The sequence below is a fragment of the Talpa occidentalis genome, unplaced genomic scaffold (genome assembly GCF_014898055.3).
Source record: "Talpa occidentalis isolate TD23 unplaced genomic scaffold, MPIMG_talOcc4v2.1, whole genome shotgun sequence".
NCBI classification, from domain to species: domain Eukaryota; kingdom Metazoa; phylum Chordata; class Mammalia; order Eulipotyphla; family Talpidae; genus Talpa; species Talpa occidentalis.
In genome coordinates, this window is record NW_026555331.1 from 66,440,519 (window position 1) to 66,584,697 (window position 144,179).

At 39.0% G+C, this 144,179-nt stretch overlaps 2 protein-coding genes and 1 pseudogene across 2 annotated transcripts in view; 1 reads left to right on the forward strand and 2 right to left on the reverse strand.

The window, feature by feature from the left end:
* TCEA1 (transcription elongation factor A1) overlaps window positions 1-189 on the forward strand; it is a 50,404-nt gene extending 50,215 nt beyond the window's left edge. The window contains exon 10 of the mRNA XM_037506607.1: window positions 1-189. This exon is cut by the window's left edge and continues 537 nt beyond it. The gene's annotated coding sequence lies outside the window, so the exon portion shown is untranslated.
* A 9,002-nt stretch (window positions 190-9,191) lies between these two features.
* RGS20 (regulator of G protein signaling 20) lies at window positions 9,192-92,158 on the reverse strand. Its single transcript, XM_054692265.1, has 5 exons — window positions 92,087-92,158; window positions 34,926-35,074; window positions 16,570-16,653; window positions 10,303-10,537; window positions 9,192-9,396 (listed from the first exon to the last, which is right to left on the reverse strand). Exons 1-5 carry the CDS (start codon window positions 92,090-92,092, stop codon window positions 9,208-9,210), a joined length of 663 nt encoding a protein of 220 aa, XP_054548240.1. The 5' UTR covers window positions 92,093-92,158; the 3' UTR covers window positions 9,192-9,207.
* On the reverse strand, window positions 62,658-66,741 carry LOC129145376 (protein SGT1 homolog; annotated as a pseudogene).
* Window positions 92,159-144,179: the final 52,021 nt, after the last annotated feature.

Here is a 144,179-nt window from a genome sequence, read left to right on the forward strand (position 1 = left end):
CTAGCATATGATATTGATTCTAATTACTATGTTCACAAGTCTGGGATAATTGGATATTATTTTGCATTTGTAACTGATCATTTCTTGTAATTTCTTGTACATGTTTATTGTTCTTAATAGATTTTACTTTGGAAACAAGACTTTGCTTTGTTGAAATCAGTTTGGTTTGTTTAGTTAGCTGTTTGACTTGTAGTGTATTTTAAGTTTGCAGAAAACTGTTTAGTAGGCTTTTCAGAAATCCCAGCACAGAAAAAGAATGAAATCTTCAGGTTGTTTTTTTTTTTCCCCCTGCTTAGGAAGATATACTGAGAAGAAAATGTTAGCTTTTTAGTGTAGTGAAGTTATTGTAAACAGTTCATAACTTGATTTTGATTTGGAACGCTGTACTGACCAAGGATTAAGTTTAGAACTGTGTAATTTTAAAACTGTGGTCTTTCCATATGGAGGTTGATAGAAAATATTTTTATCCAGTCTAGTTTGTTGACTTTTTCTGTTACACGATGAATGAGATAGTTGAAAAAGCAGAATATATGGGCAATAATGCTGTTCCTTTTACAGTACAGATATCATGATTACATTTACTTTTTGTTTAAGTGTGTACTATTTGTTCTGTTAGGAATAAGAAAAAAATGATTTTCATAGAGGTTCCTTAGGGTTCATTTACCCTAGCACATCTTCAAGGCTCCTGTTACAAAAGTCTACGTTTTATCATGCTAAGTCTGTATTCTATTAACCACCTATAGAAAGACCTCAGTATATGCTTTGCATTCATTCCCCTTTCTTATTTTTTCCCATTTCTTACTACAAATCAGTTTGATGTCATGCAGAAAACAGCATATACAGGCCCATGTTGTCTCCATGTGTCAGAATTGAATTGGCCCACTGATACTATTGCACATCTACTCCGTAGGTTCACAGATTAACCTTTTGTTTTATCATTTCAGAAAGGAAATGCGTTTTTGAAAGAATGAGTTTTAGAAGACGTGAAAGTAGCCCCACTTTTAAATTAAGTGATCCATTTTAAAATTTGTAATTCAATAAAGTTTCTTCTTATTAAACTTACATCATATTTTGTCATTTTATTTAGATACTGAAACTTACTTTACCTTTTGTTTGAACGTTTCCCCTCTCGTTTTAATTAAATGGTGCATGCCCAGTTTTAAGTGAAAACTAGTTTTGAGCAGTAGTATAGAAGCAGCAGTATTATGTTCTTCTCTTTCCTGGGAACCCCAATGAGGGATGAGTAGAGCATGCAAGTGTGTCCCATGTGTATACTTAGTGTATGTAATGTGAGAGATTAAATAGCTTTTAACCATTAGGAAACACTAGCCAGTTATAAATTACTGGAAGTAAATGTTTTCAAGGGTATTATTTGGTAATATTTATTTCCTGAGCAAAGTATTTGTTAAATGAACATACAGAGAAATTAAGTTAATGAAGAGCCGTCCTAGGCATGCAGAAAATAACCACTTTACTTCTCTTCCTTACCTGAGAGTTGTAACTTTGGCTTTTAGGTTTTTGCTAGACCACGGCAAAAGTTCAGAAATGTTTATGTACACCTAGATATCAAAATCTATATATGTTTTACAAATGGAAGAATGTTTAAATAGGACAGCAAAAATAATAACAGGCTATACTTAGAATTTTTATAGGTATGTGATGATTGTCCTTATAGTACAAATGTAATTTGGGGATTTGAGTTGAGTTTCCTTCTCAAAAACTGTAATTAAAAATGTTGCAATTTAAAGTTTTAATGAACAATTATCCCCCCTTCCCCACCTCCTGACACACATTATATAGCTATAGAAAATTAGTCATTCAAGAGGAACTGAGTAGCTCGCTGGGAAATGCTCTGAATAATCACTGACATAAAATCCACATATTTTTCTGTTTTAAAAATAAGCAAAGTATCAGCATTAATGATGTTACTTCACAGTGAATAGATGAGTGACAACTTCCTAAGTTGTAATGGAGGAATTATGTTGAAGAAAACTTAAGTAAATTGAAGTCAATCAGTAGTAATAAAGAAGTGTTTTGGGGGCCTCCCCTGGTGGCACAGAGGTGGAGCGCTGGGCTGCGAAGCTGCCCACAACCTCTGCAGTGCCGGTTCGATCCCTGGCCACTGGTGAGGGTCCCATATGGCGCACAGACCTCTCCTGTCTCGCCCGCTGCACCCCTCAGCAGTGTATTTCGTCAGTCTGCCTGTTCTGTTCCCTGCTCTGGCTCTGATGAATTCTCTCACCCTCCCACACTTCTGACTGTACCCAGTGCTTGTATAAATAAATAAATAAATCTTTAAAAAAAAATGTTTTAGAAAAAAAATAATCACAAATCTGTTAGATAACCAATAGTTGTGACTATTAGAAAAAAGTTTTTATGTGACACTTGTTTACTGCTTTGTCTTTAGCACTTGTAAAAATGTTTGTCACATAGTAGGTGCTTATGAAATAGTTTTTCTTGGTTATGTTTGTGTCATTGCACCTGAGGAAATAGGATAGATAGCTAACTACCGGTTGATGTTTTTTTAAATTTCAACTTTAAAGGAAGGAATATGAGCTAGCGTGTTGAGATCTCTTTTGGCACCTTAATTCTTCAAAGTGATGCAACAGTTATTATTAATTGAAATTTCTTTCCCCCACGTTAATATGTGTACTCTTGTACTTGTTTATCCATCTGGTGGATGGAAAATGAAAGCACAGATGATTACCTCAAATGACTTACCTAGTTCTGGTTCCTCTGGGTGCTATAAAAAGACAGCTAATATATTTTTTTTTTCCTTAATGATCGTGACTGCAAAGATAGGAATATCTTACATATGATGTGCCATACTCTGGTTAAATTAGCCAAGTGCTTCCATTGGATGGTGATGTTGGAAAGTATAACTGATGATATAGCACAAAAACTACAAGAGCACTGGAATGGAATGGCATAGTTATAGCTTCTATCTTTTTGTCATTTATTTCCCAAACATCTTATATCATTCATTTAAGGGATGCCTTCTCACTTCCATATGACCCTAGTGGGTCTCTAAGTCATAATGCCCCACCCTACTTCATGCTCTTTTTCTGGGATTACTGTGTGGAAGATGGCAGAAATACTTTTTCTACTGGAATAGCTAAATTAGGAGAAGCTGCATTTTGCCCATGATGTGGAGAGACCCTCTGTGCGTGAGGAAGTTCAGGGAAGTTAGTTAGAAGGAAGGTCTTGATAACAGGTTTCTTGCTGCAAGCAACTGAAGGAAAAAAAAAAAGCAAAAAATCCTGAATTGTTTTGGATGTGTGTTTGAGCTAAGTAAATGTATAATGATTTTAAAAAGTACTGATAGAACACCAAAACCTATGGAGCACTATAAGATTTTCAATTAATTACAGAAGCAAAGTGATCTGGAAGGAGCATTAAAGTCATAGATCTATATCAGGCTGATTTGTCTCAATGTTGTTTCACTGATCTCTTTTTCTCCTTGTAATCCTAATCCTCTTTTAAATGATCAAAATACATCCGTAGATAAGTGCTTGCTAGTTCTCTTCCTATTAAAAACATACGAATTAATACAATTAATTAATTCTAGGTGTACAATACGATTTAATATGTGTGTGTATTGTGAAATGAACACCACAATAAGTTTTAGTTAGTATATATCACCACACAGTTACAATTTTTATCTTCTAAGAATGTTTAAGATCTATTCCTTAGCACTTTCAAAGATAAAGTACAGATTATTAATTATAATCATCCTGCTGTATATTTAAAAAAAAATTCATGATTAAGTAGATTTTTTTTGTTGTTCGGATTTCCCATTCTACTAAATTTTAACTCCTAGTTTTCTTACAGTTAACATCTTTTGTTATTTCCCTTTACAGAATATTCCTCTGGGATTGTTCATTCAAGTTGATGTCAAAGTCATTATTTTATCTTCCATGAGGTTAAGTTGCATTCCTTAGGAGAAATCCTCTTTGGTGACTGCTGTACTTTAGATGATTCAAAATAAAAGAATTTGGCTATGTACATGTCAGGAAAGAAAATTTAAGAAAGTTTACCTCCAAATTCAGTAACTAATAGGGAAAAAACCCCTCACTTTTTACTTTAAGACACAGTAGAATCATATTTTTATATGAAGGCTGATATTTTAAAATAAATTTATTTTGTCATGTTAATATGTGATAAAAAAGACCATGACTACTTGAGCCTTTATGAGTTCTGGGAGCAAAGAGGATTGGATAAAGACTGTTTTTAACTATCGCCTCATGAAAATGGTTCCATTGCCTTTGTCTTCTTCTAGGTCAAAATCATGAACTAGAGAACATGAATCTTTCTGACTCTGATTTTCTCAGTTTTCCATGCTCCTGTGTATTGTATCATACCAGGCTTTCTAACCTTCTTTCCTAACAAATTAGCATTGTGTAATGGTTAGGAGCATGGGTTTTTGATCTGTGCAGATTCAATTTGAACTATAACTTGCTGTGAGACAAGTGACCTTGCCTATCTGTCTGATTTGTAAGGAGGAATACCGTCCTATAGTTGTGGGTAATGTGGTACTAAACAATAGTTGTAAATACCTTAGAAAAAGCCAGTTTCAGCTTAGTAAATGAGAAGAATTTTTTTTGGGGGGGAGAGGATGGCCATTATTGGTATTATCGATGGGTGCACCATTATACATATCCTACAAGTTGCTTTTTTCATTTGACAGTTTACTTTTAGAATACTTCTGCCAGTGTGTGTAGATGTATTACATTCATTTTCACCATAGAGCACTGTATAGATAGATAACAGTCCCTTTAAAAACTACTCCCTTATGGATAGTTTTCTTACCATTGTTCTTAGGAACTATCATTCTTAGAAGTTTAACTGTTCATTTAGTGGATGTGTATCTTCAGAATGCTACATATTGCCAGGTTGCTTTTCAAAAAGTTACACTAGTTTAACCACTTGTTAGGATATAAATACCTATTTCCTGATACATTTGCTAATACTGGATATTATTAATCCTTTTGATTCTTGCAAACCTAGGAAAAAATAGCAACCAATATCTCACTTTGTATTCATGATTATATTTTTACATTTATAAAGTGTATCTGTTATTAGCCAGTTGATTTCGTCTATTAATTTTGTTTTTTATTGTGTCTCCTTTTTTGTATGGAGGTCTATTTCTCATTAATTTGTAGGCACTTCTAATACATTCTGATGTTTGTGTTTTGATTGTTTTTATGTCTTTTTTGATACATGATTAAACTTTTTTAAGTGTAATTTAATCTATTTTCATTGATTTCTGGATGTTATGTTTTGCTGAGGAAGACCTTTTTCATCTGAGATAAAACTATTGATTTTTTCATTATAAATATGTTTTCTTCCAGTAAGCTATGTTCTTTTTTAGAAAAGCTTCTAACTCTTTAAACCATTTTGAAATTATAATAATGTGTACTTACACTTTTTCTAAATGGAGAGTCAATCATTCCAACCAAATCAGCTTGTCAAATTTTACTAAAAACCTTGGAATTGCATTGAATTTGTGGGGAATTTGGGGGTGGCTTCTGGATTCATTCACATACATTGATGGTACTATAATTTTACCTACTGAATTTGTCTGTAGTAGAAGAGTTTCCTAGTCACATGAACTGTGATATCTTTCTGAGATAGGACATGTGTGAAACACATTTGAAATGGAGTTTTTATTTTATAGTTATGGAAAGTTCAGTTTTCATGCTTTAACACTCTACTTCAAATATTTATTGAGTCCTTCTAAGCTAGATGTATATAAATTGAACTCCTGTGCTTACAGTCTAATGGAGATGACATATGTGTAAATAAATGGATAATTTGTTCAACTCAGGTGGTATGTATTGTACAGGATATTCTTGGAACACTAAAAATGGCACCCACTAAAATGGACTTAGGAGATCAAGTAAGGCTTCTTGGAGGAGGTAATATGTAGGGTAAATCTTGAAAGAATGACGGGAGTTAGCTGAGTGAAGGGTAACATTTTTGTGAGAATTTAAAGGGTAGCAGAAAGTAGGTAACATAACCATTCCATAACTGCTCTCAGTTATGAAAGTATGAAGTGGGATATGTGCCTTTTATATATATATATATATATATATATATATATATATATATTCTAGAGTCTAAAGCATACATAGGGTTGGCTTCAGAACCTGTAGCCTGATTGTAGAAGCCTTTGCTTATACACTATTACAAGAACTTACTATTGTACTCCAGGCAGTCAGGAACTACTAAAATTTTTAGGGAGTGAAGGTACAATCAAGCAGATTTATATGTGGGAAAGATTACCTTAGGATATTTTATTTCTTAACTTCAGTAACCTTGGTTACTATACATTTTAGGAATATCGGTTTGCACCTCTTCAAATGTGCATTACATACCTCACACCTAGGGCATCTTGAAAGATGTATATGAATGGCCCAGATGGGTGCAGGGAGGTTAGTTAGGAGACTTTTGGCAATGATGCAAACAGATGAGAGATAAATGGGATCAGAAGAAATAGCAGAGACACATGAGAAATATTTAGAAGGTAATCACAGTAGGATATGGTGATATTTGGGAGACTAAAAAAGGAGTCAAGACCTTAGGTGACTCACTAGGTGGTCAGGGGGCTGGGTCTTGACAGGGATGGGTACAGAGTAATAGCAATAACTAATGTGTATTTTATATGGATCTTTCAATTTTTACAGCAATGCTAGGGGTGAGGAACTGTTATTACCCCCATTTCTATAGATAAAGAAGTTGACTCAGAAAGGCTAAGCATCACAATCTGCAGTAAGTGGAGTCAGGAAGTGCCTCCAGAGCCCAGCTGCTGTGCCCTTCTGCCTGGGGAGAGAAAGGAGAAAGATGAGAGAGAAAATGAACGACGAGCACACCTCATGAACAAGGAAGTAGTATTTCAAGCAAGGCAGCAGCAGTGATGTCAGTAAACTTAGCAGATCACTGGGAAGATCTGGAAAATAGTGTATGTTGGATGTGGCAGGGAGAGACCTCAGTAAAAGCAAGATGGTGCATTGTGTGGGAGGAATGACAAGAAACAGCAAGAGTGGACTATTGTGGGAAGTCTGATGAAAAAGGAAAGAGAAACATCAGCAGTTACATAAGTCAGGTTTGTTTGAAATTGGGGAATCTAAGGATGTGTTTGGTAGGAGAAAGTCAAGGTGAACCTGACGATATGGTGTGGGAAAATCAGTGGAGCAAAATTCTAAGTAAGAGTATTTCACTTACCACTGTGGACCTTTGTCCTCTGATTACACACCCATTTATTTGCTACTGTGTTCCCCACATCCCTGGCTTGCTTCCTAGCTGTATTGAGAGGTGAATCCTAACTCTCCCTTGGGAGCCCTTGTTTGTCCATCCTTACAAGGATTTACCCTCAGCCCTTTTTAAGACTACAACTCTCTTGATAATCTCATTCATCTGTGTGCTTAAAAATAGCAAATCAGCACGTCAACCCAGACTGGACCACACTGGACCCTCCATTCAATTGGTTTCTCGACATTTTTCCTATGTTATCTTGTACTCTGCATGTCCACAGCTGGACCTATTTGGGTTTGCTTCAATTAAGAATATCTTCCCTACAACCTCGCCCCTTAACACACATACTGTTCTTGTTCTGTAGGTTTTAATTTTGGAGCTTCACCGAAATCTTTCTATAGCCCTTCAAGATTTCATAGTTCAGTATGCTCCTGTTCCAGTCAGTGGTCCTGACTATAGCTGACATGGTTACATCCGCTGCCCTTCCTTGAATGTAAACTACTGACTGAATGGCAGGCTTTATGCCTTCACCATAACTATATCCTTTATGTTAAAGGAAAAAGTGAGACTAAGTTATAGCAAAGGAGTGATGCTTTGAAAGGGAGAAGGAACACTTTTTTGGGGACTGGATGGAAGAAGGTGAGAACAGATGTTGATCTATACATATTTATAGGTTACATGGGAAGAAGAAGGTATTGGGGGAAGTTTTCATGTAGGCGGTAAACTGGTTTGCCAAGAATGAGGGTGAGGGTTTCAGGTGAGGGGCCTAAGGAGAGTAATGAAATCATCAAGCTGAGGTCTGGGTTAGGGAATGACCAAGAGGAGCCTGTCCTACATAGGGCTTAAGAGGCCAATTAATTTGCCCTCTTATTAATTGCCCTCAAATTAATTGCTAACCCACTGCTGAAATCAGTCCAAACTGTGAATGTCTTTCCCATTCATTGTAGTGATGGATTTCTTTGGATGGTGTAGGGTACAAGCCAACATTTTTACCTATAAGTCATAAAGTTAACAATTTGCCAATGATAAAATAGTGGGATTAAACAAGATCCTAGTCAGGGAGCTAAAAGATACCTTGTATGTCTTCCTACTTACTTAATCTTATATTTCCCAAATATTTACATCTGAAAAAAAAAGATTGAGATAAAATTCTTGTGCTTTATTTTTTAGAGGGAAAATGCCCATATTTCTTTCAATAATAAAAATGGAAATACGCTTATTTGAAAGTTATGAACATGACTAAGTTGTGAAGTTATAAATTCCATTCTTTAGGTTGGCAGATTCTGATAACAGTAACTTTTCAACAAAAGAATTTTCTAAGCACTACTTCTTTTACCAAACATTTAAGACTGATCCACATAAGAGAACAGTACTTTACACTAACCATATATAGATACAAACATATGTGTCTACATATGTATATTTTTAGACACTGGTATATTTTTAAAGTAGTAGTCACATCTTTATAAAATGAGTATTTGGGTTTGATGCATAATGGCATCAAAAAGTGAAATGTTCAAAACTGAGCTTGATGGAAGGGAGGAGTAGCTGAGAGACACTTGACTATCTTTGCTTTGGGGGAAGAGTAATCAGGTACTGAACTCATGCAAAATGGTGAAGGGGTCCTGTTTGCTCCAGTAGCCAGACATGCTCTAGGCAGTATGGAGCTTCTAGTGTGTCCTTTGTCGTTGAGAACATGCTATTGGTGTTGTAAATGGAAACACTATCTTTTTAAAATAGTCATACCCCATTAAAATAAAAAAAGAGTATCACTAAAGGCTGCTGCAATTTACATTGTGAATATCTAGCCATCTATAGAAGGAAGCATCTGTTATTAAAATAGCCCCAGTATTACTCCAGCAGGAGGTCCCACTATCTCTAAATTCCCTGTACTAGATGTGGTCCTTGAGTTCTTTTATTATTTTATTAATAATAAATATATTTGATAACATCCTATGCTTCAACTGATTTCTCAGATAAGGACTGAAGCAAATCCTTATAGAGAGAAGAGTTCATGAATCGGGGGTATGAGTCTCTGTGCATTAAGGTGTAAATCTGAAGTTGTGCATCATCGAATATGTGTTGGGAAGGTTCCACCATGTTCTTGTTGATGACTTCTCTTACTCGGGAGTCTAAGCTGACCTGTCAACACAAAGAAATGAGTTCTATTAGATTCACTTCTCTTTAGAAATCCATCCCAAGCTCCCATAGATTGTTCTGTCTTTTTTTTTTTTTTTAATCTGTGTGCTTTTATTCTTGGCCCATCTATTACAAGGTCTAGGTCTTCATCCTATTGTGTTTTTGTAATTTCCTTTTTATTATCCTTGGTCCATCTACAGCCTCTTCCAGGACCTCTTCTTTATTCCCAACTCTCCTACTATTGATAGCTCACTCCACCTGCCCCTGTTAGGACACCCCATCAGCTCACCAGGGGCTCCATGTCTGTCTTACCCTGGTGTGTGAGGTCCCTGTTGGGAGAGGTCTGTTTTATTCATTTTACATTCTTAGTGGCACATGTACAAATGAATGCATGATTTTATAATGAGAACTATAAGGCACCTAATTTTGAGACCAACCTAATATTCTAGATTTTAGATTTGAAGGAACAAAAACTTGCTTGATTTGACTCACCTGGTATCTCTTTAATATGAAAAAAGGATGCCCTGGGAAAACCTCTGTAACATCAATATCATATTAGTGGTGCCATAATTATATAAAATAAAAATACCCATATGAAAGGCTTTGTATAGAATGAAAGAATATATTTTTTAATAAGAAATGTTTATAGGGTGTAATAATTTTAAACAGTGTTAACATAGAAGTGCATAGACGACCCTTCTGAAGAAACTGATGAGAGGTATGGACACTTTTTATTCCAGGAAGGTGCACAAAAATCTTTAGATTTTCAGAGGCATTGGAACCCATTTGTAGGACCCTGGTCAAAGGGATTTATCTACTATGAATAGTGGGTGGAGTCATGACCAAACACTGAAGGGGTAATTTTACCAATGGCCTTGGGAGAAAATCTTTTGGTGAGTATATACACACCTCTTTAGGAGAAAGAATAGAAATGTAGTCTTCGTATATTATCCTTGCTTTCTCTTCAATAATGTTTTTATTAGCCTCTTTTTTCAGTTCTTCACATGCCATCCAGAAAAGCATATTTTCTTCACTGAATTCTGTTCTGAGGAATTCACGGAAAGTATTCCTTCCTGCTGGGGTGAGCATTAACTTGTCGAATGACAGAGCCCAGGAGTGGACTTCTTCCAGAGTAGGACTTGGGCTTAGCAGAAACCAAAGAAAAGAAGCAAAGGGAATTCTGTTATTGATAATTAATTTGAATTTCATCACTTGAAACATATCTTTTTCCCTCTGAGAATGAAAGTATGCCCTTAAGCTCTTTAGGAAATGGAAAGAGTGTCTCATTTCCTAAGCCTTTGGCACAAATACCTGAGTGTGTTATTTTCAAATTCTTTAGCTAGAATGCATAGCTACTAGAGAAATTCTTACAGACCAATTTGCTAGAACAACTGCTAAGAACATACTTGTTTACATCTAGCCACCTCTTGGCATCACTTAAATTATAAATGTAAAGAAAAATCCTATAACTAAAAAACTCCCCATCACCTGCGACAGAGCTAATCAGAGTTGACCATACTAACTTCCCACAATAGTGGAATATGACAGCAATAGCCAGTATCTATTTAGTATTTTAGAAAATTCTGCTAAAATTTTAGAGGGAAAAAAAGATGTTATGTAAATGCAAATTATAAAAGGTAACAATGAAATAAACACTTAGGAATTCACCCTTTACCATACCAGCCAGGAACATACCCTGCGTGCCACTTCCATGTTCACCACTCCTAGGAAACTCTATGCTTTATTTGGTTTGGAGAATTTAGTTTGGAGAATTTTATTTAGTTTGGAGAATTTTCTTTTTTTAAAAAAATTGATGCAGGGCCTGCCCTGGTGGCGTGGCGGTTGAGCGCTGGGCGCGGGTGCTGGCGAGGGTCCCACATGGTGCGACAGACCTCTCCTGCTGCGCCCGCTGTTCCCCTCAGCAGTGTGTTTCATCAGTCTGCCTGTTCTGTTCCCTGCTCTGGCTCTGGTGAATTCTCTCACCCTCCTGTGCTTCTGCCTGTACCCAGTGCTTGTATAAATAAATAAATTTTTAAGAAATTGATGCATAATTGTCATATAACATATATTACTTTCAGGTACATGACATGATTCAATATTTGTATACATGATAAAGTGATCACCACACAATCTAGTTAACATCTCTCACCTCATGTTACATTTTTTTTCTTTATTTTTGTTGTGATGAGGACTTTTAAAATTTACTCTCTTAGGTACTTTCAAATATTCAATACAATATTATTTTTCCTTTTTTCCCCCATTACCATGCACAGTTATGGGATTCTTTTTTTAAGATGAGAACTTTAAGAGATACTCTCTTAGCAATTTTCAAATTTATAATGCTGTTGTTGACTATTGTAACCATATTGTACAGTACATCTCCATGACTCAAGGTCCATCTACCTTGTTAAAATTGGCAAGACTTTATAATTTTTTATGGCTGAATAGTATCCTGTGTGTGTGTGTGTGTGTGTGTGTGTATCAATCATATCACCTTTTTTTTTTACCATATATACCATTGAGGAAAACTTTGGTTGTTTTCATGATACAACTATTGTAAGTAATGTTTTGATAAACATAGGGACTCATATATCTTTTTAAATTAGTGTTTTTGTTTTCTTTGGGTAAAAACTCAGAAGTGGAATTGCTAGATCAAAATTATTTTACTTTTAATTTTTTGAGAAAATGCCATACTGTTTTCTGTAGTGACTGTACCAACTTATATTCCTATCAAATGTGCACAGGGTTCCCTTTTCTTCATATCTTTACCAACACTTGTTATTTCTTACCTTTCTGATAACTGTCATTTAACAGGTGTGAGCTGGCATCATAGTTGTGATTTGCATTTTCCTGATGACTAGTGATGTTAAACATCTTTTCACATAAAAACATCTGTTTTTCATTTGTCTTCTTTGGAAAAATGTCTTTTCATATACTCTGCCCATTTTAATCAGATTTTTTGTTCATTTGTTATTGAATTGTATGAGTTCTTTACATATTTTGGATATAAACCCCTTAAAAGATTTCTAAATATTTTTTCCTATTCAGTAGGTTGCTTTTTCATTTTGTTGATGGTTTTCTTTGCTGGTTTTCTTTGCCTTTTAGTTTGAGATTGTCCCGCTTGTTTATTTTTGCTTTTGTTACATTTGCTTTTGGAATCAGATCCAAAAAATTACTACCAAGACCATGTCAAGGAGTTTACCACATATATTTTCTTCTAGGAGTTTTATGGTGTCAGGTCTTGCATTCACTTCTTTAATCCATATTAAGTTATTTTTGTGTATGGTGTAAGACAATGTTAACTTCCTTCTTTTGCTTATGAAAGTCCAGTTTTCCCCACACCATTTATGGAAAAGGCTATCTTTTATGGGGTTTCCTTTAGAGTCTCTATTCCGTTCTGTTGATCTGTGCCTGTTTTTATGCCAGTACAATACTGTTTTGACTACTATAGCATTGTAACATAGTTTGAAAGCAGGAAGTATGATACCTCCAGCTTTGGTCTTTCTTATGATTGGTTCAGCTATTTGGGGGTCTTTTGTGGTTCCACATAAATTTTAGGATTGCTCTATTTCTTTGGAAAACACCATTGGGATTTTGATAAGGATTGAATTGAATCTAAAGATTGCTTTGGGTAGTATGGGTATTTCCACAATATTAATTCTTCAGTCCTTGAGTACAGTATATATTTTCATTTATTGCTGACAACTATCAGAAAGAAGGGGAGGCAAGAAAGGATTCTCCCCAGAGTTGTCAGAGAGCATGACCATGATAACACCATGCTTTGGACTTCTAGTCTCAATAAAGGTGTTGATTTTTGGCCTCCAAGAATATTAAAAAGTTGGGCTGCCACAGTAGCACAGTGTGTTGAGCGCAGCGCTGTGAGGCTGTCTGCAGCCTCTGAGGCACGGGTTTGATTCCCGGCTGGTCAGGGAGATACCCACATGGCGTGGTAGACTTCTCCTGTCCCAACTGCTGCTCTCCTCAGCAGTGCTTTCGGTCTGTCTGCCTGTTCTGTTCCCCACTCTGTCTCTGGTGAATCCTCTCACCCTCCTGAGCCTCTCGCCTAAACCCCAGCTATTGTATAAATAAAAAAAAAAAATGTTAAGAAAAAAGAATACAGACTATTTTCCTGGTTCCTCTTTCAGAATGAGGCAAAAGTTGCTCTTTATGTTAAACAACGCATGTACATTTGCCCAAATTTTCTCCCACAATGACAAGTTTTAAAACTATAGTACAATTTGTCACTATCCTCCTGGACATTTTCGATAGTTAAACTCTGCATACTGACTTTTGTGAGTTCATCTTTTTAATTGTTTTAAATATTTCAGGACCCAATACTTATTATGATAGATAATTCTATTATTTGAAGTCCTTTGGGATCTAAATCTGAATGTTGTTTCTACTGGATCTCATTTGTGGTGGACTGATTCTTTTTAGTTTCATAATTTTAGTTGGTCTTAATCCTTGGCAATGTTTTCTTTTCTCAAGAAAATATGTGTATTTTCTTCTTCTGAGATCTGATAGGTACCAGGACCACTTCTGCTGCTCTCAGGAATCAGGGCTTAATCTTGGAATCTCAGTTTCAACACTCCTGCCCTCACCTCCTGTCAGCCTCCAGCAATGATGCCATGAGAAGAGAAAGACCTTTCTTTCCTGTACTTAGCAGTCACTCTTTGAAGTTTTGCTTATTTTTATATGGCTGTATTTGTAATGTGCTTTGTCATTTTCCTTACTTTCTGTAAGCCCAGAAATACAAAAATTTCAGATTTATGCAAAATCTGTTGTTCAGTCTTAGGAAGGACCTCAGAGTTTCTATTCTCACACTGCCAAACCCCCCCTACTTAGTTTTTTTTTTTTTTTTAATTTTTTTTTTAAGATTTATTTATTTATTTATACAAGCACTGGGTACAATCAGAAGCGTGGGAGGGCAAGAGAATTCACCAGAGCCAGAGCGGGGAGAAGAACAGGCAGAAGGACCTAAATACACTGCTGAGGGGAACAGCGGGCGCAGCAGGAGAGGTCTGCGCGCCATGTGGGACCCTCGCCGGCGGCCGGGGATTGAACCGGCGCTGCAGAGGCTGCGGGCAGCCTCGCAACCCAGTGCTCAACCACTGCGCCACCAGGGGAGACCCCCCTACTTAGTTTTGATGTACAGAATTTTATATGCTATTAATATCCTAATTATGCAGGTCATAGGAGAATACTCTTTCACCTACAAAGGTCCAAAATGTAAATTCTATTTTTGAAATCGTAACTTGAAGAAGAGTTACAGTTGACCCAGCAATGAAACATAAATAAAAAGCTCAAGACCAGAGAAAGTAGGTTATAGGAAGAGAGTAGTCAGCCAAGAAAATAAACACAGATGTCTAAGTAATAGTTTTAAGTTTAGCTTCAAAATGAGATTCAGTGTATGTACATAGAGCTTATCTCAGTGTGTTTATACAGACCAGAATATGTAACACACGGGAAATTTCTTTGAGAATATATTTAGAAATTTTTGGTGGCAGTTCTAACTGGAGATTGAAACAAAGTCTGGAATAAGAGAAGGACTAAGCTTTTACTATAAATTTGTGTGTTGGTTGACTTTTATTTATAATAGTTGGCATCTGAACTTTTCATCATCAAAATAGTATCCCATATGAAAACAAAGTATCTACCATAATTTGGAAATTTGGTTTTGAAAGAAAACAGGTTTAAAAAACTATTTAAAAGATAATCTAAAAACAATAAAGCCACCATGTAAAAGTCTTGGGCTATTTTTAGAAAGGTTACTTAAATTGATGAGGCTTATTTAAGGTATGTTAAATTAATCTCTCAAATATAAGGATTCAAAAGATATCATTTCACTCCTGTCAATTTAAGAAATTCTTATGAGCAAATTATTTTGAAAAAATTAATCAGTAGTGTATTTTTTGAAAAAATGAGTATATACTTTCCATAATACTGAATAATATAAAAATGAAGAAAGCACAATTAATACAGGAAGAAAGGAAATAATAATTAGGGGGTATTACAAACAATCAAAGAATATGCTATAAAATTAGATATATTGCTAATCATCAAAACAACTGACCCAATATAATTAGATTCTAATTCATGACCCAATATAATTAGATTCTAATTCATGATAAAGATTCAAATGGAACCAAATGAGCAAAATACAATATAATATGAATTGGGGGAGGTAAATAAAATATTAATAAAAATTAAAGACAAATATGCAAAGATATAGGAGGCTAGTGCTAATAATATATCAATATCTAATTAAAATTGGAAACCAATGTCATCAAAATAAAGTTTTATATTATTATTTAAATATGATTGAGAGAAAATAATGTTTAACATGTGCTGGATGCTTGCCTTTTGCCCAATTCTATTCTCAGTGCTTTCCTTACTCAATGGGAAGAACCAGGACTACATGTAGGCACCCTGGTTCTAGATATAGTCATCTTCAAGTTTTGTATTACAGTATACTGGGATATGTAATTAAAGCTGTTTTTAACAAACTCATAAATTGCAAAAATTCTGAAAAATCTTGATAAAGCTATTAAGATAGAGAATAAAGAAAAATATTTAAATAAACTTATGGGCCACTTGTTATTTTCTCCTCAACAGTAAGGAATTCTAATACAAGACCTATTTTATCAATGCTTTTTGGACATTGTCTAATATATGCAATTACATAGTCATAATGCCAAGAAAAGGTAAAGGAATAGTTGAATGAAAGTAAATTAATTGATAAGGAAAAAGTTTTATAATTTGGTAATATGAAAAGTAATTGGGTTTTTTTCCCTGACATACTTAAAAAATAATACATTAACTAAAGTATAAATATACACTTAAGAAAAAATGGACTTTTAAAATACTCCTGTAAACTAATGTTTCATTATGAACTTTTATTTTTAAAAGTATGTCATATAAATATAAAATAAATTCATATATTTTTCAAGGAACAGCAATTTATATTTGTGATCAGCAGTGGTTACATTAATAAAGGAACTGATTTTTCTGCCATACAATGAAAGAATTGCAGAGTAAAGATGTGGTGTCATATTTTGATTTGATAATATTAAACTGCATTTGAGGAGTTGTTTTGCTGAAACATATAATGCAACAAAAATTTAATAAGACATGTATTTCTGTCAATTTATTAAATAAATTAATGTGAGATTTCACCTTTCTTCACAGGTCGGAAGGTCTTCCCTTCTGAGCTCTTGGGATGCTCTCCTGGGTATCTGTTCTTGGTTTCTAACAGTGAGGCTTTCAAAACAAGACAGTAATTCATCAGTTAAGATCATTCTGTATCAAGCAAAATTTTTTTCACAAATATTTTAGAAGGACTTCAGATCACCAAATAGAATTTTTTCTCTCTTGTTGAAGATAAATGATCCCAATTAGTTTCTTAAGAAAACCAAAAATTAAAAAACAAACATGACAATAAAATATTTGCAAAATAATTTTAACATTGAGGTCTATACTTTTTGATGGAGAGTTAAACTTATTATTCAATCATGTTTTAATAAAAATTACATTTCCATAAAATACATTTATTAGACAGTAGTAATAAAGTAGATTATTAGGAATGTTTTGGGTATCCATTTCCCGCATCTTGAAAAAAAATTATATGTTTTCCAGACTTTATTTCCAGTCAAAATGGAGGCTTTCTATATTGAGAGGCACACATAAAAATCTATTAAAGAAAACCAGCTAAATCCAGATTCACAACTGTATCTTTGAAGACAGTTTTAGGTTTTGCCAATGTATGCCAAATATTGTTTTGATTGTAAATGGAGTTTTCATTTCCATCTCACTTCTAACTAGTTACTGTTTGTACATATGAATGCTATTACTTTCTTAACAACTCTGAACTATTATTTATCTACTATAAAGTTAAAGTATACATTTCAGAGGTCTTTGGCATAATCACAAGATTATACGACTGTCACTTCTATTTCAGAGTATTTTCATCACACCCTGCACATATGCCCTATATCTGTCAGCAGACACTCCTCATCCTCCTATCTCTACTTCCACCAGTCCTAGACATACACTAATTTACTTCCTATCTCTATATATTTGCTTGTTCTGAATCATACGATATTTAGTTTTCATGTGGTGTAGTGTGCATTTTAAAAAATGTTATTTATTTTCATTAAGGAACCATTGGTTTACAATGCTGTATTTGAGTCAGAGGTATAGGCTCACAACTCTTCAGATGTGTGTCACCACATCTCACCCACCACCCATAATCCTCGGCCATAGTCCATTTGGTCCACTTCTGCTTTTGGACCTACCTTGACCATGCCCTCTCATAGCCTCAAATCTATAGTCAATTTCTAGGTTTTGTGTTGTTTAGTTTCGTCGGTTTCTTTGTTTTGTTTCTCTATATTCCATGCATGACTGAAATCATCAGGTATTTGTCTTTCTCTCTCTGACTTATTTTGCTTAGCATAATATGCTCCAGTTCCATCCAAGTTGTCACAAATGGCAACATTTTATTATTTTATGGCTGAATAATAGTATTCTATTCTGTATCCACCACATCTTCTTTATCCACTCATATGTTGTTGCGTACTCAACTTGTTGCCATAGCTTAGCCATTGTAAATAGAGAGACTGAACACTGGAGTACATATATCCCTTTGATACCATGTTTTTTCTGTTCTTTGGGAAGATACCTAGGAGTGGAATTCCTGGATCATCGGGCAGATATATTTTTAATGTTTTTAGAAATTTCCAAACTGTTTTCATAGGGACTGGAACAATCTACATTCCCATCAACAGTAAATGAGGATTTGTTTTTTCCCACACTCTGGACAACACTTGTTGTTTCTGGTCTTTTTGATATGGGTTCTTTGCAAAGCAGTGAGGTGATTATCTCATTGTGATTTTGATTTGCATTTCTCTGATTCTATGATGAGTGATGATGGACATTTTTTCATGTGTCTGTTGGCCATCTGTATGTCTTCTTTGGAGAAATATCTATTTAGCGCTTCTGCTCATATTTTGATTGGGAAGATATATGATGTTCAAATATTTTCTCCCATCGGGGTAGGGTTTTTTCATTTTAGTGATAATTTCTTTCACTGTGCAGAAGGTTTTTAGTTTGATGTAATCCCATTTATTTTTGCTTTTGTTTCCTTTGCTGTTGAAGTCTAGTCCCCCCAAACAGTCCTGAAACCAATGTCAGGGAATGTTTTACATATGTTTCTATGTATTCTATGGTTCTGGTCTTACATCCATGTCTTACATTCAATTTGAATCAATTTTTGTATATGGTGTGAGAATAATGGTCTAGTTTCATTCTTTTGCATAGGCCTGTCCAGTTTTCCCAACATCATTTGTTGAAGAGACTTCCCTTTCTCTTGGAGCTTTTGTCATAGATTAACTGTCCATGTAAGTGTGGGTTTATTTCTGGGCGCTCAATTACATCCATTGGTTTATGTTTATTTTTTATTCCAATACCATATTGTTTTGTAGTTTAGTCTGAAGCCTGTAAGTATGATAATACTTCTTTTTCATCAGGATTGTTTTAGCTCTTTAGCATTGTTTATGGTTTCATATAAATTTCAGTAATGTTTGTTCTATTTCTGTGTGAAGATTGTAATAAACTTTGAAAAAGATTGCATTGACTGCATATTTTGGGGGGTAAGATTGTCTCTTTAACAATTTTAATTCTTCCAATCCCTGAGGAGGGGATATCTTTTCATTTCCATGTGTCTTGTATTTCTTTTAATTAAGAGTTACAGTTTTCATTTTACAGATCATTCACTTCTTTTGTTAAGTCTTCTTCTAGTTATTTAATTTTGGGAACAAAACTGATTTTTGTATATTGATTTTGTAGCCTATGATTTCACTGTACTGACTTATTGTTTCTAATCATTTTTTTTTGTGTGTGCAGTCTTTAGGGTCTTCTATGTATATTTTATGCCATCTGCTAACAATGCTAGTTTCACTGCTTTCCCAATTTGGATTCCTTTCATATCTTTTTCTTGACTAATCACTTTAGGTAAGATTATCTTGAATACTAGTGGTGAAAGTGACCATCCTTGTCTTATACTTAATCTTACAGGAAAAGCTTTCCATTTCTCATCATTGAGTATGATATGTTAGCTGTGATTCCCCCTCCTCCCCATAAATGGCCTTTACTATGTTGAGGCATTTTCCTTCTAGTTCCATATATTGAGAGCTTTTTGTCATAAATGGATGTTGAATCTTAACCTAAAACTTTCTCTCCATCTATTAATAATGACGTTTGTCTTTCCTTTTACTGATGTAGAAATTACATTGATTGGTTTGTGGATATTGAACCATCATTATGTCTCTGGAATAAATCCCAGGGTTTTATGATCATTATGATCATCATGTATGATCCTTTTAATGTTTTGTTGAACTCAGTTTGCTAAGATTTTATTGAAGATTTTTGCATGTGTGTTCATTGGGGATATTGGTTTGTATTTTTTCTCATTTTTGAGATGTCCTTTTCTGCTTTTTATACCAGTTTTTGCTGGCTTTACAAATCATGCTTGGAAGCATTCCTTCTTTCTCAGTTTTTGGAAAAGTTTGAGAAAGGTAAGTATTTGTACATTTTTGAAGGATTGGTAGGACTAACTAGTGGAAGAATCTGGTCCTAGGCTTTGATTTTTGGGAAACTTTTGATTATTGTTTCAGTTTCCTTTTTTATAATTGGTCTGTTCAGATTTTTAATTCTACCTGATTCAGTCTTGGAAGGTTGGATGCTTCTAAGAATTTGTTTTTTGACCTATGGTATCTCTTTGATCTCTGTTTTTTTCCTGAGATGTCTGTTGTAACTTCTCTTTCATTTTTATTTCTGTTTATTAGTGTTGGCTCCCTCTTTTTCTTTGTGAGCCAGCTAGAGTTTTGTCTATTTTCTTTATTTTTCAAAGAAGCTTTTGGTTTCATTGGTCTTTTGAGCCCTTGTTTTGATTTGTATTTCATTTATTTCTGCTGTGATTTTTTATTATTCCATCCTTCTGTTTGGTTTCATTTTGTTTGTTGTTTTCTAGTTGAGGCTAAGATTAGATTATTTATTTGAAATTTTTCTTGTTTCTTGATGTGAGCCTGTATTACTGTATATTTCCCTCTTAGTCCTGTTTTTGCTGCCTCCTCTGGGTCTAGTAGCTTATGTCTTCATTTTTATTTGTCTCCACATATTTTTAATTTCTCCTTTGATTTCCTTATTCATCCAATAGTCATTCAGTAGTATTTTTTTGGTCTCTACATACTTCATTTAGATAGGAGAACTTTCAACATTTCTTATAGGGGAAGCTTAGTGTTTGCAAACTCCTTATGCTTTTATTTGTCTGGGAAGGTCTTTATTTTTCCCTCATTTTGCAAGAGATTCATGCATAATATAGTAGTCTTGGCTGACAGTTTCTATCTTTAAGTATTTTGAATAGTCATTCTATTTTCTCCTTGTCTGTAGGTTTGGAAGCCTGATGGATGAGACTAGAAAACTTTAATAGATTGCCTTTTCCACCCTTGTCACCTTTGTTTTTTAATTTTTTTAAAGATTTATTTATGTATGCATACAAGAACTGGGGTACAGGCCAGAGGTGGGGGGGATGAGAGGATTCACCAGAGAGAGAGTGGGGAACAGAACAGGCAGATTGACTGAAATACACTGCTGAGGGGAGCAACGGGCAAGTCAGGAGAGGTCTGCTGTGCCATGTAAGTAGCTCCCTGGCCAGGGATTGAACTCATTCTGCCATGGTTGCAGATAGCTTCATAGGTTGCATCTTAACCCCCTGCACCACCAGGGAAGCCCCTAGTCACCTTTAATATTCTTTCTTTGTCTTGAAATCTTGGTAGTTTTACTAAAATGCGTCTTGGTGTAGGTCTCATCACATTTAGATAAACAGGTGTTCTTTTAGTTTCAATTATATATTCAATTCTTTCCCCAGGTTTGGGAAGTTTTCCACTATTTTTTTTTTTTTTAAATACACCTTCTGTTCGCTCTTCTCTATCTTCTTCTTCTGGGATGCCCATTATCCTTATGTTGGCTTTCTTAATGGAGTCAGATTGTTCTTGAAGTGTTTCATCTCTTCCCACCCCTCTTTCCTATTTCTCTTTCTTCTTCTACCTGGGTTGTCTGTGCATTACCTTCTAGGTCAATAATTTGATTCTCCATTTGGTCTTCCATAGCATTCTCTAGAGTTTTTAAAAATCTTGTCTGTTGAGCTTTTTACATCCTGAAAAATCTTTTATTTTCAGCTTCAATTTCTATTTTCTGTACATTAATTTGGATTTCATTATTAATTTGCTTTTCTGAATTTTGTCATATTTCTTTAAGTATCTTTTCTGAGTATTCTTATATTACTCTCACTTGTTTTTCTGTCTCTTCTTCCATTTCTGACTTTCTGTACTATGGTAATTTTATTTTATTTATTTATTTTTTTTCCCTGTATGTTGAAATGCTAAGACTTTTGTCAATGCCCCAGGCTACTCCCCGTGGAGGTTCTGCAGAGACAATGGCCTTGCTTTATACAGCAATAAGTCAGCTTTACAGTAGCTTTTAAAACAAAAAATTAGAAGCAAAAAATATGTACTGATTATTTTTGCTTGTTTCTCTCAGAATTCAGCACTCAGTAAATATGTAGGGACTACTTTTTGGTTTCTATGAAAAACAAAACCAAACCAAAAAATAACACAACAAATGGTTGGAGGCATTGTAAGCTTCAGTCTCTGCATTCACCCAAGACAGGGTGGTGCTCCTCACTCCTCCATCAGCCCCAATGCCTTCTCTGTCTGTTCTCCACACCAGCTCTGTCATCTCCAAATACAGGTTCCCAAATGTGAAGTCACTGGCAGCTTCCCCAGGCTGTGACTTTGCATACATATCTTCCTCACCCTGTCTTTGAATTTGGGCTTTTGCCTTCGGTCAGCATAAGACGTGTGGTCCCACTCTCCCCTGCCAGCAAGGGCTGTGGAGTCTGAGAGGGGAGTAGGTATCTGAAATCAAGAATATCACATGCCGAAGCTCATTCTTTTTTTTACAGTCTCCTCCTGGCTTTAGTTACTGTGGTAAAGCAATAACACAACACACATACAGGTTCTGCAAAATAAATAGGATACCAAGTATTTTCTTTTTTTTTTTCTGTTTTTAATATAATTATTATTATTGTACATTGTATTTTTTTATTGAGATAACATTGGTTTACAACACAGTATATGACTCACTGCCAAGGACCCCATAATCCTCTGCTAATCTATTGGGTCTGTTCCTTAACCCACAACCCAAACCTTCTGGAGGATTTCATTCTGCACTCAGATTTTTAGGGATAGTTTTAGTTTAGTTTTGTCTGTTCCTTTGTTTTGTTTGTCTATATTCCACATGTGAGATAAATCATTTGCTATTTGTCTTTTTCCTTCTGTGTTATTTTATTTTTACAAAGGGACTAATCCTATTCATTAGGGCTCATTTTTTTTTAAATAATAAATTTTATTGTTATATTCCCCATACAATTGCAGCCCCCCATTCTGACCCCAATCCCTCCCCTCCCGCCCCCGCCCCTAAAAGTGTCTCTGGTTCATAGTTTTTTGTTGATTTTGATTTTCACTTTCTTATAGTTATTCATTTTCCTGGTCCCTTATTTAAGTTTTCTAGATTCCTGCTATGAGTGAGACCATCCGGTATTTTTCTTTTTCTTTTTGGCTTATTTCGCTGAGCATGATCCCTTCCAGCGCCATCCATGTTGCTGCAAATTGCATGTGTTTATCTTTTTTGAATGCTGAGTAATATTCCATGGTATATATGTACCACATCTTCTTGATCCAGTCATCTATTTTTGGGCATTTGGGTTGTTTCCAAAGCTTAGCTATTGTAAACAGTGCTGCTGTAAACATAGGGGTGCAGGTGCTCTTTGGAATTGATGTTTCTGTGTCTTTTGGGTAAATACCTAGGAGTGGAATTGCTGGATCATATGGAAGTTCTATGTTTAGTAGGTCCAGAAATCTCCACACAGCTTCCCATAGTGGTTGGACCAGTTTGCACTCCCACCAACAGTGCAGAAGAGTTCCTTTTTCTCCACACCCTCGCCAACATTTGTTGTTGCTAGTTTTTTTAATATGTGCCATTCTCACTGGTGTAAGATGGTATCTCATGGTAGTTTTAATTTGCATTTCCCTGATGACAAGTGATGTTGAACATTTTTTCATATGCCTGTTGGCCATTTGCATTTCCTCTTCAGAGAAGTTTCTTTTTAGCTCTTCTGCCCATTTTTTGACTGGATTATTTTCTTTGTTGTTGTTGAGTCTCGTCAGCTCATTGCAGATTTTTGTGATCAGTCCTTTATCATTAGTGTTGGGTGCAAAAATGTTCTCCCAGTTGGTGGGGTTTCTCTTTGTTTTTGTTATTGTCTCTTTTGCTGTGCAGAAGCTCTTTAATTTGATGTAGTCCCAGCTGTTTATCTTTGCCTTCACTATCACTGCTTTGGGTGATGTGTCTGTAAAGATGTCTTTGATGTGCAAATCACGTAGTGTTTCGCCTATATTTCCTTCTATATATTTTATGGTTTCAGGTCTTATGTCTAGTTCTTTAATCCATTTTGAGTTGATTTTTATGTATGGTGTGAGGTAGTGGTCAAGCTTCATTCTTTTGCATGTAGCGACCCAGTTTTCCCAGCACCATTTATTGAACAAACTTTCTTTGCTCCAATGCATAGTCTTTGCTCCTTTGTCAAAGATTAGTTGACCATAAATCTGTGGGTTTATTTCTGGATTTTCTATTCGATTCCATTGGTCTGTATGTCTGTTCTTGTTCCAATACCATGCAGTTTTGATGATTATGGCTCTGTAGTAGAGTTTGAAGTCTGGGAGTGTGATGCCTCCATTCCCTTCTTTTTTTTTCAGGAGAGCTTTGGCTATTCGGGGTTTTTTTTGATTCCATATGAATTTCATCAATAATTGTTCTATTTCTTTGAAGAATGACATTGAAATTTTGATTGGAATAGCATTGAATCTGTATATTGCTTTTGGAAGGATGGCCATTTTAATAATGTTTATTCTTCCAATCCATGAGCAGGGGATGTCTTTCCATTTCTTTGTGTCTTCTTCTATTTCTTTTAACAGTGTTTTATAGTTTTCTTTGTATAGGTCCTTTACCTCTTTTGTTAGATTTATTCCCAAATATTTGATTTTTTTTGTTTCAATAACAAAAGGGATGGTTTTTTTGATTTCTTCTTCTTCAGATTTATTGTTTGTGTATACGAAGGCTACTGACTTTTGCGTGTTGATTTTGTATCCTGCCACTTTACTGAACTGACTGATGAGTTGAATTAGTTTTTCTGTGGAGTTTTGGGGGTTCTCTATGTATAATATCATATCATCTGCAAATAGTGATAGTTTGACTTCTTCTTTTCCTATTTGGATTCCTTGGATGTCTTTCTCTTGTCTTATTGCTCTGGCCAGGACTTCCAGTATTATATTGAAAAGCAGTGATGAGAGTGGGCATCCTTGTCTTGTTCCAGATCTTAATGGAATTGCTTTCAGCTTTTCACCATTGAGAATGATACTGGCTGTTGGCTTGTCATAGATGGCCTTTATGATGTTGAGGTATGTTCCTTGTATCCCAAGAATTTCAAGGGCTTTTATCATGAATGGGTGTTGCACTTTGTCGAAAGCTTTCTCAGCATCTATTGATATTATCATATGGTTTTTATATTTCTTTTTGTTGATGTGTTGGATAACGTTGATTGATTTTCAGATGTTAAACCATACTTGTGTTCCAGGAATGAATCCTACTTGGTCGTGGTGAATTATCTTATGGATACATTGTTGGATTCTGATAGCTAAAATTTTATTGAGGATTTTTGCATCAGTGTTCATTAGGGAGATTGGCCTGTAGTTTTCCTTTTTTGTGTTGTCCTTGTTCGGTTTTGGTATTAGTGTAATGTTGGCTTCATAGAACGTGTTTGGTATTGTCCCTTCCTTCTCAATTTTTTGGAAGAGTTTGTGAAGGATAGGCACTAATTCGTCTCTGAATGTTTGGTAGAATTCATTTGTAAATCCATCAGGTCCTGGGCTTTTGTTTTTGGGGAGGTTTTTGATTACCATTTCAATTTCGCTGCTTGTAATTGGTCTGTTTAGGTGTTCTATTTCTTCTTTATCTAGCTTTGGGTGATTGTAGAGTTGTAGGAATTTGTCCATCTCCTCTAGATTGTTAAACTTGTTTCCATATAACTGTTCATAGTAGTTACTGATTATTCTTTTGATTTCTGCTGTGTCCGTTGTAATTTCTCCTCTTTTATTGATGATCCTGTGTATTTGTGCTTTCTCCCTTTTTTCCTTTGTGAGCCTGGCTAGGGGTTTGTCTATTTTATTGATTTTTTCAAAGAACCAGCTCTTGGTTTCATTGATCTTTTGGATTGTTTTTTTAGTTTCAATTTCATTTATTTCTGCTTTGGTTTTTATTATTTCTTTTCTTCTACTGGTTTTGGGGTTTTTTTGTTGTTCTTTTTCTAGATCTTTGAGCTTCGAGATTAGGTTGTTTCTTTGAGTTCTTTCTTGTTTCTTGATGTGAGCTTCTATTGCTATATATTTTCCTCTTATTACTGCTTTTGCTGCATCCCATACATTTAGGATATTGGTGTCCTCCTTGTCGTTCAATTCAAAAAATTTTTTAATTTCTTCTTTGATCTCCTCATTAGTCCAGTGGTCTTCCAGTAGTGTGGTTTTTAATCTCCATGAGGTAGGAAAGTTCCTTGCCTTCTTTTTATGGTTTATTTCTAGTTTGATGCCTTCATGGTCAGAAAAGATGGTTGATATGATTTCAATCTTGGTGTATCTGTTGATGTTTGTCTTGTGCCCCAGTATGTGATCGATCCTGGAGAATGATCCATGTGCACTTGAGAAAAATGTGTACTCCGTTTTTTTGGGGTTTAGTGTTCTATAGATGTCTGTTAAGCCCAATTGCTCTAGGTCCTTATTTAGAGCTTTGGTTTCTTTACTTATTTTTTGTCTTGTTGATCTATCCATTGTTGATAGTGGTGTGTTGAAGTCTCCCACTACATATGTGTTTTCTCTGATGTCTGTTTTCAGAGAGGACAACAGTTGTCTGATATATTTTGGTGCTCCTTCGTTTGGTGAGTATATGTTAATGAGTGTTATTTCTTCTTGAAATATTGTCCCCTTGATCATAATGTAGTGACCATTGGGGTCTCTTTTTATCTTTTTGAGTTTGAAATCTGTTTTATCTGATATAAGTATAGCTGTTCCTGCTTTCTTTTTTGGTCCATTTGCTTGTAGGATTGTTTTCCATCCTTTAACTTGAGCCTATTTTTATCTTTTGTAGCTAAATGTGTTTCCTGGAGACAGCAAAAGGTTGGATTTTGTTTCTTAATCCAGGCTGCAACTCTGTGTCTTTTTATTGAAGAGTTTAGTCCATTTACATTTAGAGTTAATATTGATATGTTAACATCTGTATTTGCCATTGTTTTGTCTTTCCTTTGTTTTTATTTATTTATTCTTTTAATAACCTTTTTTTTTTTTTTTGGCCTTCTTTCATTGTTATTCATCCCTCTGAGGTTCTGGCTTTAGGACTCCTTGTAGTATTTTTTGGAGTGGGGGTTTAGTTGTAATGAAATTCCGGAGTTTCTGTTTGTCTGAGAAGGTCCATATTCTTTCTTCAAAGAGGAAGGAGAGCTTTGCGGGATAGAGTATTCTTGGTTGGCATCTGTTTTCTTGGAGTCTGTTGACTATGTCCCTCCACTCTCTCCTTGCCCGTAGTGTTTCTTCGGAGAAGTCTGATGTCAGCCTGATTGGCTTTCCTTTGAATGTTATCTGTTTCTTCCCTCTTGCCAGCTTCATTATTTTTTCCTTGTCCTGGATTCTTGGGAGCTTTACTATTATGTGTCTTGCTGTATTTTTCCTTTTGTCGTGGAAGTTTGGTGTTCTTCTTGCTTCTTGTATATCAATTTTCAGCTCCTTCTTCACATTTGGGAAGTTCTCTTCAATTATCTCTTTGAAAATTTTCTCTGTTCCTACTTCTCTCTCCTCTCCTTCTGGTATTCCTATAACTCTTATATTTCCTTTCCTCATGGAGTCAGATAGTTCCCGTAGTCTTTCTTCGTTCTTTTTCCTTCATACTTCTCTTTCCTTTTGTTTTGGTTCTTTTTATTTCTGTGTCTTCAAGAGAACTTATTCGTTCTTCCATTTCATCTATTCTGCTTTCATTGCTTTTCCCAGAGTTCTTTAGTTCTTCCATTAATTCTTTGATCTCCTGCATTTCTTTTACTTCCCTCTTTAGGGACTCAATTTCATTCTTCTGACCATTGTTTTCCCTCTTTAGGGACTCAATTGCATTCTTCTGATCGTTGATTATTTTTCCCTTATCATTGTTTTCCTTTATGACTTCTGTCAGTTTTTTAATCACGGCAATTTTAAATTCTCTTTCTGGAAGGCTCAGAAGTTCTTCTAAGTTACTGTCGTTGCAATCTGGGGGCTGGTTTTCTTTTTGTGGTGTGCTTTTTCCCTGGGGAGTAGCTAGGTTGCGTGTGGTTCTTCTCCTCCCTACTGTCTGTTTTCTAATTTGCTGTATGCATTGGGACACTGTGTAGTTGGGACTGGCCGGCATCTTAGGTGAGCTTCTCTGCTCCCCTCTGGTTTCTCCAGGAGTCATCTGTCAGTTTCAAGCAGTTTTTACTGGAGAAAGGTCCCTGTTCTAAAATGCCGATGTGGGGACACACTCCCCTGTGCGCCTGGTCTGCCCCGGCGGTGGGTTCCTGCTCCCCCTCTGGGCTTGGACTGCAGGCCAGAGGGGGTCTGGCGTGGGCGAACTTCCCCCGCTCACCTCTGGCTCCTGAGGAAGCCTTCTGTAGGTAGTCTTTACTGAAGAAATGTCCCTGTTCTAAAATGGTGATGTGGGACACACTCCCTGCGCGTCCAGTCTCAGGCACACTCTTCTGCGCGCCTGGTCTGCCCCGGCTGTGGGTGCTCGCTCCCCCTGTGGACTCAGACTACTGGTAGGAAGGGGCCCCGCGTGGGCTAACTCCCCAGCTTGCCACTAGCTCCTTCAGGAGCCTGTGCTGGCTTCAAGTCGCTAGGTGGTGCCAGAGATCTCTCCTAGAGCCCTTGGGGAGCTGATTATCCACCCCGTGGGACAGGGAACAGAGCGGGGATGGTAGGGTACACCTCAACGGCTTTGGGGTGCTGTGTCTGCCTTATGCCCCACCGTCGTGGGGAACGCACACCCCTAATTTCATGCCCCGAGTCTCAGTTCCAAAGCCCTCAGTTCCAGGACGCGGGCTGTAGCCCAGTTCAGTGGCGCGGGAATGGCGCCTTTTGAATCCCGCTCCCGTGCCTGGGTGCCTGGTTCCTGCTCACACGGTGAGGGCCTCCGCTGTCTCCCCGCAAGCCTAGGTCGCAGGCGCGGGGACCTGGGCAGTTGCGATCCGATCCGGATCCGCGTTTGCTTTTCAACCGCACTGCTTTTTCAACCGCTCTGCTTTTCCGCGCAATCCCGTTTCCGCTCTGCGCCGCCTCTCCGCGCAATCCCGATCCCGATCCCGATCCCGATCCGCGTCTGCTTTTCCAGCGCCGCTTTGAGCAAGCTTACTGGGCGGCCCGGGGCTGTGTGCTGGTGCTGGCCTCCTCCCCGGGGGCGGGGTCTCTCTTCAATGGCGCCCGGAGCTCACCTCCGCGGCGAATCCTGCAGAATTCTCCTCAGCTCCCGTTCACGGGGTGTGGTGGCTGCAATAGTTCCTTTCCACTCACAATCCCGCTTGCTGCGTCGTTTGTTCTTGTTGGCCGTTTTGGTTTGTTGTTTTCCTCCTCTCTGCCGGTCGGAGAGTGCCGCCTCTGTGGGCGGGGGAGGGAAGCAGGGTTCTGCGCTTCCCTCCCTTCTGGTCCTCTTTTATGGCAACTTTCTTCTTCGGGCAGTTTGCTGGCGTCACCCGTTTATCTTCCGTGTCCCGGTTCTCACTGGGACCTGCCGCTTTTCCTCCCTATTAACTTTTTTTAATGGGAGATCTTACTCGCAGCGTCTCCTCACCGCCATGTTGCTCCGCCTCCTCCCCTACTATGGTAATTTTAACTCTTTGATGGAAAGATAGGATCTTCCATATATTTGTGGTTAGTTGGAATCTGGAGAGTCATTCTTCCCTTGTGATATCAAATTCCCTTCAGGTTTCAAGGGCCTATGTGTTGTATTTTTTTCCTTTTGTCTGCCCATTTTACTGCTTCAGCTTTCTCTTTATATATGTAAAGTCTCCATAGCAGTAACTTAGAAATTTGAAGTACTTCCACTTTTCCAGCAGGTACATGGTTTTATATTTAAGGTTTTTTTTAGACCTTACTAGATTCTGTAGGTCTAGATAACTTAACTTGTAGCAGGATATCTTATCTTGTAGCTGCTAAACAGAGGGTGGGGAGGGAATCCAGCTACTGGTGTTAATGTGCTGGTGTCCGGGGAGGCTGGCATCTATTTGTGGCACCATCAATTTCCCTCCTTTCTGATGTTTCAGATCAAGACTCTCCAGTTTGCATGTTATCAGAGTGCCTCATGAGGTCATTAGAGGGGTTGGAGAGGAGAAATACTGTTGAGCTCACTGTTCTTGTTCTTTTCTCTAGCAATCCAGCCTTCGAGGAGCAAATCAGCTCCTCTGCACATTGCCCCTCAGTCAAGGGGGTGTGCCTCCCACACTATTTGGGTTTCCCTTCCCTATGATCCCTGACTGAGCAACAGCAGTGTGTACCATAGCCTCCCATCCTGGACTACAACCTCCAGGCATTTCTCCCCACCCACCTCTTTTTCAGTGAAGCATGAATAACCTCCATGTGCCTTCTGGTACAGTATGTGCTGGTCACTGATAACCAAGAAGTGTTCCAGCTTTACCCCAAGCCATGGTATTCTCTGGGTGTAGTGTTCCTCTAGTTAATTTTTAGATAATTCTCTCCTGAGCAAAGCAAGGAACTACTTCTTATGTCATCTTGGTTTTGATTGAATATAATGTTTTTTAAGGGTCATCCATATTGTGACATACTTCATTCTTTTATGTGGCTGAATAATATTTTCTTCTAAGGCTATACCACAATTTGTTATTAATTCACAATCAATGATGAATATTTAGGTTATTTGCACTTTTGGCTTTTATAATGGCATCTTTCTGTACTTCATTCTTTTATGTGGCTAAGTGATATTTTCTTCTATGGCTATACCATAATTTGTTATTAATTCATCATCAACTGATGAACATTTAGGTTATTTGCACTTTTGACTTTTATGAACAATTTGACTCTGAAAACTCATATACAAGTTTTTGTGTAGATATCTGTTTTTATTTTTCTTGGTTTTCTTTTGCTTGGTAACTGTTTTTGACATTTTGAAGAAATTTCAAAGCAACTTGTATCACTTTGCATTTCCACCTACAAAGTTTGAGAGGCCTAATTTCTGTACATACTTGCCAGCATTTATTATTGTTTATCTTCTCTATTCTAGACATTTAAGCAGGTAAAAGTGCTATCTTGTTGTAGTTTTGGATTTGAATTTTGCTAATGATGTTGAGCATCTTTTCATGTAATTATTAGTTATTTGTATATTTTCTTTGTAGACATGTATATTCTGATACTTTGCCCATTTTAAAAATGGTTTGTCCTTTATTTGTTAATTGTAAGAGTTATTTGCATACTGAAGGCTATTATTTTTATGCTAATTTTATCCTGTCTCGTCACTGAATTTTTTTGTCTTTACCAATTTTAGCAAAAGTTTTCTTGGGGCTTCCAAGTAAATGCTCATAAAATCTGCCAGCAAAGAAGATTTTACCTCTTTTCTAATTCTTGCCCTGAAATTGTCTTCTCATGTTTAATTGTATTATTTGATACCTAAAATACAAGGTTAAATAGTAGTGGGCATCCTTGCCTTGTTCTTGGTTTTAGCAGGAATGCTATCAGCTTCCCATTAATATCAAAATTATGATCTTATTGTTCATTTGAGTATGCTTTCTCTTACTATTGCCACAATATTGTCTTTTCTACTCCTTTTATTATCTTTCCTTAAGATCTTTTACTTCATTTTATAAAACTCTTTCATTTTATTTTGAGTACATCTGCTTTATGAATCTCCAGTAATTTTCTCTCTGTGTGTGTAGCTCTATTTTTCTTTAAATGCAAAGTCATTAGAAATGCAGGAAGTCTTTTGACTTTGTACTTCCATGATGCCAAGGCTAAAAAGTTTCAGTAAATACTGTTTTCTTAAAATAGAAACACAAACAAAATCAAAAACAAATGTGAGAGGCCTCTCTGCAGGAGCATTAACACTGCCTGACTTCCTAGGCTTCTTTTGTAAGCAATAATACATTCCTACACAGTGGGTATGAAAGCAAAGAGAAAAAAAAAGGATGACTCTGACACAATTCCTGAGAGAACTGGAAGTTATATTGCAAACTAAATTATGCCAAATTCATTTAAGCCTTGATATTTTTCCCAAGTCTCCTTTTTTTTTAAAGTAGAGATATTTCTTAAAGAGATAATGTGTTCTTTAAAAAGAGAAGAATATATTTTGTATCAAAATTTTAACCTGAATTTACTGTTATCATTATGGTCCAACAAGAAAATCTTAATATAAACTAAAATGCTTGGTCAGCATGTTATATAACTTTTTAGTGAAAGAAAACAAAGACCCATGGTTAGATATATTTTGGTAAACTTATGAGTTATAAAGAGGAAAAAATTCTTCAATATTCTAGAAAGAAAACCAATTTATTTTTAAAAGACCAAGAAACTTTATGACATCTGGTCATAAGAACCTGAGGCAGAATTTTTAGAAAGGTAATACAATTGTTTAGAATACATATTACTATTTACCTTTCTTTAAAAGTGTCTAAGTATTAACACGGATAAATCTCAAAAGTATGTTTAACATTTGAGTTCATATTGAGAATGGGAAAAAAATCAAGGAAATTTTATACTAAAATAACTGAGGTTTTCTGTGTACTTTTCCCCCATCCTATTTTCTTCTCTCTCTACTCCAGAGATAATCACCATTCTTAATTTTTTATTTATTATTACTATTCATAGGTTTCTCTCTCTTCTCATATATGCATGTATGTAGGTATGTATGTTTATCTGTGTACACACACAACTACACAAACACATTTTCAAATGATAGGTATTATATGCATTGTTTTACACTTTTCTCCTCCCACCCTCAGTACATGTTCAAATGTTGTATGGTATTGCATTGCATAACTGTATCACAATGTATTTATCCAGTCTCCTGTTCATGAACTTCAGGAACATTTTCCATATTTCTCAATCAGATGAATATTGCATTGTATTCTCTCATACATGTTTCCTTTTTCATATATGTGAGATGTTTTCCTAGGATGAGGTATTATATTTAGATCCTTGTTTGTAGACACACAAGTGGATTATACTTTATGTTTCATTTCATTTGCTTTCTTTTCTTTTGGTCATTTGAAACTGATCTTATATTTAGGAATTGATTTTTACATGTGGGAAATCTATTTTTGTGGATTTGGATACCAGGTAGGGTTAATGAGCCAATGTGAAAGTCAAAGAAAGTCCCAGGAAACTTGAATAAGTTTTTCACTCTAATACCAAATATCCTGGTATTTAGAGACTAGTTCATTTTCTCTTTTGCTGATGACATCTTGGCATATACTTGTAAAGTTTTCTGAATTTCTTTTATTGTGTTCTGCTGATATGGAAATTATTCATTGTATTTCCAGACTCATCCTGAATACCATTAATTTTAAAATAAAATGTTCTTATAATTTTTTTCAAAGAAAGTCTGAAGTTATTTGATTTGTCTATCATTAACATGGGATTTTTTGTTAAAGACTTTAGAGATACACTTTTTAACACAAAAGTAAATATAGTGTTTTCTAGCTATTTTTGAGCCTTCTTCTATCTATTATCATTCATTATTGTTATTTATTTCCCATAATGCCTTCTGGGTTCACTTTTTTGCCCCTGAATAAAGTTTTTCTTAGTTTCATAGGGAGAGTCTGAAGGCAGTTAATTCTCTTGACTGTTGTATGTCTGAAAATGTCTTATTTTGGGCCTCCCCAGTGTTGCAGTGGGTTGAGCACCGCACTGTGGAGCTGTCTGCAGCCTCTGCAGTGAGGGTTCGATCCCAGCCAGCTGAGGAGGATCCCGCATGGCGCAGCAGACCTCTTCTGTTGCGCCTGCTGCTCCCCTAAGCAGTGTATTTCGGTCGTCTGCCTGTTCTGCTCCCCACTCTGTCTCTGGTGAATCCTCTCACCCTCCTGCGCCTCTGGCCTGTACCCCAGCTCTTGTATAAAAAAAAAAAATCTTAAAAAAAAAAAGAAAATGTCTTATTTTAACCATGCTATTGAATTATAGTTTGACTAAGTGTTCATTCATTTTTCTTTGGTACTTTGAAGACATATTCTATTGTCTTTTATATACACAGATAATACCACATAAGTATTGGCTATGATGATGATGTCTAATTATATATTTATATTTTATTCACCCAAGTTGGTACAAATAGGAAGACCTGCTCGGGGGCCTGTTGCCACTTGCTACCCTTATACCATTAGTCCCATGTGGTTTAGGCCACATTTTCAGCCTTGTGTGTCTCCCAAGGCAGCAGAAAAGGGAATGTGGACAGGATAAATATCACCTATGACTCTCACTCACATAGGGGCATCCTTCCACATCGCTCAGAAAATCTTCTCTAATCATCTCATTGAGCAAGATTAACAAAATAAAAAAGTGGAGGAGGGGACTGGAAAGTGGTTTCTTTGCTATTGGTAGGTATCCTTACTGTCTAGGTAGGTCCTAGATCCCATTGTGTTTAGGCTGTACCAATACATCCCTCTCCTCAGTTTCCTGCCAAGTCTTCTAGATTCCCACCTAGGGTTGAATCTTGCCTTGAGTGCCAGACTTCTTAGCTCCCCCAAATTCCCAACTGATATCTAGGCTCTGTCTCCATTGGATAGACCTTGTAGTATCATGATTCCATCAGTCTTTGCAGTCTCCTTGCTGGGTCCCAGAGACCAGATTTCAACATCTTGGAAATTAACGCTAGTTCAATCAAGCAACAGCACATCTAACTTTCCTAGAGACATTTCAGTTTCAATCTCTAACTCACACCATCCCCTCAATTTTAATGTTTCTTTGTTCATGGTCTTGATTAGTTCTAATATCAGTTTTTTTTTCTTTTTCTAAGCAATGATTGTATATATTCCTCTACCTACATGTTAGTCTGTATTTTCAGATTTTTCTCTCTGTTAAGAATGTATTTTTATATTTCCTTTGTTAAAAAACAAAATTAATAAAGCAGAAGCACAAGGTAAGACCCAGACTCTCTCCACTTGATAGCCTTTATCTTTAAGACCCATCTTAAATTCTCAGTCCTCCACAAACACTTTATTACCATCTAGATTATATTGAGTTTACTCCTTTGTAAATATCGAGGCATTGCTTCTGCCCTGATATTAATATTTGACCATCATTTGACTTAGATTGTTTTTTAGTAATTTAACATACATTAGCACATTAGTAAAGAAACTCCAAACCAAATCTTACCAAGAGCAGCTACAGCAGCAACACCAGCAGAAGCAGCATGCATTGGATCCTCGGTTCCCTACTCCTTGCTGCCCGGGTGTGGAGCCTGATGTCTCCTGAGCTGCAGACATCTGGGGCTTCTGCATCTCCATGTGTTCTGATCCCATTGGCTGCAACAACAGTGAAAGTAAAAGGAGGATCAGGGCGGGGTGCAGTTACTGCCTCAGAGGCCCAGATATTCTGTTGCTTTATCATTGAGAAGATGCAGTTTGACTATATCCAGGTCATTTCTGTGAATTCTGATAAAAGTTGGAATCTTAGACTCCATTAACTTATGAAACATTTAATTTAATATCTAGTCTCTACCAAGCACTGTGATAAATTCTAAGGATAAAATGACGAATGGGGGGGAGGGCTCCCACCCTAAAATTTCTCATAGTTTAGTAAAGGAGACAAACACTGACATCACATTTATTGAATACATCGCAGAAAGGGCCACAAGAGGGACATTTCCCTCTGGGATGAATCAACACTTATAGGTGACAGCTGATTTATGATTGCCTACGAGGCCAGTCACAGACATGGAAGGAAGGCAAGTCAAAAGGTGAGGCACACTAACATAGCAGAATGAGGAACCATCAGAAGAGAGGATGGAATTCTGGAAGGCCACTCTTTTCGAAGTGGTTATGAATTAGGAAACTTACCCCATATAATTGGCCGACTCCAGTCTTCACCAGCTATGAATCCTTGAAGAAGTTAACCAACTCTGAAAACTGCCAAGCCCTTAGAACCCAGTCCTGTGCACAACATTCCTACAAAGTGAGGCAGGACTGTGAATGGCCCAGACCTTCCCTGCCTTCTATAGTATAGCCATCCTGTTATATCTCAGTGGAAATTAAGGCATCAGGAACAAGGCCTACATCCTTCAATTTTGCCACTTTTTCAGAGGATAACAGGAATGGTCGAAGGAGAAAAAGCACGAAAGTGGTGTAAAAAGTAAGACATTGTTGAGTTCATTTTAATTTTTGATATAATGATTGACATGGTGGAGTAAAACAAAACAAAAAAAAAGTCAAGGCCATATTAAAGAATCTTAAATAAAACTTTGAAGTTAAATTATGGATTTGATATTCTATTCCAAAATTAGATTGATCTCGTCCTACAATTATTGCTACATACTATTTGGACATTGTTTAATTTAATAATTCATTTATTTAAATGCTTAATAATTACATGTTTTTATATTGAATAGGTCAAATTCAATTCATTAATTAAAAAAGAATTATTGGAGATTGCTCTTGTTTGTATTTTTCTCCCAGTTGAATTTTGGAACCGGCTTGTCAGGTATAAAATACCATTATACTTGAGGATTTTAGTCAGGACCACATTGAATTTTTGGAAATGTGAGAAATGATATCTATTTTAGCACATGATGACTCCTTGTCTAAATCCTTTTTCTTTAAATTATACTAGGATGTAATTTCCAGGACAGCAAGAGAGAACTGTGAAAAGATTTTGTTGTCCCATCATCCACAATCAAACAAAGAGTTCACATGAATGCACAGGGCCCGCTTGAGCAACCAGGACTTCTGAGCCAGATGGCTTAATTGGTCTAAGGGTAGAGGCAGAGATATTTTCTCAACTCACAGCCACATTTTATCAGAGACAGATTCCTTTTATGTTGCCTGGAGGAGAAGCTCTGGGCTTGTCTGAGGATCACTTTCTCACAGCACTTGTGATATTTCAATGGAGATGCACAAAGACAATGGTTTTACTTCAATCTTACACTGAGGGGTAAGAGGACCAGTCATCAGAAGCATCAAAGATGCTTTGAGCAATATGGGTGTGTTGATGGTGGGTGCACTAGGTGGTAATACCTGATTAAGGTATCCAAATATTACCTCAATTAAAAATAAATAATAATAAATAATAAATCTTATCAATAGTTAGTTTTTTTCAAACAAGCCTCGAATAGTTTTGATAGCTTTATTTCTGAATATTTTACAGATCAGTATGAGTATGTTACATAAAGTTCACCACTCAAGTCCATTTCTGTCCTTCATCACACAATGAAAATAACCATTCTTGAAACAGACATTGGGAATATGATGAACATTAAGTATTGTGCAGAATTTTTTGGGGGGGAGGTAACATTGATTTTACATTGTTGTTTGTATTTTGGAAGCACAGGATCCTCTCCCTGTACTCTCTGGTACTGTTACCCTAGGTTCCCACCACAAATGGTCCCCTTATCCATAGTCAACCACCACAGTCCATTGTGCTCCCTCTCTACCTTGTGCTTACCACCACCAACCACCACCCCTTCCCTTTACGCTCTGACTATCTCAGGTCAATAGTCTGTTTTCAAGGTTTGGTTTTTGAATTTGTCTCTGTCTGACCACTTGTTTCTCTGTCTTCCACATATAAACCATATAGTCCAGTATATTTGTCTTTTTCTTTCTGACTTATTTTGCTTAGTATACACTCCTCCAGCTCCATCCATGTTATTGTAAATGGCATGAGTTTATCATTTTTTGGTTTCTGAGTAGTAGCCTATTGCATATATATATACCATATCTTCTTCATCCAGTTGTCTATTTTGGTTGTTTTCATAGTTTGGCAGTTGTAAACAATCCTGTGGTGAACATGGGAGTGCAGGTTTCCCTGTGAATTAGTGTATTTGGGTTCTTTAGGTAGATTCTTAGAAGTGGAGTTGTGGGGTCCTATGGTAGATTGATTTTAATCCTTTGAAAAGAACCATTACTGTTTTCCATCTTGGCTAGACCTGTTTACACTCCCACCAACAGTGTAAAAAAGGCTCTTTATTCCCCACATCCTTGCCAGCACTTATTGTTTTTGGTTTTTCTGATATGGGCCATTCTGACAGGCACGAGGAAGAATCTCATTGTGGTTTTGACTTGCTTTTCCCTAACGATAAGTGATGATGAACATTTTTTATGGGCCTATTGGTCATCTGTATGTGTAAAGGAGTGGTCCCCAGGGAAAGGGGAAGTTCCAGGTTCCCTGCCCCACCCAAGGGAGGGTGGCGCTGAGCAGAGAGGAGGAGAAAAAGGTGGAGAGGAGCCTGGAGAAAAAAGGAAGAAAGGTGGGGAGCAAGAAGAAGACCTGGAGGAGGCACATGGAGCAGAGAGACCTGTGAAGAAACTTGCACTTGCATTTTGGTCCTGGACTTGTTGAAACAGATGTGGGTGAGAGACCCGGGGAAGTTAACAATAGCAGCTTTTATCTTGATTTTGCTCTTTTCCTCCCTGACATGTCTGCGGTTTCTGACTCTTTTCCATGGGTACCCACCAGCATGTGCTTTATATTTGTGGCAGGCTTTTGGGCCTCAGTGGCCCTGCTTTGGGCCAACCCCATTAGTCTGAGCATTTACCCATGATGGGATGGGTAACTTTGGGTACTTGATTTGGAAACTTTATTCTTTCTTGTCTTGTCTTTGTTGCACACTAATTGTATTAAAAGTTCCTTTCCATTAAAATCTTATGCCTAGAGCCTCCCCTGGTGGTGCAGTGGTTGAGCGTTGGGTTGCGAGGCTTGCCCACAGCCTCTGCAGCGCCAGTTCTATCCCCAGCCACCGGCGAGGGTCCCACAAAAAAAAAAAAAAAAAAGTCTTATGCACTAGAGTATGTTTTGTCTTGATGTGGTAGATGGCAGAACCTACTTAGCAAAGGCAGATTTGGGGGTTCTGGGGTGCCCCTCAACCTCCTCTGTAACATGTATTCTCTTGAGAATTTCCCATTTTGTTCTTCTCCTTAGTTATTGATCAGGTTGTTTGTTATTGGATTGTTTGTTTCCTTTATATTCAGGAGTATGAGTTCTTTGTACATCTTTGTGTTTTTTTAAAAAAAGATTTATTTATTTATGCATAGAAGAACTGGGGTGCAGGGCAGAAGTGCTGGGGGCAGATGGTGGTGAGAAGATTCACTATAGACAGAGTGGGGAACAAAACAGGCAGATTGACTGAAATACTGTTGAGGGGAGCAGCGAGTGAGTCAGGAGAGGTCTGCTGTGCCATGTGGGTAGCTCCCCAGACAGGATTGAACACGTGCTTCAGTGGCTGTGGATAGCTTCATAGGTTGCGTCTTAACCCCTTGCGCTACCAGTGAGGCCCTCTTTATATATCTTTGAAATCTGCATTTGTGTGGTGTATAATTTTTTTTTTTTTTTTTGTGGGACCCTTGCTGGCGGCTGGGGAATGAACCGGCGCTGCAGAGCTGTGGGCAGCCTCACAGCCCAGCGCTCAACTGCTGCGCCACCTGGGGAGGCCCTGTACAAATATTTTTTCACATTCAGTTGAGTGTCTATATATCTTAGCTACAGTTTCTTTTGCTGTATAGCAGTTTTTTAGTTTGATGTAGTCCCAATTATTTATATTCTTTTGTTTTCCTTACTGTTGGTGACAAATCCAGAAAAATATCATAGAAGCTTATAATGTGAAGTGTTTTGCCTATGTTCTCTTCTATGTATTTTATTGTGTGTGTGTGTGGGGGGGGAATCTGATCTCTTAATCCTGAAGACCTGAGTCCCTGTTCCATAAGGGTTAGAATCAGACAAGATATTCATGAAGAAAAACTAAGAAAACCTTAAAGCAGTAAATATAAAGCCATCTCTAGTGTCCCCTAGAAACATGATCCTACCATCAGGGGACAGTTTAAGGCTAAAAAAAAAGATAAACCTGCAAATAAGGAAGTTGGATAAGCCAGATTCCCTTAAAGGCAACTCATTCCAAATCTATTTATAGTCTTTGGGTTGCTTTTACTTTAACAAATATGGCTGTTGAAGTGTTTTGTCTTTATGGAACACTGTTGGATAGCTCATGATTGCTTCCGATAACAAGATCTCCTTAGTACTAACTCTGTTACCTGCTTTAGACATTAACCTTAAACAACTTATTTAGTATTAATTTACTTATTTTGCGATCATGCATAGAATTTTGCTTATGGTTCATTTTCTTTTCCTACTGTGAACCTTGCCATGGGCTTCACCATTACCCTATCTGAACTCTGATTTATATATTTTTTTATTTCTGCCTTCTGTGTTTTTTCATCCATTCCACCTATCACTTTCAAGACAGTAATATCCAGACGTTTATGAGAATATTACAGAGATATTAAAGACAAAAGTGTTTGAATTCAAATTCTAGAGCTCTTGTCATCATAAAGTCTGGCTTTCAAAAGATGCTCAGAAGTCCAGTGGAGAATATTTCATTGTTTCATGCAGTTGAAACACTTCACTAGTTAAAAAATAATGAAGACAGAAAAATATTCAAACCAAAAAAGAGAAATGAACAATTCCTTCAAAATGAATATGCAAACCAAAATTCTAAAATACACTAAGAAATACAAGGCTAAGAAAGAATTATTGAACTTTCCCATTGGATAGCATTTTTCAAAGAAATGGAGCAAACATACTGAAATTCAGGTAGCTAGTGGACAAACATTTATTTTGGAAAATCTACTATGTGTCAGTAAGAGTCTGACATTTGATCCATGAAGAACTCCTAACCTTCCCACCCCAACTCTGCATCCTTGGAGCTGTTCTCTGGTATAGCCAAGAAGGTGGGATGTTTTTGCTTCCTATTTCCAATGCAGAGCTCTGGTTTTATTCACAGGAGGGTTAAAGGAAACCCACATTGTTTCCAAGTTCTGTGTTGCAGAACTTCTATTCTGGGTAAGCATGGTCTCCCTACTCCTACATAGTCTTCATTTGTAGGATGGAAGTTGTTGCTTCTGGTAAGGAAAAGATTCCACTCAGGAAGAAATAAGCTGAGAAAACAAATACCCATGCTTGCTTTTTTAGAATTGGGGTATAAATATGGGGAGGGGCAAGCTGCTGTTTCTGCCCCTGCCTCTGATGTAGAGGTGCTAAGTTTCTTCCTAAGGCAAGAGCAGGTCTTCAGGACAAAGAATTCCACAGGGGACTAACTTTATTCGGATTGGAAGGGTTCAAGTTCAAGGGAATTCTTAAAAACTCTGGAGATTTAAACATTTAAAAGAGAGCTAGTATCTCTATGATACTAGCAGCAACAAGTACAGAGGCGTCAGTTCACATATAACAAACTGCAAGGAAAAAAGACATAAGACGGGACTAGGGAAATCTGTGTGTAGGCTTCCTTCAACTTTCTCCCTCTCATGAAAAATCAGAGTACAAACCTCCCCAGAAAACAAAATGCACCAATGTGTGTGTGATGTTATCCTGCCTAGGAGGCCCAGTAGAGAATCAACATCCAGATTTTTGTTAAAGAGCTGGGTCATGTAGGCATCTTCTGACTGGCATATATCAAAACTAGACTTCCAGAAGGAAAGCAGCTATTCATCACACAGCACTGTTTGTACAAACACTTAAGGAAGAGTGAACCACTGTTATCAATTAACTGCTGGTTGAAAACACTTGTGAGAGTCAATTGCATAGTCACCAAACAAGGGCCAGTATTCTAGCAGGACTTAGATCCCAAGGATAGCAATCTGAGGCTTGCTATACTAATACTTTTTTGCATAGAGACAGAAAAAGTATTTGAGGACATAATGGCTAAACTACCCAAATTTGATGAAAGCATTAATTTACATAACAACCAACTTCAAGTAGGATAAATTCAGAGATCTACACTCAGACATATCATATAGTCAAATGTTGAAAGCCGAAAATAAAATCTTAAAGTAGGAAGAGAAAAATGACTCATTAAGAACAAATAAATCACAGTATGATTAATAGCTGACTTCTCCTCACAAACAGCAGAGGCCAGGAAGCAGCAGGACAACATGCTTAAAGTGCTAAAAAGATAAAAACTGTCAACAAAGAATCACATATCCAGCAAAGCTATCTTTAAAAGGGTGAAGGCAAAATAAATAAATTTCCAAATACAAACAGTTTGTTGCAAGCAGATTGCCTTACTAGGAATGCTAAAGGAAGTTTAGCATTCAAGTTGAATGACAACACATAGTAATTCATTTTCTCTCTGTCTCTCACACACAAACACAAGTTCCCATAAAGTTAATTATGTAGGTAATGATAAAATATTTGTTTTATTTCCTTTTTCTGAAAAAAAAAAAAAAAGCTGTTTTATTTCTTTTAACTGATTTAAAAGACAGTTGCATAAAACAACATCTACAAAATTGTATTGTAACATAGCACACAAAAATTACTGGATTCAAAGTGCTAAACAAAAGAATCCTTTGCCAAGCAAGAATACCCTATCCTGAAAAGTTTTCCTTCAGAATTGGAGAAATAAGATTTCCAGACCAAAAAAAAAAAAAAAAAAGAAAAGTCAGAGGATTTTATCATCTCTAGGCCAGCTTTATAAAAAATGTTAAAGGGAGCTTTCAAACTGAAATGAACCGACACTAATTTCAACAGGAAAACATAAAGTCTAAAACTCACTGATAAAGTATATAGGTCATTAAATCCAGACAACTCTAATATAATGGTGCTAAGCAAATAATTTAGAATACTACTATGAAGACAAAAAGAAAAGTATTTAAAATTACCATAATTATAATAATTTGCTAGTGGATATACATCTAAAAATGCACAAATTGTGATATCAAAAACATAAAATATGGGGGAAGGGAGCTTTTATATGCATTTGAAGTTAAGTTCTATCAGTTTAGACTGCTATAAATATAAGGTGTTTTATGTAAGCCTCATGATAACCACAAAACAAAAGCCTACAGCCAGAGAAAGGAATCAAAATGACCAGTACAGAAAATCATCAAATCACAAAGTAAGACAGCAGGAGAGGAAAAAGGAAAGAAAGGGATTACAAAATGAGAAAACAACTAACAAAACAACTCCCTATCTATCAATAATTACTTTAAATGTAAATGGACTAAATTTCATAGACTGAATGGATTAAAAAAATCAAGTCCTATAGGCTTCAGAGAGAGCCCCTAAAGCCTTTTTAAAAACATAATAACTTATTTTGGGGGGATAGAAAAGGAACATTTCAAAAGGTATGGCGATTCCTTAAACAACTAAAAATAGAAATACCATACAATCCAGGAATTCCACTTTTTGGAATTTATCTGAAGTATAAAAACACTAAATCAAAAAGATATGTGCACCCCTATGTTCATTGCAGCACTATTCCAAATAGCTAAGACATGGAAACAACCTAAGTGATATGTATACTCAACAGAATACTACTCAGCTATTAGAAAAGATAACTTGTATTATATGACAAGATGGATGGAATTTGAGGTGGTTATGCTATGTGGAGTCAGCAAGTGAAAGAAAAATACTGGATGGTTTCGTGAAAATGTGGATATATAAACAAAGAAAATGAACTGATAAATCACAACAAAAATACCAAGAATAGCTCATATACTCTTGAGATTATTTTTAGAGAAAAAGAGATTCCACTGAACAAAGTTTGAAAGAGAGGTCAGTGACGTTTCTTCTCCTTTCCCTCTAGATAAATACTGGGGCAGTGTGTGTGTGTGTGTGTGTGTGTGTGTGTATTTAATTTTAATTATTTCTTTCATGTCGAAGAATTGGGGTATAGGCAAGATGTGGGGGTGGGGTGGAGTGAGAGGATTCACTAGAGATAAAGTGGGGAGCAGAACAGGTGGATTTACCAAAATACTGCTAAGTGGAGCAAGGGGCGAGAGAGCAGAGGTCTGCTGCGCCATATGTGGGTTAGCTCCCTGGCCAGGGATCCAACTCAGTCTATAGCAGTGATAGTGCTGAGACTTAACCCCTAGGCTACCAGGGAGGCTCTGCAGAGCAGATGTTAGGGGATGTAGTCCTATGGTATATATTGCTGAGTTAGAAACTAAGATGCCAGCCCTATCCTGGTCCTCAGATGAAAAAAGACAGTTTCATGGAGAACATGGCAGGCTGAGGATTATAAAGACTGGAGCCTCATCATTGTCTGGAAAAGACAGAATGAAGGAGGTTGGTTGGAACAGATTATTTTAGCAGAAAGGAAACCAATCAAGCTTCACAGATAGATGAGTTTTTCCATGTGAAAGTGTACAACACAGAAGATAGCCAGGCTTGAATGTTCTTCGAAAGATTCTAAGAGCAGGACTGAAGCAGAGATCACAAGGGTGTACTTTTGGAAGTTTGAAGAGACCAGAAGGAAGTAGGGAGATCTATCTGGGGGAGCAGTTGTTTTTGAAATCCTATAACAAACACTACCTCTGCATTGGACTTCATTGTGGTTGAGGAAATAATGGAGAGAAGATGAAGAGGAAACAGAGAGATGGTAACTTTCTCTGCTTTGCCAAGAAATTTCTGGAGAGAGCTGAGCTGGGTGAGGAAAAACTGAATTGGATGACACTAAAGTTTTTAGACAGGACTGAGTCCATTTATTCAATAAGATTTTTAAAATACTGATATTGACCTGCATAGCTATGGAATCTTCCCCAAACAGATTCAGTTGGAAAATAAGGAAGATCTAATATATTGCGTAAGGGTGGTGGTGGTGGCAGGAAAAACTAGTTGTTTATTTGTACTGTCTTGAGTCCAACTTGTTTAAGCAGTGAAGTTTGAAAAGAGATTTGAGAATATCTAGTATGGGTGAGAGGCATCAGTCAGTAAATGTCACAAATTATTCAATTATTCTGGAGCAGGGACATTAAGAGAAATTAAAATGGGCGAGAACAAAAATAGGAAGGACAGACTAAAGTGAATTCAAGGGCTAAGACTAAAATTGGGTTACTATCAAAGAACCTAGCAGTGAGACAATAGGATCCAGTAGCTCAAAAGACCACAGCTCAGTTAGTGATGTAAGTAGCTATGTCTACACAGTTTTTTAGTAGAAACCAGGATGGCCCCAATTTCCATATCAGAATAAACCTTAATGTCTATATTATTTTCGTTAGGCTGTCCCAAGAAATTACCACCAAACTGGGTGATTTTAAACAACAGACATTTATTGTCTCACAGTTCTTGAGAATAGAAGTTCCAAGTTGAGGTGTTGGCAGACACAAGACCCCTGTGAAGCTTCTAGGAGGAATCCCTCCTGGCACCTTTTGGTGTCTGGCAGTTGCAAGCAATCTTTAGCTTTCCTTGATTTGTGACTACCTAACTGTACTCTGCCTCCAGCATTACCTATGCATCTGTGTCCCAAGCGCTCTCTCTTTATAAGAGAGTCATTGGATTTAGGGTCCACCCTAATCTGGCATGACCTCATCTTAACTCAATTACATCTGCAAAGGCCTAATTCTAAACAAGGTCACATTGAAAAGTACCAGAATTAGGACTTTATCTTAGTACCCAAAGGTTGTTCTAATAAAATACCACAAACTGAATGACTTATAAAGAACAGAAATTTATTTATCACAGCTCTGAAGACTGGAAGTCCAAGATTAAGGCACCAGCATGGTCTTTTTTTTTTAATGAAGATTTTATTTATTTATTTATATAAGAACTGGAGTACAGGCCAGAGGTGTGGGGGGTGAGAGGATTCACCAGAGACAGAGCGGGGAACAGAACAGGCAGAATGAATGCAATACACTGCTGAGGGGAGCAGCAGGCGAGACAGGAGAGGTCTGCCGCACCATGTGGGTATCTCCCTGGCCTGCCAGGATCGAACCCGCACTGCAGAGGCTGCGGAGAGCTTCACAGCACTGTGTTTAACCTGCTGTGCCACCGAGGAGGCCCACCAGCATGGTCATTTTCTGGTGAGGTCCCTGTTTCTAGTTCAAAGCCAGCACCTTTTCACTGTGGCCTCAAAGGGTAGAAGAGGCTAGGGATGCCAGCCTCCCATTCTTGAGGGCTCCACACTCAGACTTAGGCACCTCCCAAGTCCCCACCTTCAAATACCATCATCTTTGGGAGTTAATATTTCAACACATGAATTTTTTGGTGGGAGGGATACAGACATTCAGACCACAAAAGGCTTCAATATATTTTTGAGAGGAGGGACACAAGTTAATCCACAACAATGTCTGCTATGGGATGAGGAGCTCCTGGGACGCTATTATTATGCTTCTATTCAGGGTCATCATCTGCACTGTCATCTGGAGTTGAGTTGATAAAACAATGTGAAAATTTACTAATTTTTAGAGTTATTTTATTTTTATTTTTTTTAAGATTATGTGTATGACATTAGATGATCTGTAAGTTTCTGTGCCTTATATTTTTCACTTTGAAAATGTCTCAGAAATCTTTAGACCATATGTAAAATTCTGTTATTCATGTTAATAGTTGCATAGTATATCATGGTTTAGATGCTTAAATAATAATGTTATTTACTATTCCCCATCTCACTCCCCAACCATAAAAGATTGGCACATTTGTTATATAAAACTGCTAAACTTCTGATCCACAAAGGATAATATAAACAAGGTTGCGCCAGTCAACTGTGAGAAGTTTGTCAATAAGAATCATAACTGCAATGAATTGTTATATGTCAGTGTAGGGTAAATGGTTTTTCAGGCTTTTCTACCCTCCCACCATTAGGTTTGCCCTGCCTGATGGGGTACCTGCAGTTGTTACATTGTTGCTAACTGACTGACTTCTGTGGGCCATGGGAGGAGTATTGAGCTAGTCATCAAGAGAAGCAGAAGCAGAAGAAGCAGAAGAGGCAGGAGAAAGAGGCCAGAGAAGCCCAGAGTGAAGACTTACCTGGGACCTGGAGGACTCCTGGCCTCCTGGCCCCCAGGGACCCCTGCGTGCTATGTACCTGGTTGCTGCAATGCATGTATGGCTCAATAAAAGCCAGAGAAAGCCATCGAGGGCTTCCGGACTCTCCTTTACCCATCTGGGGGAATCATAGATAACCTGCTCAGTGGCCCGTCCTGCCCTTACAGTCAGATATGTGCAAATCCATGAATTCATAATTCATCAAACACCCACTGCTTACTTTTAGAAGATGTTAAGGAATCAATTGATTTTGAAACTGGTAAATAAGGGCATAGGAACAAGTTTTTACCCTGCCTTTCATATACAAATATTAGTTCAGGGTAACCTAATAGTTGATGTCTTCTTTCTTCCTTTATTATTTAAATTTTTTATTTTATGTATTTTTTACATCATTTTTCATTTTTGCACAATGTATGCATTTTCATCTTGGTTATAGTCCCCATACAACTCCCATCCCCCTTGTTTTGATCCTACTCCCTTCTCCCCAGCCCCCGCCACCCCCCCGTAGTGTGTCTCTGGTGTATAGTTGCTTGTTGATTTTGATTTTTACTTTATTATAATTAGTCTTTTTCCTGGTCCCTTATTTAGGTTTTCTAAATTCCTGCTATGAGTGAGACCATTCAGTATTTTTCTTTTTCTTTCTGGCTTATTTCGCTGAGCATGATCCCTTCCAGCTCCATCCATGTTGCTGCAAATTGCATGTGTTTATCTTTTTTGATTGCTGAGTAATATTCCATTGTGTATATGTACCACATCTTTTTGATTCAGTCATCTATTTTTGGGCATTTGGGTTGCTTCCATGGCTTAGCTATTGTAAATAGTGCTGCTATAAACATAGGGGTGCAGGTGCTCTTTGGAATTACTGTTTCTGTGTCCTTTGGGTAAATACCTAAGAGTGGAATTGCTGGATCATATGGAAGCTCTATCTTTAGTAGGTCAAGAAATCTCCACACAGCTCTCCATAATGGTTGGACCAGTTTGCACTCCCACCAACAGTGGAGGAGAGTTCCTTTTTCTCCACATCCATGGCAACATTTGTTGTTGCTAGTTTTTTTAATATGTGTCATTCTCACTGGTGTGAGATGGTATCTCATTGTAGTTTTGATTTGCATTTCTCTGATTACAAGTGATGTTAAACATTTTTTCATATGCCTGTTGGCTATTTGTATTTCCTCTTTGGAGAAGTTTCTTTTTAGCTCTTCTGCCCATTTTTTGAATGGATTATTTTCTTTGTTTTTGCTGAGCCTCATCAGCTCTTTGTAGATTTTTGTGATCAGTCTTTTATCATTAGTGTTGTGTGCAAAAATGTTCTTCCAGTCGGTGGGGTTTCTCTTTGTTTTTGTTATTGTGTCTTTTGCTGTGCAGAAGCTCTTTAATTTGATGTAGTCCCAGCTGTTTATCTTTGCCTTCACTATCACTGCTTTGGGTGATGTGTCTTTAAAGATATTACTGAAGTGTATGTCATGTAGTGTTTTGCCTGTATTACCTTCTATATATTTTATGGTTTCAGGTCTTATGTCTACTTCTTTAATCCATTTTGAATTGGTTTTTGTGCATGGTGTGAAGTAGTAATTAAGCTTCATTCTTTTGCTTGTAGCAACACAGTTTTCCCAGCACCATTTATTAAACAAACTTTCTTTGCTCCATTGCATATTCTTTGCTCCTTTGTCAAAGATTAGTTGACCGTAAGTATGTGGCTTTATTTCTGGATTTTCTATTTGGTTCCATTGGTCCATATGTCTGTTCTTGTTCCAATACCATGCAGTTTTGTTTATTATGGTTTTGTAGTATAGCTTGAAGTCTGGGAGTGTGATACCACCATTCCTTTTTTTCAGGAGAGCTTTGGTTATTCGGGGTTTTGGGGCACTCCATATGAATTTCATCAATATTTGTTCTATTTCTTTGAAGAATGTCATTGAAAGTTTTATTGGAATAGCATTGAATCTGTAAATTGCTTTTGGTGGGATAGCCATTTTGATCATGTTAATTTTTCCAATCCATGAGCAGGGGAAGTCTTTCCATTTCTTTGTGTCTTCTATTTCTTTTAACAGTGTTTTATAGTTTTCTTTGTATAGTGGGTCCTTTACCTCTTTTGTTAGTTTTATTCCCACGTATTTGATTTTTTTTTTGTTTCATTAATAATAGGGATGGTTTTCTTGATGTCTTCTTCTTCAGATTTATTGTTTGTGTATAGGAAGGCTACTGATATTTGTGTGTTGATTTTGTGTCCTGCTACTTTACTGAACTGGTTGATTATTTTGATTAGTTTTTCTGTGGAGTTTTTAGGGTTCTATGTATATTATCATATCATCTGTGAATAGTGATAGTTTGACTTCTTCCTTCACTATTTGGATTCCATGTATGTCTTTCTCTTGTCTTATTGCTCTGGCTAGGACTTCCAGTATTACATTGAAAAGCAGTGGTAAGAGAGGACATCCTTGTCTTGCTCCAGATCTTAATGGAAACGCTTTCAACTTTTCACCACTGAGAATGATATTGGCTATAGGCTTGTCATATATGGCATATATGAAGTTGAGGTATGTTCCTTGTATCCCAAGAGTTTCAAGGGCCTTTATCATAAATGGGTGTTGTACTTAGTCAAAAGCTTTCTCAGCACCTATTGATATTATCATATGGTTTTTATATTTCTTTTTGTTGATGTGTTGGATTACATTGATTGATTTTCAGATGCTGAACCATCCTTGTGTCCCAGGAATAAATCCTACTTGGTCATGGTCAATTATCTGATGGATACATTGTTGGATTCTGTTAGCTAAAATTTTATTGAGGATTTTTGCATCAGTGTTCATTAGCGAGATTGGCCTGTAGTTTTCTTTTTTGCGTGTTGTCCTTGTTTGTTTTTGGTATTAGTGTAATGTTGGCTTCATAGAACATGTTTGGTATTATCCTTCTTTCTCAATTTTTTGAAAGAGTTTGTGAAGGATAAGAACTAGTTTGTTTCTGAATGTTTGGTAGAATTCATTTGTAAATCCATCTGGTCCTGGGCTTTTGTTTTTGGGGAGGGTTTTGATTACCATTTCAATTCCACTGCTTGTAATTAGTCTGTTTAGGTATTCTGTCTCTTCTTTATCTAGCTTTGGGTGATTGTAGAGTTGTAGGAATTTGTCCATCTCTTCTAGATTGTTGAACTTGTTTGCATATAACTGTTCATAATAGTTTCTGATTATTCTTTTGATTTCTTCTGTGTCTGTTGTAATTTCTCCTTTTTCATTTGTGATCCTATTATTTGTGCTTTCTTCCATTTTTCCTTTGTGAGCCTGGCTAGGAATTTGTCTCTTTTATGTATTTTTTTGAAGAACCAACTTTTGGTTTCATTGATCTTTTGGATTGTTTTTTAATTTCAATTTCATTTACTTCTGTTTTGATTTTTATTATTTCCTTTAGTCTACTGGTTTTAGGTTTTTTTTATTGTTCTTTTTCTAGTTCTTTTGTTGCGAGATTAGGTTATTTCTTTGAATTCTTTTTTGTTTCTTGATATAAGCCTCCTGTATAGATGTATATTTTCCTCTTATTACTGCTTTTGCTGTGTCCCATAGCAAAGTCTCCTGTCTTTTTTTTTTTTAATGGTTTATTGAGATTTATTCTATATTACGAATGGTTTCCAAATCAGCTGAAATTATAGCCAGCTGGACCACTTGTTTTTCACACATCACTTTGTTAATCACTTTTAAATGTTTCAGCAATGTGACTCCACCTACTCTTACAGTACTAGTGAGACTGCATTTTAATCTTTGAAACCTTCATGACCTTCACATTGGAATGCCCTCAATCATCTTTCCAATCTTTCTTTTTTTTATGATTTTTAGATTTAATATCATTAAAAGTGAACTATACAAATGATGAGTAGAATAATATTCTCCAACAAATATTGCACTGGGAATTTTTTTACAACATATTGTCAAAAAAAATTCAAATTTTTTTACAACATATTGTCAAAAAAACAAATTCAAAATTTGTAAAAAGTCTCTGTGTCTTCCTGATTATCGAATCAAAATCCAATTATTTATGTGATTTCACAATTACCTCAAATATCTATAAATAAGCCAAGAAGATTTAAATCTAAGTGTATATTAGACTAATAAAATTTCTTCCCAGAGTTTAAAATTAACAGAGCTTTTTGGGTCACATTTTATAAAAGGTTACATTTTATTATTTTTTTATTTTTATTTATTTATTTTTATTTTTATTTTTTAAAATTTATTTATTTTTTAATTTTATCCATTTGTGTGTACGATTGTTTCCCATCCTTTTGCTTTCAGTCTATTTTTATCTTTTTGTATTTATATGTGTTTCCTGGAGGCAGCAAAAGGTTGGGTTTTGTTTCTTAATCCAGCCTGCAACTCTGTGTCTTTTTATTGAAGAGTTTAGTCCATTCATATTTAGAGTTAATATTGATACGACAGTGACTGTATTTGCCATTTTGTTTGTCTTTTCTGTGGTTTTATTTTTTGTCTTGTTTCATTCTTATTCATCTCTTTGTTGGTTGCAGCTTTAGGACTCCTTGTAGTACTTTTTGGAGTGGGGGTTTAGTTGTAATGAAATTCTGGAGTTTCTGTTTGTCTGGGAAGGTCCTTATTCTTTCTTCATAGAGGAAGGAAAGCTTTGCAGGATAAAGTATTCTTGGCTGGCATTTGTTGTCTTGGAGTTTGTTGACTATGTCCCTCCATTCTCCTTGCCCGTAGTGTTTCTTCAGATAAGTCTGATGTCAGCCTGATTGGTTTTCCTTTGTATGTTATCTGTTTCTTCCCTCTTGTCAGCTTCATTATTGTTTCCTTCTCTTGGATTCTTGGGAGCTTTACTATTACGTGTCTTGCTGTATTTTTCCTTTCATCATGGAAGTTTGGTGTTCTTCCTGCTTCTTGTATATCTATTTTCAGCTCCTTCTTCATATTTGGGAAGTTCGCTTTGATTATTTCCTTGAATATTTTCTCTGTTCCTATGTCTCTCTCCTCTCCTTCTGGGATTCCTATAACTCTTATATTTCCTTTCCTCATGGAGTCCAATAGTTCCCAAAATCTTTCTTCATTTTTTTTCCTTTGTACTTCTCTTTCCTTTTCTGTTTTGGTTCTTTTTATTTCTATGTCTTCAAGAGTATTTATTCATTCTTCCATTTCATCTATTCTGCTTTCACTGCTTTTCCCAAAGTTCTTTAGCTCTTCCATTAATCCTTTGATCTCCTGCATTTCTTTCACTTCCCTCTTTAGGGACTTAATTTCATTCTTCTGATCCCTTATCATTGTTTACCTTTATGACTTCTTTTAGTTTTTCAATCATGGCAATTTTAAATTCTCTATTTGGAAGGCTCAGAAGTTCTTCCAAGTCACTGTTATTGCTTTCTGGTAGGTGATTTTCTTTTTTGTGGTGTGTCTTTTCCCTTAGGACTTGCTTGGTTGTTTGTAGTTTTTATTCTCCCTGCTGCTTGTCTTCTAATTTGTCCTATTTGTTGGGACACTGTGTTGTTGGTATTGGTTGGCATCTCTTTGGTGTGCTCCTTCTGGGATGTCAGAGACTGGTGGCCCAATCAAGTCCAATACTGTTATGCCAGAATTCCAGTAGGGCGTGGTACTAAGGATATGTTGATGGGCACTGTCCCTGGAAATCCACCCCCTCTGTATTTATTTAATATCAGAGGGAGGTCTTGAGGTCCCTCAGACTGCCCTTGTGGTGGCTGGATCACCCTTGGGAACCTAATCCCTGGATACCCTTCTGGGTTCTTTCTCAAGGCCAAACGACTCAAGGCCAGACATGGGGCCTGGCTTGTGCATGCTTTTTGGCTCACCATTGATTGTGGGGATAGCCCTTTCTCAGTTCCACACAGTTTTGGTGAGGTCCAGACTCAAAGCTCCCAGTCTTAAGGATGGCTCATCTGGGAGGCACTTCCCTGCTCCCTCAGACTGTGCTGGTGGTGGCTGGATCCCCCTCTCAGTTCTAACTGGCAGCCAGTGCAAAAATTGGTTTTTGCATGATTTCAGCTCATCCTCATCTCTTACTGTGAGGTCAGCCCTTTCTCAGTTCCACACAGCTTTGGTGAGGTCTAAAGGCAGAGATCCTTGTCTTAAATATGGCACATCTGGAGGCACTTCCCTGTGCTCTCAGTCTTACCCAGAGGCAGCTGGATCTCTGTCTGGGCTCCAACCAGCAGCCCGAGTGGGGCCTGGCTTGTGAGGGATTTCAGCTCACCACTGACTGTGGGGTTGGCCCTTTCTCAGTTCCACACAGATTTGGTGAGGTCCGGAGCAGAGCTCCCTGTCTTAGATATGAAGTTCTTCTTTATAAAAGTTTATTAGCTAATAAAAGAAGAAATAACAAAAGGAAAATGCCATATATATTAAATGTGATTCAGGAATAAAGATCAAGATTTACACGTCAGAAAATCATGGAAGGAAAAGAGATGCAAATTAAAATCAGGTTCCACTTTTTACTTATCAGATTGGCAGAAAAAATTCAAGATTAACCATATCTATTATAATTGAGGACTTAGTGAAATTGCTTTAAATCCCAGCTCTGGCATTGATTAGCAATTTGACCTGGGAGAAGTCAGCTATCTTTCTGTATCTCCTCACCCATAGAACTGGGATAGTGCCCCTTGCTGGTGCCACCATACTCTGGGGATTCCTGTTCTGGCTCATAGATGTACCCTCGCCTGGCTGAGCCACAAATGCATTGCTACTGTGGGGTCCAGAGACCTTCACTGCCAATACATCAAGCTGGAACCCCATCAGTGCTGGTGGACAGCAGGAAGCTTTTGTTCAGTGGACTGAACATTCTGAACAGGGGCTACTGGAACCAAGGGGCAGGACTGAGTGGTGAAACAAATGTTAAAAGGGAGCACTGGCAGCGGTTTCTCTCTTTCCTACTGACTTCCTATTGCATGACAATGGATGACGTCCTCTTACAGCTCCAGGCTTCAGTTCTGCTTGGCAGAGGGACAGGCATTTTCTGGCATCATAATATCATTGGATGCAAAGCCTAACTACTTGCCCTCCAGCCTAGGCACCTCTCTGGCCTTCTCCTGTGTGATGCAGGCTCTTACTTGCCCTCATATGTCTGTTAAAGTAGGGTGGCTCCCTCTTGAACTCATGTCTTGGGCAGCCACCATTTTGCTACATGCAGCTTCAGTTTGGAACCAAGTGTCTGCTCAGTGGATCCTTTGTGGGATAGGACAGACTGCCACATGCTGGCCAACAATTTTTCTTCCCTCTTTTTCTCTTCATTCTCTCTTTTCCCCACTCCCTTTGTGAATAAACCTTTAGCGTTACTCTCCATGTGTACGCTTTCGGATCATGTCCTATGTTCTTAAGCATATGGGGGAGGATCCACCACTGGGGTCATCCCCTTCTTCTGGGTTTGCCCCATTTACTTTGTGTTGTTAAGAAAAAACCAGCTATAATTCACTTCATGAGATTGATTAAGAATGAGATTTTTTTTTTGGCCTTCCTTGTTCAATTTAGTCTTTTTTTTTTTTTAAAGGTTTATTTATTTATTTATACAAGTACTGGGTACAGTCAGAAGTGCAGGAGGGTGAGAGAATTCACCAGAGCCAGAGCAGGGAACAGAACAGGCAGACTGATGAAACACACTGCTGAGAGGAGCAGCGGGCAAGGCAGGAGAGGTCTGCGCACCATGTGGGACACTCGCTGGTGGCCAGGGATCGAACCAGCACTGCAGAGGCTGCGGGCAGCTTCATAGTCCAGTGCTCAACCGCTGCACCACCAGGGGAGGCCCAAAGTCTTTTTTTTTTTAAGATTTATTTATTTATGCATACAAGAACTGGGGTACAGGCCAGAGGTGTGGGTGGGTGGGTGAGAGGAATCACCAGAGACAGAGCAGGAAACAGAATAGGCAGATTGACCAAAGTACACTGCTGAGGGGAGCTGTGCCTGAGTCAGGAGAGGTCTGCTGCACCACCTGGGTTGCTCCCTGGGCAGCTGGAGGATCAAACTCATGTTTCAGAGGCTGTGAACAGCTTCACAGGTTGCATCTTAACCCCTTGCACCACCAAGGAGGCCCCAATTTAGTCTTCTTATTCTACTCTCTTTTAAAATTAAGCTGGACAGATTTCCATCAGTTTTCTGTATTGGAACACTGGAACCCCTGATTTTAAAATGAACCCATAGAGCCTTCCTGGTGGTGCAAGGGGTTAAGTCTCAGCACTATGAAACTCTCTACCAGCCACTGCAGCATGAGTTAATCCCCAGCCAGAGAGGTGACCTATATGTCATAGCAGACCTCTCCTGATTCACCTGCAGCTCCCCTCAGCAGTGTGTTTCAGTAGATCTGCCTGTTTTGCTTCCCACTCTGTCTCTAGTCAATCCTCTCACCACCCCCCCACCCCTGCACCTCTGGCCTACATCCTAGCTCTTGTATGCATAAATAAATAAATCTTTAAAAAATAATAAAACGAACCCATAAAACTACCCTATCTTAGTCAGATTTTCTAAAGTTTAATTTGTGTTCAGTTTTCCAAAGAACTGACTTTAGTCTTCCTGGATCATTTTTACTTTTTGTTAATTGTAAATTTCATTAATTTTTGCTCTCATTTGTACTTAAAAAAATTATCTACTTTCTTGAAAATGACTTTGGTAATGCCTAGAGGGGTATCCTATACTTCTAGTATGGATGTAAACCATTATTAGCTCAATAAAAACTTATGAAAAATCTACTTTATTAGCTTTTTTTCTAACCTCTTTTGCTTCATTAAATTCTTAATTCATTTACTTTTGATCATCACTATTTTCTAATTAATGCTATGTAGGGCTTTATATTTTGATGTAATTACTGCTTTGATCATACTCTATGAGTCTTGTTTGATATGTAGCATTGTTGTTTAATTCCAAATAGTTCAGATCTAATAGCTCAACTCCAGAAAGCTCAATTCTAATCTCAGATGTCTTTTTATTGCAAGTATTTCAGGAGTTATTTTAAATTTCTTGACTAGAAGGTCATTAGCATATATATATGTGTGCATATATTTCTATGTGATTAGAAAATGTGGTCTGTACAATTTTATACATTTTTTAATATGTTGAAATTTTTGGAAAATGATTCAACATGTATAGAAACATAGCTATAGGCACCTATAGTTTTGCCTTTTCCAAAATGTGATGTAGATTTTCCAGAGAGAATCTGGATGGTGGTGTTGGAACCATCTGCCTCCTGGAACCATTGCTGCTCTAGGAAATCCCCAGGGAACAGGGCTGGGCAAGCTGAGATGTGCTCCTCTGCTTTTGGCCATCGGTAGTTTCGATGGTAGTAGTTTTAGACAATCCCGGGGATTTCAAATGATCTGTAATAAACTTTAGATACCCTCTGAGTATTTTAGGATTCCTTCAGAGTGGGTAAAAACTAACAATGTTTTTTTAAAGGTTCATATTAAATTTTAATGCCTGACATGATTCCCTGATTTGAGCATATTTTTCCTCCAATATGGGGATAAGACATTACAGTATTGCTAAATAACTACTTTTAAGTACAATCTATATCTTGGGCAAATCTTTGGGTTTCTCACTGTCTCCACCTCTAGAATATTCAGTTCATTTTCTGGCATCATAATATCATTGGATGCAAAGCCTAACCACTTGCCTCACAGTAGCATCATTACCTTCCAAACTGATGGTGTCTGACTCCTCGAGTATTTTGGAAAGCGTCTTTAAATCTTAATAGATATATCTAAGAAGGTTGACAACACAGAAAACATAAAATGTTTCAAGAAACATGATTTATAAATACAAGAAATTGTAATGTTGCTCCTTTCCCTGAAATAATAGAGTAGGTAGGAACAGAGGATTACAATAAAAGCTGTTAATCTGCTAGGGTAGTGTGAGGGGAACCCTGGAAACCCCAAACCTGCCTGCTGTAAATGGGTTCTGCCACCAGGTGCACCAAGATAAAATATACTCTAGTGCATATGACCTTCCATGGAAAGAAACTTTAATACAATTAGTGTGATAAAGAGAAGAAAAAGAATATACTTCAAAATAGTTTCCCAAAAGTGCATTTACCCACCCCCTTGTGGGTAATGCTCAGCTAAACAGGGTTGGCTCAAAGCAGAAATGCTGAGGGCCAAAAGATTGCCACAAGTCTAAGGCACCTTTTGGTGGGGAACCAGAGGAAAGGGGCAGAAGGGGCCAGACAAGTCTGGAAGGAAAAGAGCAAAATCAAAACCGAAGTCAAGATAAAGACTGTCACTGTCAGCCTCCCCACGGGTCTCTGTTTTTCAAGTGTCTGCTTTCAAGTTCCCCAAGTCCTGGTACAAGTCCTCGGCCAAGAAGCAATTGCAGCTTCTTTACATGTTTCTCTGCTCCATGTGCCTCCTCTAGGTCTCCTTTATCCCCTTCCTTCCTTCTCCCAGCTTCCTCTCTCATCTCCTCCCTGCTCAGCCCCACCCTTCCTTGGGAACCTGGAACCTGCCTTTGCCCTGGGGATTACCTAGTCTAGTATAAGGAAACACAGGACAGGTTCACTGTCACTTCGTGCAAATGGAAAGGAGAGTCCTGGAGCCAATAGATTTTACAATCCTTTAATGCTCTCTCAGGGAACAAGGTACACAGGCATACCAGGCAGGGAGGCTGGCATGCAAGGAGGCAGGCTCAGGCCCCGGGCAGAGGGGCTTGGAAGAAGGCAGCCCTGGTGAATCTCTGTGTTCCTCTCTGGCCTCTCTCTGGCATTCTCAGTCTCATATTCTCTTGCCGTCTCACCCCAGAGTGAACGTCAGAAGTCCGGTCTCATAGTGATGCTGCCCTTTTATCCCTGGCTTCTCGGCACAGGTGTGAGCACTTACATGTGCATACATGGGTGCTCTCTGGGCCTAGATGTCCATAATTCCAGGTGTGCATGCCCAAGCCCCTTAGCCCTGGGCATCCATGCTAGTGGTGGGAGGGTGGAAAAATACCTGATAACTTAATCTACCCTACACCCATTACACATCCACACTACCAATCAACTCACTCACTCCTACAAACTTTGTTACTCCATGTTGCAAAAGTAACTAATTTGAGATCTGCCCCCTTTTCTACTTTCACATTAAAAAAGTTACTAAAGAAATGAAAATGGAGCCTCCCTGGTGGTGCCAGGGGTTAAGCACAGCACTGCACTGTGAAGCTGTCTGAAGCCTCTGCAGCACGAGTTCCATCCCTGGCCAGCCAGGGAGCAACCCACACGGCTCAGCAGACCTCTACTGTCTTGCCCGCTGCTCCCCTCAGCAGTGTATTTCAGTCAGTCTGCCTGTTCTGTTCCCCACTCTGTCTCTGGTGAATCCTCTCACCCCCCGCATCTCTGGCCTATAGCCCAGTTCTTGTATGCAGAAATAAATAAATCTTAAAAAAAAAAAAAAAAAGAAAATGGGCTGGGAGGGAAATAATGAGAATGATTTCTGGGTATTTTATAATGCTAGTAATTTCCAAGTTAATGACTACACTCGACTGACTACAAATAAGGAGGGTGTCCCTTATAGACCATAAGTATAAGATGCCATTTCCATTTTTTTATGACACTTGGATTTTACCTTATTTCCTCAGTTATACCCTATAAATATCTCTTCCAATATTTTTTGAGCCTGTTCAAATGATTAGGTCTTTGCTGCTGTCTGTATAGGGAACAAAACTCCTTTTCTCTAGGGCCCCTCTCTGTTCATTTTCCTCACACAGCTTTCAGAACTCCCACAGGCTCTATATTGCAACCTCAAGAGACTCTCATTTCCTTGAATGTTAGCAAGTCGGCTCCTGAATTTACTTCCTTTTGGTCTTCCTGCCCTCTCAGTTTCCCCAGCCTAGGAAGGTTTTTTCTAACATTTTCTTTCTTGGACGCAGGATGATCCCATATTTAGTGTACAGTGTATTCTGCTCCATGACTCTGCTACAGGGCAAGCACATCCGGGGTGTTCTCAATATTGACAGGGTAGATAGAGATTGAGTGTGAGCCTCTTACAGGTGCTTCTGCAAACATTTGTGAATTTGGGTCCTCAATAGTGGTGGGGTAGAGGAAGCTTTGCTCCAGGACCCTTTCCATACCATCTCATTTCTGGCAGAACTGGAAGAAATCAAATGAATGGGATGGGAAAGGGAACTATTAAAAATCTTTAGGGTTTTGAAGGGAGAGGCACATTTGGTGTGATGAACACTTGGCATCAAGTACCTGAAAGGAGCTATTTCTGAGGATGTTGGCTTCAACCTGATTAATCCGCCCAGTCTTTTTTGGCTTCTCATCCTCTCTCATTCATGAATCTCTACACTGAAGTCTGAAAATCAAACCAACTGAATCCAGCAGCGCCTGTTGAACTGCGCAATTCTCTCTGGGTTTAGCTACCTGCTCTGAAAATAGCAACAGGTGAATATAGCATTCTCTGAATCCCATAGTCGAAGCATAAACACCCAATCACCTGATGCTAATTAAGTCACAAACAGGTTCTCCGCCTGCCCAAAGAGCTTCCACCTGTTATTGTTAACTGCTGGGAAACAAGCTGAATCCCAGTCAGTCAGTAGTTATGTTTCTGCTTTGTTTAGGATCCTGAAATAAGCCAATTTTTAGTTTGAGAGAACACTGGCATGTTATCCTGTGGTATATTCATCGCCAGAAAAAAGTCCAGCTTGCTCAAGCTCATGAAATATTCATGAACAGCTGGAATTACTTGCACTGACTTCAGTACTTTTAAACAGACCAAAAATCAAATTAAAGCTGTATCTTCCACTTAATCTGACTCAGAAAGTTAACAACTAATTAGCTAATGGATTTTAATTGAAAACTAGTGGGCTTTAGTAGCTAGTGGGTTTTAACTCTTCCTTTGCAAAGCTATGAGTTTTTGAAATTTTTCTGCATTTTGTCTTTACTGTCTGAAAAATTTGGGGGCCATTTTAAGATGAAGTTAGTTCATTGTCCTAGTAGGGGAAGTCATCTGAGGCTTAATAATAAGACTTTTTAGAATTATAATTACTTCCAGATGGATGCTTACACATGCCCTCACCTTTCAAAAAACTACTTAAGCAGGTTACCATCTGTTTTTTAGTGACTTCAAATGGAAATCTTTACTCTTTGTTTCTATAGCTGTTGCTAAGTGTATAATTTAAATCACCAAAGGTTTTTAAGACTATAGTAGTAATTTCTTTCTCTTTTCCACTGTTACTAACTGAATATATTGTATAAATCAACTTTCACAAGGGCCTTTGGGAAATATTAGAAATAAGAAACTATGACCTGAAGGAAATTAAAAAAAAAATGCATTTATTTGTTTTTTCTTAATACAAATCAACAACTAAAGAACATTTTGCAAAGTACAGTCTTTATCACGGGGATGTCCCAAAGAAATTGAAGATGGGTGCATTCTTAGCGATAACTTAGCTTGGGGCAGACCCAAAAGTATTACGCGCTGTTAAGATCTTTGTGGACTACTTTAGAGAATCATCACAGACACTAAACAATGTGTCAGTCATTAACAATTTGAATAACTTCTATGTTTTTTGGTAAAGAATAGGCTTGCTAAGGATCTGAACACTAAAATTACAGAACAAAAATATTTTCAGGGCCTCCCCGGTGGTGCAGCAGTTGAGCGCTGGGTTGCGAAGCTGCCCGCAGCCTCTGCAGCGCCGGTTCGATCCCCAGCTGCTCCCCGGCCACCAGAGGAGGGTCCCACATGGCGCGCAGACCTCTCCTGCTGCCCGCTGCTCCCCTCAGCAGTGTACTTTGGTCCTTCTGCTTGCTCTGCTCCCCGCTCTGGCTCTGGTGAATTCTCTCACCCTCCCACGCTTCTGACTGTACCCAGTGCTTGTATAAATAAATAAATAAATAAATCTTAAAAAAAAAGTAACTGAAAAGAATATTAAATATATATATATTTATATATATGAAAAAATTAACGTATAAAATTGAAATGACAATCTACTAATTCTTTTTTCCATTTTGGTAAGCAATGTTACTGTCCACTTATCTAATAAAGCTTGAAGTTATCCTGAGAGATTGAGAGATAAAGTAGGAAGAGTTCAGTATATTTTCTGTGTCTATCCCGTTATTTCCACATGTACCACTGGCTAGTGGGTATCATGGTGCTGGTTTATGTAGGAAATTTCCATTTGAAACACTCTGTCTTCTTTCTTGCCTTGGATAACTAGAAAAGGAGCTATGAGGGATTATAAACACCCTACCTCCCTGTGATTTTTTTGCCTACTCTTCCTTCTGAAGCAGCATGTTAGGTGGTGAGACTTGGTAGGGAGGGTGCTGACTTGATGTGAGTGTGCCTCACCTTTCATTTTGGAGAGTGTTCTGCAACCATCCCAGGCCCCATAGGTTCATCATTGTTTAGGCAGCTTAAGAGAATCTTGGAGGCCTTTGGCATCACCCCATGGGTTAGGGGAAAACATGCCAGCAGGGAGACAGCATCTTGGGCCCCCCTGTGAATCTCTATAAGCTCTTTCCTCTCAGCCTTTCTCCACTGCACTCCACCCCACTGTCCTCTGCCGCCAATTGTCCTCTGACCCTGCCCTTACGTGCTCAGTAACTTGGCTCAGGTGTGCCCACTTATACATGCCCACACCATACTCCAGGTGTCCACCATCAGGCATGCGAACCTCGAGCCAAGCTTGCAAGTGCCTCCTGCATTCAAGGCTGCAGGCGATAGCCACAGAGGCCAATGGCACAAAAGCCTGAGCATCTTCATTGAATCCATCCCCTTAGGGTTTTTGCCATACAATCTACACATAAGTTTCCCTTGGAGGATATGAACACTGTATGACCCACAAAAGTAAACTGAATATAACTGAATAAAACAAAAATATGACAGAATACAACTAAGCCCAGGCAGGGCACAAACCTAGGGACCAATAAAGACAAGATGGTTATTGGCGCCACCAGATGACCCACCAAATCTGCTGCTGAAGGCACAGCTCATGCAAGAGGGGAAACATTATCACTTACAGCATCTCCTGTCACATGCCAGCAGCCACCAGGCATCCTGGCCTTCTCCAGCTGTGTGGTCTCAGCCACAAGTTAGACACTACATCTGCCCCCAGGATGTGCTAACTCTTGAGAATGGTGACACACTATACTCTTTTGAGGATAATCATGCAATCCCCAGGGGCATCGATTGCTGTCACTCCCAACACTCCACCTTCATAGCCACTACTGTGACAAGCAGACCCCTGCATTAAGGCCAACCCTCTGCACATGCACATGGGTTGGGGGCTGTAGAAGCAGGAAGGCACAGGGCAGGATCTCTACGATTCAAGCAGATGGGGTAAAGAAGGGTGAAGGAGCCCTTGGTGGCTTATGCAGGCTTTTATTGGGATTTACCAGGTACAGGGCCGGCAGGGGTTCCAGGGGGCCAGGAGACTGGCAGGCCTCCTAGTTCTCCAGTGAATCTACACTCTAGGCTCTCCAGCATTCTCTTATGGCCTCCACTTCTCTGCTAGTGCTGCTCTCTCACTTGTTCTCCTTCTTGTTCTGTTCCATGACGCCACTCTTATGGGCCCAGTCTCAGCCTAGATGTACCCACCTACATATGCCCACACCCTACTCCAGGTGCCCGCCATTAGGCATACATTCAGGACTGCAGGGATCCATCATCAATCCTAATGGTGGGAGGGCAGAAAAGCCTGACAATCATTTACCCTACAAGCCCCTTATGGGGAGGTGCCCACCCAAAGAGGAGGCCGGCCACCGAGCACTACATGCTTGCAGCCTGCCATGCCTCAGTCCCTCCCGAGGTCTTCTGGGGTCTCCATACCCATCTGTGTCAAATCATGCTGCCAACTGACACCAGTGTAGTGGCAGGGAGGCAAAGGGCAGGTTCTCTATAATCCAGGCAGATGGGTAAAGGAGAGTCCCAGAGCCCTCAGTGACTTTTTCAGGCTTTTAATGATTTTTTTTTTTTTGATTCTCCAAACAATTTTATTTTCCAGGCTTTGATTGACATATATTTTATTATCAGAAATGCTTATTTTAATGATCTTTTTACACCACTTGTAGTAAAGCAATTAGGTGCAGGGCAGGCAGGGGTACCGGGAGCTTTGGGGCCTCACAACCCCTGGCAAATCTTCCTCTGGGCTTCTCTGACGTTCTTTTGTGGTCTCTCCAACCCTCTCCACCGCATTCTGCCTCACAGGCCTCTACTGCCCATCGTCCTCTGTGAAGCCACCCTTAGATGGTCAGTCTCTTCAGGTGTGCCCACTTACGCATGCCCACACCATACTCCATGTGTCCACCTGGAGCCCATGCTCCCAAGCGCCTCCTGTATTCATGGCCACAGATGATAGCAACAGACTTCAAAGCCTGAGCAATCTTCATCTACTCTATAGAGTAAAGAAGGTAAGGCCAAGGGACAGAAGAACAGGCTGCCTAATGCTGGCTTAGGTGCTAAAGAATTGGAGAGAAGCTGAATTGGGAGTATTTGCTTTAAAACAGCGCTATTGCAGTGCTGCAGGTAGAGGACAGGTCGCTGTCTATGGGTTCTCACTCATGCACAAACTGTAAGACCACGCAGGCTCAGTTAACAATAACAATGGGGTTTACTTAATAAACAGGTGAGGGCCTCCCCTGGTGCCGCAGGCAGTTGAGCACAGCGCTGTGAAGCTATCCGCAGTCTCTGCATCCCAGGTTTGATCCCGGCTGGCCAGTGAGGGTCCCACATGGTGCTGCAGACTTCTCCTGACTTGCCCGCTGCTCCCCTCAGCAGTGTATTTCGTCAGTCTGCCTGTTCTGTTCCCTGCTCTGTCTCTGGTGAATTCTTTCACCCTCCCACACATCTGGCTTGTACCCTGGTTCTTGTATAAATAAATAAATCTTTAAAAAAATAAAAAAATAAACAGGTGAAACACAGGGTTTCTAAGGCCACAAGTGGTCCACAGTGTCCAGAAGTCCCAAACAAAAGCTACTTGTACAAGATGATGCTGTCCCATCAATGAGGGCCTGGAGTTCATGGCAGCTGGAAAGCAGTGGATCAGGATCCAACTCATGGTGGCAGCTGGAAGTGCTCACAGGTGGGGCCACTAAGATTATACCTCAGCAGCCCACAGCAACAGTCTGAAGGTCAGGCTAGACAGCACCAGACTCTGAACCAGACAGCAATGGAGACAACAGCACCAGGAAGTGGTGCTCAACAATCAGAAGTGGTGGCTGGCTGTCAGGAGTGATGCAGTGCAGGGCAGCACTGGCCAGTAGTGCCAGTCTCTAGGAGGTGGTGTCAGAGACACCAGTGTTAACAGCTCTTTGTGAGTTGTTAGCCTACACCAACAACAAATAGCCCTGAGACACCAGGCCGAGAACTATGGTGCTCTATTCAGGCAATGCCAGTGGAAGGGCCAGAGGCAGGTGCAGCAGCCAGGTCTCTGTGGTTTTCAATTTCTCTTCTTTTTTTGGAGGTCGCCTGCTGGATGCTTCTTTCTTTGGAGATCAGAAACAGAATTTCTAAGCTGGCTCCTGTCCTGCCTTATATCCTCTTTCAGAGTCCCCTACCTTACAAGCCTGACTGGACATTTTCAATCCTAAGTGACTATTGGACCATTTAGCACTAATCAGCTCATTCTTATTTTTTTATCCAAATAATTAACTAATGAGCTGGGCTTAGATCATTTAGCTTGCACCGATCGGTCCATTCTACAATCGAGGCACCAAATATAAAAGAGAAAACTTGGTGCCTGCATAGACCCAACCTGCTCTGACCTTAGGGAAGATTCATGCGCTGGTGAACTCTGGGGAACCACAGCCAAAGTGAGCCTCAGAAGGGCCAGGGGCACTCTGCACCTGGGACCCCTTCAGGCGGGCTGGATCTAACAATGTGAATAAAAGGGGAGAGGGGAAGAGCTGCAGCAGTACTGGGACATGGGGTTTCAGTTGCTGCAGAGTGGGCTTTGCTGAGAGCCTGTTATGTTGTTCTGAGATTCCATGGGCTACTCTGCTGCCTGTGCTCCAGAGAGCCGCAGTGACGAAGCTTTCCTGGTGGGGCCCCATGCTCCTCCCTTGCTATTGCCTTCTCTGCTGGAGCTTGATCTGGTTCAGGGCAACCATGCCACTGCTAGCCCAGTGGGACTTCATGGCCTGGGGTGGTGTGGCAAGGGAATCACTACCTTCTGCTGTTACTGCCAGCCTCTGCTAGTAACCAGAGCCCCAGTAGGGCCACTGGTGGCAGGAGGTAAAAATGCCTTCTACCTACTGCCACTTGGACTACCCACAATAAGCCCAATTCTGGGGCCAGAAGAGAAGCCTTGGGGGGGAGGGACGCTGACACTCAAACCTGGGTAGCACTGGCGGGCTATCAGACCTGGCCCACCGAGGGGGGCCTCTGTGTAGCTGTCTGGCAGCCTCCTGCTGCAGTGCACCTGGGTGCTACCCAGAGTCAGTACTTCTGGGCAGCTGACAGGAAATTCCTGCTGCTGCAGGAGGCTTAGGGGCTCTGGCATCCAACCTGGCTTGCACAAGGGAAGAGGCCGCCCTTTGGTAACTTGCTGCTATGGGGGCTGGGAACTCTCACCCCTGGAGGCATTTTTTAGAGCAGAGCTTATCTGCTGCTGCCTGCACACGCTAGGGCAGTGGGGCAGGAAAACACTGCTGCCAATCAGCCTCCAGGAGCCTGTCACCTGTGGCAGCAAAGCTGGTCATGCCACTTGGCTCTGGTTTTATATTGTCCAATTTAGGTTATCAAGGTTTGAGCTGACAAAGTTTGTGCTTGAAATCAGCAAGGAACAAAATTTTGTCTCATGATTTCTTGTGTGTTATCTCTCGGGGACTAAGCCTCTGTGGATGGTGTTTAGCTGGAGGGCAGATGTAGCCAAGATAAAGCTAAAATTAATTCTGAGTCTATGATACTTTTCAGACTAGTTAAAATTAGCATATTTTCTTAAACTGACATTTCTTTTCCCATAATAATTGTTGGCTGCATCGTTATTTCTTCACCATAACCAAAATATTTTAAAAATAAACTTACATTAAAACATAAATGCAGTGATTTTTTTCATAATGGTAGGAAAGCATATAGTAAGCACTAGAAATATTGTAAGTGTTGCATAAGATGAATATATTTATATATATGCATATACACACCTATAAAACTACACACATGCACAATATTGCTTACACAATATTGCTTACTAAATTAAACTACCATTTTGATTTAGAGGAAACAGAACTTATTGGTGTTATATGAACTGATCCTCCTCATCTCTATAAAAAATATAAAAGCCAGTTTATTTTATATTTAAAAATTTATCTTTTTTCATCTTTTGTTTTTGCAATACAGTGATAGCAAATTTATTTAGTTCGTTTTCCATTTTATCATCAGGAGTATTGATTTCAACTTTCCTTTTACCTATCTATATCAGACCAGTTGATACTCAAAACTGTACCTCCAGACTCCATAATTATTTGTTTGTGGCATGTTTCATTTCATCAGAACCATCTGATTATTCTAAATCTAAAATTATTCTGAAATAATTTTAAAGCTGCATCTCCCTCCAACTTCTAATTTTTTCTTCTTTGATCTCACTGAACAATTTATCATGATTTCTTGTATAATGAGATGATGATGAATGTATGTTCTTTACATCTGCTATGAACTTTTTGTTTTAGAAACATCTCCTTGATCCTCTAGCTTTCCCCATCTCCCAACTTTTTTTTTTTTAATTGCATTTTTGTTGTTGTTGAAAGTAGCTTAAGTGTGCTCTGTTTTGGTACAATAGGAGGAAAAATTCTCAGCTTCAAATTGTAATCCTTTCCAGAATGAAGTTTCACCAAAGCATATAACTTTTTCTGGAAATTCCACATTTATATCATTCTTCTGAACATTCTTGATCATAAGTGTAATAGTTATTTGAGAGTCTGATACCAGTCATTCTTGACTTCTGACTGATACAGACACACATATTGTGATCCATTCTGAGCTTCTTGACAACTTTTAATCCAGACAATGAAATCATCATCTGCATGGTCTAATTTTTGTCCTGTAAAAGTTTCTAGAGCAGAAGGAGGTTTTTTTTTTTTTTCATGGTATTCACATATGCCTTTTTTCAGCACAGCAATTATTTGGATTAAGTTCTAGGGATTTCTTTATATAAGCAACAACATCACAGTAATTCCCAAGAAAAACGTGACAGAAAGCTCTTTGACAATAATATTGTACACCATCTAGTTTCTGTTCCACAGCTACCTAGGGGTGCTCATCAATCACTGTATCTGAGAAGCTCTAAAGGAACCTCTAGGATGTTTCAGATCCTGCTGCAGCCACCACCATCCCTTACAGTTACTGTTGCTTTCTTTTTCTTCACCCTTATAGCAGTAATATCACCTAATGATCCAATGCAAATATTGCAACTATTAAAACATAGGGAATGGCATGCACATGTATGTGTATGCGCGCACATATCCCAGAATGACTAAAATAATGAAGAAGATGCCAAGGGATAGTAACAATATGGGCCAACCACATGGGAGTACAAATTGGTACAACCACTTTGGAACACTCATAGGACCTACTAAGCTAACCATATGGACAGCCTCTGGCCCAGCCATTTCAGTCAACAGTATATCCTATGCAGAAAGCTTGCACCAAAATCATGCCCCAGGGTGTTCTTGGAAATACTGCACATAATCTAAATCTACTCAAATATTCATCAATAGTTGGAATGAATGATTTACAACTACCTCAACATGTGGATGAAGTTCACCAACTATGTTGGGTGAAAGAAGCCAAATAAAATAATACACATATTGTGTGATTCTATTTGAAGATAATACAAACGCTGGCAAAACTGTTCTATGCTGTTAGGAGTGAGAATAGTGCTTACCCTTGATGAGGACCTTCTGAGTGTGTAATTGCTGTTGTACAGTTAGGTGCTGGTAAAATGGGTGTGTTCAGTTTGTGAAAAATGGTCAAACCACATGTGCATTTTTCTATTTGCATGTAATAATTTTAAAGATATGAAAACAGGAAAGACTAAGAGATATAATAATGGAGTAAGTGTGGAATAGAGATTTTTATTTTAGTTATTAAAATGTGAGGGCATTTGACTTCTGTGAGCCTCACAGAGAATGTGAGACTGATGAACAGTTTGCTGGGAAGTCTCCCCAGCTCTCACAGCATGAGTGGAAGTTTGCTTGCTGCCTCTCATATTTAAGTTTTATTCTTACTGTAAAGTGTTTTCCTTGTCCTTTCAAAGTTTTTGACCCTGAGTCAAGAACTGGAAAGTGGGATAGAGGAAGAACCTTTGTAAAAAGTGTGCTAGTGACCGAGCTGGCAACTGTTGCATGCAGAAAAACCCGACTCTTTTCCATATAAATCTGGAGTCTCATTAGCACAATCATGGCCTTACGATAGACTGATACGCTCCAGCATCCCATCTTGTCTTGTCAACAAGATAATGTGAGAAACAGTAGAGGCAATATGTTCTTTTTTTTTTTTCCAATTCAAGATGATGATGAACTTCCCAGAAAGGGGGGCCTCATACCTTTTTTTTTTCTTTTTAAAGATTTAGTTATTTATTTATACAAGAACCGGGTACAGGCCAGATTCGCAGGAGGGTGAGAGGATTCACCAGAGACAGAGCGGGGAACAGAACAGACAGACTGAAATACACTGCTGAGGGGAGCAGCAGGCGAGACAGGAGAGGTCTGCTGAGCCAGGTGGGACCCTCGCGGTCGACTGGGATCTAACCGGAGCTGCAGAGGTTGTGAACAGCTTCACATAGCTGTGCTCAATCGCCTGCGCCACCAAGGGAGGCCCAGAGGTAATAGTTCTTAAATTCCCTGCTGGCTGCTTTGTTTTGTAGTTCCTCAAATATTGAAAATATGTCAGGCCTTTGTTTGATGACTTATCAGGAGGATCAGGTAAAGAATGACCTGCTTATAAATATAGGGTAAAAAGGTTAAAAATGTGGCCATTGTCTGTTTTCAAATGGATTTCCTGTTCCTTTGGTCATAAATGTTTGTTGAGCACCATCTGTACTGGTCAGTGCTGCAGGCAGGTGTCGATCCTAGACACTGTGCTAAGGGTGTCTAGTGAGAGAAACTGACAAATATCATGAAAACAACTTGGTAAGAAAACCTTGTGCCTGCAAAGTGCTACAGAGATAGTAAAATGATTCATTGTTCAGGCAGTGGCAAGGGCAGGTCTCTGAGGAGGAAGGTCTCTAGGGAAGGTCACCTGAGGGGGACTAGTGATATGGAGGTGGGTATACAAAAATGTGGGGAGTGAGGTTTTTAATGACAAATACAAATAAGACTGACATATTTCTATTTTTGGGGGGAGGGGTGTTGGATCGCTAAGTCACCTTTATTTTTTTAATTAATTAAATTTTTAAAATTTTTTACATCATTGCTCATTTTTAAGCAATAGTTGCTTCCCCCCACTCCTTCAGGTGTAGAAGATTGACATGTTTCTAAAAGTGCAGGAAGTTAGTGAAGAAGGGGGAGAGGGAGAGTGCTGAGGACACACGAGAGTCAGGGGGTGACAATGGGCTAGAGGACTAGAGGCGGGGGAAATACAGAGCAGACAACGCCAGGGAACAAGCATGGGAGAAGGGCAGTTTGAAGCTGAGATTTCTGAGCGTGCACTTGGTAATGGCCAACAGTAGGACTGGTCACGTAAGTGAGGGCAGAGGTGTGGTAGAGGAACAGATTTCTGGAGCTGAAGAATCAAACTAAGAGGCCAGAGTGTAGTATAGATCATTGACAAAAATGATGAAAATAGCAAGTGGGAAGAACCAAGTTAGAGAAGAAATGGAGGACCCTATGCCAGTCTTCTCTATGCGAGGGCCAAGGACTAGAGGGGAACACGTATCTAAGAAGAATAGTAATGGGCTCTGGCTAGGGACATGCAATCAAAAGAGGTGTTTTTGCTTAATTATGATAAATTACTCACACATAAAAGTTACCCCTCGAACCATTTTTAAATGTACAGTTCAGCAGCATTGCGTTTGTTCATATTGTGGGGCAACTATCCCCACCATCCTTCTCCAGAACGATTTTATCGTCCCAAAATGAAATTGTTCCTATTAAATACAAATGCCCTACTCCTTTTACCTCCGCCTCTAGACGCTTCATATAAGTAGAACAGTATAGCATTTGTCCTTTTGCAACTGACTTATTTCACTTAGTAAAATGTTCTCAAGGTTCATCCACATTGTAGCATGTGTCAGACCTTAAGAGGTAGGGGTGTTGAGGGAAGATAGGGAAAAAATGTTTTGCAAATGACAACAGAGAACAAAGTGACACCTACCTTTACTTCTAAATAGCGGGATCCAGTGGGAAAAAAAGACTCCAGGACCGCAGGGGAAGTACATGGGACAGAGGGTAATCAGATTTCAATGGGAACTTAAGCAGAAAGGACATTAAGAGACAGTTGTGGAAAACAAAGGGTTTTGCAGATAACAGACAGGGTTCCAGAGATCACAGTGGTTTGGAGCTAGAGGGATGTCTGATAACGTTAGATCATAAGATGATTAGGATGAGAAACCTACTGGGAAGATCAGGAATCCTGCAGGTCTTAGGTTGGCCTTCCAGTCCATAACTGGTACTTCCAGAAGACTTGTTGAAAAATAGTGAGCCATCAATATGAGTATTACATTATAAAGCATATAAATCATGGGGGTGGGATATACCACATTATGACTATAGTTAATAATACTATACTACATACTTCAAAGTGGCTAGGAGAGTAAATCTTAAAAAATACTCAACATGAGAAGAAAATATTTGTGACAATCGTATGGTGAAAATTGTTAACTAGACCTATTGTGGTGAATATTTCACAACACAAACAAATAACAAATTGTGTTGTATACCTTAAACTAAAATGTGACATATCAATCATAACTCAATAAAAGGGAAAATAATGAGCAACTGATCAGGAATTTCGAAAGTCATCTTGCTCTGTTTCCATATCTGTAGAAATAGAAAATAAATCAGTGGTTTGTGAGGGGCTGCAGGAGAAAAAGGTGGGTGACAACTAAGGAGTGTTGGGTTTCATCTTGAAATGATGAATATTTACTAAGAGATTATGGTGATGGTGATACATTTCTATGAATATGCTAAAAGCTGTTGAACTATATACTTTAAATGGATGAATGGTATGATATATAAATTACATCTCAATAACAAAAGTTTTAAAATGTACTTTCAGGGCCTCCCTGGTGGCACAAGGGGTTAAGCACAGTACTGTGAAGCTATCAGCAACCTCTGAAGCACAAGTTCAATCCCCAGCTGACCAGGGAGGTACCCACAGGCACAGCAGGCCTCTACTGTCTCACCTGCTGCTCCCCTCAGCAGTATATCTTAGTCAGTCTGCCTGTTCTTTTCCCCACTCTGTCTCTGGTGAATCCTCTCACCCCCTGCCCCTGCACCAGTTCTTGCATATAGCCCAGTTCTTGCATGTATAAATAAATAAATCTTTAACAATAAAAAAAGATGAAATCCTGCCATTCGTGACAGCCTGAGTGGAACTAGAGGTTATTACGCTAAGTGAAATACGTTAGATGGAGAAAGAAAGATACCATTGTGATTCCACTCATATGTAGAATATATAGAAACAAAACAAATGAACAAACAAAAGAAAACAAAATTATCCCCTTTGGACTCTGACAATATAACAGTGGTTACTAGGTGGGAGTGGGAGTGGGAAGAAAGGGTAGAAGGAGATTGATTGGATGGTGGTAGATGGTTTTAAAACTTTGGTGTTAAGTGTGGTGTGGTATCATACATTTGTAGAGGCATGAAACTGTACTCCTGAAACACAGACAGTGTTATAAACCAATGTTACCTCAAAAAAAGCAAATTATTTTGGTACTGATTTTACCAAAACAATTCTATTGGAAAGCAAACAAAAAAATCCTGAAATCTCAAAATACAAAAAAAGTCCCTAGAAGAAATGTTCTTAGCATAACTAAAAGTGGGTCACCCAAGCTGGCACCATCTGCAGTACAATCACTATGAAGGTGTCTGGTGAAGTCACTGAGCAAGTTCATTCAAGCCTTTGGATATAACATCTAGTTTGCAGGAATTTAGGAAATAATTTAGGAACAAATTAACATCATGATGAAGAATAAAAATTCAGAATGTGGGTCAAAGCAATGGGCAAAGTCTTCACTTTCTGCACACAAGTTAGCATATGAAAAAGATGAAGGTGGAGGAAGTGGTCCTAGTTATGAGACTAAGCAGACAAAGAATAAAAAATGTGGCATGATTAGTATTGAGGACTGAATTTTGATGTCCTAGCCCCCAATACAGAATATGACTGGATCTGATTGAGTTGAAACGAGGTCATTAGGTTGGGACCTCGTCTAATCTGACTGGTGTTCTCATGAGCCCAGGAAATTTGGACATGCAAAGAGACTCCTCAGATGTGTGTGCACAAAAGTAAAACCATACAAAGATGCAGAGAGAAGATAACCAAAGAGAAAAATCCCAGGAGAAACGAAACTTGCTGAGACCTGACTTTTCAACTTCTAGCCTTCAGACTGTGAGAAAATAAATTTCTGTTTGATTTTACCACCCATTCTGTGGAAGCTTTAGGAAACTAACATAATTAAGCATTAAACCATGCTAAAATATTATCAATTTTATTGGATATGATAAAGGTAATGCTATTATTTAGTATATGAATATTATTTTTAAGCATGCTTATTATAAGGTGATTATATTATTAAAACATTCACTTTTATTTAAACTGTCTCTTATGAAAGACATTTGGTTGAAGCTTGCTATTGTTGCCCCTAAATTATTAGCTGGAACTATAAAAAATTTTATAAACAATGTATCCTCTTTTGTTTTTTTTTTTAAGATTCATTTATTTATGCATACAAGAACTGGGGTACAGGCCAGAGGTGGGGTATGTGTGAGAGGATTCACCAGAGACAGAGTGGGGAGCAGAACAGGCAGATGTACTGAAATACACTGCTGAGGGGAGCAGCAGGTGAGTTAGGAGAGGTCTGCTGCACCATGTGGGTAGTTCCCTGGTCGGGGATGGAACTTGTGCTGCAGAGGCTGCGAATAGCTTCATAAGTTGAGTCTTAACCCCTTGCGCCACCAGGGAGGCCCAAGGCATCCTCTTTTGATCACAAGTAAGAGCTGAAACTTATTGATTGAGGCAGGAAGCTCCCATCCACTCTGGTCCGGCTGCTGACACTCTTCTAACCCATTCTGTTTATGCTGGGCAAAATTCTGAGAGATACTAAGGCTGGATGAAGATTGTTCATTGTAGAACTATTTGCTGGTTGGAATTCTCTACCAATTACAGGAGATGGTTTATAGAACAGGTTAATTTACATGTAACTTAATGATAGTAAAAATTTTCCAGAAGATATATTCATAATTAACTAGCCTTCTCTATTCCTTAAGGTCTGTTTGGGTAAATTTTTCCTCTATGTCTCTATTCACGACTTCTACTTTTCCTCACAGAAAATTCTCCTCTATTTCTTAGAGGAGAGTACCATCAGCTCCTCAAATTTTGCCTTATGTTCATTATTAGTTAGAATTTCTCACCCTGAGACGATGACCCTACTATAAATGTTATAACCAGCCCCCATCTCATTTAAAGGTTTTAGGCTGTGGGTAATGTGAATCCCTAAAAGCCTCCAGCATCTGAACTTTAATACACAAAACCTTTGTGCATAATTATTTCCCTCCGGCCCTTCTTCATCTGTACTTTTGGGGCTTGTTAACTGTCATTAAGTTTTCCTGTTCATATGAGAATGCTGACTGTTGAAATGGTGGATACCAAAAGGAATCTTAAGTTATATCCTTTGATTTTATTTCCTACTGAACATTATCTTTAATTAGAATTTTTGGTCTGTCTTTCAGAATTTTTTTTTTCCCTGAGAGTGCACTCTTTCTCTAAGAACATTGTTACTGGTTAAACTTCTTGTGAACTTCCTATTTACATTCATGTAGGCTGTTTTCTACAAGAAACTAATAATGCTCTACATTTACATTTAGTTTATAGATAAGAGGCAGCAAACATCTTCTATAAGGGGCCAGACAGTAAAAGTTGTAACCTTTGTAGAAAATATGGTTGTTACTGCAACTATTCGACTCTGCCTCCATTCCTGCAAAAGTGCTCAGAGATCATGTCACTGAATCACCCTGGATGTGTTCCAAGAAAGCTTGTTATGGACACTGAAATTAAAATTTCACATGTCACAAAATATTATTCTTCTTTTGATTTCTCAAACCAACAATTTATAACTGTAAAAGCTGAGCTTGGTGCTGGTGAACGCATGTAGGTACCTCTCCCTCCATCCCTTCCCTTATGCATCTCTTCCATTTGGCTGCTCCTGAGTTACTAACCTTCCAACAAAAAGGAATCTTACCAGTAGACTGGCTTTGGTTTGTTCTGTAACTCTTCCCTGAGTTTCCAACTTGCAGGCCTACACTGTCCAGATTTTGACTTGCCAAGTTTCCACAATGATTAAGCCACCTCTATCTCTTGCTCTCATGTATATCTATGTATATATACACACATGTATATGTATACACACATATACATATGTATATATACATATATGAATATGTGTGTGTGAAATTTCAAAAATAATTTATTGTAAAAACCATTAATTCCCATGCCATACAAAAATAGGCAGTGGTCTGCATTTGGCCCATGTATCTTAGTTGGCTGACCTCTGTATTGAATATTTAAAAACATTCAGCAGAATGTTTATAGTTTGAGAAAAGGAAGTACAAAAGTTAGGATGGTAAAAATTCAGTGATTATGCTAAAAAATTTCCCACCATACCTCATGAAAAATTAGTGTGCCATAGCAGAGCAAGCGACATATCATAATCTAACAAATTCACATTTTTGCGTCTATCCTAATTCTTTCAGTTCAAAACACATCGATCCATTGATCCATCTGCCTACTTGGCTCCATATTTGGAGTTCTCACAGACATCTTAGTCTATAGGGTCTGGAATGGACTTTTGTGTCTCCTTTCCTGCACCATCTTTTTTCTTCAGGTCTTCACATCTATACATAGTGTCACCATCCACCCACATTCTGAGTCACATTGATTCCTCTCTCTACACCTCAATTGTCAGCAAGCTTATAGATCTCTAATGACTATGTCCACTTCTCTCCAACAGCATGCCCTGCCTTCAGCCCAGGTTGCCATCATCTTTGACATGGACTACTACAACAAGCACCGCAATCTACTCCCTTTGACTGTATTTCTCCCACAGATTTTCCACTACAGTGGTTTAATTGAGTAGTCACAATAAAAACCACAGGGCATACAAAGCTTAAGTATTTACTATTTTAAATTAGAATCCATATTTGCTTAGTCCCCTCCTATGACCTCCAAAGCAAGTAATAACACTAGAATAAAATCGTAACTCTTTATCAGAACATGCTTTTTTCACTAACAATATTTAATTAATGCACAATTTTTCCTCTGCTGATATTAGCAGTAATCACACCTCACTCATATTTAGTTCATGAAATGACTGTGGAGCAGATTTCAAGATCCTATCCTCATCAGCAGGGAACTCGGTCTCAGAGAGGCTGTGTGACATGCTCAACATCTCAGAGTAAGGCCCCAAATAGATGGGAATCTAGGCCAGTCAGCGGGACCCATCCCACCATCCCACAGTGTCTTTCTCTGTTCATACCACAGCTGCTCATGGGCCACAATTAGACAGGTTGGGTTATTTCCGCACACCCATCAGTGAAAGCCTCTGAAGTACTCTGGAGCAGGTTTGCAGCTGATTATGGGCTAATAGAAACTCTAGTGCATTACCTTCATTCCACAATGCTGTGTACTCTTAGGACAGTTTCCTGAGGGGGTGAGCTGATGGAATATTTTCATTTGCTATTCTACAGTGTGTGTGTGTGGGAGAATTGCTGTCCCTCAAGATTTTGGTTTTCTACATTTGTGCCAAATGTCTACTGAGGGCCTCCTTGGTGGTGCAAGGGGTTAAGACACAACCTATAGAGCCGTCCACAGCCAATGTAGCACAAGTTCGATCCCTGGCCAGGGACATACCCACATGGCTCAACTGACCTCTCCTGACTCACCTGCTGTTCCCCTCAGCAGTGTATTTCAGTCGATCCACCTGTTCTGCTCCCCACTCTGTCTCCAGTGAACACTCTCACCCCCCCACACCTCTGGCCTGTACCCCAGTATGCATAAATAAATAAATCTTTAAAACAAAAACAAAATGTCTACTGAATTTTAGGTCCCTATCTTCCCTGGCATGAAGTGTTTATACACACACACACACACACACACACACACACACACACACATATACACATATATATTTATATATTTTACATATATATATAATAAACTGATCTAAAATGGAAGACACTCAAGGAATTGAAATGTTTAATTGCTATGCATTTTGGACTACTTGCAGGGAACCATGGCTATTTGGTAATCTTTTTGTATGACAACATAAGACAGTTAAATATAGAGATCCAGGAAAAAAAAAATCTCCATTGTAAGGTTTATATAAAAAGGCTCTAGAGGACCAGCTTTGATTAATAAATTATAATCTATATGCAGTCTTTTGATTCTCAGAACACATTACATATATTTTAACAAATATATGCTATATCTAAATTAGTATTTATAGTTTTAAAATCTTCATGATTTTTAAGATATCACTAGAAGTTTTAAAAAATAAAGACATTGGCTTCATTTATGACATTTAACATGCCCAAGGTGAGTTTTTTACTTTATTAGATTTTGCATAATTTTACTTCTTTCATATCTCTTTGTACACTTTAATTCACCTTCTTTTAACCCCAAATCATTTGACCTTAGTCTAGATATGATGTTCTAACATTTCATTTAATAGGTACTTAATTTTGCCAAAAGAACAACATAGTCCAACAAATCATTTAAAAGGCCAGAAGTGACTTAATTTCTCTAGCAAAGACTTAGCTCTAATGAGAAGGTGATGAATTCCAAATTTTTGTATAACTAGATCTGCCTCAAATTATAAGGAGTGCATTCTTCTCTGAATATGGATAGGGGACCAGCAAAGACAGCTTTTGTCACACTAAAGAACTGGAGACCAAGACTTGTCTATGGTCTCAGAGGCATAGACCTGACAGGCTGTCCTACTTGCCCAGCTCAGTAGACGCCTGTGTACTCCAGAGGCACTGACTGCCTCCAAGACTACTGTTTTCATTTTTTATTTTGAGTAAAATCTAATTGTTTCCATATATTAGTTAGTATTTTTTTAAAGAAAGAAATGCAGAAGTAAAATAAAACAACAATTTAGTAACAAGAAATTTGATATGAAATTAATTATATTTAAATCATTCATGGAGATAATGCTAAAATTACTCACAGTTTCTACAGAGACTCTCCTATGCAAAGGTCAACCAGCTATCCTTTCTAGAAAATATTGTTAGCTTTTTCTTAATATTTTTTAATATTGTCTTCTTGTTGCCAGCCATCTTATAAAAAAATCTTACTGGCTATAATACCAAGCAGCTAGATATAGATTTTATGGAAAGCAGACTACATTGGATGTAATTCTTTCTGCCACTTCTATTTTTTTTTTTTTGTTTATTTGTTTATTTATTTATTCAAGCACTGGGTACAGTCAGAAGCGCGGGAGGGTGAGAGAATTCACCAGAGCCAGAGCGGGGAGCAGAGCAGGCAGAAGGACCGAAGTACACTGCTGAGGGGAGCAGCGGGCGGCAGGAGAGGTCTGCGCGCCATGTGGGACCCTCCTCTGGTGGCCAGGGAGCAGCCGGGGATCGAACTGGCGCTGCAGAGGCTGTGGGCAGCTTCGCAACCCAGCGCTCAACCGCTACGCCACCGGGGAGGCCCTGCCACTTCTATTTTTATTACTGGTTGATACAAGGCAAAGATTTGGGCAAAATATAGATTCATTAATTTATTTTGTAATATTTTCATAGATATTAAGTCATGTATATATATATATATATACCTTTTATACTGAAAAACTTTTTATAACTTTGTTTGGATAGTAAAAAATTTAAATTCTATACCAAATAGAGTTATCTCAAACTACAAGTATTTGAAATCAAATTAGCCATGTTTAGGGGCCTAAAAAAAGATGGATAAATATTAGAGGAATAAAGATTACAGATACCACATTGTAGGTAGTCCCATAAACACTCTACAGAACATTTTTTATTATAAAGTAAAAGTAATTGTAATTGTCCTTGTTATATCATATTTAGAATTGGAGGTTCACAAAATTAGTGAGCAAAGTCAAAATTCAAGCATCATTTCTCTTTCATTCCTGTGCTCATGCCTTTTACATCACACAACTGTGATCTGAAACATAATATTGCAGAAATTATAACATAATTCTTTCCTAACATGTTTAAATTCACAAAACACATAGTACCTTTTATACTTGTAAATAGTAAACAATTCAATGTTCATTTTCTGAATTGCATTGGAAACAAATACTATAATAGAAAGAAAAAACTGTAATCCAAAGATAGAATAAAAAAAAAATCAAGAAATGTGTCTTTAAGAAACATGATAATATGCCAGGGCAGACCAATGTTTCCAAAACACAAAGGGTCAGATAAGTAACAAACCCACATTTCTAAAGACATCAGAAAGCTGTCAGTGGCCAGGCTAGAGTGGGGAAGAGGCAGAAAAGGGTCTGGACTTGGAGGGCAGTTTTCCCCAGAACTACTGTACATTGGAGGGGAAAACACCCCCTCCTCCAAGCTGGAGGCTGTGATCAGATTGGAATCTGGTCCTTCCAATTCTCAAAGTCTGGTGTGAGTATGGAGGCCTTTGCCACTACCCCTAGGAAAAGCTGGAAAGCCTGTTCCAGCGACAAAGCCAATACCTCTATTAGCTATGAAACTCCACCCAGCTTCCCCTTGGCTCATACTCCACCACCGTTGGGTGAGATCCATTTACTGTAAAGAAACTGGCAACTGATCAGGTATGGATCTGACCTACCTGAGGTTCCTGACAGTAAGCTGGACATCTAAAGAAATACCCATCCCTCCTCTGTCTGGGCTCCCAGAGTGACCCTGGGTTCATAGAAAACTACTATAAAGAAGAGTGATGGTAGGGCAGGAGTTAAGTGATATACATTGGCCTGCAGGCAATGTGCTTGGTAACACCAAGAAGCACCAAACCCTCCCTGGTCTGAGGTTGTCAGGCATTTGGGCAGCTAAACAAAAACACAATCTACAACTTTCCTTAGTGTCTGCCTCTGGCCCCAACCTGAAGGGTCCTGGTCACTCCTGCTTATGCCAGGAGACTCAGAAGAAAGACGCTGCCAACAAAACCTGCTGAGATAAGAACAAGGAAGCAGCTGAAGGGCCAGATGAAATTTGGGGCTCCTGGAAGAATACCACCGGTGGTTGACTTTGATTAACTTTGACTAGAGTGTGACTGCAGATCCACCCCTTGGTTTAAGTGCTTGCAACATCTTGAAGAATTTTGATTTGATAATCTACTGCAGAAATCTGCACATCCCCCACATATCTGAAGCACATCCTATAGGTTGTGTTCTTGTACCACCATCCTGTAGCTTGTTCTTGAGCTACAGTCTTCCTGATTGGTAACAATATTTCAACCAATACAATAAAGAAAGCACAGCATTCAAGAGAAATACTCTTGTCTTGCAATTCTAAAGCAAGGATCATAGCAGAAGTGAAAAGGAAAGTAGCCTAGGTTAATCCATAGATGTAATCACAGAGCATTAAACAGAATGAGGAAGGAGATGAATACCAATTGATGGATAAAGTCAAAACATTGGGAAAAATCTTCACTGCCATAGCAAAAACCAAAACTAGAAGAAGAATTCAGGACATCTGTCTTAAAAAATATTTACTAAAATTAAGAGAACAGTGATTAAACAAAGCAGGAAATATAAGGACAGAGAAAATATAAAAAAGCTCCAGACAGAAACCACAGAAATAGAGAACCTTTAACCCCAGGTCCTGCCTCCAGTGCTGCAGCAGGTGACATACATTCCAGTGAAGGCGTCCCAAGGCTGCACCCAGCAGCAGCAACCTCCAGCCACCTGCTGATGAGCACCTGGGGCCAGGCCCAGCACAAGCACAGCAAGAGGCAGCTCATACCACAACCACGGCTGCACAAGGCCCAACTCATCACCAGTCACCCCCTTCCCCTCAATGCCATCCTGGCCAGCCACAGGAGCACAGCTATGCCCAGATGAAACCCTGCCTACAGAAGCATGGCCCTGAGAGCCATTAATTTGGAAAAACAAAATTAATGACCACGTAAGTCCTAAGGGGAATATTACACCAAGGGAAGAGAACAAATCTCAGTACTCAATCAAAAAGACATGGAAGAGCTGTTCTTCCTGTCAGATAAAGAAGTCAAGCTTGTCATCATAAAGACATTCAAAGAAGAGAGAAGACACAAAAAAGCAGATCAAAGATATAAAAGAAAATTCAGAAAAACTAATGAGTATCCCGAGAAACAAAATCAATGAACAGAAGATAGATGTTGATCATCTATATAAGAAAATAACAGTTGCAGGATGTTAAAAAAGGTTAATAGGGGAGTAGTAAAGCACTGTAGAAAGCTATGGAAGTAGGATGAACAAAATGGGAGAGTCAGTTAGCTTGAAGATGCAAATACACAAAATAGCAAGGTAGAGGAAGAAAAAGAGAAACAAGGTAAAAAATTAAGAAACACCTTGAAAATAATCTTACTCCATGAGAAAAGAATAATGGGTATCCCACAGGGGAAGAGAGATAGAAAGGAATGGAGAACATATTTAAAGAAATAATAGGGGAAAATTTCCCAAACCTGGAGAAGAATAAATATACAAGTCCAGGAAGGTAAAAGAACACCAAGGTACCTAAGCAAAGTGAGACCTACATCATGGCATGCTGTAGTGAAACTTTCAATAATGCAAGACAAAGGAAGAATATTGAAGTTGGTGAGGGGGGTGAAGCAGATAACCTATAAAAGAATCCTGATTAGGATAACATCAAACTCCTCTGAAGAACCACTGAGGGCTAGCAGAGAATGGAATGATGTGATTGGCAGGTTTAAAGAGAAAAGATGTCAACCAAGAATAGCCTACTTTGCAAGGCTCTCCTTTAGATATGAGAGAGGAAGAAAGATCTTCTCAACAGAAACTGAAAGAGTTTGCAACAGCTAAACCCTCTGTCCAAGAAATATTAAAAAAGAATATTAGTATTTATGTTGAATTGAGGAACACATTAAAACAACTAAAAAAGGAAAGTGATACAACCAGAAAATTAAGGGCAAAATAACAGCAACAGATTTTCATATATCAATAATCACTCTAAATATTAATGAACTTAACATACCAATTAAAAGAAACAGTATTTGGTTGAATTAGGAAAGAAAATCCAACTTTTTGCTGTGTCCAGGAAATGTACCTGAACTCCAAAATAAACATAGACTCAAGGTAAAGGGTTAGAAAACAATCCAGCAACTGGGACCCAAAAGAAGTCAGGGACCACCCTATTTATATCAAACAAAATAGACTTCCAATTAAAAATGGTAAAATGAGACAAGGATGGACATTATATAATGATTAAGGGAATAATACATTTGTAGGACATAACGCCCATCAATGTAAACTCACCAAATGAAAGAGCACCAAAATGTATTAGGCAATTACCATCAACTCAGAAAAAAAAAATTGGAAAAAACACAGTTATAGTAGGAATTCCACTCTTACCAATGAACAGATCAACAAGACAAAAACTGAACAGTGACACAATAGGATTTAAACAAAGAATCAGATCACAGGGACCTAATAGATATCTATAAGACCCTGTACCTTCCAAAAGCAGAATGCACATTTTTCTCAAGGGCATATGGGATATTCTTCAGGTTTGACCACATATTGAGCCACAGACAAGTATCAGTAATTCATGAATAGTGAAATCATACTAAATGTCACCCTGATCATAAAGGTATCAAAAAACAAATCACATACAAAAAGAAAGTAGGGAAATCCTCTAATATATAGAGACAGAACAATAAACTACTAAAAATATCACTATGTTAATGAGGAAATCAAAGAAGAAATAAAAAATACATCAAGACAAATTACAGTGAAGACACAGCCTTCCAGGATGTATGGGAAACAGCAAAAGCAGTATTGAGATGGAAGCATATAGCAATAAAGGCACACATCAAGAAACAAGAAAGAGCCCAAATAAACTGCCTTGTCTCTTATCTCAAGGGACTAACTAGAAAAAGAACAAAACAAATCCAAAAGTCAGTAGAACAGAAATAATAAAAATCAAAGCAGAAATAAATCAGAAATGAAAAAGGCATTCGAAAAGATCATTGAAACAAAAAGCTGGTTCTTTGGAAAAATGAACAAGACAAACCTCAGTTAGGTCCGCAAAGGAAAAGGAGAAAACTAAACGAAAGAGAAGTTACAACAGAACCTAGAAATTTAGACGGTATTAAGAAAGTACTGTGAACATTTACATGCTTCCAAGTTTATTAACCTAGATTAGAAGGTCACATTCTTAGAATAACACAATCATCTGAGACTGAATAGAGAAGAAATTGAAAACCTGAACAAACCAATCAATAAACAAGGAAATTGAAACAGCAATCAAAATTCTTACCCTAAACAAAAGTCTAGGACCTGATAGCTTCAAAAGTAAATTCCACCAAACTTTAAAAGACGTACTAATACTTGCCCTGCTTGAATTCTTTCAAAAAACTGAGAGAAAAGAAACCTTAGAAACTCTTTCAAATAAACCATTAGAAATAATAAATCAGTAAAGTGGCAGGCTAAAAAAATAAATATAAAAAATGTTGTATTCCCATAGTCAAACAACAAACTAGAAGAGGAAGAAATTAAAAAAAAAAGACCCATTTACTACCAAATCAAAAAGATTAACAACCTAGAAATACACTTAACAAAGGAGGTGAAAGACCTGTACAACAGAAACTCGAAGACATTGCTAAAGAAATAGAAGACATAAGGAAATGCAAAGATATTCCATGCTTATGAATTGGAAGAAATGACATTGTTAAAATGGCCATCTTCCAAAGCAATGTACAGATTTTAATGCAAATCCTACAAAATTTAAATAGTTTTCTTTAAGGAAATAGGCCAAACATTACTGAAATTTGCATGAAACCATAGAAGGCCCTGACTAATAGGAGCAATTCTGAAAACAAAAACAAAAACAAAAACAAAAACAAATATATCATGACCCTAGACTTCAAATTATACTATAAAGCAAGTATAATCAAAGAAAAATAGTATTAGAACAAAAATAGACACCAGATTAATGAAATAGAATTGAGAGCCCATAAATAAACCCACACTTACATGGACAGTTAATTTATGGCAAAGGAGCCACATATATGGATAAAGGAAAGTCTTTCAACAAATGGTATTGGGATATTTGGACAGCCACATGCAAAATAATGAAATTAGATCACTATCTCACACCATACAGAAAAATTAATTCAACAAAATACACAGAAGAACACACAGGAAAAACACTCCATGACACTGAGGTCAGTGATCTATTTCAGGAATTGACTACTGTGTCATGGGAAACAAGAAAAAGACTGTATTACATCAAATTAAAAAGTTTCCGCACATCAAAAGAAGCTATCAATTAAATAAAAATACATTCTACCAAATTAAAGATAATTTCTATACATCGTACTTCCTTCCAACAAGGGGCCACTATCCAAATCTGCAAAGAACTCATCCAAATCAACAAAAAGAAAGCAAATAAACTCAATCAAAAAATATGCAGAAGAGCTGAATTTCAAAGAAGACATACAGAGGCTAATGGAACATGAAGAAATGCTCATCATCATGGAAACACAAGTTAAATCACAAAGAGATACCTTCTCATACCTGTGAGCACAGCCAATATTAATAAGGCTAGAAACAAATGTTGAGGGTGGGAATGTATAATAGATAAGAGTCAATAGTATGGAGGCTTGTCAAAATACTAAAAATAGATCCACCATATGATCCAGCAATTCTACTCCAAAATATCTACCCAAAGAATACAAAAGCACTAATTGGAAGAGATATATCCACTTCTATGTTCATTGCAGCTATGGAAACAACCTAAGTGCACAATGACAAGTGAGTGGATTAACGAGATGTGTAGGAACACACAATGGGATACTAATCAATTTTATAAGAAAAGATAAAATCTTGCCTTTTGTGACAACATTGATGGAACTGAAGGAGATTATGGTAAGTGGAATAAGTCAGAATGAGGAAGAAAAATATAGGATGATTTCACTCCTATGTGGAATATAAAGAAACAAAGCAAAGGAGCAGACAAAAACAAAACAAAGCTTTGAAATCTGAAGCAGAACTGAGGCTTCCAGAAGGGTTGATGGGGAGGGGCAAGAGGGCTCAGTGGACAATGGTGGAAGATGATTGGTTCTTTGGTTGTGGGTACAGTGAGAACATACATTTTTATATGTGTGAACCTATACCCCTGAAGATATATAGTACTGTAAATCAATATTATCTCAACTGACAAATTAAAAAAAGAAAAATGAGATAATAAAAAACGAATAACAGATACAAGTTCATAAAATTCTCAACATTGGAATTAATAGATAAGAATTAGATGGACACATGATGAGTACCTGGAGAATTTAATTAGAAAATTTAAACATATTCAAAAATATCAATTGGACATTCTCCATTTTGAACAAAACTATTATGATGTTAACAATCACTAGTTTGACAGAAGACTGGGCACAGCAGAAGACAGGTTAAGTTCTCAACATTATTAATAATCAGTGAAATACAAATTAAAATACTAATAACATACTGTTCTGTCACCAGAATGACAGAAATTAAATAAGTGGACAACACTAAGTGCTGGTGAGGATGTGAAGCAATATACATTGCCAATAGGGATATAAATGGTTTGGGGGGTTAAAAATAGTTTGAAAAACTGCATAATATGGCTAAACATATATTGGATCTGTTTATTATCCAGCCATTTTACTGCTGGGTATCCAATGGAAAGAGAGGTTTAAGTTTATCAAAAGATATGAATAAGAATGTTCACATTAGCATTATTTATTAATAGTCCTACACAGGAGACAATTCAAATGTTTTTCAGTGATGGAATGGATAAATGAACCATGGTATATTCATACCAAGGAACACTGCACAGCATGAAAAATGAGTCAGTCTCAAAAAACATAATGCTGAGTTAAAGAACCACATGCAAAGTATGTTTATTGCATAATTCCCTATGAGGTTCAAAACCAGGCACAAGTAATATGTGGTTTGAGAAATTAGAAGAGTGGTCACTTTTAGAACTATTGCCTGGGAGGTAGCAAGAACAGTTTTATGGACTTGGGCTAAATCCTTTATCTTGATCTAGAGCAGTGGTGAGTGATTTTGTTTGGCAATATCTGGAGACATTTTTGGTAGTTACATCTTGGGAGATGCTACTGGTATCTGGTGGCAGAGGACAGGGATTGTGCTCAACCTCCTGCAATGCACAGGTTACTACCCCCAACAAGAAGGTTTGCAACTCAAAGTGTCAACAGTGCTGAAGTAAAAAAAAATCCTGATCTAGAAGTTTCTAACGTGTGCTATACTTATGTAAAGATGATTAAACTGTACAATTAAAATGTATACACTTCAAGTTACAACTCAAAGCTAAAAACAACCACGAATATTACAAAAATACCTATACCTCCTAAACTTAGCAAACCTATGTAGAAACTGTGATTCAGTTGGATAAATATTCTAACTTATTGAAGAGTCCTAATGACCTGAAGTTGCCAGGAATTACATGGTCAGGAAGAACTGAACTTTTTATGTACCGTTCCCATTAAAGGCAAAGAAATTTCTATCTTTCTTATGGCAGGAGATATATGAATTATTGTCCAAGTTTTCTCTAGAAATAGATGTTTGTGGAAGTACAATAAAGGTATTTGTGGTTAAGACCACACATCTGGGATTTTCTTAGAGGCATCAAAATATAAAGAGAAAAACAGACTTGTCCTTTTAAAACAGTAGTCGAATCTTGGCTACTAAACTTCCTGCCACTATTATGAATAGGATTTTCACATAGATTAAGAAATCTATAGTCCCTTAAATCTCATTATCACCCCACCCTAAGATATAAAAGTCATTTACAAGGGTGAGGTAGGCATAGGTTGCATAATTCTTCCCACTGTCTTGCATAAGTGGAACAACTGTATAAATCTGTGTTGACTTAGCCACACAGCCCTAGGTGGGTTAGAAGTGCTGCGTGTTGCTATAGCTAGAACAGCATCACAAATTGGTGACCTAGCTCTTGACCAAATACCGTTCAATAAGCATCAAAGGTGACGAAGGCTCAAAGGGAGACATACCAGAGAACAAAGTGTTCTCTGTTCCACTGTTGGGCGAAGATGCACATAGTGCAACTCAGGACCTCAGGGAGTAAGACTGCAGTTTATCTTTGCATGAGGCGATTGTCTGAAATCCAGATACTAAAATGTATATAAAGGGATTTTACAAATTTAGAATAAAGTTAGTTATTAACTAGAAATCAAGTACTCCTAAACTAGAACGGTCAACTGGCTTTAATAATCACTGAAATAAGTAAGATATCACTGTTGGGAATAGGACATGTTAGTCATATTTCATAAAAGATTTCCCATGTAAAATAGCTAGAACTTAATCAGCTAGATTAGAGTCAAGGTAACTTATTCTATGAATTCATAGTCATGCAATATTACCTTGAGCATTCAATCATATCAAACCTTATTGTGAATGGCCGTTATAAAAGCCCATTCAATTGTACTATGAACTGACTCATCCCATGTAGCGTTGTCTAAACTCTTGAGCTTCTCAAGGTAACATTCAGGGACCATCTCAGATATGCCGGGTAGTCAGTGACTCACCCTGATTGCACTAAATGCTCAGCTCTGACTCAGAGTGAACCCTATTAGTTGCTGACTGACGCTGTATGTTTTGAATAGAAGCTCACATTGTGAGTCACCTGGTGGTGCACTGACAACCAATCTGAAATATTCCCAATTAGACAGTGATTCACATGGTAATCATATTGGGATCTGGCCTTATACATGTGGTTTCAAAATCAGTTTTGCTGAACTGGCTTGGTAGCATGCTAATAAGTCACTCCCTGCTGAATGCCCTATATTTCTGTCTAAGAACAGGTAGATATTCAGAGGTGCAAAATCAAAGCTAAGATATCCATTTGACACAAGGGAGTGAACTATGGTTTCCTTCTTTAAGGGTGCAGGCAAAATTCCTAGAAGAGCCTTCCTGAAAGACACAACATTCCTATAAATAACTTTGCATGGCCAGATGCTCACTTGAAAGGTTCTGCCTTGCAATTCCTAAACTGCTCATGTGAAGGCTGGACCTTCAGCCACTCGCTGCATCTGTTCATAGAAGGTGAAGGCCATTATACTCCACTTGCAGAAATGAAAGAACAGCAGGATTTTAGAAACAAGGACCTAGAATAAAACAGGTAACCAGGATATTGCATTAAAATAAGAAAGTCTTTCTCCCCTCTTTCATTCTTGCTTGTCTATAAGATCTGGGATAATAAAATCTTATGTGTAATTTTGAAGGTCTTTCCCAAAGAACTCTCACAGGAAATACTTTCAAAGTCAGCTGGAAGGAGATTTTAATAATTTAAAAAGAGCTCAGCAATGGTTTCTAATGTAAAACTGCCACAAGGGATTAACAGAATATACAATCAAGTTCATACTCCTGTGGGACCCTAAATTCAAATTCTGGCTCTGCCACTAACTTCATCTGTGAATTTACTTTACCATAGGCAGGTCATGCGGTCATGTTTCCTGTGAGGAGCCATGATGAAACTTGGGGACAACAGCAGTCACATTATCGCCTGTTCTCCCTGGTTTTGGAGATAACATAAGCTTGCATAATACCTTCTGATTTCCTATTTGCTAAAGGTTTATAAATCTGTAGTAAACAGGAAATCATCAATGTGGTGTGTAAGCCCTGGGGAGTGAGTCAGGAGACCTAAACCTAATCCAATTTTAGCCCCTATTTAGTTGGCCATCTCTGGCTGGACTGGTAACCTCTCTGGATGTTTCGTCGTCTGTAAGGTTGAGAGAGGTAGAATAGGGAATCTGAATTTTATTTTACATTATTGATATCAAAGGTTTTTAAGCTAAAATATTTACAATGATCTTAGAGAAGTTAGCATTTCTAGCTTCTAAGATAAATTTCCAGGTTCTCTTAAGTAAAACCGATTCAGTGCAATATTTTAATACAGATACTGGATTTTCTGTATATGCCCTGACCTAATGTATATTTTTCATGCACAGCTACTATAGAAAGTAAAATATTTTGAAGGATAAAGATCGTTTTCTTGGGCCTCCCCGGTGGCGCAGCGGTTGAGCGCTGGGTTGCGAAGCTGCAGCTGCCCGCAGCCTCTGCAGCGCCCGGTTGAATCCCCAGCTGGATCCCCGGCTGCTCCCCGGCCACCAGAGGAGGGTCCCACATGGCGCGCAGACCTCTCCTGCCGCCCGCTGCTCCCCTCAGCAGTGTACTTTGGTCCTTCTGCCTGCTCTGCTCCCCGCTCTGGCTCTGGTGAATTCTCTCACCCTCCCGTGCTTCTGACTGTACCCAGTGCATGTATAAACAAAACAAACAAATAAAATAAATAAATAAGACATGCCTCTATATAAAAAAAAAGATAGTTTTCTTAAGGTGCTGTTTGAAGTTTGCATGTACATATTTCATAATTATTTGAAATACAGTTCAAATGACGTAGAAATGCAATGTATTTAAGTTTAGATATCGACATATCATTTACTGTCTTTCTAATTTTGATAGGCATTTCCTATATCATTATGTATATCCTATAGCACACAAAAATATGCATTCTGTTCTGTTCCTGAGTGTTTTTACTTTGAAGTCTACTTAGCCTATTTGGCATTGATATAATAATAAAACTAATAATAGCTTCTCTTTGGTACCTGCTAGAGGTCTACTGTACTAATTTACTGAGTGCTGGCAGCTACTCTATGAAATAAGGACTTTAATTATCTCCATTTCACGCATGCTAAAATTAAGGCATTGAGAGGGTAAGTAATTTACCTAAGGTCATGTAGTTAGATTGGGATTTGAATCCAGACACAGAACCCAGAACCCTAATCCATTAGGCAAAGTTGCCTCTCACATGTTACCCATACCTGCCACAAAAGATGCCACTTAATGAAGAGAAAATAAATGGGATGAGGTCCAGTAGAAAATTAAATAATGAGTAAAACATAAGGATTTGCAGATAGTAATTTTATTACAAATGTTCTTGCCAAGTCTGGGGAGTCAAACGGTTTCATGAACACAAAGCGGGTTTAGCCAATCCAAACTTTGGATCCACTAGAAGTAAAAAGAAGCCAAACCTGAAAGGAACGCTTGGACCTGCGCCAGGAGGAGGGGGGCTGACACAATGAGGGTAACCGAAGACTGGGGCAGGAGCTCCCCCTGATCGCCACACTCGGGGCGGCGGGGGGGGGGGGGGCCGGAGGCAACGCAGAACCCCAGAACCCCAGTGGGCAAGTGACTGCCTCTGCTGGCCAGTGGGCCAGGAGTCCGGTCCCCTCAGAAGGTGCAGGCTGCGGCTGGGAGAACCAGGGAACTCTCTCCACAGCTTCCAGGCCCGCGGCTAGATGGGGGAGGGTGGACACAGACCGACTGGCCTCCGCCAGATTCCGGGATAGAAAAGTGAGGCGAGCAGAGATTTTCTCTTTAGCACTCTCCTCCTGGCGCTGCAATCGCGTTCACTCTTTCACTCCGTCCCCCGCGTGTGGCGTGGGAGCAGCACTTGCTCCCCGGGGCTTCCTCTCGCCGGCGCCGCGAGCATCCAGCCGACTGTTGGGGTCGCTGGCGGGCCCTGGACACTCGCCTGGGTTTTCCTGGGATGCGGGCGAGTCCCGAAGGTTCGCAACCCTTGTTTTCCACGCGTTTCCTCCCCCACGGTCCTCCCTTCTCCCGGTTTTCCCAGAGGCTGGGTGGGCTATCGCGGAGTAGACTCCAAAATACCCTCTCTCTCCTTCCCACTCCCCGCAAAGCAAAAACGCGGCGAAACACAGACTTCCCACGCTCACGCCCACGCGATCTCCGCGCGCTGCCTCTCCCAAGGCCGCTCTCCAGTCCGTTCTCACAAAGTTGGGGGGAAGGAGAAAGCCCCTCTTGCTGCTCCCCGCAAAGCTGCCCTCCCCGCCCCCGCTCCTTCCTGGTGCGCCTCCTTTCCCTGGGTCCTCGCCCGCCCACTCCCACCTTCCAGTCTCCGCGGCCCGGGCGCCCAGACTCGGTACAACTTCCCGCGCGCAGCTCCGCGAGTGTGGAAAAGTCAGCCAACCGTCCGGAGCTGTTCAAGAAAAATCCCCGCTGCAACCGCATCTTAAACTCCTTGGCACCGGCTAAGGGTGGGGGGCAGTTCTGTCCATTCGGTTTTCGAGAGCATAAATGCCGACGCTAGCCAGCCGCTTCAGGATTCGCGAGCGGGAGCCCCTTTCCAGGCCCCGCTCCTGGGGTGTCTCCCAGTTGCGCTTCTCCTAGAGGGAGATTCGGCAATTCAGGGAGTGCCTCCTCTTCCTTCCCACCTGCGCTCAAACTGCCCGCCTCCGGCGCCTGGTAGCTTTTTCCACCTTCCCCCTATTCAGTGGAATGCTGACGTTTCCACCAGCCTGGAGTTTCCCAAATACACTTCGGTATCAATATGTATTTTAGATTTTAAGGACATGGCTCCTGCGCCTGCCACCTACTCACTGACCCCCGGCCACTGAGGTGAAATCGTGCGGACGCCAAGGCGCACCCGGTAGAAATCAATCCTGGTGGATGGACGCACCCCCCCCCCCCCCGCCCCAACACAGACACACTCTAAACCCAAACGTACCCCAGATGCTAACTGACGGGTTTGGACTCGCGGAGTGGGCGACCGACCCACACCCCCTCCCACCACAGCAGGGACTACGACAACCCCAGGTCTTTCTTGACTATCGTGGGCGCCCCGCTGGTCTAGGGCCACTGCCCCTCCCGAGGTCTCAGGAGGAGTCCCAGAGGGAGAAGGGGGTATGGAGGAAACGGGGTACTCACGATTCCACGGTCCACCCGGCGAGCCGGGGTGGCAGCTCCAGCCAGCTAGTCTCCGTCAGCCATGCGCATGCGTCCCCGTGCGCCTTATTTTTGTAATAATTCCAAGCGCGGTCCTTACTATGCCTGCGATTGCTCTCCCCGCGTTCCCCTTCTTCTGGCTCTCCGCCTTTCTTCTCGCCCCGTTCTTTCCCCTTTTCCCACCCTTTGCTCTGCCTCCTCCCCGCCCCCTCAATTGCCTCTCCGGGCCGGGCAAACCCAGTTCTCGCCTCCCTCTGGCGGCCGGGCTCTCCACTGCGGCGCGGGCCGGGGGCAGGTGTCTCTCCAGGCCCCGCGCGGGACACGGTCTGCGCTCGGACCAGAGCCGGCTGCTCTCGCCCGGGATGGGGAAGTACGGAGAGTGCCGGCGCGAGGTCGAGCGAGCGCGGAGGGCGTGGGCAAAACCTCCCTCTGCCACCGCTTGGCTACCGCTCGCGGGAGTGGAGGGAGACTCCACCCTTCGGGAATGCGTGCTCGGACCTTGTGAATGAAGGGAGCAGAGTGGGGTGTGAGTGTGCGCGCGTGAGTGCGTGTGTGTGTGTGTGTGTGCGTGCGCGCGTGTGTGTGTGTGTGCGCGCCGCGGTTGCGCCGTGGGCGCAGAGGGTGCTAGTCCCTGGAGAATCTAAGAATTGCCCCGCCTCTGGAGGGCAGCCTCCTACCTTGTCCCTCGCTTCAGGGTGGTTCTGGGCGCTCTGCCCCCTCCTCACCCGGTGCACCCTCCGCCCGCGGTTAACCCTCAGTGGAAAGAGACTCCTTCCCATCTCCTGGCCCCATCTGGTTGGGGTGGGGGGATGCTGGAGCGCAGCTAAGCCCTACTTTGGACCCCGCTGAGAACCTCCGCAACTGCCCCCGGCCCCCAAGGGATTCTCGAATCCGGGGGCAAGAAGGGGGACCCGAAGGGTAGAGGAGAAACCCCCGTCCAGCTCCGCAGGCACCGCGTGCCGCTGTCCTTACAGCCCCGGTGCACCCTCGGGGCGCGTCTCGGTAGGACCTCGGGGCCTTGCGGTTGAGCTCGCAGGGCTAAACTGAAGCTGAAAGCTGACCTGACAAAAATAACATCACGTCATTTCCTCTTTTCCCTCCAGAGCCCGCAGAAGCCGAGAGGGCAAAGGCGTGGGAGCGCGAGGAGGGGGCGGAGGCGCTTGTGGAGGAGGCAGGAAGACACGGAGGAGAGCCAGCAGAGGGGAACTAGAGTTTGGGAAGCAGTCTCCACCAGGGATAGCACCCCTCCCCCACCTCTAGATTGCACTGACCCCCGTAAAGGAAATGGTCCAGGAATTCCAGCTTCGAGGGTCCCGGGGAGATCGGGGTGTCAAGAAGAGTCACCTATGCCCTTTCCTCGCGACCGACCGTGCTGAACTCTGTCTCAGGCCACCCGTTCGCACCCTTACCTGTCGGGGTTCCTGCTGGTCCCTTGAGGAGAGGGTCAGTCGGGTTTAGGAAGGAGATGAGTGTGCTGGTGAGGGTGGTGGGTGATGAAGTGTGGAGGGGGTGGGGCGTACTCGAAACAATGGTACTCACCAGCATGTTCGCGGGTGATCTCTGCCCTGTACTGGCGTCCTCTCCCCTGGTCAGGCGTCCCCCTTGGGGTCCTCTGGGCAGTGCCAGAGCTGCTACTAGTAGGAGCCCAACTGATGGCTGGGCAGGAAGCAGGAGGGAGAACTCCGGGCACAGCTGGGAACACCCAGGAGGGGGTCGGTGGAGAAGTTGAGAGAAGGACCGCGTGAAGCCAGAGAATGTGTTAGAAAGAAGGCTGAGCAGTTTTAGGGCAGCTGGCGAATCTGGGAGCTGTGCAGCGCCTGTGGAGGGAGGGCCAAGGAAGAGGGAGGAAGAGAAACAAAACCAGCACACCCTTACTATTGGGTTCATTTACACTTTGAAGAAAACTTGCATCTAGTGCCATTTACAACAGTTTTTTGAGGCATTACTTTTGGGGTGCCAGAGAAGGTTGACGAGAGCAAAAAGAAAGGCCTTTGGTTAGATCCTCAACCCTTCCCACCTCTTTTCCCACCCTTTCTTTCTCTTTCCCTCACTTCCTGTCCGCCCTAGCCATCCCCTCCTCAAAGTGTGGATCAACAGGAGCTTGTTAGAAATGCAGAATCTCAGACTCTATCCTGACTATTAGCATCAGAATCTGAATGTTAACATTTCCAGGGGCCTTGCTTGCAAGTTAAGATAGAGTGTCTAGCAGGATCTGTGTTCACATATCTTGGTTCTTTACAATTAGGATAAAAATCTCATAGTTTACTTTTGCAACTCTTGTTCTTCCTCTCCCTCCTGACATCTTTACTTCTCCCGCCTCCCAAATTGGGAGCTCTACCTGCCAGAGGAACATAGATTGGTCTTAGTGTTTAGCAGCTTATGGGAATCTTGGATTGTGGTAGAAGATTGATGTATTCCAGACTCATGCCAGGGAGGGGGTGGCAAGGGAGGGGACTTTATTTGTGCTGGGTGGTGTGGGGTGGGGGACAATTGCTGGGGCGGATCCTTACGTGTACACTGCAGTCTCCCTTTCCACATTATATGGGATTCTGCGGAACGCAAGTCTTTCCACTTGTTGCACAGGAAATCTAAGCAGCCAGCGTGGAGGTAAATCATTATTTTATTGGAAAGTTGAAGGGAACATTAATTGAGAAACCAGAAACCCAGGGTTCTATGTTCAGCCTTTCAACTAACTTGCTGGCTCACCTTGGAAGTCTCTTTATTCTCTGAATGTATCTCCTTTATTATAAAGCAAAGTGATTAAACTTACTGACCTTTTAGGGTTACATGCCTTGTTCAGGCTTTCATGTTTGAGAAACTGAGGGAGCTTGAGAAATTCAAACTTAACCATTTTGAGAAACTCTCAAACTTCTCGCTCCCTTAACATTTAGCATAATTACGAACCGGAACCTAACTCAGCCAATCCAAACAGGCCCCTCAAGAAAAACCAAAGGACAATTTAACCTGCTTTTGAAAAACAAGATTGGTGGCAGCCAAGAAAAATGGAGGTGGAGGCGGGAAGCAGCTAATAAAAGTGACAGCGGGTTGAAGCGCAGGAGGGGGCGAGGCGCGCTGGGTGGGGCGCGGGTCCCCAGGGCGCGGCGACCGCTCTCCAGGGTCCTGAAGGAGGGAGATGCCGCGGGCATCCTCGTGTGCTTGGCGCAATTCCCCAACTTAGCAGTCGCCAGGCCCATCATGTTTTCTTTCTGCAGTGAAAGTCTTGTGGGAAGCGATTGTTGGAAGGGAGGGAGGGAGGAAACCTAGCAACCCATTCTCATTCATGAGGCCCTTTCTGGGAAGCCACGGAGAGCGTTGGCTGATTTGTCTTACGGTCGTTTGTATGCGTTCCGGGAGAGAGTGGAGCTCCGTTTGCATTTCCAAGTAAGTTCACATTGTTTCACTCCCCCTCATTACCTTTTCCTGGAGAATGGGGTCATTCTCCCAGTATTTTCACTCTCCCTTTCAGAGGCATGTCTCCTCTCCCTTAAACCCCCAACGACCCCCTCTCCCTCACACCCCCAACGACCCCTTCTCCCTCAGCCCCCCCCCGCCCCGCCCCCCGCCCGCTTTCAGGCACAGTGCATCTACTTTAGGTGTTGGAGTTTGAAGCCCAGGAGGCTTCTGGAGAGGCTCCAACAGCTGGCTCAAGGGGGTGGGTGGAATAAGCTCTTTGGAAAACTCACAGAGCCTACTTTGGTGCCCAGGATTAGTCTCTACAGGGAGAATAGGGGACGGGCCCCTGTGGTTGGGGTTGTGGTTGGGGGCTCATCAGGCGCCCAGATAGCTTGGGTGCGGCTGATCTGCTGGATCTGGACAGGTCACAGCTACTCTGGGAAACACCTGCCTGAGACAGCGCAATAACTTGTGGTAGCGACTACCTTCAGCATTGCACCACAGGAACCTCAGGGGCCATATGGCCAGCATAGAAGAAAACAATCATATGTTAAGGAAGCCAAAAGATAACTGGCTTGGTCACGAGTGATCCAAAGCTTTACTAAACCCAACCTAGGCCTTCCTGACCAGCTTTTGTGCAGGCATTTGAACAAAGCAGGGGTGGGGGTGGGGCTGAAAGTGAGAGCTGGATGTACTTCTTCCATGCACACCCGCTCTTAGGTCCCAGGATTTGCCACTCTAGTTAATATTTTCAGATGGTTTTGTGAGAATATGTAAACCTGTAATCTGATTCTTCTCTCTTCTCTTTCCCCAGCCTTTCTTCCAAAGTCACTTGCATGCCCCTTTCCCTGCCACGCTTCATTAAGCATTTTGCTTCGGTCCCGTGCTTCAAGACAGAGATGCTTGTGAGGAAAAGAGTGGAAATGTTCAGCCAGAATAAAAGTCCCCAGTTCAGTCCCAGAAACACAAAGCCAGTGCTCATTTGTTCCTCCTGAGATTTTCACTGTTTGCCCTTTCTTAAGATTGACTTTCCCCTCCAATCAATAGCCTGTTGCCCCATCCTGGTTCTTACCTGGTGGTTCTGCAATCACATCGAGTCTAGTGAGGGACCAAAAGGCTTCTCTAGGTCACCTTGATGTGAAAGAAGTTATGGATAGGGTGCTGTAATCCACATTTTTTTGACCTACTGGCAAAGACAGAAAAAAAGAAGTATCTATGTAATCACAAAATTCAACTTGAGGAGAGGCTGTCAGCCAGTGATGTTGATCAATCCAGATTCTAGATGACACTCTGAGGATTTCAATAACATTAGCCACAAAGTGGAATCATCTTGGAATGCATATTCTTGAAAGCACTACTTCTTGGGGCTCCAGAAGACTTAGAGAATACTTCATTCTGATCCAATATCCACTTCCTTTATTTTTTTCCAACTTCCTTTATTAATCATGTTGGCTACTGAACCATGCAGAGGAGAAAATTGCTACACCCCAAATCTACATGAAGGCCCAAAGCCTTTAAAAAGCAAATTGAAAAATTTCATTTACCCCTAAAATAGTACAATTTCATGAAGGACTATACATAGCAGAATTAAACTCCCTTTTAACAAAAAGTTTTGATAGACTATAGGATTTAAATTACAGTTAGAACAGAGACTAAAATTAGATTTAATTTCATGAAATGACCTTCATCTTTATCTTGAGCTTCATTTTTTAAATTCTATTTTGCTGTGTGCTAACATTTGCATTTTAAGTTATTTTGGAGAAGTAGTTCTTTCCCCTTGGATTTAAGAATCAAATTGACAGTGATTGAAAGTTATAATCATAACTTTCTAGCTAGTGCTATCAAACTTACAAATTGGAAAATAAGAATGAGTAAGCTAATTGGACCATGGATATTAGAGTCATAGGTTAATATTAGTTTGAGGTCAACCAAACTATTAATGACATTCTTCAAATAAGGCTCACTTAGACTCTAATGTTCTTAGTGAAAGTGTAACTGTTCAAAAGAATGTATCTTCTGCTCATAATTAGTTCTGACTTCATCTGTTCTTTCAATAACTTTTGAAATATATTTATGCTTATGTGGAGGTGTCATAGGAGGTGCTGTACAATGGAGGTGTCATAAGGAGATGCTATCCTCAATGATAATGAGGAAGGTGGGGATAGGAATGGATGCAGAGTGGACCAGAAATTAGGACTTCTCAGGTATCATGTATTTCTGGGGAAGGAAAACACCCCTAGACTCTGTTCTGCTCTTGCAGAAATAAAAGGGTCCTCTATTTTTCACTGGCATTGTTAACTAAGTGAGAGGTTAAGGACAGGAGTGGGTCTTTATTTAAATATATGCTTTATTTGAATTAGACACAAAACTGAACTCTTGATTTTTTTTCCTCTCAATATTTTCTCCTGCAGTCTTTGCCATTTCAGTAAATGAAAATTTGATTGTTTTTGTTCAAGTCAAAAGCATTGGGCATATCCCTGGCTCCTCTTTCTTTCCAACTTTTTAGTCAGATCCAGTGTCTTCTCATATTCACAATTATCACTATTTCAGGATAAATTCAGTCTCCCCCAAAATCTTATGTGGAAATCCTAAGTACTTCAGAATATGAACTTATTTGGAAATAATGTTGTAGAAAACAAATTAAGATGAGGTCAATGCTACAGTAAGGTGGGCCCTGACTCCAGTATGACTGGAATTCCTATAAAAAGGAGTAATTTGAACACAGACGTGCACACAGTGAGACTGCTATGTGAAAATGAAGGCAGACACTAGGTGATGCATGTAAAATGTAAGGAATACCAAAATTGCGATAAGCTAGGAAGAAGCATGGAACAGATTCTCTCTCAGAAAGAATTTACCCACAGGACTGAAACATGATAACCTTGTCTGAATTTCCAGTCTGCCTGGCCTGGAAGAGGGCTGCAGATTTCAGATTAAGACTGAAATATCAATTCTTACCTAAATTTCTCATCTGCTGGTTTGACCTACAGATTTCGGAATTGCCAGCCTCTGCGTTCACTTGAGTTAGTTCCTTTAACTTTTTCTACATACACACACACAAAGAAGATATATATCCATAGAAATATCTGTCTATCTATCTATCTATCTATCTATCTATCTATCTATCTATCTATCTATCTATCTATCTATGTATCTATCTATCTTCATAAAAGAGGATGTATAGAAAGATACATAGAGAAAAGTGGCCGGAGTGGGAATGATAATTGGCAACTGATGGGATGGAGATGTACTATATTGTATGTACTTTTACAATCCATATTCTTGGATTAATGAGGCTGTAAGAAAAAGTTTGACTCCATTTTTTATTTTTTGCTTTTTAGGTATATTCCAAATAAGCAATATATGGCTAATTTTTAAAATTTTTATTGTACAGTATAAGGCTAAATATTTTAACCCGAATGTGTCTTCTTTTAGCTGCAAAATATTTTAAAATTGCAATTGCTATGATACCTTTGGATTTTCTTTTGCAATATTTTATTGTGCTTTCCCTTCTTCCCCCTCCTTAAGAGTTGTCTGGAGGTACGTTATATAATATGTATGAATTCCATCAGAGTTAATATTAGGGTATGACTTTAGAAATACATGACTTAAGTAAGTATAATGAAATGAAATGTGATGAACACATTTGTAAATTTAATTCAACATATACTCCAGTCTTCCACAAGTATTTATTTATTTGTATTTACAGAACATTCACAGTTTTGCCCACCCTGCCACTCCCCACCACCCCCATCACCATCTTTTATGCTCCGTTGACTCTTTACCTTGAATGGCAGGGGAATGGTGGTTGGCAACTGGTGAGGTAGAAATTTACTATATTACTTTTGTGCTTTTATTATTGTAATAAAGATTCTGTAATAAACAGTTTGACTATTTTTTATGCTTGACTTCTGACAGCTTTCAATCTTCACTACTTTCTCTTTTCTTTCTGCCCCATATCTAGGCTCTTTTCTTTGGTACCTGCAGGAAGTTCAAGCCAAGCAGGTTCCAAGTCATAGCCCTTATTGAGAAGACCCCTTAGTCCAGATCCATCATAAAACACCAAATCCATTCTTTCTCAAGACATTTTTGGACTTGTTTGGATCCTACACAGTTTTCTTCAGAGGTCCTTATTGTGTGACTAATAAACCTTTCTATATTCTTTTGGTGTGTGTGTAGTGTCATTAGTTTGGACATCTGAACCAATTTTTTTTAAAGATTTATTTATCTTATTTATGCACACAAGAACTAGGGTACAGGTCAGATGTGCGGGAGGGTGAGAGGATTCACCAGAGACAGAGCGGGGAACAGAACAGGCAGACTAACTGAAATACACTGCTGAGGGGAGCAGTGGGTGAGACAGGGGAGGTCTGCTGCACCATGTGGGCATCTCCCCAGCTGGCCGGGATCCAACTGGCACTGCAGAGGTTGCGGACAGCTTCACAGCGCTGCACTCAACAGCCTGAGCCACCAGGGAGGTCCCATCTGAGTCAAATTTTGAGTAAGGGAGCATCCATTCTGCCTAAAGTGGGGATGACCCACGTTTTTAGCTCTAGTTCATAATGATTTAAGACTGCATTATTGTAATTTTCAATTCAGAAAAATGAAAATTAAATAAAACTGTTTTTACATGGTAGGAATAAAAAAGGTCCATGTGTCAAAGTTCTAAGATCTACCTAGGTCTCCCCACCACCTTTAGTATTTGTTGGTACAGCAAAAAAGGCTGAAAATGCAAGCAAAATTTAACCAACTCAAATCTGTGTTGTTTCTTCTGCAATATTATTTATTTCCAGAAATCAGGAAGAAAATTATTATTTACATAAAACATCAGAATACTGAAAAGAAATTCAAATTTAATTTCGAAGCTTCAGTGATATTTTGGTGGACACTTCAAAAATTACATTTGTTCTCTCTCTTCACATATATAATCATGGAGGCTTATTATTTAAAATAGTGTGTATATGCATACACACACAAACACACACACATATATATATATATTTAAAGATATATTTATTTATACAAGCACTGGGGTACGAGCCAGAGGCGCGGGAGTGTGAGAGAATTCACCAGAAAGGAGCGGGGAGCAGAACACTCAGAAGGACCAAAGTACACTGCTGAGGGGAGCAGCGGGCAAGGCAGGAGAGGTCTGCTGCACCACGTGGGAATCTCCCTGGCTGGCTGGGAATCGAACCGGCACTGCAGAGGCTGCAGAGGACAGCTTCACAGAGCTGTGCTTAACCCGCTGCGCCACCAGGGCGTCTCTCACACATATGTATTTTGATTTACACACACATACACACACAAGTTTTTATAAAAGAAGACAAACCTAGGGTAGCATTCAGTACCCTAACAAAATCCCCACTATATTTTGCATACATATATTATCATAAAAATGCTTAATATTTTTAAACTTAAAATATAAAAAATTTACAAAATGTTCCCATACATGTTATTTCACTATTCACCACACCAAGGTACATAATGAGGAAATCATAGAGCTGTGAAGAAAGGGGATTTCTATTAGGACAAATAAGGAGCAGAACTGAACTACAAGCTGCATCCTGACTCTGATGGTCTTAACCCTACATCTGGGAGACACTATCATTTTTCAGTGGTGCCAATGACAATGATTTTGGTGACTCATTCTCTAAAGGCCTATGATAGCACCTGTGTAATTAGGTTGTAATTAAGTACCCTTGACCACATTAATTTTCTTATTTCAAAATTCCAATTTCTCATTCTTAGCCTCAGCAAGTAGTAAGAATTCCATAGTCAGTTATGCTTCTAAATTTCTTCTAGGGACTGAATTACTGACTTCAACTCTGTAATTTTAGGTCAGTCAATCACATGAATTACTAAGTCTCCACTTTCCTTAGTAAATTGATTAGTTCTTGAATCAATTATTCTAAAAGAATAAACACATCTTCTATAAAGAACTGATTTACCTATAACCCAGGAATACAATTTAGGCAGTAACAGAAAAATCCCAGATATTGAAGATAGTAAAGCGAAGAATTTAGGAGAATCTGCCTTGTATAATTCAGACAACTTTGGCAAATTAAATCTGTGGAATACAGAATATTTTACACTGAAAGGAACTGCAATGTAGTTGAAACTTTGTATAGTTCTTGAAGCTTCTATTTAACTGTTTTCAAGATAACTTACAATCTTAGTGCAGCAAAATTTTCCAAAATGATTGACACTCATAGTCTAATATAATTGTAAATCATGCCATTATTTTCCCACTTTATATACAGTTTCTCTTAAGAAGATATAGAAAAGGTCAACAGGGTTCATACTATAATATTTCATCCTAAGGTTTTTTAAAGATTGATGTCAATAACTATGAGAAATGAGAATTCTGTCATCAAAATCTTAAGAGCTGCGAGAGGCAAATGCAGACTAGAAAAATGCAAGCATGAGAAATGCAGGAGATGGAGAGGTTCAGAATAATCAAATCTGCCCTTTGTTGAGTTATATATACATGTAAAATACAAGCATCCACCACTGCTATCATTTGATTCCTAATGTTTTTTCTGGTTTTGTTGCTCTCCTAAGATGCCCGTGAAATAAAGGGAGAGGGTTGGCAAAAGCACAAAGCAGTGGAAAAGTCGTAGTTAGAGGAAGGGGTGCCAGTCAGGACATGGAGGCCCTATCACCAGTTTCCCTCCTATGCCATTTTTTTTTTTTTTTTGTAACATTGGTTAACATCACTGTGCAAGTTCCATGTGTAGAGCTTCAACTTTGACAGCTGTGTGTGCCATTGCAAGCTCACCAACCACAGGTCTCGTTCTACCCACCACTACCCAATTGACTACTTCTATTCCCACCCCTCCTCCCCCACTATTTTCTTCCCCTTAGGTAGCCACCTTTCTGTTGTCTAAAGATTTGTTTTGTTTTTGGCTTATTTATTTGTTTTGTTTTCTTTTGTGACTTTGAGTAAGTCTGCACTCACCTGGGCTACCGTTTTCTGTACAAAGGAATTTAGTAAAGATGGTGCCTAGGGTTTTTTTTTTTTTTTTGCTTTTTTAAAGATTTATTTATTTTTGCATACGTAAATAAATACATGGGGTACAGGGGTACAGGCCAGAGATGTGGGGGGTGAGAGGATTCACCAGAGACAGAGTGGGGAGCAGAACAGGCAGATCTACTGAAATGCACTGCTGAGGGGAGCAGCAGGCGAGTCAGGAGAGGTCTGCTGTGCCATGTGGGTTGCTCCCTGGCTGGCCAGGAATCGAACTCATGCTGCAGTGGCTGTAGATAGCTTCATAGGTTGCATCTTAACCCCTTGCACCACCAGGGAGGCCAAGTGTCTAGGGTTTCTAACAGAGCTGACTTTTGGGTTAGCTTTCAGATATAGTGCCCCTTGTTTGACACAAAATCCCCTCTACTACTTTTTCTTGGGACACACACACACATTCAAACACCTTAATCTCAGCCCCAGACATTGGCCCATTGTAAAGTAGAGAAGCAGAGCAGAATCCCAAGAGAAATTTCCAGAGTCAGCCTGTTTCCCCAAGCATGCACTTACCAACATCCCAGTGTGACTTCTTAGCCCTCTTAATTAAATTATAGCAGCCTCCTAAACAGGTCCTGCCTCAGAGTCTACACAGCATTTCTGTCCACTCTAATCTACTCCTCACCATGGAGAAGGAGTGATCCTTTTAAAAGACAAATGTGACATGTTTCTTCCCTCTTTCTAACCACTCAGGAGCTTCTCATTTCTTTATAGGATGTAATAGGGTATATAAGACCTTTTGTGATTTGTCCAACTATGTATCTGTTTACATACTCATCTTTCTCACTATTCCTCTGTACTCAAAGCTCCAATCATATTAAGTTTCTTCTGTTCCTGAAATCCCTGTGTTACTTTTCATTACTGGCATTTGGGATAATCTGCTACCTCTGCTTGAACCATGCTCCTTTCTCACCCTGCCTTCTTCTTTTCTTAGGGAGTCTCCTACCTAGCCTTCAAGCGTTAGATTAGATGCCATTTCCTTTAAGAAGTTCTCCCAAACTGTGTTAGCTGCTGTCTGCTTTGTATGATAAGTGCTCTTATTTTAACACTTCTGGCATTGTGCAGCAAAAGTCTGTTGCCCCACTAGACTTTCAGTCCTGTGAGCAACAGGATTTTCTCTTATTCAGATCTGAGTCTCAAAAACCTAAAGCAGTACTAACAGAACTAAGAATGACATGATCTGGAACTGATAATTGTTGAAGCTGGGTAAAGAATACATAGTATTCTCTTAAGCTATCTTTTTCTACTTTTATGTTTATTTGACATTTTCTATAAGGAAAAGATTTTTTTTTAAAAAGGGACATGATTTATAATTTGTAAATATTGCCTCTCATCTCTTTTAAGTTGTAGTAAATGAGAAAAGGTAGGATAGAAGGTGCAACAATTCCAAGCACAAACCTCCAGGGTAAGAGGTTACTCAAATGCATGTTTGGAGAAGGCCAGATGCAAAAGAAACATGGGTCTTCATCGGGAGCCTGAATCTATTGACCTTGTCTTCCCAGGCCAGATCCACCAATTTCACTCTGTGAACCACAAAAATCAACAAACAAGATGGCAAGAACAAGGGAAGACATTATTCCTTCCAAAGTGGGCAGTTTGTGACAGGATTCAGGAAGGCTGCGCCTGCTTTGTAGCTTTTCCAGTGGTGCCTAATAAACCCGGCTTTGTGTAGCCTCCTTCAGGCCATTCCGGGCCCTGTCATTCTGAGGCACTATCCCTCTTTGGCCCTGCTGCTGGGAGAACTGGTGAGTGGTCATTGATTTCTTTGAGTTGGACTCTACTGAATTGGATCACTTTGCTTGGCATTTTAAAAGAAGTGTTTTTCTTGAGGAAGCTGGAGATTTGCACTGCCTTGAAATTATACATATTGGGGCCAATCAGGATTCATTAGTACCATTAATTTTCTACAGGGCACAAGAAACATTTGGCTGAAGAGGGATTTTTAACAATCACCTTACCTTAAAGAGGTCAAGAAAGAACTTTAATATCTCTGATTAAGGTTTTTACATGATGGGAATGAAGCAGGGAAATAATACATTTCTAGCAACTAGCCAATTGATATCGACTGGGATTTTATCATGTGCTAGGTAGTGAAGCACTACTTGTAGATGGCAAGTACTAGGTTTTCAACAGCAATGTAATAAACCATCTACAAATCAACCTCATGGGCCCGGGTGGGGGGGGCCCCCAGGGTGGAAGCACAGGAGTAATGGAAAGCCTGGCCCCATGGATACAGAACATTTTAAACAATTCATGCTATCAATAAAAAAGAGTCAGCCTAATGAAATTATACATGACAAGTTTTATTATCCTGAAGTAGGTAATAAAACTAAAACTCAGAGAATTAAACTCAGCTTGAAACTGAATCTGAATTAAAAATGTAGCTCTTGCCATTCTAAAGACATTGTTCTTCATGTCATCAGACTGCCTGATAGCAGTTTGGCCTTGGGCATACCAAAAGAATGCCCTTAGCAGAACTTGTTCAGCTGGGGAAGAAGATGTCTTCAAGTGGGCCTCCCCTGGTGGCACAGCAGTTGAGCGCTGGGTTGCGAAGCTGCCTGCAGCCTCTGCAGTGCCGGTTGGATCCCCGGCTGCTGGGCGAGGGTCCCACATGGCACGCAGACCTCTCCTACCACACCCTCTGCTCCCCTCAGCAGTGTACTTCATCAGTCTGCTTGTTCCGCTCCCCGCTCTGGCTCTGGTGAATTCTCTCACTCTCCCACACTTCTGACTGTACTCAGTGCTTGTATAAATAAATAAATAAATAAATAAATAAATAAATAAATCAATCTTAAAAAAAAAAAAAAGATGTCTTCAAGTGATCAAACTTCAGTTATGACATGGCTTCAAGCATTACTAGTTTGAAATCCTGCAATGCTTCAATTTCCACCAGATGTCACCGTTTACCATTCTTTCATTGCCCCCATTATGCTTTTGAAAAGTGTTTAAGATAGAAGAGCCGATCTAGCTCTTGGGCTCCCCTGAATGATTATTGCATCTTATGTGAGGTGGAGGGCTAAGTGTCAGGAGGAAACAGTTGATCTCTGAGTCTCGACTAAGTGAAAAGAAATTTGACAATATAGTGAGTCCTTTGCCACCTTGATTTCCTAAAATCAGACATTAAAAAAAATTCCCCTTATAATTTCATGTTTCTAAAAAACAGCCAATTTCTGATGCATGAGCCAAGCAATTATAATCTGGCTTTTGGCCAAGACTACATAGAAATTAGAGGAAGTTTTAAAGTGAAGGGTGGAAAACAGGAATGCATGGCTTCTCTGTAATAAGCAGTAGAAGCCAGTGGTTTAAGAGTTAAACCAGGCTAGCAAGAGATTTCTAAGGAGGGACCAGAAATAACCCTGAGCACCAGGTCTTTCTTCTTCCAGATTTTATATGCCCCAAATCACACTATTGACAACTCATTCTGTGGCTCTAATATGAATATTCACTTTAAGTTTCTTCAGTAGGAATAATATATTTATCCATTTCTAAATGAAAATTAATTTGAGCTTTATTTTTTCTGCATGAGAGAAACCAGTCCAGGATAAGAGAATGACATAAGTAGGGCATGTCTAGGGCTGTTGGGGGAAGTGTTTAGAGTGAAGTATGGCATAGAGAGAGGGAAGCAGACTTACCTTTCTCTCAGTTGGTCATGCCAATGAGTTCCACATCTTCACCTATTTCAAGTGCAATAAAGAATGTGGACAATGATGGGCCCCCAAAGCCCAGGGGTAGCAAGTGCTGGGGAATACTTGACTTTCTTCAAAACTTCATGGCTGGGAAAGAGGACACTTATAGACCTTAATGCACCAGTAAGATGTTAAAAATAGTCAGTTTGCAGTTATTTTTACAAAAATAAACAGAAAAAAAGAAGCGATAGCACTTGGTTTTTACTTACTGGTTAGCTGCACATCCTCCAAGATGGTACTTATATAACAAAACTCTCTTTTCAATAAAAAACTTCAGGAACTCTATCCTTCAAAATACATGTGATCTTCCAGGCAAATGGTCATAGATGAAAGTCTTAATAAAAGGGGATAAATTCAACTTGCCGAAGGGGCAAGAGCAGATTTATTATATCATTGGGATATGTGGTATGCAATTGGCAATATCAAATGCTTTGATCATTTCTTTCTAGTAATTTTTTTTCATACTGTTTGGTCATATTTTGTTCAAATATTTTGCCACAATCTCACACAACATTTACTGACAATTTATAGGTAAAAATATTCATGTGCTAGTATCTACTCACACTGGATCAATCTGATCTGACTCTAGAGAGCAGAAAAAGCCACACAAAAATGTCACACTCTACCCACGTTCCCTGGGGGCAGGGAGATCTGGTGTGTGGGGCTCATCCACAGATCTTTGTCAAACAGGGTTCTTGGGAACAAGAGATAAATAGAGGAGATATGTGGATTTATCTCAGATATGAGAATAAAATTTGTAAGTAAGAGATGAAAGTGTCAAAGCTCAAACATCCAAATAAGAACTGTGAGATACCACCTCACTCTTGTGAGAATGGTCCATTTAAAAATGACCAGAAACAACAAGTGTTGAGGACAATGTGGAGACAAAGGGACCCTCATTTAATGTTGGTGGGAATGTAGAATGGTTCAGCCTGTATGGAACACAGACTGGAGGTTTCTCAAAATACTAAAAATGGATCCACTTTATTATTGAGCAATTCCACTCATAGATATCTACCCAAAGAAAATACTAATTCTAATACTAATACAAAAATACTAATTCAAAGGGATAGATGCACTCCTCTCCTCATAGCAGGACTTTTTACAATAGTCAAGCTATGGAAACCACCTAAGTACCCAAAGACAAATGAGTGGATCAGGAAGATGTATATATGCACAATGGAATGCTACCTACTTAAAACAACAACAACAACTCCATTTGTGACAGCATAGATAGAACTGGACGGGATTATGCTAAGTAAAATAAATCTGAAGGAAAAATATAAATACTAGATGATTTAATTTTTATGAGGAATATAGAAAAATAAAACAAAAAGTAAGATAAAACCAAGCTTTTTAAAAAAATATTGTATTTTATATAATTCTTACATCATTTTTCATTTTTGCACAATGTATGCATTTTCATTTTGGTTATATTCCCAATACAAGCCCTGGAACTCTGACTGTAGAATTGAGGCTACCTGAGGGGAAAGGGAGGGTGAGAACAGAGTGAGGAGGGAGCACAGTGGTCTACCATGAAGGTCTGTGGGTATTTTGGAGGTGGGAGTAGTGTGGTGACAACACCTGAAGGGAAGGGGGATACTGTACCTCTAAATCATTCACAACATTGTAAATCATGTTACCACAATTAAAAAGAAACATCTTATGCTAGAAAGCTACTTGAAGATTGTCTCATGACCTTCAGAGTGTCTGGGCTTGATTGATCTGGTGGTAGATACCATACTCACAGTGGTCTCTCTCCTTGGAATAGATTCTTTCTCATTGGAACTGAAAACCAGAAAATGGAAAAGCAACAATTGGTGGCTATTGTGGAGCCGAACCATGTTTTTAGCATCTTCCACAGACACTTTTTTGGGGGGCTCCAATTTTATATTTTTCTTCTAGACATATGCAATTTGAACAGGCAGTTATAGAATGTTGAAACCATGCTTACTCAGATATTGTAGTTCGTTTTCAGTCTTTTAAATTTAAATTGCATTTCACATCACAAAGCAATATTCCCAACCTTCCCACAGGACACTCTCCAAAGGCAGAGAGTTAATATCCAAGCACACTTAGAACTGTAATGAGACAGCTCTAATGTAAAAATCCAGGGCATGGTCTCTGAGCAGAGACAGCCACTGATTAACTGAATGATCTCGCGCTGGCTATTTAATTTATCCAACCCTCAGGTTTCCTCCCTGTGCAATGGGGAAAACATGATGAGAAATATAGGAACTAATATATGGTAAGTGGTTAGCACCGTAGACTCTCAACAGATACCAGTCACACAATTACTCAGTTGGGTTATTCTGGCAGGTTGGACACATGAAGGAATTGGCTGGGCTGAGAATGCAGTAAGGGACAGTGAACATGGAGGTAGAGGGCAATATAGCCCCCTCTGTCCAGCTTCTCTATCTTGAACGTATAGACCTGAAAGGGACTTTTCTCCTAACAAGACTTTGGACAAAGATTGTGATTAAAAGTCTCCATTCTGAAAATTGCATGAGTTTATCTTTATTGCTTGCTGAATAATAGTCCTTTGTGTATGTATACCACATCTTCTTGATCCAGTCATCTATTTTTGGGCATTTGGGTTGTTTCAATAGCTTAGCTATTGTAAATAGTGCTGCTATAAACAGGGGTGTGGGCGTCCTTTTGAATTAATGTTTCTGTGTCCTTTGGGTAAATACCTAGGAATAGAATTGCTGGATCATATGGAAGTTCTATCTTTAGTAGATTGAGGAATCTCCACGTAGTTTTCCAAAGTGGTTGGACCATTTTGCACTCTCACCAGCAGTGCAGGAGAGTTCCTTTTTCTCCACATCCTTGCCAACATTTGTTGTGCTAGTTTTTTTTTTTAATATGTGTCATTCTCACTGGTGTAAGGTGGTATCTCATTGCAGTTTTGATTTACATTTCCCTGATTACAAGTGATGCTGAACATTTTTTCATATGCCTGTTGGCCATTTGCATTTCCTCTTTGGAGAAGTTTCAGCTGGAAGGGATCAGGTTCAGTGAAATAAGCCAGAAAGAAAAAGAAAAATACCGGATGATCTCACTCATAGCAGGAATTTAGAAAACCTAAAAAAGGGACCAGGAAAAAGACTAATTATAATAAAGAAAAATCAACAAGCAACAAGCAACTATAAAACAGAGACACACTAGAGAGTGGGGTTGGGGGATGGAGAAGAGAGGAGGGATTAGGGTCAAATTAAAGGGGGTGGGGATTGTATGGGGAATATAACCAAAATGAAAATGCATACATTGTACAAAAATGAAAAATGATGTAAGAATTATATAAAATAAAATAAATTAAAAAAAAAGTATCCATTCTGAAGTGGAATCTCCAGGTGGTCCAGTATCTGGGGAGATGAAAGCCAGGTACGAAATGCACTCCCCAACTGCAGTTCTTCTACATCTCCCTCCAAGGACAACAGCCAAGAGGGGCAGTGTATTTAAAGGCAGCCTGTGTGCAGGAGGCTGGCCATAAGTCCAGAACAGGATGGGGAGGATATGGCTGCCCATCAGCTGGCTCCTTGGGGTTCCCCTCATTATCAGTCTGACATATCAGTCCAACTGGGCAGTTAGCCCTAGGGGCTGGATGTGATGCAGGAAGTGGGTTGGGGTCATATAGAGGGTGAGGGATCTACCAGCTCCCTCTGCACCAGTGCCGGGGCTGGGAAGTAGTTGATGAAACGTGAAGTAGTTGATGATACCCTGCTTGCTGAGGAGGTGTAAGCAAGGCAGCCTTTTAGTGGCAAGATTTGCACCATCTCTTTGACCTTGGGCTCTTTGCTGACTTGTAGCTGGTTGTGTCCCACAAAAAGGGGCAGCAGGTTTTCCCTGCTCTGGCTCTGGTGAATTCTCTCACCCTCCCGCGCTTGTATAAATAAATAAATCTTTGGAAAAAAAGTTTAAAAAAAAAAGGCACAGCAGGTTTTGGTATTTGGCCTCATCCTGGAAGGGCTCCAGGACCTGGTCGGGGCAGATCTTCATCATGATCTTGCGTTTCTGTAACTGGTGGGGCATTAGAAGCTTGCGTTCGGTGCTCGTGCCATGTTCTTGCAGACGCGATCATTTGGTTGTCTGGAAAACTGTTGAGAAAACTACTGTCTGGGAAAAGTCCCTTGCCACTGAGAAGCCAAATGAGGCCTGTTGGCGTGGGCCATGCTACCCATGCTGTCTGACAAGGTCCGGGCATGGGGGAAATTTCTGAAAAGTCAGAAAGCTCCATAGCTGGCTCCTGCTACTTCCTTTCATTTGTTCATGGCAGTTATTGAAACCATGGAAATTTTCCATAAGCTTCAGAATAACACAATGAGTGTTGGCACCAATGCCAGTTTCAGTAACGCACACTTCAGTAGTTTGAGAAAAGTACCTTCCGACATGATTGATAATGAAATGGTTTCCAATAATTCTCCACATCCTCCAATTTGTAATTCAGTTACCATGAGTAACACTGAGTCCTTTAACAAACCATGCTTGACAGAACTGATGGAACTGAGCTGGGTAAGAGTACCCACTAGAGAAGGCCCTGAGGCGCCCCGGGAGGAGAAATGGTATGAGAAAAACACACCACATACTGTTCCCATGGTACCGGGACCCTTTGGTTCTATATGGAAAATAGGAAGCCATCCTCGATCTTACAATGCCTGCTTAGCCTTGTTTTAGTTACCCAGCTTGACCACATAAATCACGTTGTGCGTAGCACCTGTTTCTATTTTCTGAATAACATACATCACCTAGGGAAATAATGTAACCAAGTTAATGTAACCAAGTAACCAAGTCAATCATAGACTGAGAAAATTAAAAAAGGGCTGTGCACTGATTGATGATCAAAAATAAATTCTGAAACAATGTAAAAGTAATATCACATGATTGCATGATGTAATGATCAAATAACAATTTCTGATGTATAAATAAAGTGCCGCTGAGGCTATCAGCAGATGTCTGCAACTTGATCAAGTGTCAGTGTCACCTCATTCCCTCACCTCATTCCCTCATCCCCTCATCCCTCCATTTCACCGACTTCGTGTCGCCCTGCGGGGATCCTGGCCTGGTGGGAGCTGGACTCTGGCAGCCTGTCTCCTGGGTTGGAGTGGGTGTAGGATACTGGGAGGAGCAGTGGCAGTTTGCGGATTTTGGGGAGATAAACTCAGTCAGAGCCATCAATTTCTCCACGGTAATGGCCGTGGAACCATAGTGGGTAGTCTGGGCTGGTGGGCATCCGGCTTGCCTGGGGCAGGAGGCCTCCTCGCAACATCCCAGCCATCGCTGCAGCCCTTGCCTCCAGAACAGACTTTCAGTCCTATTTTGAATAAAAGTGCTTGGAATGGTCTAGCACTTGAAAGTGAATCCTTACAATTTTTAGTGTTGAAATTTCAAAATCATATAAACAAAATATATTCCTGTGGAATATGTCTATTCCAAAATGTATTTGGTTACAACATTAATGTCAAATTATATTACTTATGTAGTTCTTGCTTTGGATTTCATTCTTGAATTTTTGACTATATTCCAATAGCCACTGTGTGTTTAAACTATCATCTTTCCTTAACTTACTATTGCCTTTTTAGAAAAATGCAACTTCAAGTGGATTAAAGTTGTTTAATTCTACATAGGCCAGGATTGTTTTTTCCCCAGTATTATAGTGAAATGACATTGAATGAAATGATGTTGTTTGACAATCTGCTGAATTTGCTTCATTTTAAAATTCCCTTTTTTCAGTCATCTTAAATGGAGTTATTATAAAACCATTCTACAGGCATTTCCAAAATAAGCTCTCAAATATTATAAGACTAATGTGAATTGCCTTTACCCACAAAATGGAAATAAATGGTTTAGATAGAAACTATAACAACAAGTTCACTAAGGTTCCCAGTAAAGTTCATTTATAAGATGCAAGGAGGTAAAACTTGAATGTAAATTTTCTAATGCAATGATTTATAGATTTGTGAAGGCTGGATTCATTCTAGCAGGAAAGTTGATGTGACTTTATAAGACTTTTTGAATGGTGGAAAAGAGTCTTAGATATCTTTTTTCCTAACTATTAATTTAAAATCTGAGGGTTACTTCTGCACTGTGAAAGAAACCATCATCAAAATGAAAAGGTAATCTAATTACTGGGAGAAGATATTCACAGTCACATGTATAATAAGAAGTTAATATCCAAATAAAGATCTTAATACACAAAAAAAGGCAATCCACTTAAAAATAGGCAGAGGATCTGAATAGACACTTCTTCATAAAAAGCATACAGATGGCAAATAGACATGTGAAAAGTGTTCATCATTACTGATTATTAGAGAAATGCAAATCAAAACCATAATGAGAGAACACCTTACACTAGGGAGAACTGCTACTATCTAAAAACAAGACACAGTAAGTGTTTGTTGGCCAGAAATATGGAGAAAAAGAAACTCTTGTGTACTGTTAGTGGGGATATGAACTGGTGCAATCACTATGGAGATTAGTATGATGACTCCTCAAAAAATTAAAATACCAGAAACACCATATGATACCATATGATTTTATATTCCACTTTTGGGAATTTTCCCCAAAACATAAAAATTTCAAAAGCTATCTGCACTCCTATATTCATAATTTTATTTTTAATATCTGAGATTTGGAAACATCCTAAGTGACCAATGATGGACAAAATGGATAGAGAATATGTGCTATATATACACAATGGAATACTACACAGCTTTAAAAAATGAAATCCTGCCAGTTGCAACAACATGGATGAATCCAAATGGTATTATGCTGAGTGAAATAAATCAGACAAAGAAAGACAGATGCTCTATGATTTCATTCACATGTAGAAGACAAAGGTATTAAACAAAACAAAAACAAACTCTTAGGTTATGAGAACAAAACGGTAGTTACCAGAGAGTGAGGGGATTGGGAGATGGGTGAAACGGGTAAAGTGCATCAATTTTATGTTGGTAGATGGAACTAGATTTGAGGTGGTGATCATAATGCACTATATAAAGATGTAAAAATATGCTACTGTGTACCTGAAATCTTAAATGTTATAAATCAGTGTTATTCAATGAAAAAAAACATGTCTCAAAATTTATAGAAACTAAGAGTACCCCGAATTCAACCAGGATTTTTATAATATGTTTTGTAGACTTCCAGATTGTATATTTTGCCTAGGTTTATTTTTTTTTTCCTGAAAGGCCAAGATCAAGTATCCAGTGAATGTCAGAAACATATATTAGCAGTTAAAAAAAATACTCCTATGTGAGCTAAATATTCTTTAGATAGCCAAGGAGTCTAGTACAATTTAATTTTATTAATATACATTTTTCCTCAAATTAATTAAAATTTTAGAGTTGAAGGGGCCTTCCTGGTGGCCTAGGGTTCAGTCACAATGCTTTCACTGCTACAGCCTGAGTTGAATCCCCTACCAAAGAGCTAACCCACATGGCATAGCAGACCTCTTCTGTCTTTCCTGCTGTTCCTCTTAGGTGTGTTTCAGTAAATCTACCTGTTCTGCTCCCTTCTCTGTCTCTGGTGAATCCTCTCACACACACACCCCATCTCTAGTCTCCACCAGTTCTATGCAAAAAAAAAAAAAAAATTAGAGTTGAATACAATGTGATAAAATTTGTTATACTAACAGTAAAAAAATATTTAAGTTTGTCTGAAATGCAACATGCATTTGTGAATTATTGCCTCAAACCAAGAATATAAAGTGATGTTTTTGAAAACTTTGATTTTTTTGCTTTTCTATCAGCTCAGATTCCATTTTAATCTATTCCTTTTATCTGTTCCTAGGGTAATTTTGAAAACATGTCTTCCATGTCCATTATGTCTTCTCTCAGAATTTTAAGTGCTTTACCTTTCTTCTCTGTGTTCTGACAGACTTTCAAGAATTTTTTTCAAACTCATTAGAATTTGATAATTTTAATTTTTTTTTGTGTTCTCTTTCTCTGTTAAAATTGGTGACTAATTTCTTATCTCCTTTCTAGAGTTTTTTTATTTTTGGTGACAACTCACTAATTTCAGAAATGCAACATGTTTAAATATTTTAATGAATAAACATAAGTACACATTTTACATAAGTAAAATATTTCTTCTGTTTCCTGCATGAATCTATAGTTAACGCCAAGCTACAACAAAACTATCAGTAGCAGCAGAAAGCAGTCTGGCTTGGTAGGCAGAATTTCCAGGCAACAATGATGACATGGGCAGCACAGAAGTCCTACATGGATTTTCCACATAAAAGGTAAAATATAGTTTTAGGCAAACAAAAATGAGGTATTCATTGCCAGCAGAAAGAATATGTTCTACACAAACTTAGACTACACAAATACTACTGGAAAGGAAAAGAAAAGTTTTTTTTTTATTTTTAATATCTCTGAAAGGTCAGCAAAACTTTTATCTAAAGGGATAAATAATAAATTTTTTATACCTACTCAATTCTGCCATTATAGTGCAAATGAATGAACATAACTGTTCCAATAAGCTTTATTTCTAAAACCAGATGGTTCCCTGCTGACCACTGACCTACCCTTGCTCTAAATGACAACTGACAATCTAAAATAAAAATAGAAGCAATTTATTATGTGTTTATAGCATATATAAGAGTAAAAAATATGATAGTAATAGCATATAAGGAAATAGAGGAATTGGGAATAAATTACTAAAATATAGTCACAATATACATGAAAGAGTCCAATGCTTTAAGTGGCATTAGATTAAATATGCACATTTTAAAACTTTAGTCACTAAAATTTTTGAAATGGTGTATGTATAATAAATTTATTGAGAAGCAATAAAATGAAATAAAAAATCCTCAGTACAGAAGTTAGAGAAAGACGAGGAAAGGAGCAAGGATAGATAGAACAAATGGAAAACAGCTAGGAAAAGAAGAGAAGAGAGGAGAGGAGAAGAGAGGAGAGAAAAGGAAAGAATAGAAAAGAAAAGAGGTAAAGTGCCTCCTCTCTCATAATTAGGACTCTGCAGCAGTGCATCAAGGAAGTTAAGAAGTGTTTGAGAATCCAAGGACACTTCCAAGGACTGATGGCTTTTCATTGTTGTACCCTGAGCCTGGTGTCACTGTTAACATGCATGAAGTCATACAGACCCATCGATTTCAGAGTTACTATCATTCATTTGTATGTTCAGAAACTCAACGTTTACATTCTTTCTTTTCTTTTTTTTTTTTTTAAAGATTTGTTTTTATACAAGAACTGCGGTACAGGCCAGAGGCTCTGGAGGGTAAGAGGATTCACCAGAGACAGAGCAGGGAGTAGAACAGGCAGATAGACCAAAATATACTGCCGAGGGGAGCAGCGGGTACGATAGGAGAGGTCTGCTGTGCCATGTGGGTATCTCCCTGGCTGGCAGGGAATCGAACCCGCACTGCAGAGGCTGTGGACAGCTTCACAATGCTGCGCTCAATACAGTGCACCACCAGGGAGGTCCCAAGGTTTACATTCTTAAGAACAAGAGCAAATTCAGGCTAAGTTCGAAAACTTCACAATACAATATATCCTTTAACTCATTTCATTCAGAAAAGCCTCAGAAGAGCAAAGGAATACATTAAAATACTATTCATTTTGCTTAAAGCAGTTTGTGGAGCTGGTGGTGAAGTTGGTCTTGAAAATATAATCTAGTGAAGAAAACAGTCTTTAATGTAAAATCCTGAAAGACAATTACTTAAGTGTTGAAAAGTTGGCAAGTATGACCAAAACTTGTATTTTAAAGTTTGTATCTAAAAATTTGAAGGATAGATCTGAAGTGAATCCTCTTCATACATTATTATTTTTGGAGTAGAAAATTAAAAAAAAAGATTTATTTATGTATGCATACAAGAACTGGAGTACAGTCCAGAGATGTAGGGGGTGAGACGATTCACCAGAGACAGAGTAGGGAACAGAACAAGCAGACTGACTGAAATCCACGGCTGAAGGGAGCAGTGGGCGAGACAGGAGAGGTCTGCTGCACCATGTGGGTAGCTCTCTGGCCGTCCTGGTATCGAACTAGTGCTGCAGAGGCTGCGGATAGCTTCACAGTGCTGTGCTTAACACCTTGTGCCACCAGGGAGGCCCTGGTATAGAATATCTTCACGTAAAGGATGGAAAATTAAGTTACTCACACTATTTGTTAATGACCAAACACTTGGCTTTTACTTGATATTCCCACTGGAGGAGTGAAAGAGTCAGATTTTCCCAGGTACCTTGCTTTATGGTAATTAATGAAAAATAATTACTGGCTGAACTCTTTACCTTCAGAGGATTGACTTTTTCAAGCCAATTGAAAGCTAAAGATTATACATTAAATATTCTTTTATTTATGTTTATGTCAATCAAAAAATGTCAGGAGGCAATTAAAAAGGTAAGGTATATCTATTTGGAATCAAGGAATTTTAATTCAGGACATGCTGACTCAGACAGAAAATCTAAAAAGTGCACCACAGAAAGACAAAGTCAGGAGGTTTTTACAGGAAGAAAAGAGAAATATGAGACAGTTTTAAAAAGTTGAATAGTATTAATAGGCTTAAACTATTTTGGTTGTACATAACTGGTTATTGAATCAGTCCTACTAAAAGCTCATAATCTTTAGTTCTATGTGGATTATTTTGCAAATAATTGTTTGCTTGCTAGTTGTTTAAAAGCAATTATTTCTGGTTCAGTCCAAAGGACTGACCCAACACAAGGATATAGGAAAGGTAATTTCCTTGAAATGGCTCCCTGGCCCCACTTTATTTATTTATTCATTTTTAAAGCTTTTTTTTTAACGTTTTTATTTTTTTTTATCTTTTACATCATTGTTCATTTTTAAACAATATTTGCTTCTTCCCATCCCCTCAGGTGTAGTCCCCATAGAGTTTCCTTCACCAATGTACCTGTGCACCGTCACCTCAGTCCCCTGTGCTCCTCCCTCCCTCCCTCTGATCCCTCTCCACCTCCTCCCCTGCAGTATGTCTCTGGTTTATAATTGTCTGTTTTTGCTTTGTATTGTTATTATTATTATTTTTTTGCTTTGTACCGTCTGTTTTTGCTTTGTACTGTTATTATTTTTTTTACACTGATGTCTTATTTGGTTCCCCTATATTCCTGCTATAAGTGAAACCATCTGATATTTTTCTTTTTCCTTCTGGCTTATTTCACTGAGCATAATTCCTACAGCTCCATCCACGTTGCTGCGAATGGCATGAGTTTATCTTTTTTGATTGCTGAATAATACTCCATTGCGTATATATGCCATATCTTCTTGATCCAGTCATCTATTTTTGGGCATTTGGGTTGTTTCCAGGTATTACCTATTGTACACAGTGCTGCAATAAACATAGGAATCAATGTTTTTGAATCAATGTTTTTGTGTCCTTTGGGTAGATCCCTAGTAGTGGAATTGCCGGGTGGTATGGTAGCTCCATTTTTAGTAGACTGAGGAACCTCCAGACAACTTTCCATAGTGGATGGACCAGTTTGCTCTCCCACCAGCAGTGTAGGAGAGTTCCTTTTTCACCACATCCTCGTCAACATTTGTTGTTGCTTGTTTTTTTGATATGTGCCATTCTTACTGGGGTACAGGCCAGATGGGCGGGATGGTGAGAGAATTCACCAGAGATAGAGTGGGGAACAGAACTGGCAGACTGATGAAACGCACTGCTGAGGGGAGCAGTGGGAGAGACAGGAGAGGTCTGCCACGCCATGTGGGATTCTCGCCGGCCGGCCAGGATAGAACCTGCGCTGCAGAGGCTGAGAACAGCTTCACTGTGTGGCGCTCAACTGCCTGAGCCACCAGGGAGGCCCCTTCTGCCCATTTCTTGACTGGATTGTTTATTTTGTTTTTGTTGAGCCCTATGAGTTCTTTGTATATCTTTGTGATCAGTCTCTTATCAGTTGACTGGAGTGCAAAGATATTTCCCAATCAGTGGGAACTTTTTGTTAGAAATTCAGTAATTTGTTAGTGAATTCAGTGGAGTGGCTGGTAGAGATTGTAAGTGTTACCTTGGGTTCCTCTAGTTTTCCAGCGTCCTCTGTAATCAGATTGACCACATTCCTGGCTCTTGTTAATAAATCTGATTATGAGTGTAAGTGAAAGAGATTAATTAAAAATTGCATCAGAAAGCTATTATTTAATTATTTGTTTTTTACATCATTGTTTAACTGTTTTGGTTAATGTCTCTTTTGCTGTGCAGAAGGTTTTCAGTTTGATGTAATCCCAGGTGTTTATCTTTTCCTTGACTTTGCTTTGGGTGATGTGTCTTTAAAGATGTTATTGCGATGTATGTCTTGCAGTGTTTTACCTATATTTTCTTCTATATATTTTATGGTTTCAGGTCTTATGTCCAGTTCTTTTATCCATTTTGAGTTGATTTTTGTGCACGGTGAAAGGTACTGTCTAGTTTCATTTTTTTTTGCATGTGGAGGTCCAATTTTCCCAGCACCATTTATTGAACAAACTGTCCGTGTTCCATTGCATGGTCTTTGCTACTTTGTCAAAGATCAGTTGTCCGTGGGCCTCCCCTGGTGGCGCAGCGATTGAGCGCTTGGCTGCGAAGCTGCCCACAGCCTCTGCAGTGCCTGTTTGATCCCCGGCCACCGGCGAGGTCCCACATGGCACGACAGACCTCTCCTGCCGCCCTCTGCCCTCCTCAGCAGTGTGTTTCGTCAGTCTGCCTGTTCTGTTCCTCGCTCTGGCTCTGGTGAATTCTCTCACCCTTCCGCGCTTCTGACTGTACCCAGTGCTTGTCTAAATAAATAAATAAATCTTTAACAACAACAAAAAGATCAGTTGTCCGTATAAGTGGTTTTATTTCTAGGCTCTCTATTCGGTTCCATTGCCTGAACTCATTTTAAAAATGACTTCACAGATGTCAATTTTTCACATATGTGAATATACATATATATTCTTAAGATGTATATTCTCTTATATATAAAAGATATTTACTCTCTTTTTTTATTTTTTGGTAGTTATATTGGAAAAACTCAGTTTTCTACTCATGAGTCTTTCTTTCCTGTGAATCTCCTTTACTACTTACACAAAACATTGTTGGTCACCAAATGGGTGGAGAGTTTTCCCCACACTAAAGAATTCTCCATGAGCATCAGCAGGGTGTTCTACAACTCAAATCAGTTCTGATATTACCTATCCGGAGATAATATCAGGTCCCACAGGGTTGGAGCATTCAGTCTTACAAAATGGCCCTCTCTCCATTACCCAGGCCTATCCCCTTCAGGCCAGTCATAAGCCATGTTGTTACTTATGCTTCTGACCAACCAACATGGACTTCAAATGCCAGTCAGAGGGCCAGCTTGGTAATTGTCCTTCTGATGGGATATAAATCGGAGGCTCCCAGCACTCCCTCTTTGATTAATTTGCTAGAAGGGTTCACAGAACTCAGAGAAACATATCTGCTATATATTTATCATAAATGATTATGTTTATTATAAAATTATATGATAAAGAAAACAGACAAACATCTAAATGGAAGAGATGCATAGGGCAAAGTATAGGGAAAAAAACATGGAGCTTCCAAGCCCTCTTCAGGAGGGCTACTCTCCCCCAGTCTCCACTGGGGGAGATCTTTCACCAAGCTGAAAGATCTTCAAATCCAGACCTTTTGGGCTTTTATGAAGGTTTCATGATATAGGCATGATTGATTATCTCTGGACATTGGCTGTTGATTCAACCTCTGGTCCCTCTTTCCTCTGGGGAAGTTGGGTTTGGGGGTAGGACTGAAAATTCTAATTTTTTTTTTTTAATCACATGATTGGTTCTCCTGGTAAAAGCCCCCATCTTTAGATGGAATAGAAAAACCATCCCAGAACTTAGGAAATTATAAGGGTTTTAGGAGCTGTGTGTCAGAAATAGGGACCAACCAACACTGTAGAAAGCTGTCTAATAAAAATGGAGTTACCATATGACCCAGCAATTCCATTCCTAGGGATCTACCCAAAAACATTGATTCAAAATACCATGTGTACCTCCATGTTTATTGCAGCACTATTTACAATAGGTAAAACCTGGAAACAACCCAAATGCTCAAAAATAGATGACTGGATCAATCAAAAAAGATAAACTCATGCCATTCACAGCAACATGGATGGAGCTAGAAGGAATTATGCTCAGTGAAATAAGCCAGAAGGAAAAAGTTAAATATTGGATGGTTTCACTTATAGCAGGAATATAGGGGAACCAATTAAGACATCAGTGTAAAAAAATAATAGCAATAAAAAACACAACAAAACAAAAACAGACAATTACAAAACAGAGACATCCTGCAGGGGAGGAGGAGGGAGAGGAATCAGAGGGCGGGAGGGAGGAGCACAGGGGACTGAGGTGATGGTGCCCGGGTACGTTGGTGAAGGGAATTCTATGGGGACTACATCTGGGGGGGAAGCAAATATTGTTTAAAAAGGAACAATGATGTAAAAAACAAATAATTAAAAAATTGGAAATTAGGAAAAAAAAAGAAATAGAGGCCAAAACCAAAAATTTCTTACTATAAATAATAATAATATCACAGTAGTCATCTGAGCTTTTTGTTAGAAATTACTGAGTGGAGTGGCTGGTAGAGATTATAAGTGTTTATTGGTACCTTGGGTTCCTCTAGTTTTCCAGCGTCCTCTGCAATCCGATTCACCACATTCCTGGCCCTTGTTAATAAATCTGATTATGAGTGCAAGTGAAAGAGAGTAAATTAATTAAAAATTGCATCAGAAAACTGCCTCTTGGGAGAAAACTATCTCATATTCATCCTAACAATCTGGGGGAGTTGTTTTACCTAGCGCCTTTGAAGCCACATCATTTCTGAGAATTATAATTGACAGAAAGGAGCGCATCACATTCTGCCTCAGACAGATGGACCTTATTTATCACAGCTGGTGAGTTGTTTGGACACTGAACAGCCCCATCCTGGCACCATCACTTGGCAGAAAGTACTATGTATCTTGACAAAAGTCATGGCTTTAGTGTTGTCATTTCATATCCTGGGAGAGAAGTTATTAGGGCTCTGCCTGCACAGTTGGCAAAGGCATAATGGGAAAGTGGTGGGGTCTCATTATTGTGCTAATGAGTCATAGGATGTATGTAGGAATATGTAGTTCTTCTGCACATGCTCTAGTGTAGCCTGGCCCTGAACATGTTTTGTTGCTTCCCTCTACCACACCCTTGTGGATTGACCCCGTTAAAAAACTATTACAACTTCTTTTGGGGAGCCAGGCTAAACTCTCCTTTCTGGCACTGGTTCCCTCCTATACAAGTCTTTTAAATAAAATCTTGCATAGTTCAACTATACCTAGCACTCTCTGGTGAATTTTCTTGAAAGGGCAAAGAACCCACTTTTGGGACTGGAGCTGATAACGTAAGGAATGATATCCAACTCCCTTGGAGGGAGTTAGACTTGTGTTGTACCTTTGCTACACTCCCTTTTGTGGAGACCCACAACATGGTAGAACCACAAATCAGGGTCACCACTTAGAGGAAAGCAGCTTGACCTGCATCAAACTGGTGTGCATGATAAATACACTTATTTGTTAAGCCCCTGCCATTACAAGGGTTTGTTACTGCAGCATGAGTTAGCTCCCTTGATGTGCAGATGTACTGTGGGCTTCCTACATTGAGAAGTTAATAGTTAGTGCCTGGAGATTTTGTCATTCAAGGTGAAATACATATGTCTTTTTCATGAAAACATCATTTATTTCCTAAAGTTCATTAAAATTGTATGAGGAATTTTGGTGTTTACTTTTGCCATTCACTTTTCTGTTGATCAATTTCATTTATTGTTTTGAGTAAGATTAGCTGAATTATTTTAGATTATTCATCAAGTTAAGAGATATTCCAGATTAGCCATATGATCAAAACTCCAGGATAATAACAAACCTTTATGATAAATGGAATCAAAACACTTTTTAAACTTAATTTTGCTCTTAAACACACATAGATTGCTCTGGATTGTGAGCTAGAGATGGAGTTGTCAAAAACCTTTTTTTCACTGTACTGAAGACTACACCCATCGACTTCACTATGGGTCCCATCAAAGGAAGATAATGCATGAATACATATATGACTCATAGAGGACTTAAAGTCACAGAGTCTGGAGCCTGTGAGTCATATCACCTTTGGGTTAAAGACAGACATTCTCCCTTTGCTGCTTCTGGAACCACAATACTACAGGTACTGGAGGACTGTCAATTAACATGTGCATGCTAACTTTTGAAGGTGTAATTGAGACAGCCTTGGTAAAAGAATTTATGAATTGGTAGCATAAGAACTGCCCCAAGTTGTGTTTGAACAGGTGGACTAAAAAATGAACTGGTGAGTCCCAACATCTTATTCAAAGAATTTGGCCCACCATAAGGTGCCATGCTAGACATAAAGCATTAGGTCCTTACTAATGATTATTTCACAATTTCCCAGAAGAAGGAGGCCAAGAAGCCAGATGTAGAGTTTGAATGTAACTTGGCTGTGCATGCCTGGGCAAAGCCTAACTAAGAACAAGCTACAACATTGCTCTCCTCCACCTCACCTGTGGATCTATACTTTAGATATCTCGTCCTAACTCTCCTGGGCAGAACCAGGTTAAATTCTCCTTTCTTGCACTTGTTCCCTCATGTGCAAGTCTCTAATGAAGCTCTAGTTCAACTCTCCCTGACCCTTTTTGGAGAATTCTTCCTCTAGAGAGCAAAGGACCCACTCTTTGTGTTGGGGCTGGCCATATAATCATGATGGACTTACAAATCAGCCATTTCCCAAAGAAGCTTGTTAACATCTCAAGTGTTAAATTAATTACTACAGGATTCTTTTCAAAGGAACTTTGGAAAGATAAAAGAAAACTTTATTCTTCCCAATAAACTTATATTTCACAAATGGAGGTAGGATGGAATAATTTTGTCTTATGAATACATTATTGTTAAGATTCAGGATACCACAGTTATAATCCCTTTTTACTGAGATATTTTTCCTATCTTTTTATAATGCGTGTTTATTGAGGCAACACTGGTTTATAGTTCTATGTATTTTAAGGTTATAAGTTCATACCTCTCCAAAAACATGTTATCATACCATGTCCACCACTAAATGTCCAATGATCCTCTGTCATGGTTCATTGAGACCCTCCCCCTTTGTTGGCAATTTCCCCATTCTTGCCTTTGGTAACATTAGTTCTATTATCAGATTTCAAGGGTTTTCTTTGGTTTATTGTAATCTGTTTCTTTGCTTTGATTCTTTATATGCCACATATGATTGAAATCATCTGGTGTTTGATTTTAATCTCAATTATTTTGCTTAGCATCATCCTCTAGTTTCATCCATGTTACCACAAATGGCAAGATTTTATCTTTCTTATTAATAGTTGAATAGTGTTCCATTGGGTTAATACACCACATCTTCTTTATCTGCTCATTTGTCTTTGGGTACTGAGGCTGTCTTCATAACTTGTCTATTGTAAATAGTGCTGCAATGAATATAGGAGTGCATATATCAATTCAAATTAGTGTCTTTATATTCTTCCGATAAATACTGAGGAGTGGAATTCCTGGATCTGTTTGGAGACATCTCATACTATTTTCCATAGAGGCTTGACTAGTCTACATTATAACCAACTCCTTTTCCTCCACACCCTCACAGACACTTGTTTCTTTTCTTTCTTTCTTTCTTTTTTTTTTTTTTGGTATGGCTCCTTCTCATGGGCATTGGTGGTGTTTCGTTGTGCTTTGATTTGCATTTTCTTGACAATAAATGATGATGAACATTTGTTATGTGTTTTTGGTTATTTCTCTATCTTTGGAGAAAAGTCTCTTTGGCTCTTCTGCCCATTTTTTTATTGGACTGTTTGTTTTCTTTTTTCCATTATTGCATTCATTATCTCTGTGACTTCTGTTTGGACCTTTATCATACATTCTTTGTCCTTGTATTTCTAATTTTGTTCACCCATTACTCTCTTAATTTAGTAAAAATCATTAGACTGTTGTTTTGTAGTCTTCTTTCAGTAGTTTGTTTAATTGTGTTGTGTTAGTAAATTTTCCTGGGGTTTTGTCTTGATCCTTCTATTGGGGTGAAGATGTCTTCATCCTTATTTGGTTTGATATTCTGTCATTATTTCTATGGATACAGCTAGACTGCTTTTATTCTCAGTCTTGCTGTGACAGTCTTGTGTTAGAATTGAGTTAGGGGGCCTCCCCGGTGGTGGAGCTGGTTGAGCACTGCACTGTGAAGCTGTCTGCAGCCTCTGCAGTGCAGGTTCGATTCCTGGCCGGCCAGGGAGAAACCCATATGGTGCGGCAGACCTCTCCTGTCTCGCCAGCTGCTCCCCTCAGCAGTGTCTTCAGTCGGTCTGCCCGTTCTGCTCCCCGCTCTGTCTCTGGTGAATTCTATCACCCTCTCGCGCCTTTGACTGTACCCCAGTTCCTGTATAAGCAAATAAATCTTAAAAAAAAAATTGCGAATTAGTTTGTAGGCCAAGGGTTTTTATCATGGATGTGTTTTCTGTTGTATTTGATAAAACCTCCTCGCCAAACAAGATGACTGCAGCTCAAAACCCATTCTACAGGGTGAGTGCTGGGGCAATCGGGAATGTGGAGGTTGCTGCAGTAGATTGGCCAGGTCATAACCCTCTTTTGGTGCTGCAGTTATTGGAACTGAGGGAGGGATCTGCAATCTTGTCTGCAGGTCCAGGAAGAAAACCAGTGTTATTCTCCCCAAAACTCCAAATTGCAACTCCCCCTTCAGCTACTTTCTAGATCTGATCTCAGCAGATTTTGTTGGCAGTGTCTTTCCCCTGAGGTTCAGGCATGAATAGAGCAGTCAGGGGACTGCAGGCTTGGGCCACGAGGAGGCACCAAGGAAATCTGCAAAACGTATATTTGTTAGACTGTCCAGATGCCTGTTAAACCCAAATGGAAGAAAGGCTGGTGCTTCACCAATTGCCAAGCTAGCCCCCCTGAAGCAAGAGGGACTTGAAAATTCCCGTGACTACTGACCCTTTACTCACTTCCTGGTATGCAGGTCACTTTCTGGTATGCAACTCAGTTCTTGGCATGTAACCATGTCATGGCTGACCATGTGCAGCTGCCAATGCAAGCACACCCAGAACCTTGCAGAAACTAAAAGTGTATATAAGCCCCTGACTTACTGCAAATGGGGCTCAGCATTGGGATTGGAACCCACTGAGTGAGCACAGGTGCAATATACCTGTTTCTTCTTAGCTTTGGTGTCCCAGTTTCCCTTTGTGCTTCAGTACCCCAGGAGGCCCAGGTGTGTCAACTCCATGCCCACTCAGAAGGCAGTGTTTTTTTGAAAAGATGGTACTTGTCTCTCTGAAGTAAGAAGCCTTGGGAGCCATTGGGGAAGGGTGTGGATGCCTCTCCCAGTGCCCTGATATTGTTCCTGTCAGGAGGACTTGTATACTTTCCTACCTTTTCCAGTGGTCTTTGTCTCACATCCTTCTGGAGATGCTGATCACCAAGTCCTTAGTTTTCTTCCAAATACTATTGCTTTCTCATTCGTGCTGATCCCAGTGTCAGTGTAGGAAAAGTGAACTCTATTTTGTTTTTCAAAAAATTGGTTTATAACAGGTGATTTAATAATTTCTAAAATTGAAGTAAGACCAACATACAAAATCATTTTTAGTTTCAGTGTAAAGATAACTAGTATATATTGTGAAATGATCACCACTTTGAGACTATCACCTTTTCTTAACAACTTTCACCGTTGCAATACCATATTATTGATTGCAGTCCTCATGCTGTATGTTGCATCTCCATTATTTATTTATTTATTTTTATTTATTTATACAAGCACTGGGTACAGTCTGAGGCATGGGAGGGTGAGTGAATTCACCAGAGCCAGAGTGGAGAGTGTAACAGGCAGAGTGACGAAGTCCACTCCTGAGGGGAGCAGCAGGCAGCAGGAGAGATCTGCGCGCCATGTGGGACCCTTGCCCAGCCGCTGGGGCTACAGGCAGCTTCGCAACCCAGCGCTCAACCACTGCATCACTGGGGAGGCCCTACTTATTTATTTTTAAGATGTTTTTCCATTCTTGAAATTAGTTTTTCTCCTTTCAATGTACAGTGCCTCCACACAAGTGCTTTGATCATCTGCTCATGGGATCACTTATCTGGAACAGGAGAGCACTTAGGCACCTCTGCTCTAAGAGGGCTATTGACATTGGAATGACATGAATAATAATTTGTGGAAACAACTTTCTTGTCTAAATTGTGACACATTTTTACTGAGGAAGAATGCATAAATGCATACACACACACATATATATATATACATATATCTATATTGATGGATGGGTATACAGATAGATAATTTGACTGCTTGCTACTGTGGTTGTAATGCTTTCTTTAACACGTTTATAACTTAGGAAGAGTGGTTGGTCCAGGGTATATCTGATCTTGCACTCCCTGCCAAAGGATGTGGGTCTGTTAGACTTAAATGGACTTTCTATCTCCATTTTGGTTGTATGCAGTTCTGCTTTCAAATACAGGGTTAGTCCAGACTGGTCAATTAGTTACAAGTCTCCTTTCAAATTTAACAGGAGCAGGATGCTTGATGGTCCTGGAACAATGGGTATGCATCACGAGGCATGACCTGGAATGCCTGGGAGGCCAGTGACTGATGCATGGCCCTGCCTTCACAGAGATTCATCAGGGGAAAGCCTTGTCAATAAGATTGGAACCATGAGTAGGGGGTCTGGGATATGATTTCTGTCTCAGTACCAAAATAACTTGTTAGCAGACTCACTTTCCCCTGGAAACCCTAGATATATATGCACATTTGATCAATTTCACCCACCATTTTTTCTTTGTTCTCCTACCCCATGTAATTGATGCTGTATGCTTATTCTATCAATAAAAAGGCCAGGATCTTGCTGTCTCCACTGCTGCATTGTACAGCTTGTACATCCTGCACTGTATAGCTTGCTCCATGGTGCCTGTTTGTCAGTGTGATGTTGTCAATGCAACAGAAGGAAAGGAAACAAAAATCATGATGGAAAAAAAATTCTGATGTGTGAGTGTGTGTGATGTTATTAATTTATTTTGTAATAAACTAGTGGCCCATATTGGAGTATTGTGCAGAATGCCCACAGAAACCACTGTGAAGCAGACTGATTCCAAGTTCACTTTCTAAATACTTGTGGAAGCTATCAAGTTGGTAATGAAATCAGATTCAGAAAAACCTAGATTCAAATCACCTAGGTGATTGACTTCACACTTATAAACCAACTGTATTTCTAAACATGTGTTCTCATATCTAAAATAGATCTAACTTTAATGCTTAATGACATCAATTAAGGTTCCAAAAGAAAAAAACAACTGGAAGAACCATAACAATAAGGTGGAAAACTGCTGTGTTGCCATCATCACACAGACCTGTACTGACTTTGGAAAGTTTTATTTTTAACTTTTTATTTGAAAATAATTATAGATTCACAGGAAGTTAAAAAAATGTACAAGGTCATTCAATATACTTTTCACTCAGCTGCCCATGTAGAATTGCATAACTATAGTACAATATCAAAACCAGGAAACTGACATCGATATAATCCACAGAATTCATTACGGTTTCACAAACTGTACAGGAATTCATTTGTGTTTGTGTCTTTGTGTAGTTTTATGAAACTTCATCACATGTGTAGATTTGCATAACCACAGCTGATATCAAGAGAAAGAATTGTTCCATCACCTCAGGGGTCCCTTGTGCCACCTATTTGTAGTTACATTGACCAACAAACTTCACAATTAATTTTTGGCAACCACTAATTTGTTCTCCACCTGAGTAATTTTTTAAATTAAATTTTATTTTTTTCAGTAGAAGATAATTGTTTTCTTTTTTTTTTATTTTAACATTTATCATTTTTTACATTTTTTAGACAATATTTGCTTCCTCCCACTCCCTCAGATTGAGTCCACACAGAATTTCCTTCCTGAAGGCACCCTTGCACCATCACCACAGTCCCCTGTGCTCTTCTCTCCCTCCCTCTCATCCTTCTCCCTTCTCTTCCCCTGCATTATGTCTCCGGTTTATAATTGTCTGTTTTTGCTTTGTTGTGTTTTGTACTGTTATTATTATTATTATTACACTGATGTCCTATTTGGTTCCCCTATATTCCTGCTATAAGTGAAACCATCCAATTTTTTTCTTTTCTCTTCTGGCTTATTTCACTCAGCATCCACATTGCTGTGAATGGCATGAGTTTATCTTTTTTTGATTGCTGAATAATATTCCATTGTGTATATATGCCACATCTTCTTGATCCAGTCATCTGTTTTTGGGCATTTGTGTTGTTTCCAGATTTTACCTATTGTAAATAGTGCTGCAATAAACATAGGGATGCAAGTGCTCTTTTGAATCAATGTTTTTGTGTCCTTTGGGTAGATCCCTAGTAGTGGAATTGCCAGGTCATATGGTAGCTCCATTTTCAGTAGACTGAGGAAACTCCAGACAGCTTTCCATAGTGGATGGACCGGTTTGCACTCCCACTAGCAATGTAGGAGAGTTCCTTTTTCACCACATCCTCACCAACATTTGTTGTTGCTTGTTTTTTTGATATGTGCCATTCTCACTGGTGTAAGGTGGTATCTCAGTGTGGTTTTAATTTGCATTTCCCTGATTATAAAGGATGTTGAACATTTTTTCATATGCCTATTGGCCATTTGCATTTCCTCTTTGGAGAAATGTCTTTTGAGTTCTTCTGCCCATTTCTTTTTTTTTTTTTTAAAGATTTATTGATTGATTGATTGATTTATACATACAAGCACTGGGTACAGTCAGAAGCGCGGGAGGGTGAGAGAATTCACCAGAGCCAGAGCAGGGAGCAGAGCAGGCAGAAGGGCCAAAGTACACTGCTGAGGGGAGCAGCGGGTGGCAGGAGAGGTCTGCACACCATGTGGGACCTTCTGGTGGCCGGGGAGCAGCCGGGGATCGAACCGGTGCTGCAGAGGCTGAGGGCAGCTTCGCAACCCAGCGCTCAACCGCTGTGCCACCGGGTAGGCCCTCTTCTGCCCATTTCTTGACTGGATTGTTTATTTTGTTTTTGTTGAGCTATGTGAGTTCTTTGTATATCTTTGTGATCAGTCCCTTATCAGTTGAATGGAGTGCAAATATTTTTTTCCAATCAGTGGGGTGTCTCTCTGTTTTGGTTACTGTCTCTGGGCTGTATAGAAGCTTTTCAGTTTGATATAATCCCAGGTGTTTATCTTTGCCTTCACTATCTCTGCTTTGGGTGATGAGTCTTTAAAGTTGTTTCTGAGATGTATGTCTTGTAGTATACAAAGAAAATTATAAAACACCGTTAAAAGAAATTGAAGAAAACACAAAGAAATAGAAAGACATCCCCTACTCATGGATTGGAAGAATCAACATTATTAAAATGCCATCCTCCCAAAAGCAATATCCAGATTCAATGCTATTCCAATAAAAATACCAATGACATTCTTTAAAGAAATAGAACAAATATTGATGAAATTCATATGGAACCACTAAAAAACATGAATAGCCAAAGCCCTACTCATGAAAACAAAGGAGAAAGGAGGTATCACACTTCCAAACTTCAAGCTATACTACAAAGCCATAATAATTAAAACAGTTTGGTATTGGAACAAAAACAGACACACAGACCAATGGAATTGAATAGAGAGCCCAGAAATAAAGCCACACTTGTATGAACAACTAATATTAGACAAAGGAGCAAAGAATATGCAATGGAACATGGACAGTTTGTTCAAAAAATGGTGCTGGGAAAACTGGAGCACCACATGCAAAAAAATGAAACTAGACTCCTACCTCTCACCGTGCGCATAAATCAACTCAAAATGGATAAAAGAACTGGACATAAGACCTGAAACCATAAAATATATAGAGGAAAATATAGGTAATCCACCTCTATAATTTTATTTCAAGAATGTTTAATAAATAGAATTGTATAATATGTGACCATTTGGTATTAGCTTTTTAAACTCAGCATTATTTCCTAGATAGCAGAATTTATTTCTTTTGTTTATCAATAGTGTCATTTCTTTTAGTGTTTTATAGTATCCCATAGTGGGTATGTACAAGTTTGTTTAACCATTAATTTCTTGAAGGAATTTTCAGTTATTTCTGTTTTTGGCTTCCATGGATACAGCATCTGTGAATAAAGTTTGTATGAAAATAAGTTTTCATTTCTCTGTGGAAAGTACCCAATAGTGAAATTGCTGGGTCATACAATATTTGCATCTTTCATTTTTTTAAAAAAGATTTATTTATTTATGTGTAGAAGTACTGGGGTACAGGCCAGAGGTGTGTGTGTATAGCGGGTGTGTGTGACAGGATTCACCCGAGACAGAGCGGGGCCCAGAACAGGCAGATTGACTGAAATACGCTGCTGAGGGGAGCAGCAAGTGAGACAGGAGAGGTCTGCTGTGCCGTGTGGGTTAACTCCCTGGCCAGGGATCAAACTCATGCTGCAGTGGCTGTGGATAGCTTCATAGTGCTGTCTTAACTCCTTGTGCCACCAGGGAGGCCCCCTCATCTTTAGTTTTTTAATGAAACTGCCAAATTGTTCTTTGAACTGGTGGTACCATTTTGAATTTCTACCAGCAATGTATGAGTGATTCAGTTTCTCTTCATTTTTGCTAGCATTTTGGTGGTGTCATAATTTTTACTTTTAGTCATTCTGATAGATATTCAGAGGTATTTCATTGTGGTTTAATTTGCATTTCCCCAAAACTTTAATTAAAATTGTTCAGCTTGAGAGTGCTGAGACTTTAACATCTGTACCACCATGGAGAACCCCATTATGAACATTTTTAATTAAAGTGTCAGCAAGATCAAGCTATTGCTCTTGCCTGCCATTCCCCTCAGCAGTATATTTCAGTAGATCTGCCTGTTCTGTTCCCCACTCTGTCTCTGGTGAATCTTCTCAAGCCCCTCATCTCTGGCCTGTACCCCAGTTCTTGTATGTATACAAACAAACAAACAAACAAACAAATAAAATATTTTTTAAAAGTTCGTTATAGCTAATGATGCTGACAATCCTTTCCTGTGCTTATTTGCCATGTGTGTATGCTCTTCAGTGAAATGTCTGTTTATATCTTTTGCCTATATTGTAGTTATATTTTTTTAATTCTTGAGTTTTGGAGTTCTTTATATAACTCTAGATACAAGACCTTTGTCAGATATGGGGTTTAGAAATATTTTATCACAGCTTGTAGCTTGTGTTTTCATCTTCTTTAATAGAGTTTTGGTAGAGCAAAAGTTTTAATTTTTGATGAAGACTAATTAATGTATTTTACTTTGTGGATTATGCTTTTGATGTCTCTTTGCCTACTCTTAGATCCTAAACATTTCTGATCTTTGCTTTTCTCAAAGTTTTATAGTTTTACATATAGTTGCACATTAGAATTTGTTGGATCCATTTGGGGTTCATTTTTATATAAGGTATTAGACTGAGGTTGAAGATTTTTGGAGGTTTTATCATTTGTGTTAGACATATAGTAACATATCTTGTTTAAGCCATGAAAAAAATCTATATATATATTATTTCATAGTTTCACTTCCTATCTCTCTGTTTCTAAACATCATTTCACACTAACCTTAAATTTCACATATTTCACTCTTTTATTAGGCTTTTCTCAGTTGTTTTACTTCATATTCAAAAAGCTGAGTGGAGAGGCCAATAGCATCCCAGTGGATCAGTCCTGCCTACCCTTAACTGCTGCTACAAAGCCAGCCACCTGTTTATTTGGTTTAATCAGGTCAGGATAACAAGTTGGATTACCCAGTAGTAGAGGTGATGCATTGGGAAGGTGTTCTGCTGTTGTTTTCCTGCAATTCTGCTTAATGCATACCCCTTATGAAAGTTAGAACTTTGACAATTCATGTGTGTGTCCACATATATTATAAACACACATGCATATATACTTATACACATATTAGTTTAAATATAGTATGTATCTGTTGTTGCTATCTCTTTCCTCAGAGAAGCCTCCAAATTCCAGCTTTTAGAGATCTCTTTTTCATGTGTTTCCTATATTTAGATGCCCATTGATTAAAGAATTCTTACTACTGATGTCCCATTTCAGTGTAATTTCTTAAAGAGCTAGTGCTTAAGTGATATAGTGGGGCTGGAAATTCATATATGTTTTGTTCACCTATGTCTGAAAGCACAAAAGCAAAAATCAGTACATTTCTACAGAAAAGGATTCCTTATGACTTTTTAAAACAAACTTTTTTTCCACCTGTATCACATTAGGGAAAAGGACAAATCCAGAGAATTTATAAATAGATTTTGAAAATAAATAGTGATTGGGCCTCCCTGGTGGCGCAAGGGGTTAAGACAAACCTATGAAATTGTCCCCAGCCTCTGCAGTGTGAGTTCCATTCCTGGCCAGTGGCCAGGAAGAAACACATATGGCACAGCAGACCTCTCCTGACTCTCCCGTGCTCCCCTCAGCAGCGTACTTCAGTCGATCTCTGCCTGTTCTGTTTCCCACTCTGTCTCTCACCCCCCACACTTCTGGCCTGTACCCCAGCTCTTGTATGCATAAATAAATAAATCTTTTTTAAAAAACAAAACAAACAGTGATTATTTTCAGGATATGAACCATGGCACAGGGATAGATGAATTTTCTAGCATTAAATCATTTGGGTGAGTTTGTTATCCAAATCCTGCAGCATTAAATTCCGAGTTTTGCTCTTTATTTATTAAATGTTATCACAGGCCCACCCCTCTCCACACAACCTTTTAAGAGATAGTTCTATTAATAGCTAAGAGGATTGACACCCTTAAGCTCTACCTTCTGCAAAATACACACAATACTGAGTGAGAAGACTATTACTCTTTGATGAAATTTTATTTAGTAATAGAAATTCATATTAAGAAACTATGAATTTTGTTCCTGTATTAGTTTATCAATTTTTTTCTAGCTGTTTTTGCAGAAAGAAACCCATAATTTTTCTTTCATTACTATTTGGTTTATAATCTTTATATAAGAGAAAAAATCCAAGAGTTAATATCAATAACTATGAAAATCTATATCTTTTTAGATTTATATCTATAAATAGATATAAATATAAATAGATATAAATCTATATCTATAAATAGATAAAATCTATATCTTTATAGATTTTCTGCTTTTTAAAACATTACTTTCGAATCAAAGAAAGAAATAAACAAAAAATAATCATTTGTTTTGGTAAAGGGAAGCTGCTTAGGTTGAAGAAAATTAGACTTTATGATCAGAGTTCTAGCCTTTTTTTAGGATTGGTTCGAAAACATTTTTGATAAATTGTCAATAAGATAAATTAAGCAAAAGCACATACACTTGACTATGATTTTATATTCTCACTGGATAAACACCCCCTTGTCAAGAATTGGAAGACTGTCTTACCTTAACAACAAGCACAGCTTTGTGGTTTGGTCAAGATCTGCTCTATATTCCTCAGTCCTAGACAGGATCAGAAACTGTTTCCATTTAGCTGAACTGGGGATACATTTTTGGAGACATTCTTTGTTTTCTAGGGACAGTCTGGGCATGTTTTTTTATAATAAAGGCCTTGAATGAGTCCAGTAGCCCCATTTAAACACTAGTCCAGGGTACACTCTGTATCTCTTTGTTTGGCTGATGCTGGGCTGTCTCTCAGTTGGCTGGGGACCTTTCTGGACAATTACATTAATTTCAAGGCAAAGGATGGTCTGTTTTGTGGAGCAGCAGCTTATCCACAGATCTTTAGTGTTCTAGTCCAGGTAGAGCCTCTTAATTTGAATGTGTAGGTATGTTATGACTGCCCTCTAAAGATAGCAATGTGCTCCTAATTAAATTTTAATTCCTTAGAAACACTACGTGATTTGCATATAAAAGACATCTTTACAGACACATCACCCAAAGCAGTGAGAGTGAAGGCAAAGATAAACAGCTGGGACTACATCAAATTAAAGAGCTTCTGCACAGCAAAAGAGACAATAACAAAAACAAAGAGAAACCCCACCAACTGGGAGAACATTTTTGCACCCAACACTAATGATAAAGGACTGATCACAAAAATCTGCAAAGAGCTGATGAAACTCAACAACAACAAAGAAAAAACCCAGTCAAAAAATGGGCAGAAGAGCTAAAAAGAAACTTCTCTGAAGAGGAAATGCAAATGGCCAACAGACATATGAAAAAATGTTCAACATCACTTGTCATCAGGGAAATGCAAATCAAAACTACCATGAGATACCATCTTACACCAGTGAGAATGGCACATATTAAAAAAAACTAGCAACAACAAATGTTGGCGAGGGTGTGGAGAAAAAGGAACTCTCCTGCACTGTTGGTGGGAGTGCAAACTGGTCCAACACTATGGAGAGCTGTGTGGAGATTTCTGGACCTGCTAAACATAGAGCTTCCATATGATCCAGCAATTCCACTCCTAGGTATTTACCCAAAGGACACAGAAACATCAATTCCAAAGAACACCTGCACCCCTATGTTCATAGCAGCACTATTTACAATAGCTAAGCTTTGGAAACAGCCCAAATGCCCAAAAATAGATGACTGGATCAAGAAGATGTGGTACATATATACCATGGAATATTACTCAGCATTCAAAAAAGATAAACACATGCAATTTGCAGCAACATGGATGGCGCTGGAAGGGATCATGCTCAGCGAAATAAGCCAAAAAGAAAAAGAAAAATACCGGATGGTCTCACTCATAGCAGGAATCTAGAAAACTTAAATAAGGGATCAGGAAAAAGAATAACTATAAGAAAGTGAAAATCAAAATCAACAAAAAACTATGAACCAGAGACACTTTTTGGCCGGGAGGGGAGGGATTGGGGTCAGAATGGGGCATGTGCAGTTGTATGGGGGAATATAAAAATAAAATTTATTATTTAATAAAAATAAAAAAGAAACCAGGAAAAGGCAAATTCAAACTATATGACATCGAACAGTACCAAATGTTAGAGAGGATATATATCAAAAAGAACTTTCATACATCATTAGTCAGAGTGTATACTGGTACAATCACTTTAAAAAAATAATGTCTTTATCATGTAAACGTATACATTCACATATCCTGTAACCAAGAAATCCACTGTTTGTATTTTAGAGAATTCTTAACATAAAAAACTATTTCACCCATTTTCTCAAGAAAACCTGGTAGATTTATATAAAAACTAAAACAGGCATTAAAATAACTCAGTAGTGTATCAAGACTAACTTCTAGAATGAAATAAATATTGTATATAAAAAGGAAAAAAATTTAATTCCTTAATCAAAACTGAATAAATGATGGTTTCAAGTGATATAGTAGGTACTGATAAAAGAAATAGATTACTTGCCAAAATTCTTTATTAATAGTGTGTTATAGTTGTAGTTCATATTGTGAATTCTTATATCTAGAATACGTGAAGACCTCTTACACTAGTACTTAACAAATATTGGGTTATGTAAGTGAGAGGCAGATGGTCTGGCTAATCATCTAGGTTTCTTGAAAGATAATTTTAGTAGAAGTCAGCTTTGTAGCTAGAAGCTTGTATGAAACTCAAACTGAAATTTAAGTCTGAAGATTATTATACTTTTTATTTATTCAAGTGATTTTCTTATGTTGTAATCTGTCATATAATAATTAGTTTCTAACATTAGTCTTAATGTTATAAAGCACTTTACAAATATAGCATTATAAAGTAGAAAGCTTTTTTCTCTCACAAGGTAAGTAATATCCAGGAAACCATTGCTAGGTTTAAGGTTGTGTAGAAGAGCCTCATTTTGTATTAATACAGACTATGAACTGGGTTAGTTTCCTTTTTGCAAAATGATCCCAAACACCCAAACTAATCTATAAATCAAATGTAAGAAACAATTCCTATGAATATCCCAATTCCCTTTTTTTTTTGTAGGAATTCCTAAGTTGATTCCAAAATTCATAAGGAGTTATAAAGAATCAATAATGTCTTTAAAAAGAGGAACAAGTTGGGGGATTCATGCTGCTCAATTTTAAAACTTAATAGCTACAGGGGGAGAGGGCGGAGCAACATGGCGGCGAGGAGACGCTGCGAGTAAGATCTCCCATTAAAAAGTTAATAGGGAGGAAAAGCGGCAGGTCCAAGTGAGAACTGGAACAGGGAAGATAAACAGACGACTCCAGCAAACTGCCTGAAGAAGAAAGTTGCCATAAAAGAGGACCAGAAGGGAGGAAAGCGCAGAACCCTGCTCCCCTCCCCCGCCCACAGAGGCGGCACTTTCCGACCCTCAGAGAGGAGGAAAACAACAAACTGAAACGACCAACAAGTAAAAACTACGCAGCAAGCGGGACTGGGAGTGGAAAGGAACTATTTCGGCCACCACACCCCGTGAACGGGAGCTGTGGAGAATTCTGCAGGATTCGCCATGGAGGTGAGCTCCAGGCGCCATTAAAGAGAAACCCCGCCCCCCAGGAGGAGACCAGCACCAGCACGCAGCCCCGGGCCGCCTGGTAAGCTTGTGCTGAAAAGGGGCGCGCTGGAAAAGCAGACGCGGAGCGGGAGCGGGGTAGGGATCTCGCAGAAAAGCAGTGCAGTTGAAAAGAAAACGCGGATCCGGACCACAGCTGCCCAGGTCCCCGCGCCTGCGACCTAGGCTTGCGGAACCAGGCGCACAGTGAGCAGGAACCAGGCGCCCAGGCACAGGAGCGGGGTTCAAAAGGCGCCATTCCCGCGCCACTGAACTGGGCTACAGCCCGCGTCCTGGAACTGAGGGCTTTGGAACTGAGACCTGGGGCACGAAATTCGGGGCGTGGGTTCTCCACGACGGTGGGGCACAAGGCAGACACAGCACCCCAAAGCCGTTGAGGTTTACCCTACCATTCCCGCTCTGTTCCCTGTCCCACCAGGTGGAAAAATCAGCTCCCCAAGGGCTCTAGGAGAGATCTCTGGCGCCACCTAGCGACTTGAACCAGCAGAGGCTCCTGGAGGAGCCAGTGGCCAGCTGGGGAGTTAGCCCACGCCGGGCCCCTTCCGACCAGTAGTCTGAGCCCACAGGGGGAACAAGCACCCACAGCCGGGGCAGACCAGGCACGCAGAAGAGTGTGCCTGAGACCGGACGCGCAGGGAGTGTGTCCCGCATCGCCATTTTAGAACAGGGACATTTCTTCAGTAAAGACTACCTGCAGAAGGCTTCCTCAGGAGCCAGAGGTGAGTGGGGGAAGTTCGCCCACGCCAGACCCCCTCTGGCCTGCAGTCCAAGCCCAGAGGAGGAGCAGGAGCCCACCGCCGGGGCAGACCAGGCGCACAGGGGAGTGTGTCCCCACATCGGCATTTTAGAACAGGGACCTTTCTCCAGTAAAGTCTGCTTGAAACTGACATATGGCTCCTGGAGGAACCAGAGGGGAGCAGAGAAGCTCACCCAAGATGCTGGCCAGTCCCAGCAACACAGTGTCCCAACGCATACGGCAAATTAGAAAACAGACAGTAGGGAGTAGAAGAACCACACGCAACCTAGCAACTCCCCAGGGAAAAAGCACACCACAAAAAGAAAACCAGCCCCCAGATAGCAACGACAGTAACTTGGAAGAACTTCTGAGCCTTCCAGAAAGAGAATTTAAAATTGCCATGATTAAAAAAGTTATAGAAGTCATAAAGGAAAACAATGATCAGAAGAAGGAAATTGAGTCCCTAAAGAGGGAAAACAATGGTCAGAAGAATGAAATTGAGTCCCTAAAGAGGGAAGTAAAAGAAATGCAGGAGACCAAAGAATTAATGGAAGAACTAAAGAATTCTGGGAAAAGCAATGAAAGCAGAATAGATGAAATGGAAGAACGAATAAGTTCTCTTGAAGACACAGAAATAAAAAGAACCAAAACAGAAAAGGAAAGAGAAGTACGAAGGAAAAAGAATGAAGAAAGACTTCGGGAACTATCTGACTCCATGAGGAAAGGAAATATAAGAGTTATAGGAATACCAGAAGGAGAGGAGAGAGATGTAGGAACGGAGAAAATATTCAAAGAGATAATTGAAGAGAACTTCCCAAATGCGAAGAAGGAGTTGAAAATTGATATAGAAGAAGCAAGAAGAACACAAAACTTCCACGACGAAAGGAAAAATACAGCAAGACACATAATAGTAAAGCTCCCAAGAATCCAGGACAAGGAAAAAATAATGAAGCTGGCAAGAGGGAAGAAACAGATAACATTCAAAGGAAAGCCAATCAGGCTGACATCAGACTTCTCTGAAGAAACACTACGGGCAAGGAGAGAGTGGAGGGACATAGTCAACAGACTCCAGGAAAACAGATGCCAACCAAGAATACTCTATCCCGCAAAGCTCTCCTTCCTCTTTGAAGAAAGAGTATGGACCTTCCCAGACAAACAGAAACTCCGGAATTTCATTACAACTAAACCCCCACTCCAAAAAATTCTACAAGGAGTCCTAAAGCCAGAACCTCAGAGGGGCGAATAACAATGAAAGAAGGCCAAAAAAAAAAAAAAGTTATTAAAAGAATAATTAAATAAAATCAAAGGAAAGACAAACACAATGGCAAATACAGATGCTAACATATCAATATTAACTCTAAATGTAAATGGACTAAACTCTTCAATAAAAAGACACAGAGTTGCAGCCTGGATTAAGAAACAAAACCCAACCTTTTGCTGTCTCCAGGAAACACATTTAGCTACAAAAGATAAAAATAGGCTCAAAGTTAAAGGATGGAAAACAATCCTACAAGCAAATGGACCAAAAAAGAAAGCAGGAACAGCTATACTTATATCAAATAAAACAGATTTCAAACTCAAAAAGATAAAAAGAGACCCCAATGGTCACTACATTATGATCAAGGGGACAATACTTCAAGAAGAAATAACACTCATTAACATATACTCACCAAACGAAGGAGCACCAAAATATATCAGACAACTGTTGTCCTCTCTGAAAACAGACATCGGAGAAAACACATACGTAGTAGGAGACTTCAACACACCACTATCAACAATGGATAGATCAACAAGACAAAAAATAAGTAAAGAAACCAAAGCTCTAAATAAGGACCTAGAGCATTTGGGCTTAACAGACATCTATAGAACACTAAACCCCAAAAAAACGGAGTACACATTTTTCTCAAGCGCACACGGATCATTCTCCAGGATCGATCACATACTGGGGCACAAGACAAATATCAACAGATACACCAAGATTGAAATCATATCAACCATCTTTTCTGACCATGAAGGCATCAAACTAGAAATAAACCATAAAAAGAAGGCAAGGAACTTTCCTACCTCATGGAGATTAAGAACCACACTACTGGAAGACCACTGGACTAATGAGGAGATCAAAGAAGAAATTAAAAAATTCTTTGAATTGAACGACAAGGAGGACACCAATATCCTAAATGTATGGGATGCAGCAAAAGCAGTAATAAGAGGAAAATATATAGCAATAGAAGCTCACATCAAGAAACAAGAAAGAACTCAAAGAAGCAACCTAATCTCGAAGCTCAAAGATCTAGAAAAAGAACAACAAAAAAACCCCAAAACCAGTAGAAGAAAAGAAATAATAAAAACCAAAGCAGAAATAAATGAAATTGAAACTAAAATACAATCCAAAAGATCAATGAAACCAAGAGCTGGTTCTTTGAAAAAATAAATAAAATAGACAAACCCCTAGCCAGGCTCACAAAGGAAAAAACGGAGAAAGCACAAATAAACAGGATCATCAGTGAAAGAGGAGAAATCACAACGGACACAGCAGAAATCAAAAGAATAATCAGTAACTACTATGAAGAGTTATATGGAAAAAAGTTTAACAATCTAGAGGAGATGGACAAATTCCTACAACTCTACAATCACCCAAAGCTAGATAAAGAAGAAATAGAACACCTAAACAGACCAATTACAAGGAGCGAAATTGAAATGGTAATCAAAAATCTCCCCAAAAACAAAAGCCCAGGACCTGATGGATTTACAAATGAATTCTACCAAACATTCAGAGATGAATTAGTGCCTATCCTTCACAAACTCTTCCAAAAAATTGAGAAGGAAGGGACAATACCAAACATGTTCTATGAAGCCAACATTACACTAATACCAAAACCGAACAAGGACAACACAAAAAAGGAAAACTACAGGCCAATGTCCCTAATGAACACTGATGCAAAAATCCTCAATAAAATTTTAGCTATCAGAATCCAACAATGTATCCATAAGATAATTCACCACGACCAAGTAGGATTCATTCCTGGAACACAAGGATGGTTTAACATCCGAAAATCAATCAACGTTATCCAACACATCAACAAAAAGAAATATAAAAACCATATGATAATATCAATAGATGCTGAGAAAGCTTTCGACAAAGTGCAACACCCATTCATGATAAAAGCCCTTGAAATTCTTGGGATACAAGGAACATACCTCAACATCATAAAGGCCATCTATGACAAGCCAACAGCCAGTATCATTCTCAATGGTGAAAAGCTGAAAGCAATTCCATTAAGATCTGGAACAAGACAAGGATGTCCACTCTCACCACTGCTTTTCAATATAATACTGGAAGTCCTAGCCAGAGCAATAAGACAAGAGAAAGACATCCAAGGAATCCAAATAGGAAAAGAAGAAGTCAAACTATCACTATTTGCAGATGATATGATAATATACATAGAGAACCCCAAAAACTCCACAGAAAAACTAAGTCAACTCATCAATCAGTTCAGTAAAGTGGCAGGATACAAAATCAACACGCAAAAGTCAGTAGCCTTCCTATACACAAACAAAAAATCTGAAGAAGAAGAAATCAAAAAAACCATCCCTTTTTTTATTGAAACAAAAAAAATCAAATATTTGGGAATAAATCTAACAAAAGAGGTAAAGGACCTATACAAAGAAAACTATAAAACACTGTTAAAAGAAATAGAAGAAGAAACAAAGAAATGGAAAGACATCCCCTGCTCATGGATTGGAAGAATAAACATTATTAAAATGGCCATCCTACCAAAAGCAATATACAGATTCAATGCTATTCCAATCAAAATTTCAATGTCATTCATTCTTCAAAGAAATAGAACAATTATTGATGAAATTCATATGGAATCACAAAAAACCCTGAATAGCCAAAGCTCTCCTGAAAAAAAAAGAAGGGAATGGAGGCATCACACTCCCAGACTTCAAACTATACTACAAAGCCATAATCATCAAAACTGCATGGTATTGGAATAAGAACAGACATACAGACCAATGGAATCGAATAGAAAATCCAGAAATAAACCCACAGATTTATGGTCAACTAATCTTTGACAAAGGAGCAAAGACTATGCATTGGAGCAAAGAGAGTTTGTTCAATAAATGGTGCTGGGAAAACTGGGTCGCTACATGCAAAAGAATGAAGCTTGACCACTACCTCACACCATACACAAAAATCAACTCAAAATGGATTAAAGAACTAGACATAAGACCTGAAACCATAAAATATATAGAAGGAAATATAGGCGAAACACTACGTGATTTGCACATAAAAGACATCTTTACAGACACATCACCCAAAGCAGTGAGAGTGAAGGCAAAGATAAACAGCTGGGACTACATCAAATTAAAGAGCTTCTGCACAGCAAAAGAGACAATAACAAAAACAAAGAGAAACCCCACCAACTGGGAGAACATTTTTGCACCCAACACTAATGATAAAGGACTGATCACAAAAATCTGCAAAGAGCTGATGAGACTTAACAACAACAAAGAAAATAACCCAGTCAAAAAATGGGCAGAAGAGCTAAAAAGAAACTTCTCTAAAGAGGAAATGCGAATGGCCAACAGGCATATGAAAAAATGTTCAACATCACTTGTCATCAGGGAAATGCAAATCAAAACTACCATGAGATACCATCTTACACCAGTGAGAATGGCACATATTAAAAAAACTAGCAACAACAAAAGTTGGTGAGGGTGTGGAGAAAAAGGAACTCTCCTGCACTGTTGGTGGGAGTGCCAACTGGTCCAACCACTATGGAGAGCTGTGTGGAGATTTCTGGGCCTACTAAACATAGAGCTTCCATATGATCCAGTAATTCCACTCCTAGGTATTTACCCAAAGGACACAGAAACATCAATTCCAAAGAACACCTGCACCCCTATGTTTATTGCAGCACTGTTTACAATAGCTAAGCTTTGGAAACAGCCCAAATGCCCAAAAATAGATGACTGGATCAAGAAGATGTGGTACATATATACCATGGAATATTACTCAGCATTCAAAAAAGATAAACACATGCAATTTGCAGCAACATGGATGGCGCTGTAAGGGATCATGCTCAGCGAAATAAGCCAAAAAGAAAAAGAAAAATACCGGATGGTCTCACTCATAGCAGGAATCTAGAAAACTTAAATAAGGGACCAGGAAAATGAATAACTATAAGAAAGTGAAAATCAAAATCAACAAAAAACTATGAACCAGAGACACTTTTTGGGGGGCGGGGGTGGGAGGGGAGGGATTGGGGTCAGAATGGGGGGGCTGCAATTGTATGGGGAATATAAAAATAAAATTTATTATTTAAAAAAAAAACTTAATAGCTACAATAATCAAGATTGTGTGGTGTTGGTGTAAGGATAGACTTATAATTCAGAATAGAATTGAGAGTCCAGAAATAAATTCATTAATTTATGGTCAGTCGATTTTTGACAAAGATGCCAAGACTATTCACTGAACGAAAGAATTATCTTTTCAACAAATAATTTTGGGACAACAGATAACCACATGTATAAAAATTAAGTTGGAATTTTGCCTCACAACATATAATAAAATTAATTCAAAATAAATCATAGACCTAAGTGTAAGAGCCAAAATGATAAAGCTCATTAAAACAACAGGGATAAATCTTTGTGAATTTGGATTAGTCAAAGCTTTCTTTGACACAATACAAAAAGCACAAATGACAAAAAAAAGTAAATTGAACTTCATCAAAATTAGAAACTTTTGTTCATCAAATGACATCAAGAAAGAGACAAAGCAACAAAAATTGTAAGATATGAACAAAAATATATTTTTATATTTATATATCTCTATATATTGGATTTGTACCAAGAATAAAGAGCTCTTACACACACACACACACAGACACACACACACACATACAGTTAAACATTTTAATAGACTTTTCTCCAAAGAAAATATGCAAATGGCCAACAAGAACATGAAAAGATGATCAACACCATTAATCACTAGTAAAAGACAAATCAAACCCATAGATGGATATCACATCACAGTCAATAGATTTTCTTCTAATTAAAAAGACAGAAAAAAATGCATTTTAGTGAGCATGTGGGGAAACTGGGACTCTCATACATTATTTGAAAGAATGTAGAATCTTGCAACTACTTTGGAAATAATTTGGCATTTCTCAAATGTTTAACATAGTTGCCATTTGATCTAGCAATTCCTTCCTTATTATTTGCTCAAATAAGGGAAATGAACTATACATAGACACAAAGATTTAAACACAAATATCCAGTAATTGGAAACAACCCATAGCCCATCAATTGATATACAAATGAGGTATTTCCGTACAGGGGAATATTATTCAATAATAAAAACAAATGAGGTAGTGATACAGACTACAACAGCATGAATCTTGAAAATATTATGCAAAGCAAAAGAAATCAGTCACAAAGGACCACATGTTGTATGATCCATTTACAAAAAAAGTCCAGAATAAGCAAATCTTAAGATACAGAAAATAGATTAGCAGTTGTCTGTGGCAGAAGAGTTTGGGAAGTGATGGAGAATGATACTAATGGTTGGAAGTTTCTTCTGGAGATCATGAAATTTTAGAAAACTGTTTATAGAGATTAGGGTGCAAGATGAAGTCAGAGGAGTTTCCTTTCATCCAAAATCTTACAAAATCTATAGTGCCACCAGCTGGGAAGTTAGCAGTAATTCAAATCTCTAAATCTTAAACAGTAAAATCGATAGCCAAGATAAAAATAAACACAACCCACAATGTATGACAACTTGAAACCTCAAGGGAATATGACACTACAGGGAGAGAATAACTCTCCATAATCCAACCACAAAAACATGGAAGATTTTATGTCCTTATCACATAGAGACTTCCAAACTTTATGATAAAGAACTTCAAATAATTGGAAGAAAATGCAGAGAAGCCAGTCAAAGTGATACAAGAAAAGATAATCAGAGAGATAAAACAAAATTCAGAAAGACAAATAAATGTCATGATGATGGGGTTGTGATACAATGAAAATGTTGGTGTTCAGTGTGTGGGGTTCTTGGGTTATGAGAAGTTTCTTGGGTTATATGAGAAGTTTCAACAAAGAAACCATTTCAACAGCTGATGATGAGTTTACTAAGGAAAAGACATTTTCATAGACTCAAACAGGCAAAGCATATATTTTTCAAAGGAAATGTTTATTAGGAAAAAAGAAAAAAGGGAAAAAAAATAGAAATCTGTATAGACACAAGTGGGCAGAGTTGCTGTTGCTGCTGCTATTGCTGCTGCTTTTGAAAGGGAAATTTTTGTTAAAAGAGAAAAAGACAGTCAGTTTTGGGACAAGAACTGCATTTTACCAGATCAGGAGTTATTCGTATGTAACATTCTTCCTGGGAGAATTTATTCCTTTGTGAACCAACTGAATCCTAAGGCAAATTAGGGTTAAGTAAGCAGCTTCAGGGAGAGTACTGGATGGGGCTTTAGGAGAGTTAAACAGGCTTCTGAGATAAGGAAGTAAATTCTAAGAGGTGTAACCAGAATATACTACAGAGATGAGATCAGAAGATCCAGAAGACTAAATAAGCTATGAGAATAAAACTTAAGAGAATGACTTTGGATAGGGGAGGTAAAAGGAGAAACTTTAAGAGATGGAAAAATGTGCACATCTGCTTGGAGGAGTAGGGCCGGGGAGAGAGAGCCAATCACAAAGTAAGATGATGATCTTCTAGAATAGAGAAAAAAAAAGTTTAAATATCACCTAGACTCCTTTGTTTTCTCTCTATTTATCTGAGAGTCTCTCTGTGAATTGCTTTTTACAGCTTTATGGGACAAGAAATCATGGTGGTTCAAGGGCTAAATTAGTAACATGCAGTGGCTTCATAACTATTTCTATTTCTAAAGGAGTCCATACCTGAAGATTTCCTGTGCCTAAAGATTTCCATACCTGGTTTAATAACTAAGTTACTCATTTCTACACCCACCTCTAGTTTCTGTCCTTGTGAAGCCTCTATCACAAATTTTCTACTTTAAACCTCTATCAATGAGAAATAGAATTAATGAACATAAATAAAAATGAGGATTTAAATAAGAAAGTAAGGAATTGCTCAATGTAAAAAGATAGAGATAAAAGATTCTGCAGAAAGCTATGGAAGCAGACTAAAGCAAGTGGAGTACTGAATCAGTGACCTTGAAAATAATAATACACCAAGGACCCAGGTGGAAAAAGAAAGAGAGGGAAAAAAATGAAGGAACACCTTAAGAACTATATAATCCTATTACTTTACCCTTACTGGGTAAAGTAAGATTACATCCCCAGAGGGGAAGAGAGAGAAGGAACAGAAATTTTTTTTAAAGATTTATTTATTTTTATACAAGAACTGGGGTACAAGCCAGATGCG

Bases quoted from the DNA above. Each gene is read 5' to 3' on its own strand.
- RGS20 (XM_054692265.1), bottom strand. The intron at 10,538-16,569 runs GTGAAATCTCAC...GTTTCTGCTAAG, and splicing joins CTTCCGACCTGTGAAGAAAG to CCCAAGTCCTACTCTGGAAG. The intron at 9,397-10,302 runs GTGTGTATATAC...TTGTGTTGACAG, and splicing joins CTATTCTTTCTCCTAAAGAG to GTCAGCTTAGACTCCCGAGT.